Source organism: Agelaius tricolor, unplaced genomic scaffold, assembly GCF_023055355.1.
Source record: "Agelaius tricolor isolate 1412-34295 unplaced genomic scaffold, bAgeTri1.0.p SCAF_13, whole genome shotgun sequence".
Classification (NCBI taxonomy): domain Eukaryota; kingdom Metazoa; phylum Chordata; class Aves; order Passeriformes; family Icteridae; genus Agelaius; species Agelaius tricolor.
The window spans coordinates 7,638,976-7,762,122 of record NW_027269273.1 but is presented as its reverse complement, the minus strand read 5'-3'; the positions used below and the strand labels follow the sequence as shown (position 1 = coordinate 7,762,122).

The 123,147-nt window shown below is 42.2% G+C and overlaps 2 protein-coding genes across 6 annotated transcripts; one reads left to right on the top strand and one right to left on the bottom strand.

Annotated features, from left to right (window-relative positions):
* Positions 1-1,718: 1,718 nt before the first annotated feature.
* Positions 1,719-52,800, bottom strand: RTKN2 (rhotekin 2). Of its 5 annotated transcripts, none has more exons than XM_071438607.1 (13): positions 52,661-52,800; positions 39,464-39,569; positions 32,485-32,660; positions 30,670-30,728; positions 27,050-27,103; positions 26,042-26,159; positions 24,462-24,662; positions 19,829-19,923; positions 18,246-18,352; positions 17,099-17,230; positions 10,546-10,711; positions 8,544-8,651; positions 1,719-6,581 (listed from the first exon to the last, which is right to left on the bottom strand). In XM_071438607.1, exons 3-13 carry the CDS (start codon positions 32,619-32,621, stop codon positions 6,028-6,030), a joined length of 1,731 nt encoding a protein of 576 aa, XP_071294708.1. In that variant the 5' UTR covers positions 32,622-32,660; positions 39,464-39,569; positions 52,661-52,800; the 3' UTR covers positions 1,719-6,027. The 5 variants fall into 5 exon arrangements, with proteins under 5 accessions (XP_071294708.1, XP_071294709.1, XP_071294711.1 ...); XM_071438608.1 differs by having other exon boundaries at positions 39,476-39,569; XM_071438610.1 differs by lacking the exon at positions 52,661-52,800 and adding an exon at positions 51,496-51,658.
* On the top strand, positions 51,793-68,940 carry ZNF365 (zinc finger protein 365). The gene is made up of 4 exons (XM_071438612.1): positions 51,793-52,852; positions 61,904-62,084; positions 63,991-64,028; positions 66,506-68,940. Exons 1-4 carry the CDS (start codon positions 52,128-52,130, stop codon positions 66,750-66,752), a joined length of 1,191 nt encoding a protein of 396 aa, XP_071294713.1. The 5' UTR covers positions 51,793-52,127; the 3' UTR covers positions 66,753-68,940.
* The last annotated feature ends 54,207 nt before the right edge of the window (positions 68,941-123,147 follow it).

The window sequence follows — 123,147 nt, the reverse complement described above, 5'->3', positions numbered from 1 at the left end:
TGTTCTTGTAAATCAAGAGTGCCCCTGAGCAAGTAGTGCGTGGTCAGCTCTGGGCACCCAGCTCAAGAAAGATATCATCAAAATACATGTGGGATTTTGAACTAGACACTAATGAGAAAATGGAAAATAGAATCCAAACAAAGATGGAAAAGACTGGGACCATTTTCCTTTTGGGTGATAAAACTTAATCAATGATAGTTGTATTTGGAACCACTTTTATAGTCAGTGACAGAAAAAGGAATGGGAATGTGAACACTTGCTGACCCTTTCCTTCTTAGCAAAAGAAAATACACAAATTTTAAAGCTTGGAAAGAAAAACTCTTGTGGCATATCATCAAGCTGCAAGTGCTACAAGACAACAGTGATGCCAAAATTTAAGTAAATTAAAGAATATAATTTTTTACTTTTAACTGCCACTCTGAATTCATGTCCAGACAGAGACATAAAGGGAAACTTTGACAGACTAAAAGGCTTCCCACGTCTGCATATTAAAAAGCCTGTAATTACTATGGGCTGGTAAGAGGCTGTGTATGAAATGACTTTCTTCTGCAAGCATTCCTGTATCACTACCAAACACTGGACAAGAACTGCAAAAAACCCTTCAGGTGAAACATGTATATTATAAATAATGTCTTTTTGTAGCTATTTTGCAAGAAGTTTATAGAAATGTGAAGAAATACTGTAACAGAATAAAAGACACTTCACTAGTTATTATAAATTTTCTCCCTTTGGGGAGGTACATAAAAAACATTTAGAAAGCTATCTTGATATAAAAATCTTGAAAGATTGTTCTTTCCTCATAAAAAGCAATTTATTTTGATGTCTCACAAACTGGGGGTTTTTGTGAGTATATAATACATATATGGAACAATTACAGTTTAACCATTTGCTAATGGTTATATGAAGAGAGCATCATATCATATTCCCATGATTGCTTGAAGCAAACTGCAGCAGCTTTAGCTGCAGCACAACTTTCATTAAATCACTCAGCTGCACTGTCCTGCCTTGCAATTGTCAATCTCACTCTGTTTTTTTCATGGACTCTTATTCCAATATTAAAATGTCTTGCAATTCCTTTTGCATTTATTACAGTAATTTTATAACTGGGTCAAAAGAACACTTTACTTGAGCAGCTCAGTTAGCTCTAAATTAGCAGTGTCACACTGAGATCTAGCTGGTGAGGTGGGTAAGAGTTCCCCTTCTGCACAAGGGTGCCTGTGAAAGGAAAACAATTAATGGATGGATTCATTAATTAATCAATGGATGGCAGTGGCTTATTTATGAAGCCACCTTACAAAGCGGAGAGCAGGCTGTAAATCTGCGTCATGGCATCTTTTCCTCCATGACTATGAGAGAAGTAAGATGAAAGCTAAACCAAGGTGTTTTGTTGTGGCACATTTGTGGAAAAGAGGTGCATCTCATAACATTTCTGACTTTACCTACTCAGGGTGGTGTCTGTTGGATTCAGTGAACAGCAGGGAGCATTGATTTAACTGATTAAAGCCAGTTTGGCTTTTCCTCCCTTCATCCAGGGCAGAAAACTGAGGCTGATACTGTTTGCTATTGTCAGTATGAGCCTACAGGGGTACATTCATGGCAGGCCCAAGGGAAAAGGAGCCACTCCTGAGCTCTCATTTTACAGCAGCCATCACCCATGGCTTATACACTGGAGTAAAGCTTAATGTAGTTCCAGATTGAAAGAAATTACACCAAAAACCTTTTATTCTAGAAACGTTTTTAATTTCACTTGCATATTTTAACAGAAATACAATATGCTAGCAGCAAAACAAGAAGATTTCTGTTCTAACATTTCACAATACATTAGTGTCCAAATTTCCATTTTTCTATTAAGGCAGTTTGCATTAATTAGAAATCAACTCTGAATACTATGACAGTATTTTCAAATACGTACAAGCCACCATAAAATAACTATTAGTATTATTACCATGGGAAAAAAACCCCACAGTACTAGTAAAAATGTTAAGCATTTGAAGGTAATGCCTTTAAAACCACAGAAAGTACCGTCTGCCATTCCAAAACCAAGTGAACAGCTGAAGACATTATGTAAATATAAAAAGTTAATAAGTTAAGGCTTTGTTCAGTCAATATTTCAGAAGTTCATGTTCTGTGAAATTTATATTCAAGTTTGAACTAGCAATTAATTTCAAGTTGTACTTCCTAAAAGAATAGTTCAGGCTGACTTCTGTCTCCCCCACTTCAAGACTGCATCCAATCACTCAGTTCTGGTTTTAAGCAGCATTAATTAATCCCAGCAGAGAACAAGCAGGTACAGTTTCCAGAGCAGGCCTGACACATTCCTCAGAGAAGTCTCTAATCCCACGTGTGGTTCAGCAGGTGCCACCAACGTCCTCCCTGTGCTGCACTGGCTCATTGGAGCCATTCACCCTGGCAGAAGTGTTTCTCATGGACTTCCCAGCCAGGTGACAGCATTCCAACCTGCCTACACAAATGTGAGCACAGGGGAATGGGACACAAGGGCTGGGACCAGCCACAAATCCTCCAAGCCTCATCCCAGCAGGAAGCTGCCAAATGACTTCTGGGTTCTGATCCCTGATATTTTGAGCCATGCAATTAAAGCATCCTCATTGAATGCAGCTGCTAAGATGGTGAAACATGACATTCTCCTCTGCTGCAGCTCCTCCAGGGGCACTGACTTTATTGGATAGCTGAGCTCTGTTTCCTGGGAGCCTGCAGGTTTTATTGGTTAAACCAACTTGCTTCACAGAAGATGCAAAGGCACTAATGGCAAGACAGAACGGGGCAGGGGAAAGAAAGGCAAAGTAGCAATAAATACTAAAACCTGAATCAACTCTTTCTTCATAACAGGGATTATGAAGTTCTGAAGCAGACAAACAGAATAATGAATGGCCTTGTTTGCTTAGTGGTGGTCACTGCAATATCATGAACTGGCCCACATGAGTCTAATTTAAAGATAGATAGAAAACATCAACACAGCTTCATGGAGAATAGGGCTTGAGCAAAAGGTTGCATTTTATTCTTACATATCTTAAGCTTGGCTTGCAAAGACACCTGCACTGAGGAGTTACCCACAAGAACCCTGAGTAACTTTCTGAAAAAAAGATGAACATGTAATTTTCTTTAAAATATCATAATAACAACGTCAAGATACAGTATTAATAGGGATTCAGCAAGAAATTTAGCCGTTTGCCATCTTACTGAAAGTTTTAAAAGCTCTGGGACAAAAGGGACAGAAATTCAATGGCCTGCCTGTTTGCTTTCCCCACCCCCTACCCATGTCACTGATGTAATAAAAACTTATCACCTCTCTCTACAAACCTTACCTTGCATTCAATTTTAAAAATCAATGATCTGGAATAAACTGTAAAAATCACTTGCAATAAATTTGCAAAGGACATGCAGACTGCTGGAGTAGTAAAGAATGAGGACAGGTCACTTAGAGCAATCTGGATCACTTCATGAGCAGTATTTTAATGCTGGTAAAATACTATTTGTATTTCCAAGAAAATATAAGGTAAGATAATAAGAGGATGATGTACCACATTCTTGAGAAAGACTCTGAAGAGGACTTGGCCCATACCAGTCAGCATCCAAGGCAATGCTTCCACAAAAAAAAGAAAAAGAAAAGATAATACAATTTTTGAGGAAAGAGAGAGGGAGAGATATTCATCAGAGCAAGAGGATCACATTATGGCTCTGTACCGTCCTGATGGATCACTATTGACATGTGGCATCTAATGCAGATGTCACCCTTACAAATACTTCTGTACATGAGAAATCCAGAGAAGAACGTGAAGATTAATTAGTCTTGGATAACATCCACTGCCATAGGAAAGTTAAGGAATTCAGTCTCATCAGAGAAAAGGTTAAAAGGGACATAATCATGATTTATAACTACACACAGGCAATTAGAAAAGCTGATACTACAGAGATCAATAGAAGCAATCAAATGCATAAAAAGACCGAAATAACTTAAGGTGGAGCTAGAAATGCAAATAGAAAATCAAGTGAAAAATGTACCTGGGGTAATTAAGTATTGCAACAGGAGGTATGAGTGAATTCTCATCACTTGAAGACTTCAAATTAATATTAAATGCCTTGCTAAAATACGTATGTTCAGTTCAAAACAAAGCCACTGAATTTAATAGAGAAACAGCTTGTTGAAATTCAATGGTCTGTTGAATTTAAAAATAAATCCTCATCATGGTGCCTTCTATCCTTATATATTTATGAGATTTATCCTTATATATTTATGAGATTTTTAAAAAATATAGCTACAAAATTAAAGGGGGTTACCAAGAAAAGGTGTTTTTTTCTTTCTGAGCACAGAAACATTTAAGGCTAGATTTAAAGCTAAATAAACTGCAGCTGCATTTTGGAAAATATTCTTCCCCCGCTCCCAATTTTTCCCATTTCTTGTTCAGAGTTGTACAGTCCACTTAGTTGACTGTCTGATTTACATAATCATGTAGTTTTTCTTCAGTTTCTCTGTTCCTATTTATAAGCCATTCACAAACCATCCACTTAAGTAACAGCATGATTTATTGTAAGAATGATTATGGTTGTTTCAGAGGGAAAATGGAACGTGATTAAATAAAGAATGAACAAGGACATTCTAGAACAAAGGGCTCTAATCCTGCAAAAGGATTTGTAAATGAAACCTGCCTCTCAACCCCATCCCAAATGAACTACTGAGGGAATTCAGCAGATACCTTTACAACTGTGGAGCCAAGAGCTTAGCTGAAGACAAAAAATTAAATAAAATAAAACAACCAACCAACCATGCCCACAGTATCTTATGGAGAAATGGTAAAGCTCCCAGGGCCATCCATATTTTGGGAAAAAAAAAAAAAAAATGAACTGTATGTATACAGTTGCTGATATGACCCTCTCAACACAGGTCTGAGCACCAAGTCTCCAGAGGGAGAACTGCAGGCAGACCTTTGCCCTTGGATAAGTTCCAGCATCTGAGACAAATGCATCAACCAAGGAAATGGCTGGGTATTTAAGCTGTGGATCCAAGAGAACACAGCTTTTTCTCATGCAGTAGATGTTTTGCAGGTGCCACAGGAACCCTAACAACCCATAGTTCCTTACAGAAGTGAAACAGAAGTGAACAGTCTGATGAAAGAATCTCAAAGTTCAGTATCTTCACCTGAAGTGCTTATTCTCTGCTACTGCAGAAGGAACAAGTGGTGGAAAAGCCCTGTTTGCTTACCAGTATCACTGCCTGTTTACAAACCAGCTCCCTAGCAGGAACAGCTGAGAGGCTCCACAAAGGAGGAGCTGTGTTACAGACCCACGTTTGCCAGGAAAAACAACTGTAAGATGAGCACATACCCAAGCAACTGCTTTTAAATGCTTGTCTTAGCCCAGAATAAAACAGCAGTGATGGATCATATCCTTGCTGAAAGACAGATAATTCTGGTCCATTCCAATTGCACATGAACCAGCAGGAACTTGGGAAATCCCACACTAAATTGAGAGAACTGCCTCAGAAATTTGTATGGAGTTACAGAGCCATTCAGAACAGCACAAAAGCTTTTCATACTTGATTACCATATAGGCAGCGTTTCCTAAACAGCAAGGGAGAGAGAGGATGCAGCAAGCATGGAGCCCAAGAAAATCAGCTTTGCAAGATCTGTGCTGAATATGTGTGAATTCCCACTTAAGTAGTCTGAGGAGCTGTGGCTGGGCTAAGCTGAGGGACTGGTAGAAGGCACTGGTAACATCCCTGCTGTGGGGACAGCTGAGGTTACCCTGAACACTGGTTTTTTCGAGAGGAAAGTACTGAACTATTGTTTTCAGAAATAGCACCGTTACTCCAGACAGATAAACACCCCCCATTCCAGTGCAATTATTTAGATAAGAGCACTAATGAATACAGCTGAGACTGCAGCTAGCAGTAATGCCCTGGCTCACAGCAAACACTTGAGCTAAATGCTAAAATCTACTTTTAATGAAGGGTATTAGGAGAAGGCTGGAAAACTTTAAATTCCAAAGACTCCTCTAAGCTAAATATGATGCCTATGGATGCAACCAGGACCTGGGGTCCAGTATTTCTGTGATGCCTTTATGTCTAGGGGTTGGGACTGGTTTGGTTTCAGACTTGGTCTTGCTCAGCAGAGAAACAGGATTCCCCAGGCCAGCTAAACCACTTTTCCCACAAAGACCAATTTTGCGAGGAGGAGCAATGGGGGTTTGCAGCTGCTGCATTTTCGTAGCTAACACTGACTCAAAGGAAGAGCTACAGGCAGGTGTGTGGTCAGGCTTCCTCCAGTTTTCCTTGCCCAGCTGCTCTGTGTTCACCTGGGCTTCTGCACTGTAGGGTGGCTTATCAGAGGGCGGAGGTGGAGCTCTTCTTTTCTTTCCTCTGCTGTCATTAGGACTGGTAGTATCTCTTCTTGGGTCCGGATGCACGTTTTTCTGAACAGTCATCTCATGAGATCCATCAAAGAGTGATGCCCACAGGGCAGATGCAGGCTCTTTCTGCTGGCCAAGAAGGAACTCACCATCGCTCTCTTCAATTTTCCTGTGTATGATATCAGCTAAGCCCTCAGGTTTCACTGGAGAATCAATGCCTGTAATTTTAAGGGACAGCAATTAACCCAGATTAAAACACCACCAATGACTTTACTTCTATCTATTTTCTTATTACTACTCAGAATACAAACCTGTATTAACTATTTCACCAAGTCTGAACTAAGAGTATTAATGGATAAAATGGAAAATATTACATATGCTATCCAAGAGGGAACTGAGGTGACAGGAGGGAATTATTTTTGTGACAGCTGGCATTGAGGCAGCAGGGTAGGCACCAATATTTCTTTCCAAGTAAAAGAAAAAATAAAGTACTACAGGGAAACCTGTATGTATTAGTTATTAAATACATTTTGTTGTATAGTGCTTTGAAAATTTTGTTTCACAGGAGGCCCATGAAAGTCTGACTAAATAGTCCTGTGCTGCCAGCTGTAGAAAATAGGACATCTTTACATATATAATTTTTCCCTGTGTGCCTTAGGACTGCCTTGCTCCATTTCTTATTCTTCTTACTGAGTTTTCCATGTATACTGCAGTAGTACCAGCCTCAAACAGCAGCAGTACCTGATTTTCAGTAGAATCACAGAACAGTGTAGGTTGGAAAAGGCCTTTAAAGGTCACCAAGTCCAACTGTTAACCCTGCCAAGTCCACCACCAACCCATGTCCCTAAGCACCACATCTGCACATCTGTCTTTCAAATATCTCCAAAATGGTGTCCCCACCACTGCAGCCTGTGCCTCTGCTTGGTAATCCTTTCTGTGAAGAAATTCCTAACATCCAATCTAAACCTCCCCTGGGGCAACTGGAGGTTGTTTCCTCTTATCCTATCACTCCTTACTTGAGAAAAGGGACTGAATCCCCCCTGGCTACAGTCTCCTTCCAGGTACTTGGAGAGAACCATAAGGTCCCCTCGAGGCTCCTTTTCTTCAGGCTGAACACTCCCAGCTCCCTCAGGCACCCCTCATCTCCTGTGTGCTCCAGACCCTTTCCCAGCCCCATTGCCCTTCTCTGGACACACTCCAGCCCCTCAGTGTCTTTCTTGTAGTGAGGGGCCCAGAACTGAGCACAGGATTTGAGGTGCCTCACCAGTGCTGGCTACGGGGTGCTACAAATACTATATATAATCCAGGAAAAAATGGTGAAAAAAATGGTGTGTTAAGAGTGAAATGGAGTTTGTGTTCTGCTCCTCACTGAGGTACATGTGTATCAGTGGAATTATGCTACTGTGTTACCTTTGTAAAGCTTCTGTGTGGTTCATTTACTGCATTTCTGCTCTGCATTCACAGCTTAGATAAAACCTGACTGTTCAGTGCTCTGATGCATGGTAACTCAGTGACCCACATGGCATTTTGAGCATCATCACAGCTCCATCCCAAGCAGCAAGCAGTGAGGCATTTAGAGTTGTACAGTGTTTCACAGTCAATACTGCATGGGACCCAGTAAAACAAAGTGACCTACTTTTTCTAGTCTGTAAATATTATTTCTGTAACAAAACTATTAAAAAAATCCTGCTGCATACCATTTTTCTCTGCAAAAATACAAGTCCCTGATATGTTCTAGCTAGATTTTCCAAGCATATTTTTCCACATCATTTCCAAAGACCAAAAAATTAGGTAAGTTATGCTAGGTAAGCCTTCAAATAGCTGTAAGAACGGCAGATTAATTTCATGCAATTGGTTTGCAAGCTGGACTATTTTACCTTTACATTTCCTGAGCTGTATACTACTCCTACCATGAGTGTTTATTTCTAGTGACAGCTGTTTTGAGTGTGTTCAGGGGAGACTGCAGATTTTTTAGCTCAAGGTATAAAAGTGTATTCATTATTTGCACTGTTACAAATTCAGATTTAATATCAACTCCTTGGTATGCAGTTATGTTGCTCTTTCATTGTCTGAATTGTCCTTGAAAAACTCAGTGTTTCACCACCAACACCAGAAGCCATCTGAATTCAGACAATGTTGTTTCTGTTACTCTGCAACTTGAAAAGGCAAATCCCACTTACTCATATCATGGTAGACGGAGGTCGCTTCCTTTGTCAAGAACAAAGGTGGTTTCCGTGGTGACATAATCTCAATTTTCATAAGTTCCTCACAACAATGCTTCCACTGGCCTGAGAGAGAAAAGAGAACAATGACTGGAACTTAAACACATCAGCCTGGAAAAAAAATGGAAGTTATTAGGTTGTGTCAGGAAACTATCTCCAAAGTAATACTAAACAGTGACAATTTACTTTTGTTTAGCAAGAATGCTCAGGATTAATTTGTATTTTCACCTCTGTATTCATTCTCTTAGCACAAAGGTCATAAGATCCTAGCTGGAATTTAAGCATTCCAGCATTACTGTTACACTATGATGGCTAAAGATCATAATTTGCCTTCAAATCCCCAAACAGTATAAATCCAAGGGGGAAAAACATTTAAAAAATTAAGGTTTGGGAAGCTTCATCAAGTTATCAGGAACAGCCTCCAATATCCTGCAAGCCGGATGTTATACAGCAATGTTACAATGTCATGGCAAAGGAACATTCTGTTTTTAATAGAGGATAACTTGCCTTTTATCCCTTAGCAGACAAGAAAACCTCTTTTTCTATTAATAGATTTTGACCTTAAGGAAAACAAGACACAGTAAAATTACTTTGTTCATACCAATCATTCCAAGTTTTCTGAGCACATTAATTTTAAGAGAATTTTAGAACCAGGGAAGAAAAAAGGCATTTAAATGCCAAGTGACCCATTTTTTTCTGAATCCAAAGAAAATGTCTCAAAAAATCGGTGGGTAGTATTCTATCTATAATGAATAAGAAGTAGATCTTTTACCCTACTCTACAGATAATTTAAAGAGGATGCCCTAGTTTTTGCTTGGTGTGTTTCTTTAATTGATAGTGCTTTTTCTCATTGTAAATCAAAGTTAGAAATGACTGGAAATACGACTACGACTCTGAGTTTCTACAACCTCAATTCAATTATTTGATTGGTGTTGTCTCTGACTAAAGACTGATATTTCATTAATTGACCTGGTTTTGTTTTCTGACCTGATAAAAATGCCTACCAGGAAGCAACTCTACTTTGTCAATGGCAGCACAAAAGCTGACAGTCTCTACTCTCAGTAAATCTATGAGTCAAGCAGAAAGCAGAAAAAAAAGACACAGGCAAATTAATCTCTGTAGTTTTTATAATAAAGATTTGGTGATAAACAAGGAGCACAATATACAACTTCAACAATATTTCACACCAATAAATGAGTTCTCTCTGCCATGTCAGATCAGGGTTGTTCCAGAGGTTTGCCACAGGATTAGGGTAACCCTTTAATGCTGTTCCAAAGGCTGAGGTCCAGGTAAGCAGTGTGTATTTGCCCAGCTGGATGGACCGTGCCTGGGTGAGCATATTCCCATGTGATGAGAGCTACCAAAACCTTTGAACTACACAGAATCAAGCAATCCCTGTTATAACAAGTTGTAATTTAATTCATCCATAACACTGCTGAGCAAGGAAACCCCAAGTTTACGTGTGACTGCTTCCAAGAGCTGGCTGAATCCCCATCCTAGCCCAGGCCCCACACGATCCCAGCATCCTCCCCACTTGTCACTAAGGCTTCCATACGAAGGTTTTATGCTTGCAGGATCTCACCAGACCAACAGACCACTGGTTGGGTGCCCAGGCAGAGGTGGACTCCTCCCACTACAGTGGGAAGAGGAAAAGACGGTGAGAATTTATCAGTCTTTAAAAACATTATCAAGAACACTGCTGAGAGAACAAGTTTTTTGAGATTGATGGACATACTCTGCCTCTGATTTCCTGCAAGAACACATGAACTTTGGTTTAGTCAAATATTTGCCTTCCAACGACTTAGACCACCACCCAGTATTATCCCAGAGAATATATTTCTTTTCGTTCCTGCAAACAAAGGCTTATGAGGCAATTGCAATTCAAATTGCTCCAAGATCCCTTTGATGTTACATAATGCCCATTGGGAGGGCACGCTGCCAGCACTGCCTGCTTACTTACTCAGATCATAAAAGTGCTGCCAGAAAGCCTCCATCCACTGATGAAGCTCTTCCCTACTGTCAGTAGCAAAACGTTGGGTCACACCCTCTCCAGACACGGGGTTGATAACAGAGAAGTTATTGGCTCTTCTCCTGGAGTCCTTATCCACAGCTCGAATCCTGGTTTCCTAGGAACAACAAACTGTGCTAATGACTTATTGCTTCACACTGCCATCAACTTAGGGCCAATGACAGCGTAAGGAAGGTAGAATTTGCCTTTTTGTCTACTTCAGATTAATGCCCAATTGGAAAAAAAAGAACCAATGTCAGGAACTGATTATAAAATTGTTTTATCATAAAACTGTTAAAATGGCATAAAACATGAAAAATAAGGGAATAAAGCACAATTATCACAGTTCAGTCTGAATTACAGAATGTACTGTAATTCAGTGTTCCCCTCTCTACCTTCACCAGCTCATCTCACACTGCCCACTCTTCTCCACAGCAGTTTAGTGAATAATCCAGAATAACAGCAAGCAGCTCCTTTGATTCAGATGGACAACCACATTATTACAGCCACCATTTACACCTCCTACCGCACTTCCCTGGGCCATTGTTTACCCACTGCACTGTAAACTTGTATCCATTTAACGTTCATCTTAGTGCATCACCACAGGCAGGGTAATACAATAGTGACGGGAAAATTAAAAAGAAACTTACCTAGGCCATCTTTAAAGGGGCATTTGTAGCAGTAACCCATACAGTTCTACTAGAACAAGATTCTTCTCTAATAGAAAAAAATTATTTCCCATTTAAAAATAGACATTTTAGTTTTAACTTATTTAGGAAAAGTTACACAGAAATAATTAAATGTGTATATATATCCAAAAAGTATAACACAAGTCTAAAAATCTCTTCACCTAGAGTTAGAAAAGCTCTCAGATTACACAGCAGCACTGTTAAGGTTTTTCCTTCTGTTCAGGGACATAGTTCAATTGCTCTAGACTAGATCCAGTGGTATTTTCAGAGTATTCACTTTCTTTGTTATGGCAATACTACAATTAAAAAAAACAAACAAAAAACCACTTATCCCTAACTCAGTAATTTTTGTGTGTGTGTAAAATGCTAAAAGCTTTAAGTTTAGCTAAAACACAACTAAAAGAATTCCAGAAGGCAACTGGTCAACATTGCTGCTCATCACAACATGATGAGCAAATTAAAACAACTAACATCACTTTATTTGTAGAAGTAAAGTAGAAGCCCTGGGAATATCTTTGCACATGCAACTTGAGCTGACTGAACAAGCAGCAGCCCATTACAGCACTGCTCCTCAGAGGATTGCTGGCACACCCAGGAGAGCAGAGTGATGAGCTTTGGTGCCAGGGCAGCAGCCAGCCCCCTGCAGGCAGCCCTGGCACCCAGCAGGACATGAGGACACCTAACACCCAGCAGGAGCCTGCACTGCCCCCCTGCCACCCCGGGGCACTCCTGGCAGTGCCCAGGATTTGACGGAAGCCAACAGTCACAGCCAGGGCTGTGTTCAAACATCTCCTGTCTGGATGGACAGGGAACCTGACCACAAAGGTGGCTCCTCAAAATCAGGGAGGACAGAACAACCAGTTCCCTTCTACTCAACTCAACCAAATGTCAAACATCTGCTAAAGACATTAAACATACACCTACAGAAATTAAGTTTACGCACGGGATCCCATGGGGATAAGCCTAGTTCCGATACTCAGAAAAACAAAAGTTACTCTACAGGCCATTCCCCAGATTTTAAATGCATTACTGAAGTAACCATTTGAAATACCAACAACTGCTTGTAGCATATCTGATGGATATGTTCATTTAAATTCTTCTGTCTAAAAATAGGAGATGAAGTAATTCATCCATCAGTGCTCTATATCCCATTAACTCAGGTAACCATAGATACCAGCAAAAAATGAAATCAAATAGATTAACATTTGACAGGTAAGAACTTCAAGCATACCATACACACAAGTTTATTTAATGATGTTTGCTGCAGGTTTTATCCCACAACTGTGGTATTATTCAAAGGAGATGAATCCTCAAGCAACAATCTCTATCTGATGCTTGAATATTTCAGCAGTCATACGAGACGCCATTGCAGCAATGGGCTGATGAATTTGTCAGCTTGGGTGAATTACACGACGTGCCCAGTTCCACTTCATAAAAGCAAAACCCAAACCAACAAAAAGCTATTAAAAACAAAACAAAAACAAAACAAGCAGAAAACCACCCCAAAAAACACAACAAAAAGTGTTTTAATTTACCATGTTGTAATAATATCTTTCCCAGTCTTATAAAAAAACTGAACCAACCCTGCTGTAGCAATTGTAAAGAGCAGAACAATCAGTGGATGGCAACAGGAAAACAATTGAATCTTGAACTCAAGTGACTCTTCTGGGGAGGCTGAAGCCAGTTTTATATTCTTTATGCAAAAGATTGTTTCTTTGAAGATGGGGAAAGACTAAGAGGGAAAAATATATGGTATTTGTAAATACCAACCTTACTCTATATTTCTCCCCACAAATAAAATCCCTTTGCCTGGAAAGCTTATATTTTACGCTTACAAGAAGACACAGAGAGAACCTTTTTACTGCTGCAGTACAACATTTTCCTGATAAGCCATTCCTGACACACTAAGAAGCACTGGTTATAAAGACCATTTTAAGACATCAGAACAAATTACAGTTCTTAAAAATATTGAATAACCTAAAGACCAAGTTCTGTGTATCTATTTTAAGGTAAAAAAATCAAATAACACACAACAAACTCTCTTCTTGTTTTTAGTACAAAAAAATAAACCAAACTGAAATTCAGTACAACACTGAAAGCAAGTATAACCTGTACATGCATTGGTTTCTGTTGTAATATTAATAATTTCCATGAAATTTTTTTTTAGGCAAGCAGAGAAAAATTGTTTAATTTCAAATTATGTCTTTCAAACACATTTATGCAGTCTATCAGCTAATATTTTGTCCCTTCCTTGTTTTGTGAGCTTGTACTTATGTGACATCCTCATGGCCACTGGCTGGTCAGTACAACGTGTGAGTGTGACATGGATAAGCAATATTAGGATATCTGTGCCATTGTTCTTGGGAGCAATGCAGCAGCTGAAAACATGGAAAAGGAGATAGCAATACATGACCAGCAAGCATTTTGGGAAGCAACAGTGAGCCAATAAAGCAGCTTTCAAACTGCTCAGTTTGAGCATACAAGGATCTGGGTGTTCTACCTGCTTCCCCTGCCTGCATCCACAACATCTTTCAAGCAACTGCAAGACTGAACCGAGCAATGGGATATGAGATACCAGACATTGGGAGGTACTGAACTAGTCTGTGCTTTTCCAATACATTTTCACAGTTACAAAGGCTTTTCCTAAGCCAACCACTGGGACAAAGTCCTTACCACAGAGAATACAGATATTTTCAGTGCTTATCTCATTTCCCTGTGCTGGAGTTCCCCAACACACACACAGTGAATATTGCTCATGTTGCTGGCTCCCTAAAAGCTCACCTGGTCCAGAACTGACATCCATGTTCCTCTGCTCCAGCCCAAGGATGAACTCCCTGCTTCCCTAGAAATATGGATGGTTCCCTTGAAGTTACACTGCTGCAACCATCACATTTTCCAACAAAATCCTGTACCTGACTAGGGAGAACAGCTGTACCACCAAAGATTGTCATTCAAGGTAATTGATTCTGTGCCTCTGCTCCTGCTGCACTGATCAGCAGTGTTCCCATGAGCCTGTGGCTGTAAACCCTCACTCCTCACCCTGCTCCCCTCAGCCATCAGCGGGGGCACGGAGAGAGCCCCGGGACAAAGCCTGCATGGGCAAAATATGCCAGGAAGGAAATCGTGGGACTACAGCAATTTGAAGCAAGATCCCAGAATCCCTCAAGCTTCAGGCACCCATGGCACAAAAGAAGTTTTCTAATCTATGTACCAAACACAGTAGATTATGTATTCCAAACACTGAGCAACTAATGTGAACTGCTGGAACATGCACCAATTTACTAAGCTATCACATGTAGGCAAGGCCTTTATTTTTCATTTCAAATTAAAGAAAACTTGAAAAAAATATCAGGAACTGGCCTATAAAGGATATTTCTTCAAATTGGATTCCAGTAAATTTTCTTTGCTACAGAAAATATCATTTCTCTTTTCCTACTTAGTTGTGCAATATAATATGTTATAATCACATTTAGCTGGAACAATAACAGTAGCACTTGCATAATAGGAACTGCAGAACCATTCTTGCTCAACAGCAGTAGCAGTGAAGTCATCTAAAGTTGAAGTAATGACTTTGCTGGTCTTAATGGCTTCAAGTCTCAATTCAAAGGGAATTGGAAATACAGCTATTGGTGTGAACGTTTTCCAGAGAATTTCTCATAAATCCAGATGATTTCATTACTTCTCAGAAAGTATCTTTAAATTACATGTAAAGGATCAACTTCACATTACAAATGAAAATGCCACATATGCAACCCTAAGAGATTTTAGTTAGAATGTCTAGAGTTGATGTTCAGTCTCAACTTTCACTTTGAAATTGCTGTTTCTTTAACAACACGTAGCAGACAAGCCCATACGATTAGGCTGCTTCCATTTAATCCGTAAGAGAAATTTCATAACAAAGGAATCAGAAAACATCTGCAGGCATTAAGTTATTTTCAAGAGAAACTGTTTAAGTAGTAAAGGATCCAAATATGTTTTCAATAGCATTTTCTTTTTTTTGTTTGTTTTTATTTCCATTGAAGAAGGATTCACAGTCATTCTCCAGCAGCCTGATATTTTTGTAAAATGGTGTAAGACAAATAAATCATGTACCTTTTACAAGTTAGCTTTAAGGATACCCTGCAAACATAAGGACAATCTCTCAGGCTTATCAAGCTGGATTTTAGGTTCTAGGTGCATAGGTTACTTGAAGGAGCAAAATATCTTAGTACAATATGGTTATTTTAAAAGGAAAAGCAAAATCAGGATTTAGACTAAAACAGAGAACCCCAAGAAAAGACATGAGGCAGCCTGATAGATAATTTTAAAAAATATTCCTGTCATGTTTTAGAATTATTTAGTCATTCTATAATTTATTAAAGTTTATCATTTCTTAACTGATACCGTGAATAGCTGGAAAACAGATATGTGGCAGAGGCTGACTTAGTGAAATTGAAAGTGACTGAAGAAGTAAACCTACTTAAATATATATCACAGCATAAATATTTATTTAATGTAAATGTATAAACAGTTGGAAGAAAAAATAGCACTAGAAAAACAGGTAATTTTATTTAAGGAATCAATTTAAATCTTAGCAATTAAAAAACCATCCTAACACAAACAGGTCACATTGTTACAACCCATTTAAATGTTTGGGTTCCTCAGCAGTCTCACTCTGAAGAAGGATGCAGCACCCAGAGCTGGTTCTGCTGCTGTAAGAGTCATTCTTTGTCACCCCATGCCCCACATGTCCCCAGCCACGGCTGAGCCCCGTGCTTGCAGCACCCAGGGGTTTGTGCAGCCGGGTAATGAGTGGGGTAAGAGAACTGGTGAAAGGCAAACAGGTGGGAGCCAAGGCTGCCCTGCCTGGAGCCCCCAGCACTGCCCTGGGCCTGCCTGGCACTCACAGCTCAGCAGCAGAACCCAGAGCAGCCTGTGCTTAACACAGCTCCCAAACGGGTCTGTTCCCTTTGTGAGATGAACCCAGCCATGGTACTGCAAACAACATTTAACTCCTCTGCCCATCCTTATGGGATATTAACCCTTGGTGCCTGCACCAAAACCAGCTGTTGAAAGCATCTGTTCTCTCTAATACTTGCCATTCTAGAAGGTCCTTCCCATAACATTACTAATTTAAATATTACTTCAGGTTAATTACTGTTTCTTTGGTCAAATAGTAAGCAATATTTTAAAATTGCATTTTAAACTCGGAGCATGAACAACAGCAATAATATCATCCTAGAGAACAGCATCTCCAAAGTTATTATGCTCTGGACAAAACCAGCATTAAGAAAAGCAGCTTATTTTAAGGCACTAAAATATTTTGAAAAATTTTCCATTTCTCCTGCTAATTAAGACTGTGGCCAAATAACACGTAACAACAAAAAAGCTTTTGTTGGAATTCCACCTTGCTGAGGACAAAATTCTACCAAAGCATTGCTAGGGGATTGTAAGCAATACATTTCCAAGGGCTGTCTCATAGAACTGTGATATAAAAGGTTATTACTTTTTCTATAGAAAAACACCCTCCTTTTTGCCTCTGTGCTAACCAGTCTAGTGCAATAGAAGGAATTTACATCCACAGCTAAGGAATGTTACATTCCTGCTGGGGGACTGCAAATTTCACTGAAGTACATCCCACCCTCATTCTACCTATAAAGCACTCTGCATACCAGCAGCTTAGAGCCCAAATGACTGCATATGTTTCTTAAACTAAAAAGAACATCCCCCAAAATAATAAAATAAATTTTAACCCCTCCCCCCCCCCCCCCCCAAAAAAAACCAAACAAAAAACCCCAACAAAACAAACAAAAAAATCCCCATACAACCAATTTTACCTTGTTGATGGAAACCGTCAATGCTGGCTCCACTTTGGCCTCAATTTCTTCTGGTGAGTAATAACAAAGGAGTTTGCCACCTCTCAGTACACAATACAGCCTCCTCCAGCTTGTCAGACCTCCTACCATTTGCTAAGGAGAAGAAGTAGTGAGAAATTGCCAAACATAAACCTAAAACACAACCATGTTGCAAGGTGCACACATACCAGCCCTGAGTGATCAAACCTTAGCCACACCAAATTCATTACTACAACAAAGACTTTCTGTTATAGAACATTTCAATCACTGATTTCTGAAATGTGAGCAGTACTTTAAATGTCCTCTGGTGTTTTACAGTTTTCACAGACTTGCCATGTGACACTAATAATACAGAATCTGCTGGTTAACACAGAATGAAATCTAGATCTGGTGTCTAGTGTAAAAAAAAGAAAGCACCTTTATTAGCTACAGCAATTGCACAATTATAGAAATAAAAAGAGTATTTCACTTTGGAAATACATACTGCATTCAACAAATGTCAAGCAAAGACATTTGTCTAGAATTTCCACTTCCTCAAATGAATTTTCTGAACAGCTTTCATAAAACCATAACAGTTTCACAATCAGTGTAAAGCCTGTAATTCAGCACTCCTGACAAATGACCCAGACCCTCTGGCCCTCCACTATCACCTTCTCATTTGGCTAGTTGTGCAACAAACCAAAATAGAGAAGTAAAGTGAGTTCACATGAATCATTTCTGAAGGGATGAGTTTAGATGTGGCTCTGTTCACCAGCCTGATTCCCCATGCTGGGACAGAACTCGTGTGGCATCACAACAAGGGGTATGTACAAGGATGAGAGCCACAGGATCACCAGGACTGATGCCATCAAGTACCACTGCAAACCAACTCTGAAACAAGAGTTTTACTTGATCTGTACTAACAGCCTACGTCATTCATGCCAAGGAAACATTGATTTCTCCATGCTCAGCCACTGAAGGCACCTTTTGTGAATGCAGCTGTGAGAGTTTCCCCCTTGCTCTAGGCAGAACAGGTAAAGAACAACAGTTCTCCATACAGCACTTCAGGTAACAGCAAATCTTCTAACAACTGACTCTTAGTGACAGCTTTTAACAGGCCAGGATGCAAACACAAGCAAGGCCTCCTTACCTGCTGATTTAGAAATCCTGCCATCATATCCCTGGCCATGCAGGAGGGCTGGACAACTAAACGGCAACACATGTTCCCATACAGGGGCAGCCAAAAAGAGGATTCCTCTGGGGGAAAGAAAAAGACAAAAGAGACAAACACTCAGGTCTGAAAAATTGCCCTGAACATACAGTTTAGCTTTCTACATCTGTTTTTACATTAAGATCCTGAGTCTAAATAAGCATATTTTCATATTTTAAGGAATGAGATTTAATCCGGTGGGATTAGATTAAAACTGATTTTTAGTCTTCAGGAAATGTTTTTTAATTGAAAAAAATTACTAAATTCCAAAATAATTTCAAGTTAAAATGGCAATATTGCTCTGCAAAAAAGAGTTGTTCTTACATAAAATGTGGCTCATTTCAGAGCTAGAAACTCTTTGAAAGGTAAGTCCCTGAGCCCATCCCATTGTGGCACACAGCTACATTTATACATGAGCACTTTGCTTCAGGATGTTTCAATAAGGCTTCAATGAGGAATTTGTATCTACTTTTGCCTTCAGCACTAGAGGAGCACTTAGGGTTCCAAGGAGTTCCTAATGAATTGGAATCACTCAGCTCCACTCCTGTAATTAGAAGTAGGTAATGCAATGTTCCACTAATGTGACTGTGTCTTTGGTCAAGGTTTAGAAATGCTTGTAATGAACCAAAATATCCAGGTATGTCCTTCCTCATCAGACTAAATTATGTAAATTAATGTCAGAAAAAGGAACTTGAAGAAAGATATAAAGTACTAATAAAGAAAGGCTTACAAATATCAAAGGTACTCAGAATTATTCATCCAACACTTCAAGAAAAAAATGCCCCATAAATGTTCAAATCTGTACTTATTCAGAATTACTGAAATGTAAAGAAGGAAATTCCCTCTGAGGTCAAGTTTACTCCAGTAAATGATTTAAATTCCCAGAAGCAACAGTGACAGTCCCATGCCTTAAGTTAACAATTGGAGGATTGCTTATGGGAGGGGCTAGCCTTGCAGAAAATAATGGACAAAGTACCAAAAAGTGAAACCACCACCATCAGCTGCAGCATAATCAGTCCCCCAGTGCCAGCATCCAGGCTGGCTGCTCCCAACTCGTGCTGCCCCCAAGCTGAAGGACAGCAGCCAGCACAGACTGCAAGCACACACACACTTACATCCTGTGTTCAATCTGGGCCTCAAACAATCTCGCCAAACTGAAGCAATTTTTCTTCTTTCCTTCTGACTACAGAGAAACAAGCTGTTCTTCATTCTGATACCCTTCCTTGGTTGTGAGGAAGGGAAAATAATTTGTATATAACTCCAACTCACATAAGATGGAGATGCAAATGACAGAAGAAACTCCCAAAAGAATTAAATTTTCATCTGGACTTGAAATTTTACTCAACTTATAGTTTATTCAGCTGTGTACAGATGCCTGGTTTAGAGCCGTTAAATATTTTATTAAAGTTGTTCTATATTGAGTATCAAGAAAAATAATCTCTTTAAGCCCTTTAGTTTACAAGACTTTAATGCAAAATGTTACTGGTTTTTTATTTCCTTAAATTGATACCATATGTACTTACCATTTCCTGTAATGGTAAGGTTGTGGGTCCTGAAATTGTCCTCAGCACTTTCCAGCCCCAGAGTGGTGTATGCCAGCAAACTGTACTTAGCTCCACTACATGGGAAAGAAAAGGCACGTTTAGGACCTTTCTGCTTCGTGTTGCTCAGGCAGTAATTAAAGGGAGTCTAGACACACCTCAGAGAGCACATTTGGGTACAAGGAAACAGCAAGGTGCAGGACAGGACCTGTCAGTGACCACAGATGGAAACCTCCAACCTCTTCCCACACGGCTCCTGTGTCTCTGGTTCTCCTTGTAAACACTGTTCCACATTCTGTTCCTGTCCTTCCTAGACCCTTATCTCCTGCCCCCATGTGTACCCCCAGTTCCAGGCCAATGCCATCATTCATTACAACTCTTTCTGCTGCCTCCTCTCTGGGACCTGCTGGCCAGGAGACCTCTCATGTGGTCACTGCCTACAGCTGGGCTTGTGCTTCCTCAACACAGGCACACAGGCTGTGCTATCCAAACCCTCTGCACCCTCTAAGCACCTCTCTCCTCTAGGCAGACACCAAGTAACTTTCAATAAGAGTTTTACAGCTCTTATTCCTAGGCCTAAAGCAATTAGATTTGGTAAGAGGTTCAAAAATTCCTAAAGTTAATAGAACAACTGATGACAAACTTTATCTGAAAATACAGGTTAAAAATTAAAAGGCATTATAATGCTTCTCCATGTTGCTCTGCTCTTCACTTTGCCTATGCAGACTACACTTTATAAACCAGTTGTTTATATATGTATTTTTTATATAATCCAATAGATTGATTATTCACAGGCAGAAATCTGTACAGAAATCTTATGGTCAGTTTTGTAGCAGAAAGGATTTCTTTTCACTTATTGGACTTGGAGGTTTCAGAATCTTTTATCTTAGTTTTGCATTTTGCCTAGGGGAAAAAAAGTATCACTCTTACAATTCAGCACAGTGCAATTGTGGAATGCAGTTCTTGGAATAAACTGGTATAAATTTAGTACTTTTAACCTTTTCTCTAAAATACTCATTGGACCAAGTAACAGATTTATAGTCCAGCAGTGCAGTAGGAATTCCACCTGGCTAATGGCAGTTAGGACAAAGTTCACAAGAAAACAAACCCCTCCAAATCACTAACTACTCTCCCCAACAGGATCTAGCACAAGATCCTTAAAATATCTTCAGTAGAACATAAGAAAGCTTAGTGGTGTAAAAGCTGAGAAGACACCATTGAACTAAGATCCTCAAGAATAGTTTTCCATCTTAGTATTGCTCAAATTTTATTTTTCTTACTAGCACAGTGGGAACACAGAGTTTTCAGACCTTTGGCTGTGCAGATAAATAAGGAGAGTGTCTACCTCCCCCTGACCCTAAGGACAGAGGAGGAGGAAAAGTAGGAAGTTTGTTAGAGGGGAGGTGTGTTCCATATCTGTCTCCAGGGAACAAATAGAAAATTAAATACACTATAACATCCTGGGTGAAAAACCCTTGCTATGAAGCGTTTCAAGAGGGAAATCTGAACAAAAACCCATCAGCATTTGTCTATATTTCCTGCTAAACTGCTCCTTAACAAAAGAGCCTCCACTGATTATGTTTGACCAAGCAGTTGAGCAATGCATTACCATTCTATTTAAAGTGTACCAAAAAGTTCAGTTTCTTCTCACAGATAAAACTGCTGTGCTGATTCTAAAGTTACTTTTTTTTCCTAAAGCATGACTAATTACCACAACAACGTTGCCAAAAAAAATAGCTACTTCACTTTTAAAATATGCTCCACAGTAACATTTTCATTCTAAAATACAAGTCATTCCTTTCAGGCAGCTGCAATATAATTTAGGAAAGTTTTATCTACAGATATTTTTCAGATTTAACTGGCTAATCAGGATTGTTGACTGTGTTTTTCCTTTGCATTTCAGAGAATTAGCTAACTGCCTTAAATGGCAGTTTCTTTGTATAACAAAGAATAATCTGCCTGCTGCATCTCATTCAGTACTTTGCATATCTGTAGTATTTTTCCATTTAATAACTTCATTTAAAAAAACCCAAGCAGCTCATCTCCACAACAAGCCTGTGGCAAAGGCTCATTGTTAAATCTGTTTACTGATCAAGAGACAGAGGCACCGAAGTTTCCACACAGACCTGGGTGTGGGAAGGTGTAACTAAAACACTCTATCAATGTATGTTAATTAAGACATCTTCAATTCCAGAATCTATTCCTGAATATTAAATCCAGTGTTAGAAATCCCAATCTCACTTCATTCATTCAATGTGAGTGAAGGAATGAGTGGAAGACTTGTGAGGTAAAAAAAAAAAATCAATATGCTCAATATTCAATCAGATCTTAAATAATAGAGGGTAAAACCAAATATAACCTTCAGGTGCTAACAAGAACCCAACCATAAAAGTTGTACCAGATTAGACTGTGTACTTCCAGCTAAATATCACTGGGGATTTGCCAAATCAAACACAGGATATGGAAGCTGCTGCACCTTCAGCCCAGTGGAGGACAAAACATCAAACAACAACCAGTGCCTGCACAGCCAGTTCTGCAAACCAGTAAACAGCACTTGAGGGAGACTCTCCAGTGGTTTATCCAAAGAGCAACCTGCTTACACTGCAATTTAATAGCAAAACTGCACTAAAATTTTTTCTTCTATGAAAAATGTAAAAAGAAAAAAAAATTAAGCTAGAATTGAAAAACTAAGCAGGCAAAAGACTGTATAGAAACTAAATGAGGGATAATTAAGAGAGAATATCAGTATATTCCAAATTAACTAATGAAGCAACCCATCAAGCCCTTTGTCACAAAGCTTTTTCAAGAAGTTCCAAGTCTGAGAGTTTCCTCACTAACCAGAGAGATTTCTAAGCCAAGAAGTTTGAAACAGAGGGATCACAGAGTTTTTGGGAAATGGAGAATTTCACTCATGTGTGCATTGGAAAGAAAAAGGCTTGTATAAATGAAATCTACAGAGAAAAGGTGTTCGCATAATATAGAAAGTTCACTTTTTTGTTGCAGTTTAATTTCCCCTGCTGGACTGGTAAAACTCTCTGGGAATACTTGAAAGATCTCTTGTAATCTTGCAGTCTCTTCCTTTTTATAAGGGCTACATACCAAGGTCTAACTAATATAAATCCTTGGGGGAACCTATAAAAAAAATTGACAACTTATTTTCTGCCTATAATAACCCATTTCTTTCCAAACAACTATTTTAATCACCCAGCAATGCCATCATTTAACACTTCATTGTTCATTTAATTGTGTTAAGAAAGTAATAGCCACTGTGAGATGATTATCTACGTAGAAACAAACTTCCAAGATGGAGGGAAGGAAAATTCAATTGAGAAACCAAAAGCAAAACCCAGGGGAGGAGGCAGCTGTTTAAATTGCCTACTGGTGCTTTTTCCTGAAGAGACAGGCAATCTATACTGGAGAGAGAAGCCAGTGCTTATATCTGATTCAAACTGTGTCTAATGACAGTGTCTCATGGCTCAGCTGAAGCACAGCCACCTGACGTGATGCACATTGAAAAATGCTTTGTCATTAGGTGGAATCCACTGGAAAGTCAGTGATAGAATTTGTTTTGCTCTGTGGATAAGATGTCTTGGATGTCTATTTTTGAGTCAAACAGAAAAATCAGTTTACAGTTATATCAGTTCAACAAAGATAGAATATGCTTGAATGTTTCCTTTTAAAATCCCAGCAAATAGACATAGGAAACTAGACTAAGACTAAACACCTAGCAAGAATTAAGCATTGATTCTTTACTGTCAGCTGCCAAAAAAAGAGGAATTACTTGAAAAAAATCCTTTCCAAAAAATAAAAATAAATTAAATAAACCAATGCCATTAATATTTGCAAATTCAGTATTTGGCCTGTTTAAATCCAAATGAAATTGAAGTAGCTGGAAAATATTAGTAGGCAGTTAATTTTTAAAAGGAAACAGGTAAATTATTGGGAAAAGCACTTAGGCCTATGAACACTGAAAACCAGTAAGTCATTTTAAAATGTCCTGTGCTAAAGTCAATTCAGAAATCCCCTGCTAAGTAACAGTAACCATAAAGTGCCTTTGGCAGAGCAGAGTTTCACTGAAAAGCTGGCAAGTGGAATTAGGGAAGAGGGTACAGGAGTGGGTTCTCCTGCCTACATACCCACTTTTTCCTATTTCACACAACTTGGAACCCTTACACATATCTACCTGTCAAGTATGAGCAACACTGGCTAGGTGCAAAAATACTATGGGGGAGGAAGCAAACAGGGATGGGGGAAGGAGAAGAGGTACATGGATAGAGTGTCACACACAGACTGTACAAGCTCAACTTCCTCTCGAGATCAAACTAAAAATATTATGGAGTTTGCAAAGAACAGTGGATTTACCAGCTGGCTGGCTGTGGAGCACACAGATAAAGGCTGCTTGTGTGTTTCAAGATCAGAACCAGGCCCCAAGGCTCAGCGACATGGTTGGAATTCACACCTACTTTCTCATTTCCTATTTAAAATGTAAATTTTTTCACTTGGGCAAGTAGAGAAAAAACCAGTTTCTAGGCAGTTTGCCAAAAATTTACAATTATATTTGGCCTATTTCTATTTTAAAAGCTACAAAACCAGAACATCAATATACGTGGCTTACTGGATGACTGGGTCAGCAGGCAAAAGGGGTTCAGTGCTGTCTTCTTCCAGTGCAGCTTTGAGTTTCTTCCCTGTAGCTTTGCTGAGGGATGTTTTAAGTTTCTTTGCCAGTTTCTTAGGAGTGTTTGTTGTATATAAAGACTCCTCTGTACAGCAGCTATAGACTTCAACCTTCACCTGGAAATCTGGGCTTGCTTCATCACTGAAGTGGGGGAGGAGAAAATTTCAGAGCGTTTGTTAACAAACTGTGTGGAGCCAAGGAATGCTGCTGCTACTTTATAGATTAAATAAGATATTTCTAATCAAGGGAAGAAATGCCAGAACATTCAGGCACAGATATACATTAATATGGAACTAAGGACTAGAGTACACAGTAGTAACTTAGTATTGGGGTCATGAGATGGATAATTGCAGCATAAACAATTACAAACAGGAAATTCAGCATTTAGGTTAAAAATGGAAGAAAACACCCACGTTATGGAAATAACCAGGCAAGACATTCAAACACACTTAAATCTGCCCTCTACTGTTTCACAAAAATCACATGATTGAAAACCTATCCCTGCCTATGGTCCTAAGTCATATTGAACTGTTTAAAAGATATCTTACTGCACCCCATCCCCTTCAAATTACTGATAAAAAATGCTATCTAATAAAATCTGTCATTTACAACTTAACTACCTACTGCTGCATCCTCTGGCCCACAACCTTTCTCAGTTTTCAGTTTTACTGATTCTCTTGTTCTCAAGCTTAGTCATCAAGCCAGAAGCCTAACCTCATCTTTCAGATCCAAATCATGTCATTACACACATGCCATAATGAAACCATTCCAAAAGCTTTTCTATCAAGTCTTTTTATGCCTTGTGGGATAAAAGGCAACTTAGGGTGCCTTTTCTGCTTTTGTTGCAGTGCTTCACAGAAAATTATAATGGTTAAGTCTCATAATTTTGAGAAGAAGATTTAAATCTTTATCCCCACTCTTAACTTGAATGGGTGTTTAAGAGAGTTTAAAATTTGATTTAAACTCAGTTTTCAGGATCTTGATTTAAAGTTTTTAGTAGTTCTAGTTTTTCAGTCAGTCTTCCTCAGAAAACAGAATTGTTTTCTCTAAATTGTAGATATAAAAGGCAGGGAGTGGAGTCAAGCACACGCTCAGGTAGGTGTAACAGACTTGAGGTGTTACATGAGGAAAGAGACTGTAACCTGCTGGACAGATAACATTTACATCTAAAATGTCATAATGCTTTCAGGTTTTAGCAATAATTTAATGATAAAATTAATTATTAATTAATGTTTGAGATGTAAGTTTATCTCTTTATATAAAGAAAATGCTTCAGCAGGGCAAAAATGAAAAGAAGTACAGATCAACTGGCACATCTCCAACCAGCATCATTCTGTACACAAAACCAGCCTTCCAGAGATGGGGATCCTCCACCCACTAAAATGAACAGAGCCTCTACTGATTCCTTTGCCCACAGCAAAACCTAGTGGACCTCAGCCAATCTTATTCATAATCACATCCACCTGCAAAAGAAAACAGCAATATTTGTACTTCATTCAACAGAAGTAAATGATACTCACAATATGGTTACATTTTCAAAACAGATATCTGTTATTGCTTCATCCACAATAGTCACCTCGGTATCAAAAACCTCAGCTCCCATTCTGAACAAACAAAACACTGCATAGCGCTGTGATTCTGGAGAGAGGCACAGAGAACCTTCATCAGCCACACTGCATGGCACAGTACCAAACACTGCCAGTAACAAAACCACCCAAAATGGTCATCCAGACCTCTAAGGAATTGCCCTCAATTCTTCCCACCGCAAATTTTCATCGTAGGATTTTATGAGAATTGACCTGTATACATAGAAAAAATGCCTACCTCTATTAGGAGGGGAAAAAAAGTTGAGTAATCAGGTATAGTGTCTGCTAGCAACTTCAAAAACTTAAGTAAAAACGTAGGGTTTTTTTTAGTAAAATTGACTTTACACAAAAAAAATTAACATTTGATCCAAAGTCTGTATCATTTCATGAATGTGCTACATAGGATTAGGCTATTTTGCCATGCTTTGCATCTCTGACCCTATTGAAAATCAAAGTGAAATCGATGCCAGGTGACAGCTGGAACAGATTTAGGATTAATCTCCATGACACAGCAAAATGCATGTACTTGAAGGCTATCCAATAATACCCTCAACACCAACAGTCAAGTTTCATTTAAATTTCTCATTGGAAACAGCCTCCAATACACTCTCTCAAGTGCAGACAAGACATAGAACAATGTGTTTAATCAGAAGTTTCTCAGTTAACCATTTAATACAACATTCTTCTGTTGCCTTCTCTGGAATTCTTCCTCAGGTGGACTCTTTAGAGTAGGGTTTAAACACAGAACCACAGGACTTTGAACTAACTCAGCTAGCGACAACCAGCAACTTCAAATTACAATCATTTACACAACAAAGAGCAAAATATAGACCTAATGAAAGGTCAAAAAAGGGGTTGAAATGACTATGAACTTCCTCATTCAGTTTAAATTTACAGGCATAAGCAATTGCTTATCAGAGTAATTAATTACATCTTACATACTTTCTTTTTTGCTGAAGTGGTCAGAGCCTTTCCACATTAATGGTATTCGAATATCTGAAGGAGGACAAAGAAGGAAGGGAGATGAAGTTATAGTCAATATTGTAGATCTGTGATCAAAACAAATTATAAAAAGTGTGTTGTTTCTTTTTCTGATCTTCTGGTGGTAACAGGGCCTTCCACCCAAAGAACAGCATAACTATTCCAAGATTATTATCCACATCAAAAGAAAATGGAATAATTAGTTCAACTTGAAGCGTCATTCCTGTTTAGAAATTATGCTGGAATAAAGAATATTTTAAATCTCATTTGAAAGTACCTGAAATAGCATTTCAGAGAAGCTGTGTAACACAGTTCTGAGAGGTATTCTCTGAGCCCATTATTATGCATAGATGTAAACCAAAATCCTGCTTGCCTTGTGCTGAAAACCACTCATCCCACTGCAAGAGGAAAACCTTCCTGTTTTAATGAAAAGACTGGGATACTTATACTGCAAACACTTCAGTCTTGTACTGCTAACCACAGAGAAAATACCACTTGTAATCACATTCCCAGTCAGAATTGTCTTAGTCAGCAAAAAGAGTTTAGAAATCTTTTTTCTTTTAACACAAAAATACCCTTCTACTTCAGAACCACAGTAGAGAGGCAATTACAAAGCCATTATTTTGAATCATGCCTGTCATTTTAATAATTAGGAAAGTATTTTTTTCCACTAAATTTTCCAATTTATCTACTAAACTCAACATAGTACTAAGTGACATTTTCCTCCAGCTTAGAGGACTCAGGTGAAGACATAATGTTTTTTATTAGGCCCCTGTTAAAAGACAAATGCTGTGAGGGCTTTATAAATCCAGGCCTGATTTCTGAAGTACAAGGCTGCTGTTTAAAAGTATATGCAATATATTAAGTGACACATGATGGCAGCAGTGAACAGCACGAACACAGTTGTCTTGTGACAAAAGTCTTCAATATTGTTATAAAGAAGCATTGCTGACTCCAGTGTTGTCTTCATATGAGAATGATGGAAAAATCCACATTCATTATGCTAAGATGCAAAATGATGCCAGTATTTTGGCATCAGATTGTCATGTATTCCTACAGGGGTTTACCCACAAAACTTAAGTGAAATCACATTTAGTCACTCTGTCTCAGAAGATAACTGAAAAATTCAAATTTCAGTTAATTTTTATTATGAGACATCTTATTATAAAAGCTATTTCAATATTGAAACTTTCAAATTCATCTATTTTTAAGTGTTCACAAAAACGAAAAAACTTTCAAGTGAACTACCAGCATACAGCTGTAGACTTCTAACTTCCTAAAAATCAATACATCACCGTGTTCTGAAACTGCCTTTCACTTCTGAAGATGCATTTGCATAGCAAGCATTTCTAAAAATAGGGGGTTTTACACAAAGAGAAATAGTTTCATTAAAATCATTACAGAAGTCTCTGTAATGTAACTTCTAAAAGATATATATATTCATCTTTGTCAGAGACAAAGCACAGAACATTTCTTTCCTAAAATACAAAGGTCTCAAATCTACATTCATATGTGAAAACAGTTACAAATAAAAGCTTTCTCTATCTTTAATCATAGCAAACTCTGAATGACAATTTTAATGCACTCGATGGACACTGTTAGCAATTAGAGCACTAGATTAAAGATTACTTCTGTGTGCCACTTTCAATATCTTGCTAGCTGAAAAATTTACACTCTGGTCAGAAAATCATCAGGGTATAGACAACCAATCCTGGAACAAGTTTAACATGATACTTGTAAATCAGCTTTCAATCCATTCTTGGACTGAAGGAGCTGTCATTTATCAAAAACAAAGATCAATTTTCACACACCTTAATTTCAGTTACCATTAGCTGTAAATCTGTGTGGATGCAAACTGGATACATTCAAATACTACAATTAATCAAATTTAAACTCAATGATTCCTTTATAAAATTACTTTAAATTATGATAATGCTTTTTCATCAACATTTGATGTATTGTCTTCTAACAAAAAAATCGATTGGTACAATAACATAAATGACATAATTTATTCAAAAATATGGGGGATAAGTAAAAATGAAGGAAGTGTGAAAAACTGTGGATTAAGGAATGCACTTCCCACACAGTATCTGACATAGCTCTTTCTGTAGGAGCATATTCCTCAGTAGTCCTGCACAGTTCTTCCCAAACTTCTGCAGTTGGTCACGATTGCCCTACTTTTTTGGTAATCATCATCTGGCAGGCACTAACTATATAATACACTAATAAATTTATAAGTGCATGGATTGCTGAGGGTAGAAAATCAGGAGGTGACCTACAGAAAGAATTAATCAGCAGAGGCCAAGAACAACCTTTAGGCTTTTCTGCTGTAGACTGGACCTGGCCAGGCTTCCTGACACCAGTATCTGAAGAGGGGCGAGGCATGGCAGCAGCCAGCACGCCCAGGCTGCACTGCACAGAGAGGCAGTTTGTGCTTCCTCCTCTTCTCCTTGATCTCTGCCACACTTCTGAGGACATAATCCCCAGTTCTGAGAGCCACTGTGTTGGTAACAGAATCATTAACAGACTGCACCAAATACAAAGTGGTGTATTTCACCCCCTATGGTCTTATTCCATCAAAAGAAACAACCAAAATCCTTCATATCCTGAGCAAGTTTTCCATACTAAAAACAGAGTTCTTAAAAAATTTGATTTTCTAAAGATAGCAGAAGTGTATGTTATATGACCCTAAGGTTTTCACTGCAGATAGCTCTCCAAATTTGAAGAAAGGTGCAACCACAGCACAGACAGGCAAACAGATGCTTTCATCCAACTACCATAAGGAGGAAAGACAGATACACATTCTGCAAACAGCTGTGCTGGCAAAAAACATTATTGAACCATGTGCTCATCACTCTTCTCCTACTAGGAGTTACCTTGCTTACAGATATACCAAAATATGCAGAATTAACTGAAACAGTTCCAGTAGTGAGCTGTTCTACACTATTTTATTCTTAATGAAGCAGGTCAGGGAGCACAAACAGATGTGTTAGCAAAGCTGGCAGAACAGCCACAGGACTGCTGAATGTAGTAACATCCACTACTGTCACAGGCAAACAACACAATAAATGCACAGTGCTGAAGTTTGAGAACAGGCTAGAAAACAGCCCACTAGGAATGGCTGTTAAATGTTGTTACTAGCTTGCATTGAAGCCATAGCACTACACCTTTGCTGTAGTAATGTAGTCTGCATTGCCTAAATAACATTTGCATACTAGTTATAATTCTGCTCCCAATTTGTTAGACATGCCTTGTACTATCACTTCAAAGTCTGCCGTTGGGGGCAGAAAAAAAGTTTTCAGCTCACTTACACTGATTTAGCTTTGAAATGCATTCAGTGTTTGGTGGCAAACAGAAGTATTTCCCTCTGTGGAGTGCACTGTGAGTAAAATGGAAATAGAGGGTAGGATCTTCAACAGCCCATGTGTAACTTAAGCCCAAGCCCCTTTGCAGCATTAGAGGATTGATGCCTCTGAAGCACATTTACACTTTAAGAATACAATCTTTTCTGGATAGTTTGCATTACAAGACACTGTCCAGCTAATTAGCTGCTACAATTAAGTGACTACCTGGCCTCTTACCTGATATAGCAACCCTTGCTCTGCATGCCGTCCGATCTTTTGTCCCATTTTCTGAAGACCTCCAAAAAAGAAGAAAAGAAAAAAATATTTGAGATCTATGCATTTAGATATCTAAAAGTCAACCCTTTAAACACTAAGAAGTGTCAGGATTTTCATATTATAGCTCATTTCAAATGCCTTTCTTTAAAGTTAATTTTGGTATCTCTGGTTTAAGATATGAGTCACATTAATTTCTTAAGCATAATCTGGAAGGAAGGTACATCACCATTTTTTCAAAATTCCCTAGAAGGCTTTACTCCAAAGTAAAGTCACACACAAATCTTCCTTGTCTTTTCCAGCTGCAACAGGATCTAATTTATTATCAATTTTTGCCTTCTGTACACATCAATGAGGATGCAACTCAATTTATTGGTTCTATTATTGTTTAAAGAGTTGCCTCCTCCTCTATTAATAAAATGAAAATTTCTAGCTGCTAGCAGTATCATGACTTCCAGAGGCAGTTAGAATATCTTCAGAACTCACAGATGAAAAATCCTAGAACTTTCTCTCTCTGCAATGATTAAGCCTTAAATAAATTCCAGTCTGAAGCAAATATCAAAAGAAAAAGAACTCCAAATGGACTATCAACTACCAAAGACATAATTTAAATGATAGAGAAATAACTCTGTAGCATGCATCCCTTCTAATGACCTCCACAGACATCTGAAGTACCCCTGAAGACAGAAATCCAAGCAGTGCATGGCAGTCACAAATCAAGTGCACAATAAAACTGTTCAGATACATCTCCAAATGTCCCTGCCCTGTTCTGGACATGTGCCATCACCATTCTGTGCTCACTGACATCAAAGACAAGGAGCTGAGTAAACCAGCACATACACACACTTGGTATTATTCCATCACTAAAAACATAAATAAAAGATGAAATCACTACAAAATTCCTTATTTTATTAGGAAAAAGCAATACAAATGCAATAATTACAGAATTCCACATGTATTATATGCCAGTTTTCAAAAGCAGCTTCAGAATAGTGGACAGAAAGCACTGCTCTTTCCTCCAACATATTTCTCCTCTAAGGGAACATTTCTGAAACTGAAAAGTAGTGGAACTGCTCCTACAGATACAATTAACTGGAGGCAAGCATGTACTCACAGAGTTTCTACACTAAACTGCAATATCATATTTCAATAAATTACTAACCTGAGAGCAACAGTGTCTCTGCACCACAATTCTCAGCATTGCACACCAAATAAATTCTATTTAGACCAAAATTTTGTAATATTATTCAAATAAAACACACATACTTTAGCTCCTTCAAGAGTTATAAAGTGAGAATTTTTTCAGCTACTTTTCTTCCCATTGAGTGTTGCATTTATCACTTCACTGTAGTTAACACAAGCGGCCAGCAGAGGGTACCAATTAACCGTGATGGGGCCACTAGTAAAGGACCCTTGATAATCATACCCAGAATGAAAAATACAAATAGCTGTGTTCTGTCTTGGATAGCTTTGTCCTGACTTGGCTAGGCACCTTTTTGTAAGCCAAAGGCAATCAAGAAAATATGTCCATTGTGTTACTTGATACTAAATTAATGTCAAAAATAAAATCTACCCAGGAAAATATGACTTGTATTTAATTTTCTAAAGCAAAGAGAAGATAATGGAATTATTTTATAACCTAATGCTTTAAGGCAGAAGTAATTTATGCTTAGGAGATAAGGAAGGATTTAAAACCACATTCCTAGACAGACTGCTAAAAATTCCTGTAAGTAAATGCCTGCTTCATGCTGCTCCCTCTGAATCTGAGCCGGTACTCACTGCTCCCCCTTTGGGCCCTGCAGCTGTGCCCTGTAGGCCCGGATGCGAGCATTGCAGACCAGCAGGTTCTTCACGGCCTGCAGGAGCTGCTCCCTCTGCGTGCTCGCCGCCAGCAGCCGGCAGATTCCTTCCCGCATGCGGAGCTCAAAGTTGATCTTCTCTTGGGTGTCACATTCCTAGAGATGCAAAAAAACCAAAGGATGAAACTAAAAATTAACTAAGAGTATTCTCAAGTTTTTACGTCCTCTGCAGTTGGGATAGAGAACTCTAGGTTTTAATTATGCACAGCAATTGCAATGGTTACTGAATGCAGAATGGTAGTTGTCTCTTCAGGAACAAATGAGTAAAACATGGGACAAAACAGATTTACTATATCCATTATACATGCAAATTCCAATCCAAGATTAACTCACTGTACCATCTGAAAGTTACTAAAATTTTATGTGCCTCCATGTGTCATTCATAGAATAATAACATATGGTCCTAGAGAGGGCTAACTGAACAAAGCTTATAAATTAACAACTCACTTTTAACAGTGACCCCTACTAAAATAAATTTTAAAATGAAGAAAATGTCTGAAATATTTTAAATCAGAAACTCAGTCTCATCACTTCTTCGACTGTCTTTAAAAAAGTCAATCCCAGTACTCAACTGCATCAGGCCCTGAACTGAAAAGTCAAGCAGCTGTGGTGGCTTCAAGACTATACAGGCATCATGTCAGGCACACTTTTCATTCAAACTATGAAGTAAACTAAACATGGTTGGCAAGTCACTGGAATTCACCATCACTGTATTTTGAAGGAGTGGGGGTTTTTAAAGTTTTACAAAAACTGCTGAGAAGTCAACCTTTTCCTGCCTGCTTTCACAGAATACATTAATAAATGTGCATTACTCCTCACTTGTGACTTCAAAGAGGTCAATCCACAGCAGGCCAGGAAATAATTAAGGTGAAGGAGCACAGAGTGCTGTCTCCCAAAGGCCCGCTAGATGCCACTGATGGCTGATACACGTTACCTCAGTTACAGTTTTGTGGCTGTCCCTGGCCAAGCCGAGTATTTCTGACAGTGAAGAACAGAGTGAATAACAGAATGCCTCATGGCATTGCAGGGTTGCATTGCAAATACTTTGCAGGCCAGTGAAGAGCGACGCTTTCTCATTACTAAACAAGAGTGCCTCTACCACCTCTGGAATTAACAAGTCCATGGTTGTTTGGTGGTAAATAGCTCCCAAAGCTCACATCAGAGATATTTTCCACAGAAGTTCTGCTGGTACTCTCTACAGCTGATATGTGAAAGCCTGGGACCCCGCATGGCACCACAGGCTATGCCATTTTTAACCCTCACAGGTTTGTTTTTCAAAGTTTCAATCACAGCCAGAAGGAGATAAAGCAGGGGAACAACACCTCTGCATTCTCAGCACCTGCATCTTTATTTACACTTTTTCTTAGGACTTATCCCAGAAAAGAAAAGAAAAAAAAAAAAAGGAGAACAGTAAATAGCTTTCATCCATCTTCTTTTCTTCTGAGTCAAATTTTACCTGGCTATGAAAACCTAAGCAAGGCCCACACCTGTCCCTAAGAAATAATTACTTATTTTCTGAACCTAAACTAATAAATCAGCTGCTACAAAGCTCCAAAGAATGAGATCCTATTTCCCCCTAATAATTTCCAAGACTGCAGGCCTCAGCACTGCCCTGGCTCCTCTCCACATCTATCACCTGTTACAGAACTACAGTGAGGAAATAAACACTCCTGTTTGGGGCATCTGCATGTATCCATACTGGCTTTCAAGAACTGCACAACGCGTTCAGTCCACACTACATCTCAGCCAGTTTCACATAAAATATTCTGGACTAGCAGTAGATGGCTGTTGGGCCATAGCTTAAATAACCACACTACGTAAATCTCACCTGAAGGAAGGATTTAGCAGCCTGATTTGGGAATGTATAAAGTTCTTTGTGCCTACCAAAAGAGATTGGTCAGCCTTTTTCCCCCCCATTCTGTCTAAAAATACAGGCACACCATCTGGACTCGGAGGAATGACACAGCACTGTGTTGCCATATGCTGTCTACTAACGCACCGTTCCCCTTGTGAGGGCCATCCTTCCCCCACCAACGGCAGCTCAATCAAGACGAGATTATCAACAGCTGCTGGGATTTTCAACCCCACACTCAGGAGCTACCTAAGCAACGCTTCTAAAAAGTGTCTTTGTATTCCCCACCTAAGTATTCTCAGTGTAAGAAATTTCTAGCATTACAAAGGTAATGCAGTCACAAAACAAACAAAAATAACAACAGCGGAAAAAAATTACACGGATACTGCTGAAGGTAGAAATTTTACTTCATTAAATTGGTAGCTTCATCACAGGCTTCCAGAATCTTATTCCAAAGTACACTTTTAATTTACTGCCACAGCGGTTTACATTTAAACCCTAAAAGTCTAAACCCCATAAGTAGAGTGTATCTTTTTAAAGTAAACAAGTAGCCAGGCAGTGGGTTCTCTTTTAAAACAGGGACCGTGAAGTCAAGACACCCGCTTGGACATTTTGCAGTTAGAAACAGAAAGAGCATTTGCTGCAATTGACAACCACAGATTCACAGACACTCCCGAGCTCAACTTACTTGGATTTTTAACCAACTCGAAGCGTAAAAAAACCCCCTCACGAATCGGAAAACCAAGGAAGATTAAAAAGTTGCAAGGGAGCAGCTCCGAGAGCCTGTGGAGGACAGCGTGAGCGGGGGGCCCAGCTCGGCCCGGCCCAGAGCAGCCGCTCTGCCGCGTCTCCCCTCAGGAGAGCTCACTCAACTCCCACAGACCCGCCGAGCCCAGAGACAGCGCAGCTCCCGCCGCCCGCAACCGGGCACCGCCCGCCACACCGCCCCCGCGGATCCCGAAGGTGCGGACCGGGTCTGCCCTGCCGGCCCCGGCACTCACCGGCCCCGCGGCGCCCGGCCCGCCGGGCTGCTGCCGCCTCATCATCCTCATCCTCCTCGGCGGCGCCGCCGTTCAAACCTCCCGCCCGGCAACGGCCGCGGCCGCCCCGCCCCCGGGCCCAGCAGCGCCCTGCGGGACAGCGCCCGGGCGGGCTCGCTGGGAAAGCTGCAGGGCCGCCTCGGGGGCTGCTGACGGCAGCGCTAATCCCCTCGAGTGTAGCCACAACAGCCAGTGCCAGAAATAGGGCCAGGACAGTGCCCGTCTTGGCTTCTTTCTTCTCTGTTAATTTACTTTCCTGAAACAGGCCGGTGCCGCCTCTTTCTGATGAGTGCCCTTACAGGGAGCGGCTCATGGCAGCAACCACTTGTGCCCCAAAGCTTGCCATGAATTTTTAACCGTGTTCTTGGGTTCCTGCAGTTCATCTAATTATGCATCTTTAATATGATGGTACTTCAACAGCTGCACTAGTAGCACCTACTGTTAAAAGTATACTGTTATATACTGAGTAAAAGTGCATTAATTATTCACTAGATTGACTGGAGAGGAATGGGAGTCATATCTCTCTCTTCTGCTGCCAGTTTTGCAGCTCTGTTTGTCTTCGGCAGATGAAACAAATGAGCCAAATAGTGTCTCCCATCCATTCCTCATCCCTGATTTCTTGGCTTTCCTCTCTGATTTCCTCCTTAACAGGTGATGGTCAGAAGCACAGATCCTCATTGCTTTGCACAGGGTTGTCAACATTTGTGGGAAGTAAAATGTGCTGGAATGAGTGAGATATACAGTGTTGCTAACAGCTTTCTACAGGAGACAGAAGTCTCCAGGCTAACATATGCTTATTTAAAATATAAGAAAATGCAGTTAGGAAGGGAAAATTTTTAAAGCATCATCACTTCATCGGGATTTCATATAGGTGCTCAGCAGTTCAGCTGGACCCCTGACATTTACAATTGGGGCACAAACACAGTGGGCTAGCCTTTGAGGAAAACCATGAACTTCTGGACCAAAAGTATGTATTCCTTGATGCAAGGCAGAGGACAGGGAGCTCTGCTTCCCTCCAGAGTGCTCATTTCACCTGGAGGCAGAGATGGCAGAGGCAGCTGTTCTGGAGTTCCTGTCTCCATCTTGGCCATGTTTCTTAGGACAAGGACAGGCATTCAAATATTCATTAAATACCTTCATGCCATTGTGAAATCCTCTGTATACCATTGGCAGGGCACATGCCACAACTGGGAAGCCCTACCCCATTGCACACAGGTAAAACCTTACAAAATAAGGGCCTTGTTACCCTTGTAAAATCATGGCTCAGGCCTGTTACTTCAGCTGAGTAGAAAAGGACTATGGGAAATGGCTATGACTCAGCTGACTTAGAGGTAGAAAAACAAATTATATAACCATTACATGTTCATATTGTGGTTTATGGTGGTTGGTTGGATTACATTTGTTGTGCTTAATTGGAATGTAACTGATAAAGGCCTAACTGCTTTAAAAGGCCAGGTTTTTGCAATAAACTCTCTCTTGCACCTGCCTGGGGACTCTGCATTGCTCTGCTTTGGAACACTACCCCAGGTTATATATTTATGGATGCCATATATTTTCCAGTTGTTTAGAAACTCCCTCCTGTTCTTTAGGTACTGTGACTTTCCCAAAAAGTCTTTGTCCAGTTCATTCAATGGAGAAATCCCATCAGGAAGCCAAAAGGCTTTTGCTTAATCAAGGTATGATACTTTGAGCTGCATATGGACAGCCAATATATCTAAGAGTGAGCTTAAGGGAGGTTTAAAGGGAAGTCTCCACCTAATCCTGGTGCTTTTCATGCACCCGGGATAAGCCTCGGGCTCCTGTCTCTGCTGCAGAGTTCAGGATTTTGGATACAGCAAAAGCAATCCACCAAATGAGAGGAGGACATAAGATGACAGATCAGAGTGCCCTTTTGCTTTACAGTATGGCATGTCTCTTAAAGTGAGGTCTGGCCTCTGCTGAATCAGGGATGGGATTTGAGCCTCAATAATCTACAGGTCATTTTCTAGGCCACAGAAGTAAACTAGAAACAGAAGCATGTCATGGAGTGGAACTGAACCAAACAGGTGAAAGTCTCAGGTTGACTGAACCATATTATCATTGAATCAGTGCTTGACCCAAGTTGACCCATACAGCCTTGACTGAATGGCTGAAACTCTTTGATGAGTTTGATGTAAACTGTGGGAGCAGATGGAAATTATAACCTTACTGCAGAAATAAACAAAGAAGGAATTAAATACTGTAACTCATCCCTTCAGCAACTCACCAAATAGTGCCCTACCACAGAAAATTGACACAACCTGTGAAAAAGACACACTTCCTTTCCAGCATCATCCCAAGCAGTTCAGGTTAGACTCTAGAACAAACCCACTGGTTCAATCTTTGCAGAAGCACTGCCTCCAAGACCCCTGAGAACAGCTCTCAGGTGCACAGCAGCAGGGTTTGTCAAAAGCCAGAATGACTACATGGATACAATAAAAATCACTGCAAAAGGACAAGTTATGCCCCAAATTATTTCAGGCAATCAGCAACTCTAAAACCATTTTGCTGGTGGTGTAGACAGCTCCCAGGAATCTGTGGCAGTTGTCCAAGAATTTTAGATGCTAATTAGCATGGTTTTACAGTACAGTCTGTTCAGCAAATCTGAGTCTTAATAAAGTCCCAAAATGTGACTGCTAGTAGCATAAAGAGCCCGTGCCTGCAGCCCTTACATGCTCCTACAGACACTGACTTGAATTGGAGCCCTTAAGAAACCAGTGGCAGTTAAATGTGTAGGACTCAGCCCTAAGCAACACGAATGCTATCTCCTCAAGCTCTGTGCATACCTGCTCTTCAGCTGGTTCAAATGTCCAATTTCCCAGTACATCAGGAACATGTTTCTGCAAAGTCTGGCTGCTCACATTCCTGCACCTGTTTCTGCTTTGGTCCTGCACTGCATTCACTTTCTAGAGATGTTAGGTTTTTCCATTATAAAATCAGGCCTCATAATTCAGTAGATCTAATTCAGTCAGATGCTTAATTAAAAAATTAAACATTTCACCACACTTCTAGTATTAGCTTTTAAAGGAACATGAGACCGAGGCTTTAAAAGGCATTTCTACAGGTTTAGAATGAGGTGAGATGTTCTTTCCACACTTTATGTCTAGCTCCAACAAAGCTGTTCTGCTGCTGTTACAGCACATAAACGAACTTGAAATGAAGAAGGCTTTAGGCCATCTACATTATCCAGAGATTTGGGATTCAACTAGTAACTAACTATTCTGCTTGCTCCCTAACTGAAGAGTAAATGCAGCAGACAGCAACAAAAAAAGGAAGCATTGTAACCATGTTTTTTTTCACCAGACAAACCTCCACTGAATGGCAGAGAAACCAAAGGCACAACCTACAAAACAAGGAAAATCCTGCACAGTCACTGCTGCTAGTGCAGAGAAGTCAGAAGGGGGTAGGGTGAATTAAACAGAGGATCTATATCCTGCCTTCTGAGGTTTCTTAAGTGAAACATTTTTTTTCAGATGAATCACACTATCCTTTTATTTGGCATTTGATTTGCATTGCAAAGCATTTGGCTTCCTTCTAGTATTAGGGAAACTGGATAGCAGAGAAAAGATCATTGTCTATCTAAATCACTGTTCTGCTCAAGTGTTAGATCAGCATATTATTTTAAATGTTAGGCCCATCATTTTGGTTTAGCAGGTACAAAATGTCTACACCTACTCTTGACAGCACTGCAGTATTTTGCTTAATTTCTTAGTTCCCACAGCTTGCTACACCTACTCCTTGAACATCATCAGATTGTGCCAGTAGAAATGCATTCAATTCGTCTTCAGATTTATCCTAAATGGAAATCTATGAAGATTTGTACTGGACACGTGGGAAAGAATTGCAAAGGCTTTTTATAACTGACTACTTATTTAATTTTAAACTGAAGAGCAAACTGTTCCCATTGATTGCTACTGGCTTTGATTGCCATGGTGTGTGACCACTGTAGATTGGTGGAATAGGCAGAGACTGGAATTGAGGGTGTTTACCTGACCACTTACTGGAGCCTCAGTGACTCATTTCTTCATTTCAGCCTGCTGAGGTCAGTTGAAAGTCTTTCCATCTCTTAGCTGGGCAGAAAGGCAACATGTAGTCCTACAAAACAAAGTAAATATCTGTAACTACCTTATTGTAATGCACTTCAGGTTCAGTTTTGATTGGATAAGGTGAAAATTAATCATCTGTCTGACAATGAGCTAAAGCTTAACACTATCATGGTGAAAGTTATGGTAAGAAAAAACTTTATTGGCTCTATCTTAGCTAACTGAGCAGTGTGAAATAGGTTCCTTCTCTAAGGTAGTCACGGACCCAGTTGTTGAAGATGTCATCCTATAACATGCAGGTGCCTAAGTCAGCTAGGATGTATCACCCTTATCTTCCTGCCATAATTAGACAGAGCAGCCAGAACAGCTTAGAATAAACTCTTGCTATTTCAGGTGTTCTCAGATTAATTTTATCCTGAGAGCTTGTTCATCTTCTGCTCAAGTTTTTTTTTAAATGTTCTGCAGCTCTCCTTCAACTGCTATGATGCTTCCCATGGCACCAGGATCACATCTCTGTATGATGCCATCAACTAAACATTGATACCAAGGTGCTTCAATTAACTATTTTGTTGATCATTGCATGTTCCTGTAGAATTTCTAAAAGAAACTGCAAAGGTTGACAACATACAAGGAATTATTTTTCCTTTTTCCAGAGGCCATAAACTGACTCCTCCCAGTATTTTTGATGTCAATCCTCTACTGAAATACCTTCAGATGAAATTAATGTAGCCTTTTTGAATCACCATGAATGTACTAAAAATACATTTTATAACAGAAATATTAAGTTACATAAAATCCATCCCCATCTGAATTTGGAAAACAGTTCCTGAGATCAAACCTGAAAACAATCAAACTAACCATTGCATGACTTTAAACTGCAGTTTGATCATCCTCTACATCCTAAAGTTGCCCAAACCCAAGACAGTGAATGAGTGACTAACCAAGTCACATGTATTCTGCTTGGGAGACCAGGGACATTGGCTTTGAAGCCAATTCACATGTGGTTCCCACACAGGTGCAGAATCAAGCCCACCAGAAGCATCCTGTTGGACAAGGATCCTCACAGGTGACTGAGAGCTTCACTAGAAGCCTTTCTCCAGCTGAGAAGACAATGCGGACACACAGGGTCTAACAAAGCATAAGTTTTGAAGCTTTTCCCTAAGTTAGAAATTTGTGTGGTCTGTCTTTTCTATTCCACTTTCTATCTTTACAGCAGTTGAAAGAATGAGGTTATCTTTAATTCCTTTCAAAATCCAAGGTGATTGAAATTGGCTGCTTGGATACATGGCTTATAGAGGGACCATAGAGAAATGGTCACACGAAAATAACACTGCTGCTTAAACCCAGAGAGTCCTTTCAGCTCCATATTATGGGGACATTCCATAGAAGGAGGGTTTTCCAGAGATTCTACGCTTCCTAGAGATCCTACGCATGCCTTTTACCAGGATTCCTCTGTTGGTTACAGAGTCCTGGTTTGATTTTCTTGGGCATTTACTGCAGGTAGCACTTGGTGTATAAAATACCCATCTGAGACAGCTGCATCCAAATGTTTGCTAGGCAGTGTGCTGGTGAAGTCACCAGTTTGTGTCATGGGACAATCTAACTGGGCACTCTGTGTTCTGGTTTCAGGGTTAGGCCTGTTAGGATTTTTTTCAATTGATCTCGCATAGGCAAGTGAGAAGTCACTGGATCATTTAGGGATTGCCACTTTGAACCTGAAAAGGAGAAGTAGTGCACTGAGAATATAAAAAATCTAAAGATAAACTCCTATATGAGAAAACTATGTCAGAAAATCATCTTCATTTTGGGAGACAGAGGACTTGCACCTATTGCTGCAGGAGCAGATGTAAACCCACTTCTGATAGCAGTCACCCAGGTAAAAGGACCAATTCTCCAGTTAGCTCTTGGGATTGGCTTTTTTTTCCTGAAGGTAGATCCAGGCCAAGTATTTACAGATGGTCTCTTTGTTTTTTCCCAAACAATGCAAAATATCTCCGCAGAACACAATACTTGGAAACAATCTCCAGCTGAAGTGAGTTTGTAGTTTGGTCTGATTTTTGCAAGTACTGGAATACAGGTATCTAGGGAGAGAAAAGCAGCAAAGCAATGTGCTCTGGAGACCAAGCAACATCAGCTGCCCTCTGTGCAGCCACCTGCACTCCATCTCCCCCTGCACTGCAGCATTGCTAAGGAAGTAAATAGTGACTCACCCTTACCACTGCACATCTTGAGGTGACAGCTGGCACAATAACTGAGGCACAGTAGCCCAGTATAAATTAACTTCTTTGCATTTCACACACTATTTGGATTGTTTAGATCCAGTCTCAGGGAGGACATTCAAAGGAGCATGGATAGGGATCTATACTTCCCTGCAAACTCTCACTTTACCATAAGAAATGTTTCTCATTCATACAAGATTGGTTTTTCTCAATAGTTTTCCCAATCACACTTGGGGCTATGACCATCTGCAGCTCCTTAGTTTTTCCTGCCTTGCCACAAAGCTGTAGTTTTTCTGTCCTGAGTTGGGTTCCAGCTGCATAAATGGGCATTCGTCACACAGATCAGGCCAAGAAAGAGTGAGCCAAAGCAAGAAGTATTAAGGTAAATGTTATTTCATGAAAATAGCACAGTAAAAAAAAAAAACCTAATAACTATTTCGGGTTAGAAATTTCTATCAGAGGTTTTAAGCCTCTGGTCCTTAAGGAAAATCTGGCTTGCAAATTATGTCCTGTTTCTTACAGAAATAGATACTGAATAAATATTGAACAGTTCATCCACTCAAGGGCTTAGATTTAAAAAATACATCCATAGGAGTAAAAGGATTTAAGTTTTTAGAACTGCCAGATAATGTTTCTATTCTCAGCATCCCTAGTTGCTGTGCCTCCACCCAACTTCTCCCTAAATCCAGTGACCTCCTCTGCCCCTCGGAGTGCAATACCACTGTGGAATAACTTGCCTCCTTGAAACCTCAAAAGAGCCATAAGCAACAAGAAGTACTTGTCACATCACAGCCAATACTGGGACCCCAGCAGGGATCTAAGGCTGTGCCTGGGGAATAAGCCCAGAGCCAGACTATATCTTTTATACAGGTGATGCTTTTTTGTGGAATCACTGTGGTGTTGGATGGAAATTGTCCATTCACATGTAGGAGGGACTAGGATGTCATTCCATAGGGTAGAAGGATCCAGGGGCAGAAGTTTGCTGCCAAGGACCCTGCAGACACCCCATGGCTGAGGTGATGGGCAGCACACCCTCTCTTCAAGCTTACCATGCTGCACTGAAGGAAACCAGCCCAGCTATTTTTTTTCCTCTACTCCAGTGCCCCTCAAAGTCAAACCATGGGGAGGGGATGAAAGTGGGCTGTGCATGTGTTCTCCTCAATGTGAGATGGAAACATTTCTTGCTAATGATCATATTTTTTGCCTAACAAGATGACCCATTTTTGCTCATCATTAGGAAAAATCAGGGGTTGAGTAGCAAATATGAGTAACTACATTTTACCTGAGGTTGGTTTGTCAGACATTTCTATCATGTCCTCCTAACCATTTCACAGCCTGTTAAATGAGCTGAGACAACACTTCATGTCACTGAAGTGAATTTTAAATTAAAATTATGGTAACAATAAATAGCACCTCATGTTTTTACAGGCAATTTCATCTAGAAGAATAAAAATAACTAGTTCTGCCTGGATGCATGCATGACTTGCACACATGCACATGTTTACTTTCTTATCTAAAAATCAATTTGAGTTATAGGAAGCTATTTCTAGCACTTGAGTCTAACTGTGCCTTTGTACAGTGTCATCAAAAAGCAATCAGGATGTTTAAAGAAAAACCAACAAACAGCAAGTGCATTTTATAACAGATTCTTCAAGAAGCAAATGCAGATCCAGAGGGGAAGTTATCCAACTCTGATACATGGGGACACCTGTTCAAGATAATCCCCAAATACTTTTTTGCTAACAGTGTTTGTGCACTAAGTCTGTTTTAACCAACAAGTTAAAATCTCTGCTTTCTTTTATTCCTTCTCTGTTCAAAAATGTCTTCCCTATCCATAAACAATCTCTGCATTACATAGATAAGACATTATATTATACATATCTGCTTACATGGATAAGGCATTCTATCTTGTGAGAGAAAACACCAGCAAAAGCAAGCCACTACCTAACAGGAAGGCCATTTGTTCTTAGTTTATTTCATAGTGTGGACACTCACAACAGAACCTTATTTTTTAAAAAATACCCCTGCTCTGTCATACAGCACCCTTCAGAAGTGTATCTACTTCCATCTTTAAAACACTAGCCCAGGAGGGAGCTTTGAGAGAGGTAAGTGGGCTGCTACTCCTCATCTGCTCTTTGCCTAAAGTCTCTCTCCAAAAGTCCATCTCTCTCACACTTTGGTGAGGGACAGGTTCTTTCACACACATGTGTTGCTCCACAGACAAGAACACACTCTGGCTGAATGGATTTAAACAGCCACTTGGCACCACCAGGCACTGAAGCACCCAGAACTTCACTGGCAGCTTTCATACAGGCAGCACACACATTACTAATCTGAACAGGTTTTTCTCATTACCACCCTAGTCACACAATTTTTTAGGCATTCCTTTCAAATTATCTTATGGTATGACATTGCTAGGTTGGTGGAGAACTTCTTAGACAATTTTAGAGGTAATAAGTTCCACACATACTTAGCACCATAATGGTTTGTTACCTTACTGTAAAACCTCCATACCTTCTCTGGGAGTCCTCATGGGCAGCTCCTTGCAACACTGACTCCTTTTGTCTTTCTTCTGTACAACCACCTGACCCTTCCTGTGCCTTGCTCAACTGCCTGACCCTTCCCCCTCACAGCACAGTCTCCAACTCCCCTCTGGAGCAGCTAACCCACTCTTTTCAAACACCCAACCTTATTGGACGTAGCTGTGCCCTATTAAAGGTGAGCCTTAATTGGACACAGCTGTGGCCTATTAAGGGCAGGCCTGTTCCTAATCCTTGTACAGCTGCAACTCCTCAGGGGTGAGATTGCCTTCAGCACTAGCTCTCATGCTTCTACAATCCATTACATGCCACCAAGTGTACTTTACTGGCAGTCACCTCAATAGCTGGCTAGAAACTCATCCATGGCAAACTTCTCCAGGTTATGCCTCTGAGGCATCAGATTTTTGTAAGGAATGAATCATTCTCTTGTTACTAATGATTTCACCTCTGAGCATTTCTAAACTAAATTTACTGATCTGACCAAATAGCCTGAGTTTGGGATAAAATGTTTCAAAGGGACTCTAATCACAGGTAGCACTGCAGCTTTCATTAAAGCCTTGGAGAGAAACTGCATGGGGAATTTTGCATGCTGGAAGGCTCACCTGAGTTTAGCATAGGCATGAATCAGTTTGGAGATAGAACCAAGCCCCATTTGGATGAGATCTGTTTGGGCTCTGTTCCTGCTCCTTGTGGGAGGATCCTTGGCTGCAAATTATATAAAGTTAGCAGCCATCTGGGGGCAAAAAATTTGAGGAAAAGATAGAAAACACCACAGCCCAATACATTTTTCTCCTTTGGTGAACACATGTTCTTTCAGTTCCCAGCCTCAGATGGAGCTAGAAGTGTCTGGTCACACAGCCTTCAAGACCTGAGAGATAGATGTGGATGTGAAAACATCTGTTTTCAGGAATCCTTTTACATTGACTCTTACCTATCTTTCAAATTGTAGATGTTTCACTGCACATGTGGCAGTGGCAGGAGCACAGTATTTCCCAAGGACTGTGCCTTTTATTTATCCAATTTTTCCAAGGATATGTATCTGTTACATTTTCTAGAGCACAGCTTGTTTATTTGTTTGCTACCTGCATACATATCTTTAGTTCACTGCACTTTTTAGCTCCTGTGAATAAGAACATGTCATTGACTTCAGAGCCTTCTTTTGAGAAGAAGCTTCTTTGTGCATAAAACCATTTGACAGAGGCTTCTTGCATGCTCACAGGCAGGGCCTTCAAAGTGGTGTTAAAGACAGTCCATCACCTTGCTCTGAACACTGCAGATTTAGCAATTGCAAGGGGTAGCATTCATTATAACAACAGAAATTAAATTGTCCCTTGAAGAACAAACTCACCTCAGTTTGCACTACACAAGACATTGCTTTAACACAGACCATTTGGCACAAAATACCAGATGTAAATAGAGGCCATTTCTGCAGCAAGACACTGCCTAACACTTCCCTAGTGAGTACCATTTAGAGAAGAGCGGGGCTGCAACAAGGGACAAACAATTGCCTTGCTTTCATGCTCAGGTGAATTTCACCCCATCTAACAGATTTCTGTCCTTGCCACATGCAACCTGCTGCAGAAGAGGCAAAGGACTCCAGGAGAGCTGTGCAGCCTGTGCAGAAAAATATCATTTTTCCTGCCCAGTTTGAGCATTGCTTGGCTGCAATCTGAAAACTGCATGTTACCAGCAAAGCTAAAACACTGGAGAAAAGCAGGCTCTTTCATCTCACTACCATGTAGGAACTAATGAGTGCTCTGTACTTTTCTTCTAAGTTTGTCCCTTTCTTGTAGATTGTGTCTTCTCTTTATCATATAGGAAGCCTGTTGGCTTAGGTGAGCCCCTCTCCAGTAACTTTGAAAGCCTCATTCATCCCCCCCATTCAGAGTCCTACCCAGCAGAAGCCTCCAGCCTACTCAGTCATTCTCCCAGGACAGCAATAGCTGATCCCCCAGACCTTTCCATGTAATGCAAACATCAAAGTGAACTGCTCACATGAATATCAGAAAAAAACCAGCAAAGAGTGTGAAGGAATAGAATTGTCCCTAAGCATCCAATAAAATCAAAATATATTTTCAGATGACATTAAAGACACAAGTCTGAACTGTCTTTTGTGTCCCTGTGTGATACTTGGGATGCAGGTACCCTGAGCAGAAGGGAATTTAATATATGGAATCATTTAATATATGACATCAATGTGAAAAGCTGCAGAGCCAAATTTTCTCAGGGAATAGAAATGACTACACAAGCTACAGAAAAGTTTGCAGCATTCTACTAAGTTTTGTCAGTATTCTTCTGAATCCAAGCTAAGGTTTCCATGTTGGTTTGAATTTATTACCACTGTGTAATAGTAAACAGAGAATAAAATACCTTTTATTGCCCAAACTGACATTTTATTCCCTTCCTCTTGTTTTGGTTTTGTTTTCCTCCTTTTGAAAGAACTGCTGTGTACTGTATGCTTCATGGTCTGGGTATTTTTCAGTATACTCTTCCTTTGTGTTCCTTCTGAGTTATTGCATTATCATATGTAGAAAAGTGCCCCAAATGTAGTGGTCCTTAAAAATCATATGTTAAGATTGTTGATACATGACAGCAAAGACCAAGCAGCCCATGCCAGTAGGAACCAGAAGCAACATGGCAAATTCTCAGTGGCATTGAAGTCCTTGGCTATAGGAACTGACATGATTTGAGATTTTACTTAAGAAAATTAAAGCAAATAATTCCAAGTCATATTAGTATGGATACTACATAGGAAATGTAATGGTATTTTTTTCATGATTTAAAAATTCTTATCTGAATACAAAAAATGCCTAAAGGACATTTGAAATTGAATTGTAATTTGGAATGAAATTGAATTTGAGTTGAAAGGACCATAAATACCTTCTGAGGTTCTGTCTTTCCAATGTTTTATTCCAACCAGCACTTGGCAATTGTTCTGCTAATTGAAACTTCAGTGGACATGATTTTGCAAAAACCTATCATCATTCATATTGATATTTCAATTTCCAGAAAGACCAGTGATGGAAGAACTGTGGGCTTTGTGCAATTGATTTGTTTATATGGCCAGATGTTGTGTGGAAACCTCTCTGCTTGTGCTGTTACTTCCTGTTGATCCCAAATCCATTTTAGGTTATGTGATAGCATTACCTGGCCAGAACATGGGAACAAGCAATGTTTTCAAATAAACTAAAACTGAAACAGGATGAGCTGTGGATTCTTCTCTTCCATTACTTGGGCTTTCCTATCAGCCATCTTAGAAAGTGCTCCCCCCAAAAATATCTTAGTGTTAATAATAAATTACCATCTGCAATGTATTTTGGTCTTAAAGCTACGGAATCCTCATCCTGACAGTCCCAGTGCTGTAGACAGAGGTGCTGCTACACTGTGGCTGCTCACATGAGGAGCAGGAGTGAAATGGCTTTGTTAAAAGGCTCCAGTTTATTCTCATGAATGTTACAACCCAGAGCTTAGACTTCTGACCTCTGAAGAAGAGGCACTGGAGACTTACTTAGTATGTTCCTCTTCTCTTTCAAAATAAGCACAGTAAAGAGTCACTTGGCTGGCAGGTAAATCCCTCCAGCTTTTCCTCTCAAGAAGTGATAGTTATATTTTCTTTATCCTCCTAACTAATTGAAGTCACTCTTTTGGAAGGAAAATCAAAATGGCTGAAGTTCCAGCCATATCTCCTGCTGACACTCCTCCCCACAGCCCATCTTCTCCTGTCTCTTGGAAAATATGCTCACAGCCATTTCACACCTGAGAACTCTCACCATGTATGGACTAAATGGTGCAAATCAACCCATAAGAGAATCCTTTATTCTCTATTTTCTCATAAGAGCATGCAACAGTATGGGTAGAGAAGAGGAAAGCTCAACAACTTTCTGGAGTCAGCTCCAGCCAGGGGTTTCCTATCAGGAAAATAATGAGTTTGGAGAGCCTGAAGGAAGGCTGGAAGCTGACTGCAAACCAGGCAGGATAAGCTGCTGCAGGACCAAGGGCAGTCTTGCAGGTTGGTGCCTCTCTTGATGCTGTGGCAACTCATTTGAAAACACAGACTTCATATATGATTTCAAAAGATAGAAGACTGATATTCAGATTGGAGTGCCCCTCAAAAGGAGGAGAAGACAACAACTAAGCAGCACCAACAGTCACAAACTCAACACATACATTCATGTTCTCCTTCCTGTTGACTCTCCCTGCAAGCAGTGCCATTCAATCAGTATGCTAAAATGCACCACCAAAAGCCTCTTTCCTACTGCGTGGGTAAGAGTGCCAGTGGCAGCAAAATGAACATTGTTGTGTCTTTGATGATTCCTGAATATATCTGCATGTAAAGGTAATATGAATCCTCATCTAAGGCACCACTGCCACATAAATCACTCAAATACTTCTTTCAAGTTTCTAAGGTCTTTCTTTAGATTTTCCAACTCACTTCTTACTTCCTCTCAATAAACAGGAAGACAGCAAGTATTAAATGCAGGTAAGTTTCAGCTGCTCAAGTTATGTGCATCTGTAGTTCACACTCAAGCACTGAGAAAAACACAGCACTTCCCAGCATACAAATTAAGTGAGCTGAATAGGCACACCTATTTCAGGCACAGCTTTACAGAATGAGGGGACTGAGCCAAACTCCCAATCCCATCTGTATGCAGTGGTAACGGATGTGCAGCTGTGTGTTTTTATATAACCATATATAGTTCAGGCAAACTTCCCCAAAAGTAATTCCATGCAATTTCATGTCTCCTATAAACTGGCTAGATCATGCAATGAAGACCTGTGTGGGAAGCGTGGGTGTGAAGAGGAGAGACAAAAATTTCTGACACCCCTTTTCAAAGCAAACCAGTACAGAAACAAGGAAATCAGAGGCTGCTGAATGTAGCCAAAATCATCATAGTGAATCCAGTTCTACACCACATAAAAAAGGCTCCCAAAAACATGTCAGCATTGAGAGCCTGAAGGGCAGGTGAAAACAAAACTGACTCACCTATGCTCCTCATTTAGAATAAGAAAAATAAAATATCATAAGATAAACAAGTAGGCTAACACGTAAAAAGAAAACCAGTTTTATAATATTCCCTTTTCTGTCTACCTTCAGTAAAGTGGAATCATCAGCTTTAAGGAACCTTTAACCTATTTTAAGGTCAGATGGGACCCTGTACAACAGCTGCAGACTACTACCTGAAAAAAGGCTGAATACTATGAATATTCCACCTTCCTTGCAGCACCAAACAGGTTAGTACATGCTGTTTTCATTTAAGTAACTTTTATCCTTCTGGAAATTATACTGCAAAGTGTTTAAAAAGATCTTGAAAGAGAAATATGTATACAAATAAACAGGATAATGCCTCCCCAGCAGTTGGCAGAATTTCACAGAGTCTCCTGCATTATGCCTGTGTCAATTTGAGCTTTGTCTAAGTGATAGGGGTAGATTCTACTCACTTCAGATTTAAATCAGAGAGGATAAAGCTCAGACATATAATGGTTGATGCACATTCTCTGCACAGTTACTGGTATATTAAAGGGAGTCTGTTCCTATCCAAATGCTGAGAGAATGACTGAACTGGACATCTAAATGGCAGCATCAGGAATTGAAAACTGAAGACATGAGGAGCTGGATCCCAATCCAGCAAAACAAATACTTGGAGTGCAAGTAAACCCTGAGAAATCTTGAAAGAAGAATTTCTGGGGCTAAATGGTTGCCTGATTTCAGATCTAATGGGCCAAAACCATATAGCTTAGGCTGCAGAACAATGGGCTCCTTCAAAGTCATCAACATTTTCTATTCCTTAAGACCATGAGGGTTCTCATTACTGTCAGCTGGAGAGGGCAGGTGGGTGTCACCTCTTCTAAATGTGGATGAAGCCTCAGGTAGCATCCCATCATGCTAAGCTCACCACACTTGTAGAGCATTCATCTGCACCTTGGAGCATCAGCACCGAGTACCTGTGACATGGAGGAGTATGAAGGCAATGGGCACAACAGAGAGAGAGAATGGACAGTAGAGGACAACAGCCAAGAAAGTGGGAACCAAAACATGGTTACATTCTGTCAGTGTTGGCCTCCTACAAAGAAATAGTTAGGAGTCCCAAATCTGGCAGCAAACATTGTTCAAAGCTATTCCCTCCTGACCTCCTTTCTAGGTACTGCTTTGGTACTGCTTGATGATAAAAGAAGGGAAAATCACCACATTTAGGCAAGGTAATAAAGGACAACCAACTCATGCAAAATGTTGCAGCCTGGATGCTAGCCCACACACTTCAGAGATTAGCTGAAGCTCTGAAAAGCAATTTGAGTAACTTCCTTTGATGTACCATCTGGTGAATAATTTACTGGGAATGTCTTAATCACATCAAAGGTATCTATCAATGTGCTCAGATTTTCTCAGTGTTTAAGACTCTGCCTGTATATTGTGCTCAAGGAACAGACATAATAGTACAGAATTAAACTTTACTGCAGTACTCCCACAGTAATAAAAAAAATCTGCAGCATATTACCAGTATGGCCTCAAGGACTAGGTTTAGGAAGAGCAATATTTCACTATTACCTCAAAAAGGCTGCTACTCTATAATCAGCCTTGCTTGTGTTTCCAAAAATTTATAAAATAGACACACATCTGTGGCATAAAAATGTTAAGAAGCACATCTCCCTATTCAGAGGGTTTATTGGCAGGGTTCTCTAACATCGATCACATGGGTTTAGACCCAGACTAGATTTAGACTAGATCTAAGGAAGAAATTTTGTGCAATTAGAGCAGTGAAACACTGGGACAGGTTTTGAGAGATGTTGTGGATACCCCATCCTTGGAAACATTCAAGGTCACATTGGACAGGGCTCTGAGCAGCCTGATCTAGTTGAAGATATTTCTACTTATTGCAGGAGGATTGGACTAGAAGGCCTTTGAAGGTCAACCCAAACCGTTCTATATGTCTATGACATCCATTTGTCATACTCTAAATGGGAGTACTACAATAACTGCTTCCCCTCCCTAAATATTGAGACTAAATTGGGGTCATATTAAAAAAAAAAAAAACCTAAGTGAACAAACTAAAAACCCTACAAAACTTACTGGCTATTAAATAGCCAGAAAGCCCTGAACACCCCTGAAAGCCAAGGCTAGATTATACTTATTTGCATGTGCCAGTCCTGTCTTGATGCTTCAGTGCTTTAGATTGCATTATCCTTCAGCATCACCCCAGCACACCCCGCGCAGCTCACTCACTGCTTTGCTGTGTTGACAGGACCCCGCAAAGCCCCGCGAACGCCCCCGGCCAGGTGCTCACGGCAGGCGGGTCCGGAGGAGGTCGCTCCGGCGAGGGGAGCGACTCCGGCCCCGGGATCGTAGCCCCGTGGGCTGCTGACATCCATCCATCCATCCATCCATCCATCCATCCATCCACACACCCACCCACGCCCGCCCGCCCGCAGCACCCCCCACCGGGCATCCCCGCCCCTCTGCATCCCCGCCGCTCCCCGCTCCGCGTCCCCGCCGCTCCCCGCTCCGCATCCTCGCCCCGCCCGCCCCGCCCCGCGGGCTGATTTACGGCTCTGCTGAAAACGCCGCCCCGCTGCCGCCACCAGCAACAAGTCGGGTGAGTGCGGCGACCTTGCGGGCGGCCGAGGCCCGCGCCGAGCCGGGGCCCGGCGCCGCTCCGCTCCGGCAAGGCCCGGGCGGCGGCCGAGGCGAGCGGAGCCCCGCCGAGCGAGCGGAGCCGGCGGGGCCGTGCGGCCGGAGCGCCGCGCCGGGTGGGCGCGTCCCCGGGCGGAGATGGCGCGGTACCCCTGAGGAATCGCCGGGAAAGTTTCCCAAGTTTCCCGTGGGGCGCGGACGCGGGCCGTTCCCTCCGGCGAGGAATGCAACAGACAGCCCGGGATGAAGGCGGGCACCCTTGGCCGGAGCCGCTCGGCGGCGTCAGCCTCCCCTTCCGCTGCCCGCGATGCGGCGACCACACCAGGTTCCGGAGCCTGTCCTCGCTGCGGGTGCACCTGGAGTACAGCCACAGCTTCCAGGAGAGCAGCCTCCTGGCCAGGAGCAGCCTGTTCTCTCCGCTGAAGGACGCGGAGCCGGTGTCTCCGCCGGAGCCCGCAGCCCAGGGCAGCCCGGGCAGCCCCGGCGGCGTTGCCGCGCAGCCCGCGGGGCCCTACCTGAACTTGGGCGGCGCGTCCTGCGGGAGCGGCAAGGGCGAGCAGCCGCGGGAGCTGGCGGCCGAGCGGCCCGGCTCCTACCTGGCCAACTATGTGTCGGCTGAGTCTCCCAGCGAGCTTTCCAAACCCGGCCTCTCGGCCGCTGATTCCAAAGCCTCCTTCGAGGCACACGTCAGAGAAAAGTTTAACAGGATGGTAGAGGCCGTGGACAAAACGATCGAGAAGCGGATCGACAAGCTTACCAAAGAGCTGTCCCAGAAGACGGCGGAGCTGCTGGAGGTGCGGGCAGCGTTCGTGCAGCTGTCCCAGAAGAAGCAGGAGGTGCAGCGGCGAGAGCGGGCCCTGAGCAGGCAGGTGGATGTGGCGGTGGAGATGATCGCAGCCTTGAAGCAGCGGCTCAGCGAGTCCGAGGAGGAGCTTCACCGCAAAGAGGAGTAAGTGAGGAGGCGAGTGCCGATGGCTTGGCGAGGGCTGGCCAGCTCCTGCGTGAGTGACAGCCTTTGGGGGAGAAGAGAGGGAATGGCTCAGTTGCTTGCTGATTATGAAAGGGCCTGGCGCTCCCCGCTTCAGATCACTATATTGCTAGAGTTGTAGCCATGTGACCGTGTCCCCTGCAAGGCAGTGGACAGCTCCCTGAGCAGGTGGCTTTCACACTGGCTCCCCAGTGACTAACAGGGCAGGGGACAGCTCCCTGAGCAGGGGCTTTCACACTTGGCTCCCCAGTGACTAACTTCTACACTTTCTAATGCCTGTGTTGTGCCTCTGGTTTCATGGGGGTAGGGACAAGTAGGAGCTCTCATCAGCATGTAATGTGATTTACACTGCCACCTTTAATGCATTGTCTTTTTAAGAAGAGATGGTTGGATAAGTCTGGATGAAGTATGCAAGAATACCTAATAGCACCTTTTCCCTTAAGCCTTCTCACCATGGTCAGCCTGTGGAGTGCACAGTCTCCTGTGCATCAGTGAAGCTTTACTGGAGACAGTGTTGAAAAGGCCATGTCCAAGTAGTTCTTGTCTAGTTTTTTAGATGGACACAGAACTGTGGAACAGGAATCACTAATATGGGACTGGGATGCAGATGCCAGAGTTCTGACTAACCTAAGCCATCTAAAAATACATTCATGATGCATCCATTAAAAATGTAGTGATAGCTGATATATAATTTATACATGAACTACTTAGTTTATTCAGCACTTGCTGAAACCTTTCAGGCTTTTCAGAGCAACACAAGTTATTTTAGAGAAATGGAAATAAAGAGCCTTGGTAATGGTATGCCTCTAAACCAATTCATCAGCTTACAAAAGGAAGATGAGAAGTGGTAGTTGCCATGACACTGATCTTACAAGAAATAAGGAAGGTGGTGTAGGAGTTCAGTGTAGGAAGTTTGGAGGGCTTTCATCATTCCTTCCTGTAGTCTAAGGACAAGAAAGAAAAGATGAGGATCAGTAGGAGCCATCTATCTTGAAGCAGAGCTAGAGATTTTCCAGAAGAGGGGATACATAAAGGTGGTGGGATTTGAGCCTCTCAGATCTTCCTTGAAGGGATATTCAACAGAACCTCTGATTTTAAAGTATGAAAGAGAAGATTGAAATGGAAGATTCATGGAAGAGAAGATTGAAAGACTTAAGGTGAAGCTGAAGCTGAATAGTGTAACTGAGGCAGATTTGAAAGTATGCTGGAGGGAAGCCATGAAGATAACATAGTTTCAAGCAGTTTTGGTATTCCCATCTAGCCAGACTGCCCTCCTGGGCTCTTTCACAGTGAGCCACCCTATTTCCTCTAGAAAAGTATCTTAGAGCGGGAGGGATTGCTCTGTGAAGGTCCTTCTTCCCTCTGCAGACTACCAGGAGACCTCAGGTAAGCAGCTGTCTTAGGCTAGATGCAGAATTTCAGACATCTCAAGTTAAGTGGCATGAATCTTACCCCAAACTAAAAGCAGAGTGTGTTCTTAAAAATCAAGACTAGGATCTAAAAAGGAAAAAAAAAACTGTTGGGAGAAAGAAAGTATTCAGTGGGACAAACCCAAAGTTCTGCAATGCTGTAGAAGAAGAAAAGACCTTGTGGGAAAAGAGGAAAGGGGCAATTGAGTCATCTGGGTAGAAAGAATGGGTACGATATGGATGGCAAAGGACACTGATCTTTGGAAAGAAAAAGACAGCTGAAGTTGTGATTTTTAACTGTATTAGGAAAAGGAACAAGGAAGAGGCCACATGCTCTTTGGCAGACTACTTACCAACAGCACAGTCAGGCTGGTGTTGTGAGGCCAGAAGAGACTGAATAGAGAATGAGGAGAAGTGGGAAAACATTGTCCTTCACATTGGGACATTACCAGCTCAGGAAAGGGGCAGGAGCTCAGATGATTGCTGTTGGAATCCTTGTCTTGAAAGGAGGAGGGTGAATGCATAAACAAATGATGAGGTAGCTCCTAAGTTGATGTTACAGGGAAGGCTGAAGGTTACTTGGCTAGAAACACTAACCAAAAGAGGCAGCTGCACAAGAGACTCCACAGAGTACTCACAGAATACTTCAGAGTATTGCTCTTTAGAGTTTTGCTTCCACTTTCAACAAAAAGACTTGAAAGCAAGTGCAGCAATAGGAATGAGTGAACAGCTCTTACACAGCAGTGTGTTAATTTGTACAGGTAAATGTGTGTAATGCATGGCAGTGGGTAGGATGGAAGAATAGCAGCCCTGAGTACCAAGGGGGAAGAGAGCAGTCAGAATTTGTTATTGCCTGTGTCTGTGCCCAGCTCCACAGCATTGCCTCTGAAGGACACTGGGAGGGTAGGCAGGGTAAAAGACTAGGTTGAATTCACTTAGGAAAAACTGGAAGTGTGTTGGGTTTCCTCTCATTTAGATGATTCCTTCATTTCCCATCTTGAGGGATGATATGGGATAGTGCCATAGAAAAATGTACTGTTTGTCTTTCCAATTGAAAGGTCATTGTATAATTAGCAAATTGAGAAGGAAGGTAGGTATAAAAAATGCTTTGTAAGAGCAGGACTGATAGTTCTAGAGCAGCTTTTCAGAGCTGATTCTCTAAAACGCCTGGGACAGTTAGCTTTACTCCAGCAGCAGGGAGGCACTGGGTGATGTGCTCTAGTAGAGAAAAAAGTTCATGACTTTGGTAACAACAGTGGCACTTGTCTGGGCTGTTGGTAAACTCTGAGACTTGTCTATATATTCAATCCTTTGTGTGTTCAAAACTTACTTGGTGTGCTGAGAAGACATTGTCCTTCAAAAAAGGAGGATCTCAACTTTGGCTTTGATTTCTGGAAGAAGTCCAGATGATTAGATAGCCAAACAAGACTGCATAATGGAAATTGCAGAAGCAGTTCTCACTGCAGCTTGTGGAAAGTCAAAGGCATCCCTTAGGGACTGCTTTGATACTTGCTGACCTTCAGAAATAAATGCTTTCATCAGTTTCTTTGGATTTTTTTTTTCCATAAGCAATCTTGTGAATATGGATAACTTTTTCCTAAAATTAGCATTGGTATTGAGCTAGTGTAGCTGAAAATCTTTTCCTCTTAGCAGCAGAAAAAAGAAAACACCTTCCCTGAAACATCTGAGTGTTGGTTTAGACCATCAGCAGGAACAGGGCTGCCCATTTGAAGCACTTGTAGGATCAGTGGGGTTATTTCTTAAGACTTGTCAGTTGATTATGTTTTGTTTGTTTTAAATAAGGCCTTTAGCAGTCCAGCAAAGACAGCAATGAAGTGAAGATACCTTTTTAGTTACATTTTCTTAGTTTTCTTACAAAAACTGTAGTGCCAATATGCATGCAGGTATGTGCTGATACTGGTGTGGGGCCCTCGTGGAGGTGAACTCTGTTGAGGGGTAGCACAGCTGGAGGAGGTACAACACTGACTATATTAATACATAGCTGAAATAGTATTACTCTAAGCACAGAGCTGCTGAGCAAAGAATTATTTAATTAGAAAATGTGCCCTGAAAGGGATTATTCCATGTTTGATGAAGGAGAATGCAACTCAGAGTGAGCTTAAAGATAACTGTGATCTTAAAGATAACACAGAAGCATGCCCAAAGGGCATAAGCCTTTGTTGAATAAGATATCAAGAAAACCATTGAAACAAAAACCAGCTATGAACTTAACTGCTAGAGGACACTGAGAGGCTTGTTTCTGGATGTAATGTAAGAAAATTGAAACTGGTAGAGTTTGATTTTCAGTAAGTTTGAACAGGGTAAGAAGGGATGGTCTTTGGCTGGAATCTACCTTCAATGGTAACTTAAACAGCTTCACTTTGTCTCCTAATCATAGAGTAAGATCATTAATGTACCTTGCCATATCTCTGACAGTAATTTCTCTAACCAGTCTAATGCATTTGTTTTGAGACTGGCCATGCCTCTGCTCTGACATAGCCTGGAATGCAAGGATTAATTCAGAATAGCTGTTGTGGGCAGTAGTTATTCTTGCCAGTGGCTTCACCTTAAGTTTGCAATTAATGAAATTATCTGTGCAGGTAACATCTTGACAATGTGCTGGGTTTTAGAGATCACTGCAATTTGTGCTTTAAAACAGCTTTCCCTTAAAAAGGGGTTTCAATTGTACCACAAAACAGTTTTGATTTGCTTTAAGCAGAGTACAACTACAATTACACATTGTTCTTCCACCCTCAGTTTTAGGTAATCCTGCTCCCTCTTTCCTGTTTTCTTTCATCTTCCTACTCAAGAGATTACTCCCCCCCATGCAGCTGCACAGGTTTAAGCCTAGCATGACTGTCCCACAGAATGGCTCTGTGAAATAAAGCTTAAAATCTTCAGTGTCACCCAGTAAATTCAGGGCTCTGTCTAGAACACAGCCCACTGAATGGGTACAATAACTTTCTGAGGGAGGAGGTGTGAATCTCTTAAATCAAATGTCCTTTTAGTGGTGTGGTAATGTGAAACCACAACCTAATGAATAACAGCAGCCTTCAGGCAAAAACACCAGTTGGGTGATGGATAAGGTCAGTGGCATTAATACTTAATGAATATACATATTAAATATTTTGAGAAGTAAATCACTTTACTACTTACTGTGGTAGGAGTTTTCCCACCTTCAGGTAAAATAATGGTTTGGTTTTCTATTGATTTTAGACAGAGTTATGCTAAATGTGATTCTCTAAAGTGATTTGATATTGGATGCAAAACCTGCATGGGGCCTCGTGCTTATCTCCACCTCCAGAGCAGCTGCAGGTGTCAGTGTTGCTGTGCACAGTCCTGGGGCCAGTGCTATGCATCCGTGGGAGGGCTTGGTTGCAATGTGAGAACTCATTAGCCCTTCTTGTCAGGTGTTAAGGAGCTGGAGCTGTCCCACCCTCTGCACTTAGTCAGTGTATGTCAATCTTAGCTGCTGAAAGTCATAGAAACACTGAGCATCTCCCAGGATCCCTGTGCTGGCAACTGCTCCAGTAAACAAGAACTGCAGCTCGCTCATCCTAAAGGAGCGCTGAATAATCCAGTGGTAAAGGCAGAAGAATAAATGTCACCTAGTCAGCCTATGATTTATAACATTATTTACCACATCTCAAGTTGTTACATGGTAACAGCCTCCATAAAGAAGTTTTTGAGCTAGGCTGCAGTTGGGATGCAAAATGCCAAACTACTTAAGTCTAGTAAACTGTAATAGGTGAACTGCCTGGCAGAGTCAGATTAAAATAAAAGCTTTGGCAGCAAGTCCTTCTTACTTACAGTGAGTTCTTCCCCCTGCACTTGTTTTTTCAGCTGAACACCTCTGAGGTGCCTGCTGTACTGCAGTAAATTTCCCCTGGACTCCTCTGGCTCTCGAAGAACTCCTTTCTGACACTCTGGCAGTACAGGCATCTCCTGCTCCTCTTGGACACCTCCCAGGTTGCATCCCCCTTGTCTTTCCCTCTCATTTGCCTCACCCTGCTGCTGGCAGCTCAATACACTCCCTGCTCTCCAGGCTGCAGGAGCAATTCCCTCTTCCTGAAAGGTTTCATCTGACAGAGCATCCCCCAGGACAAAGCAAGAAATCCACTTTTCTCCCTGCTGGCCAGTCACAGCCCTGTAAACATTTTGCATACAATATACCTTAGTGTTGGTGTAGTAAACTATGAACAGATGAGATTACAGAAATTTAAGAGATCTAGGGTGCATTGAGCATCATCTACACCACTCAGAAGATGTAGTGCCAGGATCTGTTGCTTACCCCCATAAGCAAGTGCCAGGGTGCAGAGCTGGGGGAAGGGGGCAGGAGTCTGCTGGGCAGAGGAGCAGAGCAGTAAGGAGATGATGCTGAGAGCAGAGGAGCTCTCAGGGGGAGTTAATAACTCCATGGAACCTTTCCTCAACGTAACAGAAGTGCTCCAGATGTAGAATAGTCAGTGCAGGGCAGCAGAGACCTCTTGTTAAAAGGGCAACACCTCAGGTGTGAGCCACTTTAACAAAGCTGTTCCTGTTTCAGGTGAATGCTGCTCACAAGGCTGTGCTGTCAGGACACAGAGCCCAGTGGGCCCATGCTGCTGTGCTCTGGTTTATGCCTCTAGCATGTGGGCCCCACAATATTCATGGCTTCAGCTTCCCCCTGACTTCATGAAGAGCAGTGTCAGACCTCTGTGAACACCCATCTTTCACAAGCATGAGAATAGAGAGTGAAAGACAGAAATCCTGTCATATAATCCTCAAAAATTTGGCAGAGGTCTGGAGAAATAAATTGAAAGCAAAATAAAGAACATAAGCAAAAAAAATCATCACAGATATCCCAAAATGAAATAGAAGGGAAAGGGTCATCAGTAGGGCTGAGAGAAAGTCTGGGCAAACTACAAGAGACAAGAAAGAAGGGCGATTAGACAGGTAAACAGCAGCTGCAGGAAGCTACAGGATTTCTTTGAACCATTTCCCTATTGTTCACAGTGGGAGGAGGCTAAAAATTCTTCTGGGAACTCCCTTCAGGTAACCAAGGCATAGCTGGGCAAGGAGTGAGCTCTCTGAGGAAGAAGTGTTGGAGCAAGTAGAGAGACTTATTAGCAGTCACTCCTCAGGGCTTGATCTTGTTCTTCTGAGAGATGAGAATGAAGTGGAAACAAAGAAAGTAGCTGAACTAACAGCAGTGCTGCTTATCAGTGCAAGGTGTGTGACAGAGCCCTTATGTGTGGGTGTGTTCTGGCTCCTGGCTTTCCAAAGAGAATTTACAGAGTGCATTTCAGCCCAAAGGAAAACTTTTAGATGAAAGTTATTAAAGGTAGGTTCATAGGCTGTACAAAGGCAGGTAAACAGAGAGAAGTTATGGATATGCTACTATTGCTGCTAATAACAGTTCTTCCAAATAATGGCATGTAGGATGCCAAGTTATCTTTAGTCTAGAAAGCAAGGACAATACTAGGGAATTTATTGACATTATGAGTCTCTTCTCCTCCTGGTAGTCATCTAGATCTTCCTGAAAAAAACTCTGCTCCCCCCTGGCCTCCTTATGGTATATCAATGAGACATTTGTAGGAAAGGAAAATCTCTTGGTGATTATTTGTACCATAGAACAGGCAACTAACGAATTCTTACTAATTACCTTTGCTGAGATAATTACAAATGTTAGCATTCTTGAAACTATCACTCTTTTAAAAAAATGCCAGTTACTCATGTTTGTGGCCTCCTGCTGCAGCCAAACTCAGAAGCTGACTGAGTCCCTGGGAGGGACATCCTCATGGTGTCCCAGGCTGGCAGCTCCCCACTCTCCCACCAGAGGGTCAGCAGCCTGCCAGGCTGTGCACAGCTCTTCCTTACCCAAAAGGAGAGGGATTTGGAGCCAACCTGCTGAGTTGCTGTCCTTTTGAGCTTCCTGTTCCCAGTAAAAGAGGACCCTGATGAAATAGCAAGGACTTCAGGTTGCTCCTACATTAACCCAAAATGATATGAACTGACTAATGAAGTCAAGTTAATCATAAGTTATGAAGTCAAAGAAGTTACAGTGTGGTGACAACAAAGCCCTAAAATTTACTTTAATGAGTTTCGATTGGCTTCTCCCTAAGCATTCCTCAGTGGCTCTCTAGTATCAGGTTGCTCTGTGCAAGCTAATAATCACTAAAACTGTTCAGAGCCTTGAAATGAAATTGATTAGTTGAGCTTAACAAACAAGTTACCTCTCTGTTTCTTAAGCCAGATTTTATGGGTGAGTTAATATAAACTATTACTCATCCACATTCTTCATCCAAACAATACACGCTTGTTTGTACCTGATTCCTACCATTAGATCAGCCATGCAAACAGAACTCTGCTGTAGTATGGAGCAGGCAGGCACAGCCTGAATCCTAGGTGGTGAATTTCCAGGGCTGACCACTCATGCCTGACTCTTAGCACAAAGCAGCTCACTGTTGAAACAACTATACTCCATTAAACCAATTAACTACAACTATACTGAGTTAAAACAACAAAACGCAGAGAAACTTTGAATTTGTTATAAACAATCTAAGCTTTGAAAGGTTATTTCTGCCACAAACTGTTTCATAGTTTCTACTTAAAATGCTTTTTCCTCAGGCAATGTATTTCTACTGAGCAATCATGCCCTTTCTCATTTGGCAAGTTCCCTCAACTCCCACCCTTTTTGTACAAAGCAAAAATTAGCATGGCTTCACTGGCAGAGTAAAAAATATTTATCCAGGCATTTATTAACCAGGGAAGTGCTACATGTTCAGATTTGTCTTCTTTTGTAATACATACTTCAATCTACAACCAAACTTCTTCCACCCAAATAATCCTTTGATATTGGAGGTCCAAGTGGTGTCCTGGTTACTGATAGTAAGTATGCAGAGAAATTAGAAATGAGCAGTGGCTCAGCTGGGAGCTTTCACAGTCACTGGTGCTCTCTGTTTCTTCCACTTGGGTTCCCAGACAAGACACATTCCTAAACTCCTTACCTAAAACTTGTTCTTCCCACACATGTACTCCCTGGTCTATAATCTGTAGATTATCTGTTAATCTCCCCTGCTCCCTCTGGCTCCAGGTCATAACACCACACTTGGACATACTTGTAGTAATGCAGTCAAAATTAAATTTAATGGCCACAGAAGCTCTTGTGAGTTCAAAAGAGCAGCAACTTTAAGTGACCATTGTTAGATTGTGATGAAATTAAAAGATTAATTTGGGAGTTCCTCTGTTTCTCTTCATGTTTCAGAGCTAATATCCTCATGGTTAAGTAAAAGAGAAAGCAGATACAGCTGTCTCCAGATACTTTGAGATGTGATGCTTAATCATATTTCTACTCTGTGGGCCACTAAAGACTAATTCCAAGAGACCAAACGAAGTGAAAAACCCCACCCCAAACCCACTGCCCATAAACCTAAATTCAGCATTCAGGCTTCCAGATCTTCACTTTATCCACAAAAAAGTTGAAATCTTTTGACAACGGTGGAGGACAGTAATTAGCCACTCCATGACAAACTGGAGAAGCACCAGTAGTTCTTGACAACGGTGAGACCAGGGAGCTGCTGTTATCTAAATGTGGCCTCTTTGCAATGTTTCCATCTTGCAGAGAAGTTGTTACTTTCAACCACTTCCTGGAAGAAGCAGCAGAAAAAGAAGTGCGGGGGAAAGCCAGGCTGCAGCACTTCATCGAGAACCTGTTGCAGCGCGTGGATCTGGCAGAGAGGCAGCTGGAATATTACCAAAGCCAGCAGATGGTGTGCAACCACACTGACATCAGCGAGCACGTGGTAAGCCAGCACAGCCCCTCCCTGTGCTGCCACCCTGCCCCTGCAGCCAGACCTCTGCCCTTGGAACATGGGTGGGCTTGGTGGCTTGGGCTGAGCACTGCTGCAGGCAGATGTGCATTTGTGAAAGCAGCAGCCAAAGATGATAAAGGGAGAGCAGAGAGTAATGAAATATTTGATAGATAATTAAATTATTTTTCAGCTTTGGCTATTGCTGCTGTTGCCTTTGCCATGAACACTTTTTTTAATGTGACTTGGCAGTCTATTTGGGATGCCTGAAGATTTTCAGGAAAGACATAGATCCCTATAGGTGATACATCAGCTTGCTGGCAAATCATCTTTTCTCTGGTAGTTACCTATCATGGGACTCTTAGAAATGGTGAATGCATTCCCACAGGCCTGTATCACATGGATTAGAAATCCAAGAACATTACTTTTTAAAATACATTATTTCTTTTTAAGCCCTCATTTTTAGTACCTAAACTCAGTATTTTCCTATAATGCATTACATTTATATGACAAGTTTTAGGCACAGGACTTCCAAGGAACATTTCAGTTTAATTGAATACCCCGTGCTGCCTGTGCTAAGTAGTTGTTCACCCTGGGATGTGAGAAGAAGGCATTTGATCATGTCCAGCACTGAACAGGTATGCAGTGGTGGAAAGGAAATGTTCCCAGAGCTACTTGGAAGACAACAAGCTTTAGGTAAGATGAGCTGAAATGCAGTGCAGGCATCTCAGGCAGTATCTGTGAGAAGATTATGGGACACTGTACAGATGGGCCTCAATATTAAATCATCTCCCTTGCTCTGGATGTGTTTATCATAATGCCAGGCTCAGCAGTGTCCCTTGGGGAGGGCTCTGATTTTTAAGGCACCTGCCCTGATTTCTGGGTAACTTCAGCATTCCTCTAAGGCCATTCATCCAAATATTGACCATCCTGACCTTCAGGAGGTACAGGAAAGTACACCATGAGATGGCTCCAGACACCAACCAAGACAGATGGCAAGCAAAGTCAGGCTGAGCAAAAATCCATCTGCAAAGTGTGGACAATACCAGGGACAGAAGGAACATTTACAAGAACATAATCATTTTCAGATGCCAAATCTGACTTGCTTGTCTCAGGGACTTCATTAAATGATATTCAAAGGCTCAGTGTAGCAGCTCTGATGAGAGCTCAATACAAAGAACCTATTTAGTACTGAAAAAAAAATTAATTTAAGCTGAGCTGGCATTAAACACCTCCTTTTCTGACCCCCACCAAAAGAGGGACTAGACAAAGTGTTTCCACACTGTGAACCAAACTGCTGTAAAAAATGCAGTCATGCAAATTTGGCCTGGCATTGAAGCTATGCTGTCCCTAGCTGGTCTCAGCATCTGCAGGAGGGGGAGAGAAATGTTTCTGTTCTCACCCTCCACCCTTCAGTGCAAGTGTGGCAGAGCCAAGGGCTTGTAGCTGGAGTTTCCTAGCCACTTGTGTAAAGGAAATGTATCACTGAAAAATTAAAGGATCTGAAAGTTAATTTCATACAGCTTATTCAGCCACTGGCCTTTATTAATTATCTTGAACACAATAATTACTTCCCATTGTATCCATACTGTTTAATCTAATGTGAAAGATCTCTGTTCAGCCCACACTTCTTTAGCAATTTACTTTGATTATAGTTACAATAAAAATAATGGGAAAAATCCAACCACTAACAACTCACACATTATGAATTTTAAAAACATGTTCATAAGATGGAAGAGTAATAATCTGTAAAAGAGGTGACTTTTTTGGTTTGTTTCCTGAATGTTCTAGTTTAACATGTGAGAATGGAAATACAGTTTTAAATATTGTGTATATTTTATCCTTGTACTTTAATTACTTGAAAATGTAATAGTAATAACCTTTTTTTTTTTCATTGCAGTTTACAGACATTTCATTAAATAAGAAACCCAGATGCCTGTATGTATATCTCCTTTTTTTTTAACTTAAATGCAATAAGTTGTCATGCTTGCATTTCTGCTTTTACATTTTACCTTATAGGCTGGGACCTACATATGGTCTCTATTTATGTCATGTAATTGAGGAAAACCAGATTTCTGCTAAAACTATACTCAGATATTCTCTAAAGAAAATAAAGAATGCTAATTTTCTGTTAAACAAATTACTCCTTCCTGCTGACTATAACAGCCTATTGCAAAGCTACAGGAGTTGAATCTCTTTGGCTCATGCAGTCCAAGTTCCAGTTGAAAATACCTTTAACATTCTGTAGGTAGGAGAGAGACAGTTGTCATTTCCTAACTGACAGTAACAATCATATCACCAAACAAGTGCCCTGAGCAAGCATGGGCACTAACAATCTCAGGTTACTCAAGCAGCTGTCCTGGGAGCAGCAGAACTAATTGGGGCTGGTCTCCCATGTCTTTGTGACTTGGTCATGAGTCCCAGCAGGTGGTTTGGAGCATCACGTGCTGCTTGGCCAAGTGGCAGTCAGGCACTGCACCCCTCTTCAGGGCAGCCTTTCCTTGTGGGGACACAAGTTCAGGACTTTTTCCCTTTGCACCACCACAAGTCCTTCTCCATAACACAACAGATTAGGAATACGTGTGAGGAGAAGTTCAGACTCTCTACAGTCACTTGTGTTGCAGAGCTGCTGCTTTCAGTGAAAAAGCATTTCCTGCATCTGGAGCTGGCAGCTTTGCATTTCACCTGCATCTTCCTCCATCTTGGCTACTTTCGTACCCTGACTGTGAACTGGGGACAGACATCCATCTTCTCTACCATAAAGTTCAATTTAAGTACAGTTTAGCCCCTTTAGGTAGCCCCTGAGATCATATTGACCTTACCTTCTGGTTTTAGTAGCTTCATTCAGTGCAGCAGGGGACTGCCTAACATCACCTGCAATAATGCCTGTGTATGCTTTGGGAATAAATGATGTTCCTTCTTCACCATAACAACATCTGAGACAAACAGAATGCTGCATCTTTAAACAACAACTAAGTAATGGACTGGAAAAAACAGTACCCAAGGACTGATGGTAAACTGGAGTGGCCAACACTTGTGCATTCACACAGGTCATTCCTAAACCCCAGCAAGTGGTCAGAGCCCAGGCCTGCACCAGGCCAGGATGACACAGTGCCTGCAAGCTCCAGCTTGGACCTGCAGAGCATTTCACCCCCTAAACCTCCCCGTAGTGAAATCTGCTTAGCAAAGCTGCCAACCAGGTGAGGCTTAGTTCCTACAATGATAGGTGGTCCTCACTGCCTCCTACCAACAAATACAGACTTCCATGACACACACCTCATCTTCCTAAAGAGCAGGAGGGTTTACACTGTACACATCTGAGTGACCACAGCTTTTTCCACTACTGGCTTTGTCAAGTGTGCAATATGATTTAACTCCTAGAACTCATACTACAGATACATGGTTTTCAGAAATACAGGCTATGGAAAAGAGCCCTGTGGGACCCCTTAAAAGATCAGCTTGTACATCAGCACATCTGCTCTTCACTTCAGTCACAGGAGCTAGGTAGACATGAGCTGGTGCCTTACATTCATAGTTCTGCTGTTACACTAATGCATCTGCTGTAAAACATTTCAAGATTATGTTAAAAGGGACTATAATGATCTTAGCTAAACTGTGGAACTGCAGTTTTGATGTCATATTTCAGAGTGCATGGTTCAGCCTTTGCAGCACTGGGCACTTAGCTGTCGCTCCACCTGAGCTCACCAATTTCTGCAAATCTTGCTGAGTTTGAACCAACACAGAGAGAACAAAGAATTCAGCTTACTTTGGCCTTTAAGCTTTCATACCCTTCTTCCCACCAGTTTTTGTATTCCCCTTTCTTCTTTTCCTGTTTTAAATCAAAGCCTAAAAGGGAAGCTGAAGTTTCCCTGGATTTGTGGTCAGCACAAAGGCAGAGCATGGAGTTTCCTGAGCTATTGGCCATTTGTAGCAGCAGCTCCTGGGGGCCTGGGTGCAGTCCAGAGCAACACTGAGATTCCACAAAGAAGTCTCTACAGTTCCTGCACCTTCTTTCTACTCTTACTGGTGCTGTGTGGTCTTGCAAAGACCAAGGGATGTTCATTCTTTGCAGAATGTGAACATGTGCATCTTTAAAATCCCTGCAGATCACCAAGTATAGACCTCAGTAAGGTCTCAGCACTCCAAAATCAGCAGAATGCTGATCAGAATCAAAGTGCAGAGGAACACACATGAAGAGTGCACCAGTAACACACCTAGGGGTTATTTTAGTGAGGAATGCTTTTGAATACTAAGGAATGTGAATAATCTTACAACTCTGTTTTTAACATGCAGCCTCATTCTGTAAAACAAGACTATTTTTGTTTTTAAAAATGTAAGGGTTTGGGATATTTTGGAGACCTGTCAGTTTGCAAGACTGAATAACAATTCTTAATAATCACTATTATTAATTTCAGGAGCCGAGGAAGTACACACGCTTCATACAACATCCCTGATGCAAAGCCTCATTCCTTTCAAAAAGGAAGGATCTTGCTGAAAAAAGCAAAGGATGAAAAAGCCAGCTTGCAGCCAGTGAAATGCTTCTATGAACCTGTCGATTGCCCAAGGGAAATCTGGAGAGCACAAAAGAAGGGTGAACCAGTCTGCTCTGCCAGGAAAGTGAGTGCAAAATCAAAGATGGGTAAGAAGGCCAAGCCGCTATAGGAACGGTGAGCAGTGTACAGCAGCACAGGAACTTGGCTTCAACACAACAAATATTGAATGGAGTTAGTCATCCTACTTTTTTCCTATCCATCTGGCCATGCCAAAACATATCAGATATAATATATAGAAATATATACATATGGAAGTTTTATATTATTTAGTTATGCCATTGCCTCTTTGGGCGCTATAAAAGAAGTGACATTTTATTCAGTTTACATGGAGGTTTTTCTATTTATTCATGTATTTATTTATTTATTTAGTCATTTATAGAGCTTATTTTAAATAACTGCAGTTATCTTGCTGGGCAGTACTGTGGCTGTATGTTTAATTATTTTAATGGCAGCATGCTCTAACCAACTGGTAATTTATTTTCCATCTGTGTTATTCCTGAAGCTCAGAGGAATCCATTTAATCGGCACTAAAATATTCCATCTTCCAGCTTAGGTAGGTGTGAGATCAGTGACTAACAGACATTCTTAGATGCAAAAGGCCTACTCAAAGTCCCTTGAAGGCTGTTTACAGCACTAGATTGCTACCCTGGGTTTTTGGCTATAAGCACATTTCCATCTTTTATTAAATACATCAAACTACTTGATCCTGCCAGCAGCCATGTTGTCTATTTGGTACAAGTTTGGGCTCCTCTGAGGTGTCCCTCAGCAAGGAGACCAGGAGCTGCCCTGACACACACAGGCCAAATTGGGCCAGAGGAGGAGCTTCAGTGCCAAGTGCCAGCAGCAGGTTATCAGCTGTGGTTATCAGCTGTGGTGCAGCAAGTGACAGGCTAAAGCTCTGTGTTACTGCATGGCATTGTGTTCAATGTCTGTGCTTGGTCCCAGGCATAAGAGGCCCAAATAACCCTGATTATAACCCAAATCCTTCACATTTTTATCTCTGAAGAATCTTTACAGGGCTGAGAGATCACTGACTTTGAACTGAGAACCCAAGTGCAAGGCAGTTGGAGATACTGCAGAACACGAATGTGTGTGCTTACACTGGTTTGTGCCAATTAAAAGGATCCTTATTTATTAGAGAACTTATTTATCAAGATGACTTTTTTGTGTGTACAGTATTTTGGTAATATGAATCCTCATGCCATGTTTACAGATATGAACATCCTGATGATGTTACTGATGAGATTTGTTTTCTCAAGAAAAAGAAAGGATAGGTGACACAGGTCTATGTGATTTATTTTTTAAATGCTCATAACAGATGTAAATTGTTTATGTGGAAGGTGATTTTTACAGTATGTGTACAAAGATTTGTGAAAAATGTTTTTCATTTTTTATAACTGTGTCTGTAAGCAGAACTGAGTATAAAAAGACAGTGTATCACTATGATTACTGCTGCAATAAGCACCTGAGTTGCAATATTTTTAAAGCAGAAGATGACCAATCAGTCAGCTAGGATCAGGTAACTACAGATGTCATACATTTGTCAGTGTACAGAGCTGCCAGAAAGTAGCAGAGAGAAGAAAGATTATTTCTGACTTTTATTTTAAATAGTGTATATGGAAAAATCAGATATATGTTTAAAAGTTTCTCAACACTGTTTCAGTAGAAAGTCACAGTGTAAAATCAATTCAGGTATTTAGGTTGTAATGATATTTCAATATTTATTTAACTATGTCACAAGGCCACACTTGGCTTCATGCTAGGCATTGTGTGTGGTGAAAAGGAATTGTTCATTGTGTTGCATGGGCTTGGGTCAGGTTGTGTGTTACAACAACTTTTATAGGCAAGCTAAAATTGAACCAGTTTTTTCTATTACTTCCCACATCCTTCCACAAACCAAAAAGAACCTTCTTTGAAGATAACAAAGGTGAACATTAGAAAGATAATAAAGTTAAATATATTAATTCATTTCTTTAGCCACTTGACACTGAAAGAATATTTTTATTTTTAAATGCCTATCTACTCTGTTAGTCACCAAAGTTAAGTGCAACTACTAGTTCACAAATGAGATGTTTATTTTATTATTTATCATGCCAAAATCTTAACTGTAAGTTTTCCTTTTGGGAGAGGAAAAGAGTAAGAGAAGTTGCATGTTTTTAAACTTTTCAAAGCCTAATTTACACTTACTTGCTAAACAAATGCCAGTTTAGTTAATTAGAAAGAAATTGGATTGTACTGTAATCCCAGATAAAAGTTTTTAGAATATAAACATTCTAATAATAAAGATATATTTCTCAGTTACGGTGTCATTTAACTTTGTCAAATACATTGTTTCTTACAAAAGCCTCTGAAGCAGCACAGAAAAAGCCAAGCAGCAGCAGCAGCTTGGACTTTGTTTTATCCCCCAGATGAAGCGTGGCAGTGAAGTCGGGTTGTGACCCTTCCCAGCAATTAACCTGCAGGCAGCTGCTCCATCTTGCCTGCTCAGCTCACAGGTGTCACCTGCTGCTCTCCTACTGTAATGCTGCTTGAAAATCATTCTGGAGGTGACCCACCGGGTCAGATAACCTGCCCAAAGCAGAGGCAGGGGGAGTGGAGGGAAGGGCCAGGCACATTAAGGGCAGAGGGCTCCTAGGGAATGTCAGCAATGATGTCTGCTCACACACTGCCAGTTGCAGAGCTATCATTTCATCAGGTTAGACTTGGAAAAAGGGTTTTCCCATGGGGAACCAGGTTCCTGTCTCATTAACAGAGACAATATTTGACAAGAATAGGTATCGGCACCAGGCTGAGTGTAACCTGAAGCTTTAGCTTCTGAGGACTTCTGAAGTCGGGAAATGTCAATTTTAAAATATTTTTTAAATCTGAAAATGTTCTGACAAAGTTGACCGCTCACCTTTAAAAATCAATTTGAAGCAGAGTTACCATGTTTTTCCCTTTGAGACACTTTGAAGGCTCCTTGATAGTTTGTATGCTGACATCAAAGTGAATTTCACTAGGACCTGGATGCCTCATTCCCATATAAATTTTTTAAATCCCACTTCATTTATTACTAAAAATATCTCAGAGCAGTATATGTTCTGGCTGGGCCTTTACAGGTGAACTTTTTGCTTAAAACAAAATGTTCTGACAGACATGCCAGGAAAACAAGAGACTAATTGAGACAGACCTTTAATTAGAGCTATACATAGAAAAACCCAATCACTTAGAGATGCTCCTGCCAGTTGAAGAGAGAGCATGTTTTCAGAGCACTTAATGACATCTGATCCCTCCCCCCAGCTCTGACTCAGTAGTAACAACAGCCTCCCCCTACCCAGAGAAGATCTGAACGCATTTTTTGTTTCAAGGAGAGTTCTGCAAATATTCAGTGGGATACTCATATTCAAAGAGATGGCCACCATTTAGGGCAGGTACTAGGTTAAACAAATCATCACTTCTATCATCCCTAATAATCCTTCCAATGCCACTGCCTCTTTCAAGCTACTTGAGCAAAATCCAGCTCTTCTCTCTCGTTATTCTGCGTCATCAGATAGTTGCCTCTATTTGTTCTTACCTCAGACCAATGCTGATTGTTTCCATACATCCTGTCTGAAGTGGCTGGAGTGGACTATTTAGTGCTCTCTGCAGTGAGCCTGGGCATTATTTTTTATTGTTTTTTAGAAAAATTAATCCCAGAAGTGATTTTCTACATGAAGCTCTTAAAAATAGATCCTGCTGCAACACAAACAAAATGTCCTTTCCCATTTTGTTGCTAATGCCACTCTCTATCTAGCCATGCCTTTTTATTCTGATCTCTTGAATTTTCATTTGTACATCTCTCTAAGGAGAAGGAGAAACAAGCAGCATAAATTAAATGCAGTCATTGGTCTGACAAGCTTTTCTCTTCTCACTGTCTTGGTCCTAGCATCTTGAACTGCAGGCAGGTAAAAGTTGGCTTGAGTTTTTCATAAAATTGTGGGGAAAAGTACATACAACAGATTTTTAGTTCATTAGAATGTTATGGAAGAGGCTCTTCTGAGCTGAGAGGGAAAGAGGAAGAGAGATACTCCACTTCCTAGAGAAGTCACTTTCAAAGATAAATGTGACAGGTTGGAGGAATTTAGTGTGTGCTGGAGTGAGATGAGGGAAAGCCAGAGTCACATATAAGGCAGAGTGAAAGGATGGGGGCCTCATTACTGCCTGCTGTTTCTTAGGGGCTTTGACCTACAGAACATCAGCATAGATTCAGCCTGACACATGCAGTCCTTAAATCACACTTTTCACACGTTTTGCAGCCCAATTACTAATTTCAAAGTAGTAGACTTTAGCACTAGGGTTTCCAAGAAATTCCCCAAACTCTCTTGGTAGTATTTGTTCAAGACATATACATTTGCCTTACAGTGGGAACCTGTGCCCGTGGGGGCTTGTCAGCAGTGAGGGATTTCTGTGTGCTCCCAGTCCTTGCTGTCCCCTGTCTCTGCTCAGTGACTGATGGCAGCTGGCTGGGTGCTGGCAGTTCTGCTGGACTCTCACCCCACTGACTGTCAGCCAGTTCCCACAGCAGTGCTTTCCTTTACAGAACTTGGCTGATTCTTTTGTCTGCTTCCCTACCCTAGTTCTCTCCTTCTTTCTACCAGCTCAGTGCCTTTAACATGAAAGAAGTCTCATGCAGCAGGTGTGTTCCCTGAACTTCAGCTTGCTCATAAGTCACTGCATGGCACCAGAGACACTCGCGAAATGCTTTCTGTGGCAGCGCGTGGGCAGCTGCTGCCCTAAGGTGGCACATTCCCACTTGCTCTGCCAGCTTTGCGCTGCCCGGGGACAAGGCTGCCTGTCGCCAGCCGTGCTCCTCATGGACTGACTAAAGGTCAGAGGGGACATCTGAGAGGACATCTGCAGCCCATCACCCCTCAGCTGGACAACGAGGCTAACCTTGGCTGAGTGTCCTACACTTCAGAAGGATCTTCACAATTAATGTTACACACGTGGTACTTGCCCTTTGTTGAAGTACAGACCCCTGCTCCCGAAGGGACTTCTTATTTCCCACCAGGCAGCACTGAGTGGGGTGCATATGAACAACACACATACATGTTCAGGTGTGCACACTAGGAGAGGGTCAAGAAAACAACCAAAAGAAGGCTGGTTTTGCTCTGGTTTTACTTTACATTAATATTCTATCACTATTAGAGAGAAACCCCAAAACAAACTTTTCAATTTAAAACTACCAACAAGCTAGTCCAGGAATTGCATATGAACCTTTCCCTGAAAATCACTTCTGGCATCACAGAACATATTCATCTATAGCAAATTTCCTGAAAATTTTCCTCCTTGCAGGAAATAGTAGGCTCTGAAGATACTTTTCAAATTTTTTTCTCATGGGGAAGAAAAAAAGCAGGCAGGAAAACTGGAGTATTTTATCATGAATCATCATCACCCCAAACCCACAAGGTTCACACAAAGAAATGCACCCAGCAGAGCCTGTAATTATTTCTCTGTCAGCCTGCCTTGCCTACTAACCCTTCTGAGATCCAGGCTATAGAGGTGACCTCCTAAGTATGGCATGGTTTAATTATCCCACCCTCTCAAGCTTTGTGCAGGCACCTGTTTAGGAGGAGCACGTGGAAGTCACTGGTTTTGCATGCTGCCAGGGCATGCCATGGTGTGTGTGCCAGGCTATGCTGGGGCCACCCCCGGGCAGAAGCCCTTGGTGGGGTTTAACCTTAGGAACCAGGGGATGGAGGAGGCATCACCCGAGCCTGGCAATAGCAGGTGAAGCAAATTGGATTTATGGGAGCTGAACCCATTTCTGTGACAGGGGCCATGACTCTCCCATGCCTACCAGTGTGGCTGTGCACTTCCCAAGCCAGCCTAGGTTCCCCACCAACCCTAGGAAGATTTGGGGTAATGGACTGTTACCATCTTATTGCAAGGGTCCCCATACCTTCTCGGTGATTTCTCATGGGCACCTCCTCACAGCACTGACTCCTCCTTCACAGCACAGCCAACAAACTCCATCTCTTTTCTCAGCACAACCAACAAACTCCAACTCCCCCCTCACCCAGCTAACCCACTCTTTTGTAGCACTCGTCTTCTTATTGGACACAGCTGTGGCCTATTAAGGGCAGGCCTGTTCCTAATCTCTGGTGATTAGTACAGCTGCAACTCCTCAGGTGTGAGACTGCCTTCTGCACGATTTTCTTACATTCTATCCCTCCACAATGGACAGCAAGGGGGTAAGCTGAAAAACCCTTTTGCACACAGCAGCTTTAAAGCAGGGTTTAAAAGGCACAGAGGGACCATCTCAAAGGACAATTTTGAGCACACACAAGCTCACCCTACCCTTCTCTGTTCCCCCAGAGGCAGAGAAGTATTTCAGCTCTGCTGGGAGCCAACTAGTTCAGTGATGGGGCAGAGAAAGACTGCTCTGCCAGCAAACACCTTGCCAACGTACCTCTTAAGAGCATTAAACATTTTAACCATTAGGAAATAATGAAATTAAAAGAATAATTACAACTAAATGAAGGAGCCATAACTCCATTGTCAGTTATTTAATTGCCACAGGGAGCACTCTGAGCTGTTGGTGACTCGTTTTATTGTAGTCCCTTTCTAAAGAAAATGTTGTTGCCAGACATTATCCAGATTTCATCTGTAGACTCCCCTCCAAGGGGAGCAGCTGAGTGCAACAAGCAGAAGACAAAATCCTGAGTCCAAGTGAACAAGGAGGAACATTTGCCAGGGGACAGACATAGGTTTAAGATTGCAGAAGCATGGGCAGGGAGAATGAAAATGAAGATGCAACTGAGACAGTTGAAACAGACATGGCCTGTGCTAAGAAAGGACCAGGACAGCAATATAGCTTCTACTCCCATTTATTCTTTTAGTGGCCTTCAGTAAATTCTTAGTTTTGCTAACCACTTTTTAAAGAGGAAGGGGAGGTGCCCTTCCCACCTCAATCACAGAGTAGCACCCTTGCATTTTCTAGGGTACACCACTAAAGGACTTAGAAGAACTAGAATATCTTTTATTTTGGGGACAGGGGTTTCTATTCCTTTGATGTAAGCAGATGAAAACCTACATCACAGATGCCAATCTCCATGGATTTCAGGATTGGTGCTGTGAATCTGAGTATGTGAGTCTGGGTGATGTCAAGGGTCAGTTCACTTCCTGAGCAAAATGTTAATAAAACACTTCTATTTTCACTGTGTACACACTCGAGGTGTCCAGGAGACAACAAATATGAGTCAGCTTAGAAGTCAGTTTGCAGTGGGCAGAAGTGATTCTCTGCACAGAAGAAAATCTTACATACTTATAAAAGCTATAGTTAGAAAAGCTGGTGTGAGTCCAGGATAAGACCAGCAAATGAGTACCCTTTTTGAAAATTCAGGTTTAGGCAAAAACAGCTTTGCAAGAGACACGTAAACTGGCAGATGAATCCAGACTTTTTGCCACTAGGTGGTGATGGCTGACAATGAATGCGTGCAGGATGCTCTCAGGCCCTCTCTCGCCCCAGCGGGGCGGCTCTCAGCCCCTCGCTATTCCCGTCCCCCTCGGGGGCAGTGTGGATTCCACTGGAACACGCCCTCCTGATACCAGAGACAGGCCGCTCCATCTAACCTCAGCCTAAGGTACACGTTAATTAGAGGACTTGACTAAATACGTGGAAGCGTCATTTAATTAACTGGCAATGATGAACGAAGAGGAGACCAAGAAATGACATGCTACAGGTGCTCACTTGCAATGGGACGCTAGCAACGAAGGTAGTATCAGTAGTCAAACCAATTTCACAATCACACTAACTGAACATAAATGATCAAAATTTGTTTTTCAGACAGAACCAAATCTGCACAATATCCACCCCAGTTCCCTGGCAAAAAAAAAAAGCGGGTTTTTCGGAGCAGTGGCTGAAGGCAGCGGTGCCGGGCCGGCTGTGAAGTGCAGGGATTTTAGCACACACACGCAGACAAAGGCCTCGCTGGCAGGAGGGGCCAGGCGCGCCTCCGGACAGCAGCTCCCCAGCCACAGGCCCCGGCTGCGGCCCCCCCTGCAGCCGCCCCGGTGCAGAGCCGTGCTCTGCACGGTGCCACAGCAGCCCCGCACCCCCTTCACAGCCCATCCGCCTCTCCGCTTTAGCAGCTACTGCCCTTCCTATTAAGCACGTGATACTCTGCATCTTCATAACCCTAATTAAGGGGCTTTATTCTTATTATAGAAATTAAGTCTACTTGAAACAAAATAGCAATTTTCTGTTATAAAATGATGACTTTCTGAAAGACAGAAGATGACTAATGCACTCAGCGGCAGCTAATGACTGCGTGCCAAAAGGTCCTTTGCTTTTAGTGTGCACCAATCTGCTCCCTGCTGCTCTGCCATGGCCCACGTGTCAGAATCTACTAAATCCACCCCAGCCAGAGCAGGTACCCCTGAAAAGGGGGCTCACAAGGAGCCACCCCCTCCACAGGGAGATGGCTTCGTCCCACAGCCTGCCCTGCAGCAAGGGGCTTTGCTGCCAGGGTGGAAAGCCATGGGAAAAGAGAGAGCATACACATCACACACGGGTGAGAACCACAGCAGGGATGTTCCCTGCACTCCCATGCCTGGTGAGCCCCAGGGGGGATACAGAATGACCAAATCTATGGTAAAGCTCACCTAGGAGAGGTATGAACACTGAATTCAATGGACTCATTGGACATCTCACTATTACACTGATCAGTTCAACATGCACAAGCCTGACAATCAACTGTCTCCTGCCCTGAGGAAGGTCTTGGGGGGCTTTATGGTTGCAAATAGATATTATAAAGTTGGGGTTTTTTCCCCCCTAAACAACATCAGACAACCTAAAAAAAAACTTTTAGTCTATCTGGCATAGCTTCTCTTTCACTCCAGAAATTACTCTAATTCTTTTTTGGATTGTTTCAAGGGCAACCATGCCTTTCTGCACCTCAACCACCAGTGCCCAAGGAAGGAGACAGGCCTGCCTGGCTGAATTCACCAGTCACACATGAGTTGTGGGTGACACACTGGTAGAAAAGCAGTATTTGCCACTCTCAGAGCAATCCACAAGCAGAAATTTGTTTTTATGAAACATTAGTCATTTTAGATAACAACAAATTGGTACAAATCCCATATTCACATAAATTACCAGCTTTGAATAGTTGACCCACTTTATAGCTAATGTTGGCACAAAATCTTGACTCTGAAATTTGAGGCAGATTGCTTTCAGTTTGGTCAACTTGGAAAGAAAGAAATGAAAAATATGTTAATACAGGGCTCAGAATGAGGGCTTTTCATTTAAACTGAAACTGTCTCAATCTTGCAGCAATATAGGGACTAAAAATCTTCTTCAAGTGTCCTGTTTAGATTATCTGCATTAGGTTTCCATTGCAGATAAATTCTGGTGACAGACACAGCTCCAACCTGTCCTTTGAGTGCTGTTTTACAAGTGTGGCAAATGCTGCTCCCCCTGTGTATTGGTTTTGCCTGGCCTGGTTTTCAGTAGCAGGGGGGCCACAGAGGTGGCTCCTGTGAGAAGCTGCTGGAAGCTTCCATCACATCCAGCAGAGCCAATCCTTGATGGCTCTGAAGATGGACAGGCTGCTGGCCAAAACTGGGCCAGTTAGCGATGATGGTAACACCTCTGTGATGATATATTTAAGAAGAAAATAAAAACAAAGTCATACAGTTTTTCTTTAAGTCAGAGAAGAGGAGGAGGTGAGAACATGTGGGGGAAACAACACGGAGACACCAAGGTCAGTGGAGAAGGAGGGGGAGGAGGTGCTCCAGGTGCCAGAGCTGAGATTCCTCTGCAGGCCATGGTGATGCCCATGGTGAAACAGCTGTGCCCCTGCAGCCCATGGGGATGCAGAGATCCACCCCCAGCCCATGGGGATCCACCCCCAGCCCATGGGGATCCACGGGGGATGCAGAGATCCACCCCCAGCCCATGGGGATCCATGGGGATGCAGAGATCCACCCCCAGCCCATGGGGATCCATGGGGATGCAGAGATCCACCCCCAGCCCATGGGGATCCATGGGGATGCAGAGATCCACCCCCAGCCCATGGGGATCCATGGGGATGCAGAGATCCACCCCCAGCCCATGGGGATCCATGGGGATGCAGAGATCCACCCCCAGCCCATGGGGATCCACGGGGGATGCAGAGATCCACCCCCAGCCCATGGGGATCCACGGGGGATGCAGAGATCCACCCCCAGCCCATGGAGGAGGTGGCCATGCCAGAGTGGGTGGGTGGCTGGAGGAGGCTGTGATCCAGTGGGAGAGCTGGTGGAGAGAGGGCCCTGCTCCCAGGCTGGAGCAGCCTGTCCTTGGAGGGCTGCACCCCATGGAAGAGTGACCCACGCCACAGCAGTTTTGGGGGCACTGTCTGCCTGTGGGGGCAATTCACTTTGCAGCAGTTTTGAGAGGATTGCTGCTCATGAGAGTGGATCCATGCTGGAGAAGTTCACTGAGAACTGTCTCCCATGGGAGTGACTCCAGGGTCTCAGAGGGGAAGGACTCCCCTCCCTGAGCAGCAGCAGAAAATCTCAGTGATGAACTGACCAAAACCCCAGACCCTGCCTCTGGTGCTGTCAGTGGAAGGAGGGAGGGGCTGGAGGAAAGGTGTTCTAAGGGCTTATTTTACTTCTCATTATCCTCCTTTGATTCTGTTAGCAATAAAATTCACTTTGCAACTTAAGTTGCGCCTGTTTTGCCCTTGAAGTATTTTCTCCTGGTCCTTATCTCACTCATGAAGTGTTTGTTAATTTTTGTTCCCTCTCCTCTGCCCAGCTGTGGCAGGGGAGGGTGAGTGAGTGATTCTGGTGGGTGCCTGGCATTGGGCCAGTGTCAAACCACAGCACCCTGCTACCATACTCCAAATCCAGTGTTTCAGAGCTCCACAAAGGGACTGTATGGGCAGAGCACCCATTTCTGAAGATTGCATTTAAGTAGAAAAGGTAACTACTTCATGCCTGGATATACCTACTTACATATCCATGATCTAATGGGTTGTATCCCTGCCCATGGCAGGGGAGTTGCAACTAGATGATCTCTAGGGTACCTTACAACCAAAACCCTTCTATGACTTACACTTGCACCTAAAACACAAAATGTTTTTAATGTGAATTAACCTGCCAAATCTCTAGGACCACAAGCCTCTGCAGCTGTTGTAGAGTCACATAGGCTGTCCTTCACCTCCAAGGAGCCACAGCAAACTTGACTATTGCTGACTTTTCCTTGTAGGATTTGAAAATGGATCCATAAGTTTTGGATGTAAACCCTGTTAAAATACTTGATTTCTTAATGAAAATATGGGCTAATGGGAAAGTTAAGCCATATTCTAGGGATGTTACAAACAAATCAGAACAGTAGATCTGTATCAGAAATTGGCCAAAAATTCAGCTGAGCATGTGAACATAGTCTAAGCCAACACCAGCTTGCACTGGAAAATAAAACTCAGTCTTCTGGAGACCAAACTCTAGTCCATCACCCAATCCTTCTCCTAAAGGATACCAAGATCCATCATTGTGTCTTCCCCTCTCACCTCCAACTTCAATGAAACATGCCATAAAATTACAAGCTGTCAGCAAACTTTTACCTTCTCTCTTGTGCTGAGGATTCAGTTCAAGCCCCAATGCAAACTTTTAATCAGCAAAAACATTCATGCAGTATGTAGGAAATCTTTTCTTAACACACAGAAAGAGGACTGAGAGCAAAGCCATTGATTCACTATAACAGAACAGCATGTCTGTTTTACAATTTTTTGTTGGTAAAGATTTGAGGTGATAAGCAGACAACTCCCAGGTAACCAGAAAGGAGAACTACACACAAAAGGTAGGTCTAATATTCAGAATACCTGCACACATTAACAATGTAATCCTGCCACTAATCATAGCTTGTAATGAACTGTGGCAATAGGGTTCTTGGAAACTGGATGGACTCACATAGCTTGTTATTTTAAATAAATACCATAATTGGTATGAAATCCCAGCAACTAAAGTATGAAAAACAGTATGAACTACCAGTCTTTTATGGGACAGAAAGAATTATCATAGCTATCCAAAGGCTAGTTTGGCTTTCATATGCTTATATTTGAATTTTACATCATCTTGCCTCCAACTCTTTGTAAAGTGTAGAGGTTTTGTTAGTAGTGTTTCAGCTAACTGCAGGTATTCTAGGTTTAGCTTGTGTAGAATGGAAAGAAATTCTAGCATTTTGCTTAAAAGGAGAGAAAAATTATATTTATATTGATAAAAGGAGAACAAGGTGTGAGGAAGCATGTATAAGCAAGAGCATTATGAAAATCTTAATATCAGATTCTAGAGGAGAGAATTGCAGATATTCCTCTTCTTATGAGACCCCCAGTCCTGATCCAGCAGGGAAAATTCAGGTGATCTCCCCCACAAAGCCCCAAGGAGGCTCTACAGGAGCTACTCCTGGAAAATAGACAAGCCAATATCCTACAGACATGGGCTGCTTACAGAGCCACAGTACTTCAAGAGGTACAAGAAGACTCCTGTGTTATGGCAGTGTCCCTACTGCTTCTCCTGACTGCACACCTGATGCCCCAAAAGAGAAGCAGGGAGTGTCAGGAGACCTGGCTCCAGCCACAGCCCCCTGACAGGTCATCACCATTCTCTGTTTCACTTCCCCCAGTCACAAAATTAGAATAACAATTTCTCCTTTGAACACTTTCAGCCCTTTTGATGGCACTTGCTACAATTACATTATCATTGCAGGATATTAGATAAGCTTCATTATTCTGTGGTGGAGTGTCCAGATGAGCAATTTGTCCATTTTACAGAAAAACAAAGATATTGAGATGCTAGCAGAGTAGATTGCCCTAAGAACGGTAAACATAGATTATTCACTTTTGTTTTCCTCTCCTAGCAGCTACCAAATGCTCATGGGAGTACAGAGGGCCCATCCTAAGAGCTGCCTTAAATGTTGTGTGTGCTCACTCATCTTAAAGAAACTTATGATACTTCTCTGTTGAACACTGTATGCATTTTCAACTTCTAAAACTGCCACCAACTCCAGGGCTTCACAGAGACCTGCCAGCAGCTGGCAGCGAGCTGGCTGCTCCCAGTGCCAAAGAGGATTAGTGCCCAATAATGCTGACTGGAGGTAGGAAAGCTAATGCTATTTCCAGACATACTAGTATCAAACCAGAGCGAGTAATGTTGTCGACAAAAGACGGTGCAATGGCATAAAAGGATTGCAGTTGGAGAGTATCAGGCTCAGAGGAACTGATGGCATTTTCTTTTTCAAAGACATATATGTTCAGAAACTAACAGAAATGTTAAATTTGCTATAAAGATTTCCAATGGAAAAGTGACACTACTTCCTGTAAGCCTAGCTCATGTAAATAATGTAAGTAGGACACATTTAAATTTGTTTGATAGTTGCCTAAAAAAGTTATTTACAATCTGTAAGGTGATATGCCCTTAAGCATTATGGTAGCATGTGATTTCATTAGCAGCAAAACATGCAAAATATACTTCCAGCCAAAATCTCTTTTTGCCCCCACCCACAAAAGTTACCCTAACTCCTTATACTAGAATAGCTGCAGTAGGAAAAGGCCTCTAAGGGATTTGTTTGGATTTTGCTGGTTCTTTTTGTTTTCACAGAACAGGAGACATTTCCTAGTCTACTTTAGGCAGCCAGAATCCAGCTGCACAAAGCCTTCCAAAGAGTGAGGAGAGCCAGCAGGACTCAGAGAGCTGCAGCACTCCCAGGGCTCTGAACAGGTCACCCCAGCTCCCCTGGCATGTTCAGGCCCCAGAGCATCATCCTGACCCATGTAAGTAAGGATGAGGCTGAGATGACCATTTCAGAGGCAGCAGTTGTTGGGGTCTGCATCTAGAATCATCTGGACCACATTCTCCCTCAGCTTTTTTTCTGGAGCTTTTCAAGGAAAACACTGCTTTCTGAATTTACTGAGATTTAATTGCCTTTCTTTGAACTGCTCCAAGATGAGAACTTGTCTGCAGCATGCCCTGACCAGATGGGAAATGTTATATCCCTGGTCAAGTTCTTCTCTGACCTTCAGCCTTCCCTAGGGCAGGACAGGACACCCATAGAGATGCTGACTGAGAGTGAGATGGGACTGCACACACTGCCACTAGGTTACAAATCCAGGCTGTTTGCCAGACACAGCTGAGAGGAGCTGCTCTATGGGCTGAGACTGCAGGGACAGGGACTCCAGTTTTGCCCTTGCTGTGCTATCTACCAAGGAGGCAGCCATCCTCTGGTAGCCCAGATTCTGGGACAAAGCAGAACTGAGTGTCAGTCTGGATCTGAAGAGGCCCTCTGACTTGCTTGTAGACCAGCAAATGATTTGGTGGTATTTCACAGTGACTCTTCCCTACTGGTAAACTAAACCTAAATACTTTATTTTTTTAGTTTCTTCTCACTGATCAATGATGGACTCAAATCAAGGACATGACAGATTCTGTCACAGAGCAGGACAGAGTACCTGATGCTGAATCTCATCCAAACCTCACAGTGCAGCCTCACAGGCCTGCCATGAATGTGCTGATCCCAACACCCTGAGCGACTACCAGGAGGACAGAGTGTGGGATGTGGAACTTTGTCTTCCTTCCCAGACCCCCCTAAATACTTTCAGTATCAGGAAATTAATAAAAATGAGTAGAATAAAGGAATACACAAAGGACTACAAATATCCCCTTTGTTGTATCTGATTTGGACCTGGAGTGTTTCCCAGCTTCAGTCTAGCCACTTGATAATCTGAAGTGGGGAATGCTACATAAATTACTCATTATTCCCACCAGATGAGCTGTCAAAGACTGCGGAAACCAGTTCATGTTCACCTCACCTCTCTCTGCTGTTACTTTCCACTCTGCAAAGCTCTGTTGCTAAACAGTTTTGTCTCAAGACAATAAAAGAGACAAAGAAAGAAGGAAAGAAATAAAGAAACCCCCAACAAGCGTCCTGTAAGTGTACTTTGAACAAAAATCCAGAAGGATACAATGAAACCCAAAGCAATTGTTCTTCTTATGCCTCACAGCTGTCAAGCAGCCTTCATAGCCTCTGCCTGCCTGGGGTTATCATCAATAGAGACACAGGTATCCAGCCCAAAGACTCCAGGAAAAACACAGATTAAACTCCCCTCTTTTCAGAGGTGATCCCTGAGAAATGCAAAGGCAGCTCTGGGGCACAGTTTGTGCATTTCTTGAGTTGCAGTGATTTATAGTTATTTTCAAAGCAAATCTCAATGTCATAGTATTGCATAAATACAGAGTCCTACTGCTTTGCTGCAGCTTCTGCTCATCACATCTAGGAGCTCCAGCCTCCAGGCCACTCAGCCCAGAACTTGGCCCCACAACTAAAATAACACCTCATCTTGATTTTTCTAAATAAGTCATTATTATTAAATGTTTCCAACCAGTTGCCAGAACCTATGTTTCTGCCTGACCCTCATCCCTAAGGTTTCCTGTTTGTTTTTGCTTCCACACTGCAGACAGCACAAGTGGCAGAGCACTGTTACTCTTGAAAAAGATGTTTTACATATGGGTCTACCCCAAACACCTGGAAGTACTTGCAGCCCTGGAAAGGCAAACCCAGATGCTGGGTGGCCTTAGAAAGCCAAATGTCATTTCAAGTTAACAAATGCTTCCTGTCATTGCTTTTGGGCCAGACCAAGGCTTTGGAGTGAGCCATCCCTAGGGCTAGGAGAGACAAAATTCAAACCCAGGATGAAATCTAGAACCTCAAGTCTCTCCTGCAATATCCTGATGTCTCTGGCACACTGCTGGCTGGGACATCTTGGCACAAGCTGCTGCTGGTTTGCTGTGCTGCACAACACCAGGCAACGCTTCAATTCCTCTGCAACTGCAGTACAGTGTATTACTGTCTGCTGCCATGGGTTCCAGGCCCTGCAGCAAAGGGCATGGGGCACAGCCAGCAACCACAGCAGCTCCCTCCAGCTGGGAGGCAAGGAGACTCTCAGGACTCAGGGAAAAGCCTGGAGGCTTGGGGTTCAACCCAGCACTAAATCCCTCAGGGCAGTGGCAGTAACACCCAAGCCAGGAGAGAGCCCTGTATCTGCCTGTCTCACCAGCACAGTTGTTATAGAACCACCAAGTGATGGCTGGAGCTGCACCACTCTCTTTTTCTCAGTATAGATGTGGCAGCCAAATGTGGACATCAGTTTGCTTTTACTCCACCATGATCTGGCTGGATGTATGACAGCTCCAAACTATGCAGGATCAAAGAAAAACAGTGTTGGAAAGGCCCCACAGAGATCATTTACTCCAGTCCCTCATCCTCAAGGCAGGATCAATTTTCCCCTCATCATTCTTGGCAGACAGAAAAATAGAGAAAGAAACAAAATTTCAGGGAACTGGGGTTCAGCTATAGCTACAGAAGTGTATTCTGGACAGGAATAAGGCTGAATGCACTTATTCTAGAAAACCATGCTGCAAAAATAGTGTCAGGAACTTGACTTTATTCTTTTCTAAAATAAACAAATCTGGAAGCTTTAAAATCCAGAGTTTGGGTTGAGAATTATTTTGTAATCTTTGGTCACCTACATAGTCAACCAATGCAGAAATGCATCATATCACATCCTAATAAACACTAGGCAAATGTTTTTGCAATCGAATGCTAATGATATCAAATATTATTAATATGTCATTTGGCACACTATTGTAAAAATTACATTTAACTATGTATTAACTGTAGTTGTAATAAATGATGTATTTAGCTAATTGTATGCAATTAAATTAGAATTAAAAACGGGATGTTTCATAATCTTCTTTGCTTTTCACTAAAAATCTAAACAGGGAATTCAATAAATGAAAGCTGCTGGAAAATCATGTGAAACATCAAGCACTGGAGATTAATATAACACAAGGCATCATATGTTGCTCATCTAAGTTTATTAAAAACCACACCAAGTCTAAATCTTTGCACACTTCTTACCGAGCTAAACTTAACTCCTATTTTTTCCTGATGCTTTATTCTATCTATTATATCCCCCAGGCTTAGATCTGTTGTATCGTTATATCCAGAAATGAAAATAAAATAATTTTTTTTTAAAAATCATGCCTCCCTATAGCATGCATGTGTGCTCCTTGCACTTGTGTCAAAAATTGGTAGCACATACGAGCAAAAATACAAGAGCTACAAACAGCAGCAGGATTTGTTTTAGGAGTTTGCTCTTTGCTTTCCAGTTAACTGCTTACACGTTTGTGTAAATATTAAATGCCTGGATGTGCTCAGGCTTTCAGAGAGAAAGACTGTGAACTCACCCTGTGGCCCATCCTTTTTTGGACTTAGTTATTTTGAGGATTTCTCTGCAGGCATTGATCCAACTTTGTACAGGCAACTGTCCTTGCAGTACTTATAACTCAGTAAAAAGGACTTGTGCATACAAATTTGGCCACTAGTGATGTAAATGAACAACTTACTTGCACATGTAAACAAAAGACAAGAGCAGTTGCTTATGCAGCACCATTGTATTAATTTTCTCCATTGTTCTGGGCAGCAGACAGACCCCTCTGTATGCAGGGGTGTACACCTGACCCTACGTGGGGATGTTGACCTTTGCATTCACCCATCTCCCTCTCTCTTGGGCAGCCCTGCCCTGGCTCCTGCTGCAGTCACAAGTGCTATCGTGCCCCCTATAAAGGAGGCTGGATCAGCTCTACCCACCACACATTTCAGATTGCATAGTTTCAGCTTAAAGCTTTGGCAACACATCAGGACTTCTCTCCTAATGACTCTAGCTAACTTTAGCTGCTGCTTCTACTATTTCATGTAGGCATCCATAGCAGTGGAAAGCTCTAGACACATTTTAACTTTTGTATGGGCATCATTCTTTCCATCTACAGGGATGGAAAGGTCTGCAGAGGTTCATAGTCTGCTGGTGTGTGGCAACTTAATGCCTGCACCCAGGGATTTCTCCTCAGACCTAAGGAGCAGCAGACAAGTCAGCTGCTTTGTCTGCTCATAAATCCTTATTTGCAGCCCAAACTGATTCCTTTTTCCATGTCTGTGCTTGCTACCTGCCAGAGGAAGGGGTGTTGTAGGGAGATGAGAGAGGCAGGCATTTGCACAGCAGGAGCCTGCAGAGGTTCCTTGCTATCCCTGCCTCTATCCATGTCTGCCAAGGCAGCAGGCTTAGGCCTCTGTGCTTGGGAACACCCAGTGCCAGCAAATGAACAAGCACAAGACCAATATTCTGGCAGGTTTTGTCCCACACTGCAGGGAAAGCTTGAGGACCCCTCATTTTAACTCCCTGTTATTTATTTAGACATGGGGGATCTCCACCTGCTTTTAGATGCTCATAGCCAGAGTGTTTTAATTTTTAGCCCAGTGGGCATATCAGATAGTGAAAGCTGTAAGATCAGGTATCCTAGCCAAACAGAGGAACTGCTTTCATGCACCACTGCAGCTATCACCCAGGACCTGCTGGAGCTGGGGAAAGCTTCTATTTGCCCTGCTGGTGTTGGCAGGGGTTCCAGCTCCCAGCATTTCCTGCCATCCCCCACCTCACTGGCATGTTCTTCAACACCCTTCCACCCAACAGTGGCAACTCAATGAAGCACTGCCACAATTTAAATAGTTATTTGCATTTCATTAACAATGACAGCATTTATTTTAATACAGTTAAATCAGAGTAGCATTTAATTTAATTTTAACAAGATAGTTATTAAGCTAACCAAATATCAATTGATTGCTGAAGAGACCACATTGTGAAACAAATAAGTTGAGAAATAAATCTTGTTGCCAGGCCATTAATGTAAAATCACATAAATAATAAACGTCTAATTAGGTTTTCTCTAATGAAGAGCTCCAACTGTTCACTGACATTCTCTGGGGTGGCTGGGGCCTTCCCTGGTTGACTCTTAGAGAAGAGGAGCCTGATCCAAGCACTCAGAGAGCTGCACAGACAGACCCAGGCCGGGCAGCTGGCTTTAAAGAGAAGCCCAGCCTCCCCATGTGCTGCCTTGCTCTGCACCCCTCTGGGGCACTGGCTGCTCAGAGACCCAAAGCACCTCCCTCAGGCATGGGTGGGAATCCAAAAGTCAGGAAGCAGGGATAGCAGGGAATCCAAAAGTGGAAATCCAAAAGTCAGGAAGAACCAGGGGCTGCTCCTGTCAACCCCAAGGGGCTGTAGGGTGTGGGGGCCATTTCCCCAATGAGTGCCACATCCTAACATTGTCCTCAGCATGAACAGTTTACCAGGTTTCCCTGCAAATTAGCCTGCATCTGGAACACCAAAAATGGGTCAGTTACAGGAGACACAAACATGTCCTTTTCTAGCATTGCTTGTAATTTTCATCCATCTGTATGTGTGGATATCACTTTCAAGGGGGTTGGTTGTTTGCTTATTTAAACACAGATCTCTTAGGGAGATCTTCTGACCATCTGCTCTGTCCAGCTGTACAAAACAGGCCAAAAGACCTCATTCAGGCAATTGTGAATCAAGTCTGCAAGTTCTGCTTGAAGCATATCAAAGTAGCTGCAGGCTTGGTTTAAAAGCCTTGAAATGACAGAAAATCCACCAAAATCCACAAAAATTGCTCCGATGGTTAAAATCTACCCACTGTGAAAAATGTTCACCTTTATTGAGCCGGAGTTTGTCTGGTTGTAATGTTTATTCACTGCCTCTTCCCATGCCTTCTTTTGCCAGCCACAGCGATCCCTCAGCCTCTTCCTCACAGAAGCTGAAGCAGAGCCTGCCATCAAGAGAGGGCAGGGGCTCTTCTCTCTAGCAGCATGATTTTTGGAGGGAGACCAGAGCAATTTCGAGGAAAAAGGGTCAGAAAGCCAGTTTACTAAAATGCAAATGTGTTACAGCACAATTTTCCTTTTTAAAAAATAACAATAACTCACAGCTCACATACCCCTTACCCTTAAAAATTACATGAAAATAAGACTGATTACACAGAGCTCATGCCCCCAGATAACCCACACAAACTGCACTTCACCCAGAATTTCTCATATAGGGACATAACCCCTCTTGCAAGTGGATCACTGGAGGAGAGATAGTTGTGCTCTGTTTGGTTCAGTTTATGGATCACCAATGTGCATATTAAGTTCCAGTGCTGTGCATATTAAGATCCAGTGAGTGCCCAGTGAGAAGCTTCTGTCTCTGGTAGAGCTGTTGGAGCCTCCTAAGAGCTCCTCTGCCTGCATCTCATTGGGAAGGTGACACCAGAGAACCACCACCTCCCATGGATGGGCACTGGCAGCAAGGAATGAGGTGTGAGAGGGGACATGGGGAAGCTTGGAACCATGCACACGTATCCCCTTGCTCCTTCCAGCTCCCAGGGGGGCTTTTCTGGGTGAGCTGTGATCCCAAGTACCCCGTGCTGGATGAGTCACACCCATCAGACAGCCTGGGCCTGCACACCTGAGCTCTTGCAGCAAAGGCAGCTCAGTTCACATCGAGCCCCAAGGGCTCAGAGAGCTGAGACCACTCTTCTACTGCTGTGAGACCTGTCCAGGGATCAGACACAGGTACAGACCCATTCTGCACCATTCTACTGTGCCATTCTGAGGCAATGAAGCCAGCAGAGTCTATGACAGCAGTGTCCTGTCTCCACGTGGTGTCCAGCTCCAAACCCAACCCTCTCCACTGTCTCTGCCCACCTCACTTGTTCACCTACAGGGAGCAGGCCTTGTGCAGAGGCTGTGACAACACAGCACACAGAGCCCTAATTACAATAAAAGCAGCAATGTGGATTTGTCAGTGTTACATTACACAGATCAGAAGCTGTGATTTTTAAGAAGGAAGCAGGTGTTTTGGAATATGATCTTTTTCCAGGAGGTTAGGATAAGTAGTTTTCAGCTAATTATTTTGTGCCAAACCAAGCAAATCATCTCAAAAGTGACCTAGTCAGCTTGTAAGACTCTCAAGATTTTATACCAAATTTTACATTTGACATTAAATATGGAGCAGGATGAGTGGTGGCAGCAAGGGATCTAACCTGCTTCAGCTGAATTGCTAACACCAGGGCTACAGCTTGTAGCCAGCTGCAAGGTAACCACACTTTTTCTTGCATCTTTCCATTGCTATTTTCCAAACAAGTAACTTTACACATCTGGGAAGAAAACTGAAAACTGACCAAAAAATCTCCAGTAATTGAGCAAAAACCAGAAAATATGAGGGGCCTTGGACTACTGGAGTCCAAGCTGTTGGAGTTTGACTGAAATAGCCAAGGGATGGCTATCCCTTGGACATCAGAAAGAAAGAGAGTTCCCATGGCTTTGCCTTTTTAAAATATGTTATCATAGAGGCATTATCAGCTTTTCTAATTGGTTAGCATTGTGCCTGTTCTCAGAGCAAGCCAGCAATTACTATTTCCAGGCACAAAGGAAGCTTTTAGCAGCTCCTCACAAAAAAATCGCTTGGTGGCTGGCTTCTTCCCTCCTCATCAAAAATCAAGCTATGCAAAAACCAGCACAGGAATCCCTTCCTATCTCATCTGCTCCACCTCACTTGCATGTGTTCCTCTGCTGCATGAGCAGCACTATTGCCTATTTGTTACCCAGGAGCAGTGTGCCAGGCAGGGTCTCACAGGAAGCACGAGGGCTTGACTGCTCTCCCTCCATCTCTGGAGCAGGCCCACCTCATCTCCCAGCCCCTGGGAGCACAGCAGCCACCACCAAGGGGAAAGGTAAGATCCTGCTCCAGCCACATCCCCTTGGTCTTAGGAGGCATCACATTCTGCCCTGGTACACACCAGGAGGCAAGGAAAGCTTTTTGGGAGCAATCATTGCTTGCTTAGCTGTATAAAATGCTGTCAATAACCACAATACCATCTAGTAATTGATTACTACCTCCATCAGCTGAGGGAGCTACATCATGACTTAGGAATTACCTTCTTTCCTGCAAAGTTCTTCCCCCAGACAGGACTTACTAAAACCTGCTCAGCCTAGCATATCAGTTTCCAGGTACAATTTGAAAAAAAAAAAAGGAAAAAGTAAAGCAAAGCACAGCAAGCATGGAACAACAGTGTTGTGAGCTCAGATGATGTTAAATGAATTAATTCAATTCATTCTCAAATTTAATTGGCAAGATTTAGTGGTTCACATTAAAAGCATGAATAACTATTTTGTTCTGTGAATGACTATAGTTTAGTGACTCGATGTCAGTGTATTTTGCCCAGGGTAAAACTTGCTATATGAATTATTCACTGCTGGGTGAATGAAATGAACGAGGGTCATGCTCATAGACAGGATGCCAGCTGTGGTTATTTGACATGACGGGGCACACTCGATGCTGACAAAGGACAATAGTTAATTTACAATGTGGTACTGGGGCTCAGTCATTCTCCTTAAGATCTTTATAGAAAGCATGGCACTTTTTGTCATGTACTCCACATTAAGATGGATTCCATGTGCCAAAAAACACTGAAGCATAGCTCACTTTTAAAAATGTTCAGTAGTTTAAAGGCAAAAAAAAAATAATCTACCTTCCTGTCTTGTTTGGCTGAAACATTGCTCCAAAGAAAATGTGTTTAAGAGCAACTTAAAAACAAATGAAGGAACACATCTATATATCACTGGAACATCTTGTCATAGATGCAGTAGTTGATAACTCTTAGGAACCTCTCCCTGATAGGAAAGGATCTGGAAGCCTCTCACACAATGAGGTCTCAGACTGGGAATAATGGAGCTTTTACCTAAGCTCTTACTTCCAAAGCCGAGAGACAGAACATACTGGACAAAGTTTCTGCACTAAAGTATTTACAGTGAACAATCAGAGTAGGACATTTTCCCAGTCTTCTTAAAAACCTGTTGCTTTAATACAAGACATTTGTAATCTGGAAAGACGGATTCAGTGCAATTCAGCTTGATCTGACAAATGGGCCACAGAAGTTTACTTATGCATACTAATGATACATTCATCTTCACTTTACACTTCTCAGCTGCCTGCTTATTGCAAACATCTGTGTTGCTGAAATGACTGGCATTACAACTCATTTATATGGTTTAAAACTAGTGATGGAGAGGGGAGAGGATGTGAATGGGCTGAATCAATGGCCTGGTGTGTATGAAAATATCTTCATTGGTAACTTCCAAACCAGCAGCATGGCACAAACCTTGTGTGCACGAGGATTGCATTGATAACGCACCTATTTAGTATTTACAAAATGGCTAAAAGAAAGATAACTAAAAGGCAGCTTTGATTTTCCCTCCATGTCACACACTCCCTACCATCCAGTTGAGGGAGAGGTTGCTGTTTCACAGGCCAGCAGCTCCATGGCCATTCATCACCAGTAAAGCAGCTCAGTTCTTAATGCCATCCCTAATTCAAGTATTATCTTGCCTTATGCAAGAAAAATGGTACACTTTCTCTCAAACTAGGGTGTGCTGGAGACTGTGCCTACCTCTGAAATTAACCTGCTTGGACTGGCTTTGTTTTCATCCCTCCTGATGCTAGATGATTTGGCATAAATCCTGCCTGAAACATAGTTCTCACATGGTTAAGAGTAATGGGATATTTCTCCTTGCAATGGAGATAATTGTAGTAATAAGAGAGTTCTCCTTGGCTCCCAGATCTATCAGGTATTTGCTTCTAGACCAGATGGCACTTCTGCTTTGTAGCTGCATGTGAAGTATTCAATTTCTGCACTCATATTTCTTAGGCATTTGGCTTCCTATGGAGATCCTGGATACAGGTTAGTATACCAAAAAGGCTCTCAAGTGGTCTTCAGAGTCTTTCTGTTCTTGGACATCCAGGTATTGTTATTATTTGACTGCCTCTAATTAGCCATGGCATTGTGTACTCTTCATGGTCACATGGAACATCTCAGAGACCCTCTAGCTAGGCTGACAGACAACTGGGTGTGAGCAACTAAAGCCTTTGCCATAAACCACTACATATCTAAGCTCTTTCAACTGGTTCATGGCTGGCTTGGTTGATTGTTTTGGTGTATCTCAGTGTTTACAGTAAAATTAGCAGGTTTGTGTATTCATGTATTTATTCATATTTATTCAAGCTAGGAGAAGGTGAGAAATCCATTTTGAACATGGTGTATGATCTGTCTCTCAGTGCCCATGTGCTACTCTGGCACAGCACTCACACTAACATGTACTGAGAACATGCACCACAAGCTAAGTATTATAAAATAATCTCCAAAGTCTTACAAAAGCTTCCCACTACACAATTCCCTGTCTCAAAAATCAATGGCCCTGAACCCTTCTGCAAGGCATTTCATTTCATCACCTATTTTCTTAATTGTTGCTAAAACTTCAGTACAAACTACAGCTCCATGTCTGCACAAAGGAGCAGTGGCTTGAGCCCCACAGCACCGTGCTGCTCGCTGCAGAAGCATCTGCCAGCTGACAGACCTGCCTCATACCTGCCTCCTGCCAGTAGAGCCCCACTCCTCTTTGCTGTTTCTCTACTAACACTGCATAAATCACTGAGAAACTTGGATAAACTTGGTGAGTGCAAATCCCAAGAGCTGCCCAACTGGGTTTGTGTTTTCATAAGAGAGGGCACAGTGGAGATTGCTTTTGCACATTGTGGGTCAGCTCGTAGACAGGGGAGAGCTGAGTAGCCCACAGAAGCTACTCCAACAATTTCTTCCTTGCACTTCTGCTCCAGAAGCACTGAGAGCCTTCTCTCAGGCTGGACCTGGACCTGGGGCCATCTCAACTGCACACTTGCATTTGATATGACTGCATTATACTAGCATATACCATTATTAACTAAAACTACAAGAATAGAGAAATAAATGCATTGTTAGGAAAGGTGAAAAGTGGGAGTTCATTTTGCAGATACTGATTTCAGTAACCTTAAACATACCCACTCAACCTAGCACATCAACTGGCACATGGGGCTGGCTGGCTCAGATGTGAGTTACAGTATTTCACTTGCCATTTCCTCACACACTCTCCTCCCTGGGCACAGGCATGGAAGAGAGGAGCCCATTTCCACACCAGGAATAGCATTTCCCACCCTCTGGCAAGCATGGGAACAGCAGGGTGGGTGCCTGACTGTGTGCAGCACCCCACAGGGAGAGGCAGGGCAAGAAGCATCACACAGGGGGCACAGCAAGGACTGCAGGGCACCTGCCACAGCCACAGCTCTGCTGCCAGTGGGGCTGGCTCCAGCCTGGGGAAAAGGCACATCAGGTGCTCCCTACAATACTGATTCATCTGCAGGGATAAGGAGGGCAAGGGGGAATACAGGAAGAAAGAAAAACAGCCGAGAAAGAACAAAGAGTAAAGTAACCAAAACCAAATCCAAAGTAAAAAACCCAGCCCACTTCCCTGATTAATTTTGGTCACTTCACTCACCAAAAAAAGGCTGGATGGGACAGCCAAGCAGAGCATGCAACTGTGCTCAGAGGACACATGAATGAAATCCTGTCTCACTGCCACCTTCTTACAGGATTGCTCTGCAGACATGGCCCACTTCTAAAATAGCTAACAAAGGCTGCACACCGCTGCAGTTATGCAATGGCACAACCGGAGGGTGCGCAGGGAGAATTCGCTCCTCTTCAGCCCTTTCAAAAAGAGGAGTCTGTGCCACTCTGAAGCCTACAATAGAGAAGTTATTAACTTGAGCTATGCTTTCCAGCCCCTGCTATGTTATTTTCAGGGCTGACTGCTGCAGCCTGAAGAATAATTCCTAATACTTCTCTCTTTCTGTGAGTTCTGAAACTTTATTTTTTGTAGACATCTGTCCAATTTCAGGTAATTTTACGTCTGGAATGTCTACATAAGTAGGTGTGTGGGACTATCACAAGGCAAAAAACTCGTTACAGGAATTGCTTCTTAATGCTGAGGACTTTTCATGGAGATTTGTGCCTTAGTGTATGTGTGCTATTGACAAAGATTTACTGCATTCAACAGGTCTGCATTTTGTTAGCTTGTTACAATTTCTATCAGAAGTATAATCTGTCATGCACAGAAAATACCTTTCATGGGGAAAAATGAGAGCTACAAAGCTTTTCACTGCTTTCTTTGTTGTCCTTCTTGTTCCAGGTACATTACCAATGAATGGTATCCTACAACAAAGATTGCAGTAATTGAATATGTTAAATGTTGGTGATGCAGTGAGCCTCTGGATTGCTAAACAGTAATTCCACAGCACCATCCCAAAGCGGAAGCATTCTGAGCTATGCCATTCCTTGCTACCTCCAACTCCTACTGATGCTGATAACTATCTACCTTCAAAGCACAGTTGGATGAAATGCAAAGAAAAAGCTAAAATAGTGCACCTTACCATCCATGCATACTCAGGTGCCAATCAGCTAAAGGCCCTCTGGGAACAGAAAGTCACTGCTATTATCCTCTTTCACAGTCCATACTGCCTTTGCTGGGATGGGATTTTTTGAAAGCACGCATGCAAAGTACATCCTGTCACTTGGGTTTTTTTTCAACATATTACCAAGGAAAACTGCCCTTCCCAGGCCAGCTTCACCTGGCCTGTGCAGATAGAGAATAACATAAAAAAATCTTTTCAGAAGTTTGTTGAATTGGTGGGCAGAACAAGCTCAGAGCAGATTACTGCCTGCTTCCCTCCAAGCACAATGCATGGGGAGGGGACAGCAGCAGCACTCACCCCTCTGGTGCAGCTACAGTGAGACATTGCTGGTAGCACTGCCTGGTGCCTCCTTGACTCCAGCTCACAGTTTATCTGTTTGTAGAAAATCCAAGTCCAGCTACAATCACTGCAATAGTACCAGGCACCAGTGTAGGATCAGATGAGATCTTCCCAAGTTTCCAATGGGCTAGGAAGTTCCTCTAAATAATAAAGGATTGAATATCTGCCACATCCTTTACTATTCAATGGAGAGCTCACAGGATGACTGAATTAAAAACACAATACTCTGAGAATTCCTCCTCTTTGGTCCCTGTGTGACATTTACCTGTTAACTATACCAATGCCTATACCCCCCAAGGGAAAGATCTGGGCTAAGCAGCAGACTTATACCTGGCTTTGGGCAGTGTGTTCCTCAAGCAATCCACAACAGAAGAGTTTGTCTTTAGCAGCTAGCAAAGCTCTCCAAAACATGCTACTGCACATCTTTATCCCAGCACTGTCTCTTTGGTTTGGACAAATGGCCCCCAGGGTCTGGGCTGCAATTTTATGTGTCCTACACCTGCTTCTTTTTTTACTGTGAAAGCAATCATTGTGCTGTGCTGCTTAACAATAGAGCAGAAAAGCTTCTGGAGGTGCCAAAGCAAAGGTCCTGGGGCTGAAGTGATGTGGATGCACATACACACACACATATCTGGTTATTCCTGTCACCCAGATTTGGTGATCCACTTGTCTTTATAAAAGATGAGAGGACTGGGAGAGCAGACTTTAACCTCACAAATGTCTTGATTTTACTTCCTTGTCCCCAAGTGTCACAGGCCCCTTGGACAGCCATCACCCCCTCCTCCTGTGCATCTGCCTAGAGCACAAATGCCAAAACAAACACGGTAGATACAGAGGTGTTTCTTGGATTATTATAGAGCCTGTTTTAACAGATGACTTATGTCTATGGAGTAATGTATGTGGGAAACAGAGATACACATCACACTTTCAGGAAGCTCAGAAAACTGTGATACTTCTAGGAATACAAATGACCTAGGTTTGAGTACATTGCAGAATTTCTATTATCACCCTGTTTAGAAAATCCTTGTGCCTGAATTTCAGTTCAGCTTTTCTACTCAGTACCATTTAAATGGTTAACTGAAAAAAAATGTTCAATTACCTTCATGAATGGGGATGTTCCCTGGTATCTGTTGTACAGATGCACAGGATTGCAGAGGATTTTGTTTACATACACAATGGAAAGTTTGTTGTTGTTCACATACACAGCAAACATTTCAGCAATATTTCAGCTGTAAACACCAGTTGGTGAAGCTGTGCATCAGTCACTCAGTATGGTCTTTGAATGCAATGGTTTTGTTTAAGAACCTACAATCTCTCTCAGGAAAATCTACCAGCTAGATTTCCATTATTTTATATTTAACAGTAAGTGATCAGCTGTAGAAGGGACATTTACAAGTGTGAAAGCAAATGAAAGTGTGGGGGAGGAAGAAGGAGAGAAAATGATGAGTGCTTTACTTGAAGATCTCAGCAAAATATTGTTTGTTACTCAACAGGATTTCTCACAATAAAATTATTCAAAGAGAAGGGACACATCAGGGAGGACAGGGACAGAGCTGTGATCACAGGAGCAGAGCTCAAAGACTGTGTGGATTCAGACTATTCAGAAATATCACAGCATGGGCTCTTCTAAAGATCGTGGTCTATTTTTCAACTGACACCCACACATCAAAATAACTGCCTGTGTTTGGTGAAATCTAATAATCTAGTTATTGCCAGTAGTAACTATTGGAGTGCAGAAGCTGAAATAATATTTGGTTACATTAACGTTGGTTATCTCCATAAAAGTCCTACCACACTCTTGCCAATTTTAAAGTAAAATTTGAGGTCTGCAACTATGGATGGATACATTAAACTCCACTGCTCCTTATATCCATAGGTGGAGATCAACTGCACTGAAAAGCTACTGAAATAGAAGAGCAAGTCTCTGGAAAAGCCTGAAAGGGAAAAACCAGCCAGTAATGTTTTCTACTACAGTGATGTTTTTCTACAGTGATGTTTTCTCCTCTATAAAGGAGGGATGCAACCTAAGAAAAAAGTTTGAATATCACATGGGCTGAGACTTGCAGAAGGTAGGGAAAAGTATTCTCCTGAGGACATATTTTTGGAAGTGCTGTGGGAAATCTCTCTGCAGGCAGATCTTGCTGTGGGGGAAACTCACACCCTGCCGTGAGGGAGGACTGGCCCATTTGGAGCTTAGGATAAACACTTGGCAGGAAAGCAAGCTCCATCAAGGATCTGTATCAGGACTGGGCATGTCAGTCCTGCAAAGATTAACACATATGCTAAGCTTTCTGCACATGAATGTTCCCACTCTAATTCATGGGTGCAAACATATGCATGTGCGTAGAATCAGGACCTCAGTGCCTTTCTTCTCCAGATCACATGGAAGTTTTTCTGACTGTAAACGTGCAGGAAGGGTTTTCAGCAGAGCTAAACAGCTTCTGCTACAGGCCAGAGTGTTTTGATACCAGCACATAGTCAGAAATGTGATTGGTCCATATGGCTTATTGTCACAGGATTCCCTCAACAAAAGTGCCCCTGATAACTAGAAATTATTTCATTTTTTTAATTTAATTTTTTGATTGCTACTAAACTTCTTTCTCATCTGCTTATATGTACCTTTATATAACGGAGAATTTCCTTCATCTAAATTCAATTACACATTAGCTTGTGGCATATGGTAACCATGTAAAACTTATCTGAATAATTATTTATTTTATTACAGTTTTTGCCAAATTACTTAAGATTGTTCACACTTCCAAGGGAATTTTTGCTTACATATTCCTTACTAAGCCCAGTTCACTAAAGATTTTATCAGATTTATATCACTATCAGTGTTCATGTCAAGGGAATTCAGGACATTTTTTATCAGTGGATAAAAAATTAGTATTCTTCCAATTATGACAATAACTTGCCTAATCACATTTTGTTATAGCCCAATTGATCTGCTGATGAGCTGATAGTACCTGAATTTTGAAGCAAAATTATCAAATCAGATGTGGTCAGAGCAGTCAGTTCAAGTACTGACGTCTTGATATTCAGACTAAATATTTTTGTGGTTCATGAACAACTTTCCTTTATAGAAGGATAATTTGTGTGCTATCTGACCAATGTGTTGTTAGCAGGAAAGCTGCTCGATGTACAGCAGCAATTAGTCTTTCTGGGTCTTAGCTGACAGCCTTAACCAAGAGCATTTCTCCTACACTGGGAAACTGAGGTCTCTACACCAATTACTGCTGCCTTTTTACAGGCAAGGATTGGCGGGGGAACAACTTTGAGGATTGGATTCTACAGACAATTTGGTTGAATCATGAGTAAATCAAAAGGAAAGATGAAAAGAATTCCTGGGAAAGTATTTATAAACCCATGGGACTGAATGACAAGCATCGGAGATTGCTAGCAGAGCTAGCAGAGGGAAGTGCGATACCTTCAGCACTGATTTTTGAAAGTTCATGGAGAACAGATGAGGTGCCAGAGGATTTCAGAGCCACAAAATACTGCACTCAATTGAGTTATAAAAAGGGGCATCCAGGAATTTACTAAGCAATTCATTTAACTTCAATAGCAAGTAAACTATGTAAGGAGTCATAAAGGAGCCATTATGAAATCTTACAGCGACCCAGAATAATAAATAATTGGGTGGGAAAGGGCTTTAAGAGGTCATCCAGTAATCTCATCAAAAATCTTGTAAGAGTCAACATTCAGAAAAATACAGTACTTAGATATGCACATTTCAGCTGGCCCTCTCTACACACCCGAGGAGAGAATTCAGCCTTTGCCTGGGGAGAGGGAGCATTCCTTGAGCAGAGCCTATTTTAAATGGAGGACTTCCTTGCCTTTTCTGCACAGCTCTTGGTCTCACTATTGAGTGAAAAATCCTCAGAGGTGACAGGAGAAATTATAGCAGCTGGCACAGAAAAGGAAAGCTGTTAAAGTTGATGATCCTCTTTTTCAAATTAATATTCCCTGGACAGAGACCCAAGTAACAGATGAACTGGGGGCGAACTGTGATAACACAAGCAGCTAATGCCATGATGGAGGGCTGTGGGGGAAGAGTGTTCTGGGGAAGGGAGGTTGTAAAAGAAACCCTCTCCTGCCCAAACCCATAGAGCAACAGAGAGGCCAGCCTCCCTTTGGAGAAGCAAAACACCATGCTGCCTTTGCAGCCAGCACCAGAGGAAATGAGAACTGTGGTGCCTCCAAAATTCCCACCTGAGCTGAGGTGGGTGAGAGGAACTCATATCCACGCCCATCCAAGGTTGTCACTCCCTTCCTTTCCCTGTTCTTCTAACAACACCCCTGAGTGGCCAAGCAAGGGGAGCTCTGCCATGACTGGGAACAAGGACAAAAGGTTTTTACAGCTTGAAAGGCTCTTTAACCTTTAACTGGAAGGGTTTAAAACCTTCCTTTCAACCCATGCTTCTGTGAGCTTTTATATAGTCACTGCAATGTGAGTTTTGCAGAATAGTTCAGGAGATGGAAGGAAATACTGGATAGCACATAAGATTAGGACACTAGGATGGGGACTCTGGTGCTCAGTCTAAAATGCTGAACTGCAGCCTGACCTTGACAGAAAACCACTAACCCTGAAACACCAAAGTGACAGGGCGATACAAGACATTTACCTCTGAGATGAAATTCTGTGTCTTTCCTTGTGCTCACACACAGCTGCTCACCAAAGCCAACCAGCATGAATACTGACTGAAGTAGCAACCTGTGACTGCAAAACTTATCTATGATGTTGCCCAGTCAGGTACATGTGTATTTTTCCCCTTAAATGCAGAATGGCACAAGGTCATTTTGAAAGGATTGAGGAAAAAACCCAGAAGTTTACTTGTCATTAGATGTAGATAGTAATAATCAAAAGCAATAATCACACCATGTGAGGAAATTGAATACAGACAAACTGCAATGCTAAATGAGAGAGGAGCACCGATTATGTGCAACAGAGTTCTTATTATATGGCATTCTGATTACCTTAAATTATATTTTTAAAGATATCCATTTTTATTTTTACTTCTAAACCAGGAAGTTCTTGTCAAGTATTGACGTCAGCTAGCCTCATCAATTGTTCCTGTAATAGCTCAACTACCACTACAGCCACAAATGCTATGAAAGAGCTAAGTACTCCCTGCACAAAGGGGATTCGGTTTGGGCATTGCCACAGCGAGTGTGCGTGCCTAATCTTTTATTTTCAAGATGATCCATCTTGAAAATAAATCTAATTTTTTTTCTTCTTTAGAAAATGCAGTGAATTCAGTATTCATTAGATGTGCTGGACTGACTCCATGGCAGAGCTCCAGCACGGTCTGCAGGAGAACAGGTGAACATGTGGAACTGCCTGCACCTCTTCACTGTGCTTTTGGGGTGATCCTTTGGGGCAGCACAGCAGCACCACATGGACTCTTTGGCACACGAGCCCCCAGCACTCAGAGGCCATGCAACAAGAGTACCATGACCCACTGCAACCTGGATCAGGGGATACCAGCTCTGAGAGCCATCAGCTGGCAGTGTGGCTGCCAGTTCCTTGTCCCAGTCACATCCAACCCCTGCTGTGTCCTGACCTGTACCCCCCATTATTTCCTGTTTGCCTTTCCTTTATGTTTATGACCCTTAATATTACTGAGCCTGTATCCTTCTCTCTCACAGGAATCCTGGATTTCACTATTTATTTATCATTGCTCTTGTTTTGCCTTTAAAAGACATTCACAGCTTGGGGATGGGAGGGAAATGGAGTGGGGGGAGTGGATGCTACCATGAGTGCCTGGTAATGGTTCAGTGGAAAACTTCAAGCTGTGCCAGGCTAAACAAGGAAGGCCAGGAGAGCTTCAGAGGCCAACCAAGTCTAAGGAAGCACTTAAACTCCCTGGGGAAGACAAGGAAAATCTACTGAAAACACTGAAATGGCACTTTTGTTTCCTTCCTGTTTATCACATGAACCCAACTGGGGTTTTACTTCCAGGTGTGAAGAAGATTTTTACTAACAGGAGGTTTCACTTGGCACCACAGAAGGGCTGGAGGGTACTGGCAACTGCTCAGAGTCCCACATGGCATCAGTGTGCCAAGGCCTTGTGGCATCATGCAGCCCAGCAGCGTCCCAAAGCCACACAGAGCCACTTCTGACTGTGCACCTGAACCCTTGGATTCATTTACTCCTCCTCTGCACCTCGAGAAGGGTTGCACATTCACCAAAACATCTTCACTGGCCACAGATTTCAAGTGCCCTCAGATGCAGTTTTAGTTTAGGCACCATGTTCTTTTATGACAAGTACCTTTCAAAACATGAAAATACCTGCTTCAGCTGACTGCTGCACCTACACGGAGACTTTAGATGGCTGCTGGCATCTGCCCAAGCCTTATGGATAAAAACAAACGTTTTTGAAGGCACATGGAAATGTGCTCTCCCATAAAATGTCCAGCACCTCTTGCTGCAGCCTGAACTAAAAATACTACAAGTACAGTTCAGGCTTTTGTCATTCCCACTGCCCACAGGAGCAGGATGTGCAGAGGCAGAGGATCAGAGGAGATAAAAAGTTCATTCAGGAGTCTGTCTTCTTTACATTCTTAAAGTGACCTCAGACACTCTAAGCTTCCCTTTCAGTTTTGACTGGGAAGTTTGGCTTTCTCCTGACCCTCTGCTAGCTGGTGGGAAGCAGCAGACAGAGCCCAGGCCATCACTTTGATGCTGCTTTCCTGTGACACTGACAGCTCCCCCAGTTCCCATGGCCATACATTGGCCATGCCTCCCCATTCCTGCCCAGCACAGCTGAGCATCCTTACAGCATCCATGTCCCAAACTGAGCAGCAGGGCTGCTGCCAGCTGAGACCAATGTAGCTCTTACCCACCTTTACTAGAGCAAGGCCAGCACAAAATGGGCTCCCAGCTGCACCTAATATTGGTGGCACCAATATTAATTTTGTCCCACAACTAAGAGCAGAGTTACTGATTAACTAAGTCAAGCTCTTGTAAAAAGTCTATAAAGTAAGATTAAATATTTCTTCTTCCTAACTTTTTCTCAATCTAAGATTAAAAGCATTTCTTTCTGAAACCTGAAATCTTCCTGATAACCCTAAAGTTTTAACCCAAGTGGCAGTATGATTTGGAACGAGATGGTGACCATGTATATAAGATGAAGTAGATACAGAGGTTTCATTTCCTACAAATTAATTCTCTGCAAGCTGTGTAAACTTTCCTTCATATAAACAAAGTCTTTACAGACAAAGATGTCAGGGTTTTCCCCCTTTCAATTATTTAGAGAAAAAACAGAAATGCAATTTTACTGTCTAGGCACTTCAACCCATACCAGCAGATTGAGTTGCTCCCCAGTGCACTTCCTCATGCTTCCACAGTGCACTTCCTCATGCTTCTGACTATAAAACAAATGTAAATAAACGGGCAAAGAAACAACCTTGTGCAGCTGGATATTACTAAGTAGTTTCAAGTTTCTACAGTAGATTGCTGACAATTTGTATTTACTGCCTCCCCCCTGCCAAATACAAGTGCCATGATCTCACTACAAAGGGGCAACATACGAGAGACAACACAACTGCCATGGCAATACCATGCTGTCATCTTCACTCCTATCACTTTTCCAAAATTCAGCTCCTAAACATCCATTAAACAGTCATTCTGCAAAAGAGGGAATAATCCACATTATCAAATTTAGTGGCCCAGCTCTGTCCCAGCTGGATGTAGAGGTAATGGAGGGGGAGCTGCCAATTTGCTTTGCCCTAATTCTTGCACTTCAGATCCTCTGTGAAGAGAGGGGAGTTGTTCCTCCTCAGAGAGCTCAAGGCCTGAACAATTTGGAGAAGGAGCATGACAGAGAACAGAGACAATTCAACATCCTGAGGGCTTGGGATACCATTCCTTGGAGGAACAGGGAGCACCCTGAAGTCTCAGTGGTGATGGAGAGATGGTGGCTTGCCTGAGGACACAGAGAAGTGGGCTAGAGGCTGTAATATAGGAGGCACCAGACTCAAATACAAGACAGGAGAAGGACCTACCCTCCAAGGAGACAAAAAGAGCCTTATTTCAACCTGAGAATTTTTCTTCTTCAAAAAGTCACACTGGTAGAGCTTGTTTTCTGAGAAAACATGGAGTCCCTGGGAGACTCCTCATGTGTGCACTTTCAGGAAACATTGCAGGTCTACCAGAGGGCTTGATTCACAGGCCATTAGATGTGGTTTTGCCAAACAGACAAACAAGTCATTGTGGACAAATATAAAGTACAATCAGAAAACAACAGCATCATCCTTTAAAAATATTCCAGAGCACTTAATTCCATCTCATATTCAAGTGTCCAGAAGACCAGTTAGAAATGCTATTTGCTGTTTTTTTTGTTTTCCTCCATGGTATTAATCTAAACTAGTACATTGCATATCATTTAAGAGGAAGAGTGTTTTCATACATCCGAAAAATATTGTTGTTTCATTAATGCCTCATGTCTAAAAATAAACACAGCACATTTAGAATGAATGCTCACAATATTTGCCTACCCTTAAAAAAATCTCCATGCCTGAAGACACAATTTCCTAAAGAAACAAGGGATACCTTCTTTAAATGATGCTGTTTAGGAAATAAAGCAGAAAAAAAGAGTCACTTGTGCTCTCAGTTCCCCACATGGGTTTAACCTCTATCTTCAGGCATTTTGCACAAGCCCATGGGGAGCATTCATGCAGGGCTGAGCACTTGGGCTCAGGCACCAGGAGCAGCAGGAGCTGCTGAGAGCCCCAGCTTTGCCTGCAGTACCTGCAAAAGATCACTGGGAGTAGTGACTGCCTTGCTCTGCCTCATTCTGGAGTACTTCAGGATTAATCCTGGAGGGCAAAATTTCAGAGCAGCAACTTCTAGAGGAGATATATTGCATGGAGAATAAAAGAATATGTTGTCACTGCAACCACCTGTACTTCAATCAAAAACCTCATTGGACAGGACTGCTGTAAACCTGTTCTCCATCTATTTATGGTGGGTTCTTGATCACACATAACAGGCTCCAGGCTCACACAAAGGCAGGGCTACACCTCCTTCTATGTCACTTCTGTCTCCAGCCACTGCTTCTCAGGACAGATACAATCTACTGCTGAGATAACAGTCCCAAACTTTGCTTTTTTTTTTTTTTTTTTGCATTATTTCTCCCCAGTGACTGCACTACCTGTTCTGACAGTATCAGTGGTGTGAATTTCCAGCGTTGACTGGAAAAAAAATACCAGCAGTGAGAATAGATGCTTTAATTCTGCTTCTCCTTAACTTAATAAAGTCAAATATGTAACAGAATCTGATTTTTCACTTTTCTTTATTAGGTACTTTATCATTTGGACTTCATTGTCCAACCTGATTTGTTACTAGAAGATAAAGCAATTACATGCTCAAACGTGATTCACTGTGAAACTCCAGCCTGTGAAACCACAGCCCAGCAAAAGAGCTGTGCTGGCAGTACCATGGCTAACAAACACAATTTATGTGTGACACCTGGGGAGAGCAGTGACCACAGGCCTGTGCTATCCCTCTCTCCTGCTGCTCCCCAAATCTCCCTGAAGCAGCACAGAACCCAAACCACCACGGGGTCTGCCACAGAGGGCAAGGAGGCAGCCAGTGCCTGGGGCCAAATGCAATCCAGACCAAAGGGGAGCCACAGGCAAGAAAGAAGAGCATGGTAGCCCATGAGGAAACCAGGAGAGAAAAAGGAAAGAAAGCCTCTCTCAACAGCTGCAGAGAGGTTTTGCCAGACAAAGAGAGAAGCCAGGCAACTACACAGCTGCTCTGTAAATCACTGCTCAGAATGCTACATGGTCCTGACTGGCTGGGGTGCAGCATCAGGCTGGCTCCTTAGCCAGTCCAGCAGGCTCAGGCTGTTTCCAAGTGGGGTGAAGGCCAACAGGCCTCCTTGGGACCCCAGTGCCCTGCAGGAGCCCTACCTGGCAGCCCTGCCTGCAGGTGCTTACATCAGAGCATTCTGCCAGCCACCAGCTCCTCAGCACCAGGGCCAGACAGGAGGAAAGGCAGCCACTGGCCAGCACATCTTGCACTGCCTTAAATGCTCTGTTCTGACTACATCTCCTGTTTGCTATGAAACAAATCTAATGGAGGAAATGAACAGGATTTTGCTTTTAAAAGTATTGTGTCAGGTACATTAACAGTTCTACCATACGTGTTACTCAGCTCTTCAGAGAGTGCTTGGGTTTCATTTCTGCTGTAATTTTATCAGCATCTTGCTCAAGCCTCTCCTTGGTTTCCTGCTACTTAATTTATTTTCCTTTGCAGTCATATATTGAGCCATCTACAGTGCTCTGCTGGCTGCCAAACCTCTGGAAACACATCACACCAAAGTGTTGTAGTGAGTCACCTATGGCTCTTGTTTGCAGTTTTTACTCATGTAGCAAATACTAACTCTGTGTTTAGGACTTATTACTCCAATGATTGCCTTTCTTCAGCTTAGCAGTTGCTGAGCACAGATAGTAAAAATGAAGACTTCTGTGGCAGAATAGCAATCATTTGTCAGGTTTTAACAAAATCTCTGACACAGAGGTGGCTCACAGAAAGAGAAGAACTACTGTCTAGTTATTAGTACAATACAGGTGAATATAAATCCAGCTGCCATCCTGGAAGCAGCAAGTCATTAAGGGGGTGCTGCAGCAAGTAGGATCAGTTCAGCTCCCCCAGCATCAGTACTGAGATGAATGCCATTCACCCTATTTATCTGTGGCATTACTTATTCTGTGTTATATATTGGTGGAATATGTGAATTTGACAGCTATCTGTGGATGACAACGAGCTAACAGGTATATCAAGTATCAGGAGCCATACATGCTAAATGTAGATGATTTAAATAACTTGGAGATTTGTAAGAACAATGAGACATGAACTTCAGTGACAGGGGGCAGAAAAGGCAGATGCCAGACTATAGCTGGAGCAGATATTGGCAGAGGATGGGTTATTCAGGCTCACTCCTATGGAGCAGGACTGGAAGGAGGAGGTTGGCCACCCACAAGTGCTATCACACTGTTGCAGATACAGTGACTTCAAGACCCTGACTCTTCATTGGAGCTGGGAGGTGTGCTAAGTCAAGGAAAATGGAATTTTACAGCTTTAGGGAGGAGGTAGTGCAGCCCAGAGCCACGTAGCCTGGCTAGTGCTGCTGCTGCCCCCAGGGAGGAAGGGGAGGTGTATTTTGGGATGATCTGTTATCTTCTCTTACCCATAGCCACTGGTACATGTGCCCTGATCCCATCTCACAAGGCAGCTGCTACTCTGGCTCTTGGCAGCACTAGCACTGGCAAAGTGGGCAGTGAAGCTATTGCTCTTTAGCTTGGGCATTTCTCTGTATTTGCCAGTGTGCAGAAGCAGGCAGAAACACTCTCCTCTTTGGCACAGAGAAAGGCAGGGCAGCAGGCAGAGAGCTTCCCTCCACCACAGGTGGGTTAGGAAAAATACTTGTCAATGTGGTAGACTCCCTGCACCTCACCTGTCTTCCCACGTCCAGCCTCAGCACACACTATCTGTGTGAAAGTCCATACACAGCAGGAAAGGCTGCAAGGGGAAGGTAGAGCATTTTGTTTGCTTCAAGACTTTAAACAGCTTTTTTCTGGGATAATGCCAGGATCCCTGGAGGATGAACTCCTGTCAATGAACTCCAAAAATTCAGAACAACTTTTAAACAGCTTAAGTTTGGGGGCCAAAGTGGCTACCCCAAAAATCAATATTCACCCTTGAAAATACACACCTAAAAGGATCTTGGCTTAAGTTGGGGGTTCTGTCACAAGAAAATCACAAGCAACTTCTGTTAAAATGCTTTGAGAGTACTGGGTGTTGCAACTGAAAGGCAGCTCCCAGGAGCCAGAGCTGTGACACAAAACCAGCCATCTAACAGAAACTGGGGAGAGATATTAAAAGTTAACTGCTCCAGGGAGCCAGCAGATGTTAAATCGAGTGATTAGTTTAGTCTGAAATGGGAGAGCCCTGTCATCAGAGGGCTCCTGTCCCGTGAGAAAAGGACAGACATTGGCCTTATGAGGTGTCTGAAAAAATGCTTTTCATCAGGAGACAATGCATGAGAATTAAAGAACAGTTGACAATATCACTCAGGAAAGAAGGTCATCTCTAACTGGACTCACAACTGCTTACAGGGAAAAATCACTTAGGAAAGAGGTAAACGTGCTCTCAGTTGAAACTAATGCAAGAGGCCCAGACCTGAGGTTTTATAAAGGATGTGAACCCAAATAAGAAGCAAGGAGAGAGGGTATATGTACAGGAATAGGTATACAGACCCCTGGGGCCTGAGAAGGAAGGTGAACAACATTGGCAGGTTGGTGGCTGGGACCAGGAGCCGCTGCTGCCTCCACACAGCCCTGCCCGGAGCGCAGGCAGGCACAGCCCACCTCTGCCAGACAGCTGGTGCTGCAAAAAGCTAGTGCTGCAAAAATCTACTGCTACAAGTCAGTCCTGACCACGGGGTGGGATTCACCCCCTGCATTAACCTGTGCCATGGCAGAGACCATGGGGAGGGAGGATGGGAAAACTCCCGGCGGTCTGTTCCAAAAGGCGTGTGGGAAAACATCTGGGAATAGACTCTCTGTGGGCTCCTGAGGGCCAATTCACAGTAACAAAAGATCTCAAGAGGATCTTGTGGAAAAAAATGAAGAGCCCTTCCCCCCTCAATTCTGGTAGTTTCCAGATGGGAAACTGAAATGAAACTTTTAAAAAATGTTCAGAAACCTTTTGAACCTCATTAGTTTTCATTTCATATGGCTCTGCACAAAGAAGTTTATAAACCTGCAGCTCTTTTAGATGAAATGATGTAACGTTCAGATTATATCAATTGGAGTGGGGAGGGGAGCATTCGTCTCAGTAATATTTTAACAAAAGAAGTCATTTTATGCAGTCTTTACAATGCTTTCTTATTTCAGGGGTCATGGGAGCTGCATAACACCAGGTCTTCACAGTCTCAGAAACCAAATTACCTAATTTTGAGGAAACAATACCTGCATGCAATTAAGCTCTTAACTTTACTCATGTGAGTAGTTTGAATTGGTGCATGGAGAATACTTGCAGGCTTTCAAGTCCACATGTGTAAGTTTTGGCAGGGCTTGGTTTTTAACCATGTTAATTTTGAAGCCTTGCTTTCTTTTTTTTAAGCAGCAAGCCTAGAAAAACTACATATATGCTATCAACTTTAAAAATCCTGTAAAATCATTTTTGGAGACTTCAAGGAAATCAAAGGAAATATGATAAAATTAAAATGCTCCCACTTAAATAAAATTTTATTTCCCTTCCAGTAACATACAATATTTAACTAAGATTTTTAATATATTCAGTAAAATACGAGCATATTATTAACCTCCTCAGAACGACACCATTTACTGTAAAGTCATTACCATTCTGTTCACTCATGTCTGGCCTCTTTGTTTCAAGTCTGTTTTCCCAGCTTACAGTATCAGGTCAACAGACTCTAACATAAATGAGTAATGTGTCTGGAATTTTTCCTTGCAATACCAAACCTCAGACCAAGCTCAGGCAGAAGGGCCATGCTGTGAAAAGGATGGGAAGCAGTTTCAGCTGTACCTCTTCTCTACATTCCCCATCCTGTCCCACTTTCCCTTGCAAGAGGCTCCTACCTAGGCTGCTGCCTGTCCCTGACTTCACTTCCTTCTCTCACAGCTCTCAGAGACTGCATCTGGACTTTAGAAGTCCAAACCCACCCTTTCTCAGGGTCTAGTAGACAAAAAACAATTCTGTGCTTCCTATGGCCGGTGTTCAAAAGCTGCAACAGTGACCTCAGAAGTCCAGAAACTTGTTTCTGTAAGGTGGGACAGTCAGAGGGGATCTACTCAGCTAATTAAGTATTTGTTGTCATTTCTGAGGTGCTGCCCACAGTTAACTCAGTGAAGTGAGAGGATGTCCTGCTTCTTGCTGTCTGTCCCTAGTCAGTAGGGCCTTATTAACAGTGCTGAAGGTGTCAGCACAAGAGAAGGATATCAGTCTTTCCCCAGCACTTTAAACTTCTATAGGTTTCAGGTCTGGGGGAAGCTGGATGTCCTTCTGAAACACTCTGTCAGTAAATCTAGTCTTTTATACAGATATTAGAAAATAAAAACCAAGTTGTGTGAAAAATGTCTGTTCTATTTTTGCCAACTAAAATATGACAGGAAATTGTATGCTTAACATATGTGGAGAACTGCAAAACTGAACCACAGATAAGTAACCACTGTTACTAAGAATGGTAAACACAGTTGCAGAGGTGAAATGGATTGTGCTGCTGGATGTTTCCTTTAATATGAATTCCAGCTACAGACTTACTTTGCATATGAAGGGTAATAGAAGATCCTTACAGCAACTTAAGGAAACAGAATTGAATTCTTACAAGATAGTAATGTATTTATCCAGTGCCTTAATACACTGATGGGAAAACATGCATATTGTGGTATACAAACTAAACAAACTGTTCCTGAATACACTAATTTCAGAAACACACCAATAGCTCTGATAGGAAGAACTTGAATATGAATGTCATACAAACCAAAAAGGAAAAGAAAAACCAGTCTGAGCAGCTAAGCTACAAGCTGTTTTGAATGATGTCCAGAATCCAGACAAACCAAAGCCTGCCACCCCAAATCTGAATCATAAGTGCAGGTCTCCTCTGGGATGCCCTGGAAAACCCCATGCAGAAACCACAGCTCCACCAAGGTTTGAGCCAGTGGAATGTTCTGCAAAGTGTGCCTGGATGCTGCTGCCCCAGGAAGGTGGGACACAGGGGGCTCTGAGAACATGGGCCTGGCCCCCTCTGTCAGCAGGGTAACTACATAAGCAGGGAGTCTGAAAAACACTGTTGCAAATATTTTTATTTATCAGAACAAGAGGGTGTTCTGAAATCTTCTGTTTGTTCTTTGAAAGCACTCATTTTCCTAAAGAAACAGCCAACTTCTTTCTGTAGCTCTGAGGCTCAGGGCTAAATATCTCCCACACTAACTTTTTTCCCCACCAACTGGTGTAGTTACTCCAGCAGCTAAACCTGCCCTTTCTAGTCACTAGTACAGCCAATGTCAAGAGAGGTACTGCGTGGAACAAATCTCATACACGTGAGAGAGGCAAGCCACTCAACCCTTTCACTGTCTCTTTTAAATTAAAAGCAAATACTATTCACGCCTATAAGTTCAATCAACCTAATGTTCCAAATGAAGGAGTCCCACTGTTGGAGCCTCTGCCAAAAAGGCACAGTATGACATGAACCAACAGAGATTAATTTTTTTAAGGTTTTCAATTTCCTATGCAAAGAAAGACTATAATTTTTGGGAAAAACAGTGTTTCAGGCAGCATCCTTAAGGGTGAATGGAGACAGCATATGCCGAAAGCAATTTATGAGGATTTTTCCTCCAAATTCTTACTGCTGTATCCATCACACAGGGAGGGAGTGATGCTGAGTGCTCGTGGTCCACAGGCAATAACCACGAGCAGGAATTGGCTGTGTTTTTCACAGACAGCCCTGAGTATTTTCTCCTTTGGAATTTAACTCATATTCAAAGTGATGACAGGACAAAAGAATTTAGCAGGGCAAAATTAGAGCACCCAGCAACCCAGACAGTCCCCAGCTCAGGGTGCTGCCCAGTCCACAGGCACTCGTGTGTGACGAGGACCCTCTCCCCAAAACACATCCTGGGGAAGGCTCCCAACATACTTAAAGTTCAGGGCTACGAATCTAATTTCTTTTCAGACTGGTAATTTGTGACTCACAGGCAGGTATCTATTTTTAGGGATGGCTTCAGCAAGCTCCAAATGGAAGCACAACAGACTGTGGCCTCTTCAACAGCCCAGCTCCTGACATGAGTCCGGAAGCTTTGGCCAGTGCAACTCGGGCACAAACTGTAACTGTTCAGTATTGTAAATACATATTTTAACCTGTGAGTCCCCCATCACACAGGTTATTTTGAATTACAGAAGAAATACCATGGTTTTGCACTGTTTTTCTTCTCCCTGCCTGCTCAAACACAAGTTGGAAGCCTTTCCAAAACCACTCCGTCACCGTGTCTTCCAGCACGAACTGTCTGATATGCTCTGAGTCAGCTACATCTGAGGAGCCACAGCTGGCCTGGAAGCAAGCCAAAGACTTTTCCCTTCAGTTTTGTTGCACAATGTGATCTAAATACCCGGTCCCATCTAATTTGTTTCCTTCTGGGGTTTAAGGAAACTGTCTTTCACTTTGCGAGGTCTCAAGTTAGGGAAGCATCATAAGGTCAGTGTCCAAAACCAATTCAGACAGCAATACAAATAAACATCGATTGGAAAAAGAGACACAGTCGGGGGGAAAAAAAGGAACAAACTTTTGTGACTAGACTATCACTTTCCTTCACATCATGCTCTGGAATTTAAGTTTCATCTGTTTCTATGAAAAATATGAACAAAGCAATGTATAACCAAGGAATGAATTCTTACTTGATTGTGTGTCCTGGCTTTGGCTGGGGCTAAACCACAGCACTGTGTAACCTTTTCCTTCTTGGGAATTTTTCAAGATAGTATTTGTCAATTTTAGTAAAATTGGGTTAAAAAAATTTTTATTTGGAGTGATGCTGAATCACTAAAATTCTTTAAGGTGAAGATTGCCAAGATGCTTGGAAGTCAGCTGTGGCAGAGACTGCATTAAGAAGCAGCCCAATATATATTTTTTCACTATCTTTATTTTTACTTCATCCTCACAGACAACATATCTTTGTAAAAGCCAGCATATTTCACTAATTTCTATTTTACAACTTTAAAAAGCAGTAGCGTGATCTAAAAATGAAATTTGATTATCTAGTGCCACAGAATTTTGAAAATAAATCATCTCTACTCAAGAGATACTGAAATATTAAGATGCTAAATTAATTTTCTTCTTGGCTCAAATTTTGAGGCAAAAGGAGTTTTTTAAAGCATGCATGTATACTTTTCTAGTATTCTATCCATATTCTAGAAATTACTTGCATTTTGGCTGACAATATATAAATTATTTTTAGTTGCAAATTATATTAGAAAGAGAGAATCTATCATGTGATTCTCACACTGGAACAAAAACCGTACGTTGTTTTAAATGGTGCTTGCAAACATCTCTCAACTGACACCCAAATAAGGGGTAGAAGACAAAAAACAATGTCTGGCTGTGCCACACACATCCACTAAGGGATAAGTGCACCTTCTCCAAGGGGCAGAAACTCACCTCCACCTAAACAACCAGCAAAGAAATATCAGCTTGCTGCCATCACACCTTGTAGCCCAAACACAAGCAAAAGCCAGAGGAGTGTGCAAGACTGCTGCACATCAGTGGTTCTCAGGATTTTCAGGAGTCTCCTGACTCCTTGGGCCTTGCCCTGCCCACAGCTGCTCCATGCCTTGGTGGGGGAGCAGATGCTGGAGTGACACTCAGGGTCCCAGAGGTGCTGCCCACCATAGGCACTGTGCACACTGTCCCTGGGCAGCACCCCAGGACATGGGGCAGCTCCTCTCTGCTCCTCTGTAGAGGACCTCAGTGATCACCATCTAAATGACCTCTTTGGGGTATTTCAAGCCATTTTTCAAGAGGCCCTTTGGAAATTGTTAATCAATGGACAGAATTTTTTCCCCTAAAACTGGTGTCGGTGGTGTGAGGAGCATGGCCCTCCCAAGGAGAGGTGCTCTGATGGCACTGAGCTCAACTAGCCCCCTCTGTAATACACTTCTGATGCAAGATGAAGGACACCACTGGAGCACACCTTCCTCACCTTGGACAGCCTCGTGATGACCCATGACTCCATGTGGAGTTGGTGGGAGACACCATGATGTTTTAAAGACCACCTTTGTCATAAGCCTGGTGAATCCCAGGCTGGTACAACACAGAGGCTTCCTGCCTGTCCTGCTCTTCCTCTGCTACCTGAATCAGAAGCTCTCATGTTGGCTGCCCTCAGAGAAGCTGGCACAATCCTCTTTCTCCAAGATTATGACTACACCCCAACTTTCATCCAACACAGATCTCCTACTGGTAACCAGAAAGTTCAGAAGGGCTAACAGAAATTATATTACCAGCATTTTCAAACTCCAGCAAATTCCACACCAGGGTGGAGAATTAGTTTCAGTCTGACTGGTCCCCTTATTTATTTGTTTAAGGACTACTCCAGCAGCAAGCAGGGAAGAATTCCATTCCCATGTAGGAGTATGATGCCAACTTCCTCTGACTTGCAGCAAGACTCACCAACATTTCCTGGCATCCTCCATCCTGAAATGCCAGCAAGAAGCCTATTCTACACCTCACAGCAAACAGCAAGATCTTTCATATCGCAAAGGAATAATTGAACTATGGGAAATAAATTCATTTTCATTGAAAACTCTACTTTGAGTATAGCCAACTGAACGCATTTCCACATAAACTGGTGATAAATGGAGAGGAGGAACTTGCAAGGAGAAGTGCCAATTTGCCTGTGCCCAAATCAAAGCAGTTGCTACTTGAAAGCATTAGGGCAGCAGTATACGCAGAAGCACATTGTTCAAATGGAGTTCCTATTGCAAAAATAAAGGCTTGCACGTGGTGAAAATGAGGTAGAAAATGTTACATTCTCTTCTTCATTAACACAGTGGGACAGCAATATCAGAGGTGTTAACTGGCAGGTGTGTTCATACAGAACTGCTCATTCCTGTTGTACGGTGCAGCAGAGAACAGAATACAGGTTTAAAAGTGAACGTGCACCAGGTCTCTTTTCACCCAGGCTGGGCTCTATGGCCATAATTTATTACTGGGGATAATACATATTGTTCAATAGCACTGTATAACCTTTTTTCATGGATTTTAACTCTTGCAGAGGTACAATATGATTTCTAGTGGTCGAGTCCTCAGAATAAGAGTCAGGGCTGAGAAGCAGAATGTTCAGTGTAGGCAGTAGCAGTGAGCACCCACATGCAGCAGCCTGGCTCACGCTCCCTGGGCTCCCTAACATGCTAACATCCCCAGGCTGCACTGAAAGGATGCGTGGATGCTGCCAGACCTTTCCACCCCAACAGCAGAAATAAGGCAAGAAAGAGTTTTTAAGAGGCTCCTGAAGACATCTCCAAGATTGCAGGTGTTTAAAACTGTAGCATGCAAAGGCTCCAACAGATCTAGAAGCATCTGCTGCAATCCATGGAGATGACCCCAGTGATCTCACTGCTCTCAGGAACCTGTCTCAAGGGTTGACCCATTTGTTTCTCTCTGGATGAATAACTTTTCAGACAGCTCACCTAACACAAATTCATCTTGTCTGTGCATACAAGTCTACAATTGACCAATTTATAAAAATAGCAAAAATTAACAAGTCCAGTGATACACCTTAGAAATAATCAACTTCACTGACTGTGGCATTTCCTCAGTCACCCATTTGTGCCAAAGATGTGATTACTACAGTGAGCAAACACCAACTTTGTAGATGCTGCCATGCTCAGGCTCATTTTCCTATTTTCCTTACAATAAAATCCTTTTCGTTCTTTGTTCCTTTCTTAAATTGTTTTTTTTTTCTTTACACAGGAAATAAGATACAATCTTCTTTGACTGAATCAAAGGATATTGTTTCTACAACCTACGTGCACTCACCATGCAGGAGCTGGAGTGCTTCACCTAAGAGCCCTTTGGCTGGGTTTTTTTCAGGGTTTTTTTCGTTGCTGTTGTTGCAGACCAGTGCCATGAATCAGGTCTTAAGATAGCATAAAGGAAATTGTTGCCAAATTGGCTAGTCCTTACACCAGCACTAGAAGATAGCCTGATTCCAAAGTTTTAAAGAAAATTCATGGATACAGGAGACACTGCCCTGGATTTCTATATGCCAGGACTGGACTGATTTGATGCAGCAGGATGCTGTCACCCACTGTCAGCCAGCTCCTGCCCTGGCTGAGATCTGTTACTGCTCTCAACAGGAATTGAACTGGACTCTTCACCCTCTCCATCACATTTTGGCTGAATAAAGAATTTTTCAATCAGGGTGGGATGGGAAAATTAAGAGTCTTTTAGGAATGGCATATCCTGAATTTCCAAAAGCTGTCTAGGTCAGCCCAGAGTCCAGCCAGCTGGTGCACTCATCCCCAGTATTTACACTGACAGTGGAAACATGCCTGGAACACCTGCAAACAATTACATCTCTGACCCTCTCACAGTGAAGCCCTGTAATGCAGGATACTGCCATTCACACTGCACATTGCAGCATCTACTGCTCACTTCCCATGGAAAACATCCACACTAAACTTATTTCATTATAGCTAATTGGCACCCAATTGAATTCTTTTAAAAGGTGTGCTTTGCAATATCTGTCATCTCAAAGCTTCCCTTACCATGAGGAAACATCTGTCTTCTGTGTGGGTTGAATGTAAAGGTTTTCTGCTTCTACATTATATATGTATAGTAGAGAGTGGCAGAGTGGAGTAAACAAGTGTTCAGAATTGTAGTGTGCTCTGCTATTGACCAACCTGTCAGTTCCAGTTCTGAGGCCTCCCATTCATATCCATATTTTTTTCCCACCACTCCCGTCCATCCAAAAGCATCCCCTAAAGCATTGTCACTTTCAGTACAGCATTTGTCCAAACCAAAACTCCAACCTCAAGTCCTACACACACACTGATCCTCTGCCTCTCTCTTATTCCTGACCTAGACCTGTGTTACCAACCCTCACTTGATCTCAGCACAGCCCAGTTTTCAATGTCAAGACTTGCTCCTGCCCAGGGCTAGGAAGGTCACACCTTGCCATGGTGCTCACCAGTGGAGTTTCAGGTAGGAACAACCAATTCTCACAACCACACTACTCTGAAAAAGCCCCTGCACATCACATCATTCACACAACTAAGCAAAAACCACCAAGAACCAGGCCTGACATCCATCTATGATCTCCACTTCCCTCCTCTACTACTTTAGTTCTGCAAGGCAAGGAAAATATTGTCATGTATGTCTTGCTTCCCTCAGTAAGAGCAGATCCTGGACTGACATGGGAAGGATTGCTGTCACCTAAAAATAACCCTGGCACGGGGAGTGTACCAAAAGGTGGTTTAAGAGGAAAACAGAAACCAGCAACCTGGCTGGAGTGGCAGAAGGCATGAAATGCCATGTTTCTTCATATTTACAGACTCATGGAGTTTCTGGGCTTAATAAAATGCTTCAGTAAGGAAAAAAAAATAATAAATAATGGAGTCATCAATCTATAACCCTTGAGACTAAAAGAAAAAATGACTGGACCACAACAGTCAAACCACATACTAGTTTCTTTAGCCTTATATTAGGATCTTTCCTTCCTTCTCTCACATACAGACTTTTAAGTAACATTGTAGATCTAAATTCTTGCACACAAAGTCTGAAACATGAGCAGATAAAAATACATGGAGTTGAACAGTACAACAGCCCTGGACTTTGGCTGAGCCAGCAATCAGGCAGCCTACATTTTGCTGTGTTCCTTGATGGGCTGTGAATAGACACTCACACAAGTCTTATTTGTTGTCCTTCCTGACACAGGCTTGAGTAATGAAAAGAGAAACAGCATATAAAACAGCTCTGGCTACTCTGATGGCTGAATTGAAAAGTTTTCCTCCAAGGAATATGTTAATTGAGAAAGCAGGTTAGAAAAAAAGTGGCAAGAAATACAACTGCAATCTCTCTGAGACTAGAAAATGTATTCCATTGACTAATAAGTAACAGGAAGAAACTTTACACTTCCATTTACACTTGCATTTCCAGTTATGTAGTTACAGAAGAAATTATTAAGAGGGATTTTTATTTGTGAACTCTCAAATGAGAAGACAGAAAACAGAAGAATATAGAGGTTGAACCTAAGGATAAAACACAGATAGTGCTCAGGAAAAGATGCCAGCTGGCAAATGGCAGAAGGAGAGACCAAGATCACAGCTCACTGTCCTCTACCACCTGATGGGAGCCTCCTGTAAATTGTCATTCCCTTTTGAGGACACTGTTTGTGAGGTTACCAGCAAACCAGCATGGTTGGTGAAACAGCAATGAGCAAGAGAGCTGTGTAACACTCAGGTCACACCTGCTGGAGTCACCCTTTAGCCTTAAGTTTTCTGAACTGTCTCCTGAGGTCTTTGCAAGGAACTGGACCACTGCTCATAATTATCCAAATTATACAAATCTCCTCTTAAAACAACACACATCTTACCAAAATATCCCTGTAACAAGTAGTAAGTGCCCCAGCAAAGCAGCTCATTCTGGTACTAAAATAGCAAAATACAAAACCACAAAATCCAACAAAAACCATTTGTTTAACTGAGGAAAAATACTGTCATGAGTGCCTGGGAGTCTGAGTTGTGCTCAGGGCTCATTGCAGCTACAGCTGCTCCCAGTGAGTTATCCACCAAAACTCCAGTGGAAACAGGGAAACTCACAGCAGTGGGTCAGCAGTGTAGTGTGACACAGAGGCAGAGTGGTGGACTGGATCCTTCAAGCCCAGTTTGTGTGTTCAGTGTGAAATATCTTACATGAACTACATGGCACAGTTTCCCTAAGTCTGGCAGGAGGAGGGGAAAGAGGAAAAAGCTAGCCTGTAATTCTTTTTTAAAAGAAGTTGTGTTAATTTTATGCAATAGATTGAAAGTAATAAATGTCAGAGTTTCACATGTCTGCAAAGTGAAAGCTGGTTTCTAGACTGCCAGTTTGAATCAAAACATGTACTTAGTTTTGGTATTAGTGGAAAGAAAACTGATCTGTCACTTAGTAGATTATTGTGGTGTCTTACTATTGCTATTGGGATTTTACATGCCAGTGCTGGACTGTTCGGGTCCTGCTGCTCATGAAGCTTGGGCTTTTGGATGTATTAAGAGGGAGACTGCTGAGCCCTGACCATTTCCAGCCATTACTTGCCAAAATAAATGGCAGCAAGATCAAAATTGCTTGGCTTGACACTCATAAGCTATGTTCAGGCTGTATTTTGGGCTTTGGATTGAGGATAGCAAAACACAAACAGGTAGAAGAAAAGTGACCATAGTCTTTCAAGGCACCACAAGCCAGGAGGCAAGACAGATGAGACTGTCAGAATCTTGGACAACAGGTTTGGACTTGAAAACTTTTTAGAGTGTTTGCAAAAATGCTCCAGGAGGGGGGGGGAAATTCAATACAGAAAATTGAAAGATGCTTCTGTCAGACAGGAAGAGTCAGGTTCACAGCTAAGGGAGGAAAATAACTTGTCCAGGCAGCAGCTATGCAGAGAAGGACCTGGAGGTGGATGGGTCACCAGGGAAACCAGGAGTCAGCTGCACCATGGTGTTGCAGAGTCAAACACAGCACTGGCACAAACAGACTGAGCTAGAAGCCTCCAGTGCTCATGAAGTCACACATCCAGTGCTCCCACGTGCCATCTTCCTCATGCCAGTTTCCAGGGCTAGGCACTGCACCTGACAAAATATGAGAATGACTGGAAAGAGTTCAGGGAACAAGAAAAATGTTGGGACAGTTTTCTGGCCTTTCAATCAAGGAAAAGAAGGAAGATGATGAGATTATTTCTCTCAAGAAATGGAAACTAGGGAACTCATGAAAATAGTTACAGATATATAAAGTTTGTGGCTTGGAAGAAAGAAATAATCTACTTTCTAATGTCCATAATAGTCAGAAGAGTGTAGGAAGTGATGAGTTTATTGCACAGCTGAGAAGATGTGGTTCAGGCATGAGATAAACCCTTTGAAAGGTGAAGGGAGAGAAGAAAAGCTAGAGCTTGCATTGGGAAAACATAAAGTTTCTAGCATCCAAGAAAAGCATCCTTCAGAACTGAGAGGTAGTGCTGATCCTGCCTTTGGCCAAGAGCTTTTACAGGTCTGTCTAGCTCCACAACAACACAGGCGTGGTCTTTCCTGGCCTCTGGTGAGCCATGCCACTCTGGAATGTTATACTCACAGAAACAGGGAATCAACTGGAACACTGCAGAGAGTTCCAGCACATACTGGGAACACCAAACTTTCTTTTATGAGGAGAATAATACATAGAACAAGGGCATAAAAACTCAAGGAAAGGAAATAGTGCCTTTACTGGCAAAAGTAGCATTTGCCTGCATGGTCAGCCTACAAGTTTTTACAGCAAGTTGTCATCTAACTCCATCCTGTACTGTAAATTGGAGTTGCTTGTTTAGCAATCACAACAGCTTATCTCCTCCAAGAATGGGGTAATCATGGAGTGACATGCAGTAGCTGGAAACAGCCCTGAGACAGATGGGGCTGTGCTCACCCTCTCCCCATGAAGACACACAATTAACAGAGACTGGACACCGATGGCTAGTGAGAAACTTTTAAAAGTATCTTCTGTCAAGAGATTAAAATTCCTTCTAAAAATATTTTCTAGGCATAGCAAAAATACACATGCATTACTTTTAAAAAGTTACCACACCACAACTAGACATGTAAATAAAAAGCCACTTGCCTTATATTGATGAAATGCCCCACAAAGTGGGAGACCTGCTGCTGTTTGAGAAGGAAAAGGAGAGTCCATTTTTTTGTTGGCATGCAAATCATTTGGAGCCTTTTTGGATCTTGGCCTTAAAACACCAAGCTCTCCTTCCACTTTTGGTAGGATATGTACACTAGGAACAGAACCCAGCTGAGACTCCACATCAGCAGTAGCCCCAGGAGATACCTCTTGGCTCTCAGAACAGCCATTTCTCTGCACACCTGCCCAGCATTTACCAGGGACAGGCATTCCCAGCACAGACTTTCACAGCAACACAAGGCTCCTGCTTTGGTTTTGATCTAAAGGTGTTTACACCTTTTCCATGCGGACGTCTTTTAAATATCACCTGAGCTTGCACTTGCCAAAAGGATAAACATAGCATTGTTTTCATTCATTTTTTAGTTGTGAAGCACTTAGTTCAGAATCATTTGCATAATGATTTAGCAAGAGGCAAACGTCAGCAGCAAGAGAAATACTGAACACATTAAACACATGTATTATTGTCTTGCACAGAGAAATTTACCTTAATAAAATTCTGTGTTGCGTTGAACAAAAAACAGCTGAATCACAACCTCTTACAGTGTTATCTTCTACACAGTTCCCTAAACGGTTTGTTTTCCTACAGTATGAGCTGTGAGAAAGCTAGGAATGGTTGAATTACTATTCTGCACTCATCTGGGTTGAAAGCAGGACAATGAGTGACACTGGTGACTGACAGCAGTCAGCACACCTGGATCCACTGCTGTGCATCAGGTTTAGTGACCATCTGCCCCCATGTGTCAGACCAGTGCCTCTCCTTACATGGGCAACCTGTTACACCCTCCATAGATCAGAGTACTCTACCTGTAGGAAGAAGTTATTTAGAGAGTACCACAAGACATGGATATCCATGACACTTGGCCACTTTGGGTCACTATAAGAGATACAGACTTTCATGAAAAAAAAAAACAAAACAAACAACAAAAACCAAACAAACAAAAAACCAAAACCAACCAACCAAAAGTACAAACAAAAAAAAAAACCCTCCAGTGTGTCACCAAGACAGCAAGGAGGTGTAGCTAGCAGCAATGGGCATGGCTGGTCCACTGCTTTTGTTAGTTCCATTTGGCCCTTTGGAAATCGTTCTGTCTGCAGTATGTGTGGTCTTAACCCTTTTCTAAAAAAGCATAAATGCTTTGTATTTGCAAAATGAAAAAGCACTAACATAACAAAGCTGTGTTAATATTAGAAAGAGTTGTGCATCACTGGTTCACATTGAATGGATATCAGCATTATGTTCACTGGTGCTAGGATACCATGGTGATGGGCCCTGAAGAATTACCAAAAATAGATTAAATGCATGTGGCAAGTGATAATAAGCACAAAATGTTTTCCATACAGTAAAAATGCCTCAGAAAAGCAGAATAACACATTCTATAAATCAGCTCAAAGAATCAACAATGTCCAGGCAGAATACTTGTGTATCTGAATGCATAGTCAGAGCTGAACTCCTAAGCCCAAAATTGCCAAGAAACCAAATTTGGCAATAGTGTCTGCACCTAGAGAAATTCAGACCAAGGAGACTGGCACAGAATCTGCTGTTGCTAGCAAAAATGTATGAAAGGAGCTGAAAGGTTTGTATTTAAAGTAAGAGACATTAATCACTGGGTAACACCTACCACAGTGACTGCGTCTTCCCAAGCTGTTGGAGTCTCATCCCTTTTTGGATTGAGTCAATCAAAATATTAAAAATGTCATTCTTTGAAGCTGTTCTGAGCCAGGCTGCTTGTTCGCTGCTGTATAAAACAAATCACTCGAAAGCGTCTCACTGACGCTGCCCACTGATTCAGCAGGGTGCTCACACACAGAATTAAAGACACGTGCGAGCACCAGAAGCTCTTGTGTGGGAATGACAGGACACAGTGCACCCCACTTTCTCATTAACAACCACTGTGCTGCATTACCACTAAGTGGGTGACATCAAAGGGACGAGAAATGTCTGAGATGGCACCGCTACTTGCTCACAACTGTCAGCAGCACTTGGCTCAAACCATCCCTCGTGGAGAAATATGCACAGCAAAGCCATTTGTTTATGAAAACAACAGCTACCTAAAGCCATATTGAAAATTCATTAACTGGGATGATCTACCAAGGAGACTCACTGTATGTAGACACATATAAATATTTAGGTTGCTGCTCCAGATGTTAAGCCGTCCTCAACCCAAAGTGACAAGACTTTCTGAAGAAAAATTCTCTATGCTTTGGAGCTTAGAAGGGCTCCCACCAAAGGGAGCAGGTACCAGAAAGCAACTGGGAAGGAATATCCCACTGCATAGTAACATACCAAAGGTATTTAGGGGAAAGCACACAGAACATGCTGGAAGAAAAGATACCAAAGGCAAGCATTTGAGGAAGAACATGAGACAAATTTCCACGGCTTTGAAACACTGGAGTTAATGCAAAATCCTCAGTGCCCATCAGCCAGTGCAGATCTCCCGAGGTTGGCAGGATTTTTCAACATGCAGGGGCAACAGAGATATCTAATTGCAAAGTCTGTTACTAGGTGACACACCAAGTCCTGACAAACTATAATGGGTGGTATTTTGATATATCAGTCTATGCAGCAAACTGCGCAAAAAAATTCAATTCCACCCTCTGTTTTTTTCGATGACTGAGACAGGGCCCCCAGAATATACATGCCAAGAGAAATCCTCTGGAGACCAGAAGGTAAAGGATTCAAAACTTCAGAGTCCTTATATTTTCTGTAGGAAGTGAAGAAACATAAAAACTGCTAAGAAATAATCATAGAATCATTTATGTGGGAAAATACTTTAAGACCACTGAGTCCAGCCATTAGTCCATGACTGCCAAGCCCATCACTAAAACATGCCCCTACGCACCATATCTACAAATCTTTTAAATACATCCAGGGATTGTAACTCCATCATTTCCCTGGGTAGCCTGTTCCAGTTTCTTGGGAATAAATTTTTCATAATATCTGATCTAATGCCCTCCTGGTACAACTTGAGGTCATTTCCTTTTTTGCTATTGCTTGTTATTTGGGAGAAGTGACACACACACTCGCAGACACACCCACCCTGGCTACAGTCTCCTTCCAGGTACTTGGAGAGAACCATAAGGTCCCCTCGAGGCTCCTTTTCTTCAGGCTGAACACTCCCAGCTCCCTCAGGCACCCCTCATCTCCTGTGTGCTCCAGACCCTTTCCCAGCCCCATTGCCCTACTCTGGACACACTCCAGCCCCTCAGTGTCTTACTTGTAGTGAGGGGCCCAGAACTGAGCACAGGATTTGAGGTGCCTCACCAGTGCTGGGTACAGGGTGTCAATCAGTGCTCTGGTCCTGCTGGCCACACTGCTTCTAATACAGGCCAGGATGCCATTGGCCTTCTTGGCCACCTGGGCACACTCATGTGAGTGTTGAGCTGCTGTCAGCCAGCACACCCAGGCCCTTTTCTGTTGGGAACTCATCAGCCACTCTTCCCCTGCCTGTAACAAGGCATGGGGTTGTTGTGACCTTAGGGTAGGACCCAGTTCTTCACCTTGTTAAGCCCCACACAATTGACCTCAGGACCATCAATCCAGTCTGTTCAGATCTCTGTGAAGAAGCTTTCTACCCTCAAGTATATCAACACTCCCATCCAACTTGATTTCATCTGCAAACTCACCGAGAATGTCCTTGATTGCCTCATCCCGATCACTAAGATTCTTCCTCCAAAATTATTTCCATCTCCTGCTACAGGACAAGAGACTGAAGGATGTGTAGAAAAACCAAAACCCTCCCAACATCCAGGGAATCATTTGGGAAATCAATTTTTCCTGGTAAAAATGTGATTTATATATCCTTTTTGGAGCATGAAAATATTGGAAGTATAAGCATCTCCACTCTCCGTGCAAGACATACCTTTGCTTAAGCACTTCAGCTCTCAGCCAGAAGAAACAGGTTTTACTTGCTTTTTAAGCAATTTAAACCCAAAATTTGACTGGGATAACGCAGCAAAGCTTCTGTAGGGTTTATAGATCCCACTTGGTCCTGAGGATATGGTGTCTCTCTCACCAACTTTCAGACCTCAAAGACACCAGGTAAGAGCAACAATAACAGTGTGAGATCTTAGACCTTATGGCCACCAGAGAGCTGCTGAGTCTGGGCTGCTTCTGCAAGGCTCAAAGGACCCCTACAACAGCAAAGGCCCACTGTGACCATGGCCTTACTGGGGAAAAAGTGCAGTCTGGATACCTTTGAGCCTGGGCCATGCTACAGAAACTCCTGGGTGACCTCTTAAACTCTTAAACCAGTTTCACAATCCCTTGATAGTATAAGAATAGTAGAATGAAGGTAGGATCTATAGCAGCAAGAAAGATTATACCAGAAATATATGTACTGTATTAAAGACAAGAAATGAGCAAAGGGTTAGATTTGAGTTGACTGTTCATCTCCATTTCAGCTATAATAAAAATCACAGAATAAAGTAGAAAATACTGGTTGATGTAGCATCCATTTACAAGGCTTTTGTGCCTCCAAGTTACCTTTGTGTGCTGCCATGCTAAAGGTCTGTTCACAGAATCAATGTTTTTGTAAAATAGCAAGTGCAATGTCAAGTGCGAGCACCCAACACGTCGTGAGAGAATTTTCCTCAGAGCAGCTTAAGGGGCCATGCCAAGCAAGTGTGATTCCAAAAGACCAGAAGTTATGGAAAGACATTGGAGAGATGGTAACCATAGCACAGAGCTACAGAAACACACAGACACCTTTATGATAAGATCTGAAGGGGATGTCTGACTTCTACTTTATAATTCCAGTGTTTGGGCCTAATATGCTCCACAGAGTACTTGAGAAAGCAGCCCTGTCACTTTCCTGATCACAAAATACTGTTCTGAAACAATAGGGCTCATTTCACTTTCTCATAACCTTCAGGAATATAAAAGATTTCACATGCAAATGATGGTGTTACATACGAGAATTGAATTTGGAGACAGTAATACAAGGAAAATTCTCTCTGAAATCAGCATGGTACTACCAACCTCACACTACTTAGCAAACCCAAAATTTCAAGCCAGGTAAAAGAGAGCTCTGCAGTAGAGAATTCAGATCACTAAATATGCTGTTATTTATCAGCCAGACCTGATATGCTCACTTTCAGTATCTGATGTCTCCCAAGAGCTCTCTAGGACTCTCTCTTGACTGGTCTAGCTGTATATAGATTTGAGAGGCTTCAGGGTCTTGATAAATTGTTCCTTTTTAAGAGGAAGGACCTACACTTACAGGACTTGGTTTTGAAGAAGTAACTGGAAAAGAGGAGCTATGAAGCAAATGGCTTGCAAGGTTAATTCTGCTACCAACTTTCCAGAAGCAGCCTCTCTGTTGTGCAGAGCAACTTAACCACAACCTAAACTTTCAGAAGGTTTCTATTCCTTCTAGCATACCAGATCCCTCAACACTTAGAGATCCAAAAGTAAGGAACCCTCTGAGGCAGAAATACTGTGTGTACAAGCAGGAGACAAAACGTCATCCTTTGGGCATTACTGTCCTGGTCCTTCTCCAGCTGA

Coding starts and splice junctions, on each gene's coding strand:
- RTKN2 (XM_071438606.1), bottom strand. CDS start 35,468: ATGAGGATGATGAGGCGGCAGCAGCCCGGCGGGCCGGGCGCCGCGGGG. Junction 17,231..18,245: donor CAGGATTTCTAAATCAGCAG/GTAAGGAGGCCT, acceptor TCTTCTCCTTAG/CAAATGGTAGGAGGTCTGAC. Junction 10,712..17,098: donor TGACGGTTTCCATCAACAAG/GTAAAATTGGTT, acceptor TGTTGTTCCTAG/GAAACCAGGATTCGAGCTGT.
- ZNF365 (XM_071438612.1), top strand. CDS start 52,128: ATGCAACAGACAGCCCGGGATGAAGGCGGGCACCCTTGGCCGGAGCCG. Junction 52,853..61,903: donor GAGCTTCACCGCAAAGAGGA/GTAAGTGAGGAG, acceptor TCCATCTTGCAG/AGAAGTTGTTACTTTCAACC. Junction 62,085..63,990: donor CTGACATCAGCGAGCACGTG/GTAAGCCAGCAC, acceptor TTTTCATTGCAG/TTTACAGACATTTCATTAAA.